Source organism: Atractosteus spatula, chromosome 6 (genome assembly GCF_055471065.1).
Source record: "Atractosteus spatula isolate fAtrSpa1 chromosome 6, fAtrSpa1.hap1, whole genome shotgun sequence".
Lineage (NCBI taxonomy): Eukaryota > Metazoa > Chordata > Actinopteri > Semionotiformes > Lepisosteidae > Atractosteus > Atractosteus spatula.
This window is the reverse complement of record NC_142711.1, coordinates 7,365,285-7,506,653: the sequence shown is the minus strand read 5'-3', so window position 1 is coordinate 7,506,653 and position 141,369 is coordinate 7,365,285. Positions and strand designations below refer to the sequence as shown.

The 141,369-nt window shown below is 41.3% G+C and overlaps 1 protein-coding gene across 5 annotated transcripts; it reads right to left on the bottom strand.

Moving 5' to 3' along the window:
* Positions 1-19,694: 19,694 nt before the first annotated feature.
* stau2 (staufen double-stranded RNA binding protein 2) lies at positions 19,695-137,546 on the bottom strand. 5 transcript variants are annotated; one of them, XM_088919249.1, is made up of 15 exons: positions 137,443-137,546; positions 134,576-134,783; positions 131,183-131,313; positions 128,034-128,193; positions 126,525-126,660; positions 104,240-104,399; positions 98,379-98,486; positions 92,850-93,062; positions 92,110-92,247; positions 89,203-89,334; positions 87,368-87,428; positions 81,266-81,567; positions 65,097-65,210; positions 24,443-24,535; positions 19,695-20,880 (listed from the first exon to the last, which is right to left on the bottom strand). In XM_088919249.1, the coding sequence occupies exons 2-14, from the start codon at positions 134,772-134,774 to the stop codon at positions 24,443-24,445; spliced, it is 1,947 nt and encodes a 648-aa protein (XP_088775375.1). In that variant the 5' UTR covers positions 134,775-134,783; positions 137,443-137,546; the 3' UTR covers positions 19,695-20,880. The 5 variants fall into 5 exon arrangements, with proteins under 5 accessions (XP_088775375.1, XP_088775374.1, XP_088775378.1 ...); XM_088919248.1 differs by having other exon boundaries at positions 24,447-24,535; XM_088919252.1 differs by lacking the exon at positions 65,097-65,210.
* Positions 137,547-141,369: the final 3,823 nt, after the last annotated feature.

Here is a 141,369-nt window from a genome sequence, read left to right as displayed (position 1 = left end):
CATCATAAATGTTCTATGCAGGAGTACGAATTAACTTCAAGTACATTCCTGAGTGATTTGCAGTTACATTTTTTTGGGGGGAGTTTTTTGATGTTAATGGTAATGCCTGCACTTAAATTACTTCTAAGGGCTGCTGGTACACCAGAATCGTTGATATCTTAAATTAGTCTGGTATTAATTTGTCCACATGTCCACAACTCATGCTGGTGCAGTGATTCATCAAGAGAAATTTGTAGAACAGAATTAGACAAGTGAAGATCTGGTCCCTCAGAAGCCAAATAATACAGCAATAGCAATTTCATTATAAATGTCAAGCATGTGTATATATTTTTAAACAGTGCTCTCTTGATTCAGTCATATCTTGATGAAATGGAAACAAAAGTGATATGACAAAGATTTACAGATGTGTCCTGCTTAAAATAATTGTAAAATGTTATCCTGTAATCTCAGCACGATGCACTGAGCAACCAGTCATTTGTCATAAAGGCCAGAAAACAAAAGGGGTGACATTCACACCCTGTAGTTACAGTATTGTAAATGCGCCTCTGGCAGGGATTACACTGACGAGATGCTTTCTGTGGTGTCCTAGAAAATCACACTGTCATTCTACAAAGTGACTCTTCCTCCTGGTTGCACAGTGCTGGGATCTTCAGACCCTTTAGTTTCTGTTGAGTGAATGGCTCTCTTGCTTTTGAAGCACAGATGTTGGATTGCATTGAGGTATTGTGAGGGAGTTCATACATCCCCTTATCTTCTTGAGACTCCTGGGACCATATATGCAAAGCAATAGATCCTTCCCTCTCTATAGTTTAAATCACACTCCATATTTTACGTGTCAACACACTCTTCACTTCTTACAGATTGTCTGCTCTTCTTGTCAGGGCTGTAGCCTTAGAGGTCTTAATAAAGGACACGAGGGTGGAACGTGGTAGATGAAGCTATTTGTATGTTTTTTATTCCTATCCCCCACTGACGATTGCCTGCAGTTTTCAGAGAGCTCTCCGAACATGATGGCATGTACCACTGCTTCTGATTGTAAGCTCCTCTTATCCCCCAGGGAAATGGGAAACCCTCAGAGGCCTCTATAAGTTTTGGAAGCTTCCAAGGAGCGCAGTGTTAATGTCGATTTGTTTTTGTTGAAATTTATTTTTTAAGGACTACCTCAAGGTGTGAATAAACTGTGAGGTTGTGACCTTTGTGTTCTTGTTTTCAATTTTTAATGCTAAATCCACCCCTCTGGATTCTTATAACTGCAGTGTAAAAAGAATAAGCAAGACATTTTTCACCGTTGACCCATTTTGATATTCTGCTCTGTGAGTTCCAGCTTTCAAAATCTTTCCAGATTCTGTCTTTGTAGATCATTTCATTAAGCCGCTACCTTTTGCATCTTCATTTTTGTAAAAAGCTGTTTTCTTCTCATCATTAAAGACGAGCTATGTGATGTTGCTTTACTGTCTTAGGCTTTGCTCCTGTATGGGTGCTTCCTTCAGGAGATTGCTTTCTCTTACCATTAGAAGACAAACTAAGAGCAGATAAAGGGGTTTGTATTTTTTTTTGTAGAGCTGTTTTTCATAATCACAAAATTATACCATTTTTTTAAAATACAGTATATAGTTCCAGTTAAATTCGCTCATAGGTTGCTGCTATCCTGCACAGACCATACCTTTTCAAACATCACTTATAATTCCCCAGTAGGTCATTAAATGAAAAATCAACTTATTCTCAATTCAATGGTTAGATTAGATCCTGATAAATGAGAGACTGTGTAGAGTTTATTTGGCATAGCATGACTGGCTAAGGGCATTGGTGAAGATTGAGCCAGGGAGTTGATGCAGGGGTGTAGATGGTGTGGCAGAAGGGGTATGAGACAGATATGCTACTGAAAGTCCTGGGTGCGAGACATATATATATATGTATGTTGCCAAGCAAAAGTGTGTGACATTTGGATGTTTTTGGATGCAACATTTGGATGTGACATTTGAGCAATTTTTTTTTTAACCAAAAAATATGAGCATATGTCAAACGTTAGAACATATTAGATGCAGCCTTGCTGCGCTTGTATGAGTAAATGGGTTTAGTTAGGGTGCTTGAGAAGCTCTGAATTGCCTGGAACTCATTTCAGAAGTGTACATGGCGTAGCTATAGAAGACCATGCGACACACAGCGGAGAGGAAAATAAAAACGCCTGGCAGGAAAAAATAAACTTCTTGGGGTTCCTGGAATCTACACCTAGGAGCTAGACCCGCTTTTCATCTTGGGCTGGTGTTCAGTAACTGGGAACATTCTGTACCTACTCAGAAGGAGCAGCCTACAGCTATTTGTGCTGAAGTTGGTCATCCAGAAGTGGAATAGGAACAACATGCTGATTTGTGCAAGTGAGCAGGATGTTATTTTCTTGGTTTTCCAGTTTCGAGCAATGCCGTATGAGTAGCTCGCAACAATGTCACCATTAAGGTTGTACTGGTTGCCAAGGTGGCTTGCTGAGGCAGGAAGAGAGCTTCTGGTTAGCAGGTAGCTGTGCTAGCTAGTTTGAGAATGGAACTCTGTGGATGCAGTTGGGGGACACTGGTAACCGGAAAATCTGCTGGCCTGGAAAAGCAGTCTAATGCAGAATGAAGAAGAGAGCTGCCTCTTGTTGAATGTAGACACACGAGAACTAATCACAAAATGAATCCCCCCAAAAGAAAGGAATATCCATTATATATGCAGCTGGAAGCATAGGAGGAGGACGATTCAATGGCTGGTACTGACCAGTTGGACGCCAGCCAAAAGGGGGGTAAATGGGAGAGGTCCGATTGCTGTTGTAGTCTAGGCCAGAGCTCTAGGAACTGAGCGGGGGAGAGCAAGGTGCAGACTGGCTGCTTGTACTCTTGCCTGCGGGGCAGAGTGGGAGTCGGCGACTGGGGGCTCCTGTGGTGGACTGGGAAGTGCTGAATGAGTGTCAGTAACTAGGGGGGCTCCTACAGGGAGAGCAAATAGGAGGATGGTGGAGAGTGGAGGAAACAAAACAACATATCGCTGCTGGGAGATTCTGGGGGACTGTCAACATCAGGAGAAGTAAAACAAAAAAAACGGTCTGTAACACCCCGGCATTTTATGGTAAGAAATGACTGGGTGAGATCCTTGGATCAATTAAATGGCTCCTCATTTTTGTGACCTTTCTGATGCTATTAGAGTATATCTGCTTCACACTACAGAAACCAGTATAAGCTCCTGTGTGAAGACATAATTATGACTATTGTGTACCCTGCACAGAATTAAGCAAAAAAAGGTCAATGTTATAGTAATACCATATAGTTATAGTAAACAGTTCCTTCATATTTCACTGTCTTTATCTTTTCCTGTAGTGTGGGTTTGGCCTTGGAGACATAATTTACAGGTTGATCACCCAGGATCACCCAGGTACAAATCACCTTCCAGGACCTCCACATGGTTATGAAATTTAAATCCTGTTAAATCCTGTCAGCAAAAGCCATGCTAAACCATTGTTTTTAAAATTGCAGGCTAACAGGCCCCTCCCAGACACAGGCAAATAATCTTTTTTTTTTTCTCTAAAAGAACACCCACGCAAAGCAAGAGCTACCTATGCTTTTATAAAGTCCCGTAACAATAGACCCCCCCCAACAAAAACACAGCAGAAGAGTAAAGTGTTTCTGTGACGTCATCCTTTGATCTTTCTGTGGTTTACTGCCTCCACCGTTTGAACTGGAAATGTTAAGAAATCCCTGGTATGGAGAGTTTCTCAAACAGCTTTTCAGCTCTAGGAAAATACCTTTTCTTTTTACCCCGGTGATCACCTGTAAGATGAAAAGTGTCTTTCTGTTGAGTTTTCTTTCAAAAACTGGATTAAAGTATATGGTTCCAACGGTGAAGCAGGAGGAAACAATCTCTGGAAGACTGAATGAAGATTTACTATTAAGCAGGTCATAAAAAATTAGATGAGGCAAAAGGTGTTATATACAGTAGGTGTGCTTTTGGAGAGAAACTGAAAATTATTGTGAAAAAAGCCAAACAAAGAAATGGAGCAGAGGGTGATTGAAGGAAGACTATCCACATCATTCTCCCTGTATTTTCACTCCGAGACAGTCAGGGCCATTCAGTTCTTAATGCCATGGCAACAACACCAAGGAACTGACAAACAAGCGCAGCAGTGTGTTGGCCAGTCACTGGTTTTACCCTGCACTGATCCACTAACCTAACCTGTTACTTAACCCTCATCCCCACATGGGCCAGTACTGTCGGATTTGTACAACGGGGACCCTTCTCGGCCTGTATGACTAAAACTGAAGGCTTGTTTTAGATTGTTTTGTTTAAAACCTCAACAATATCTTAACACAAGTCTTGTTTTAAGAAGAAGTATAATCTATGCCATAAAATAGCACTGCAAGATGAAAACTGATTGACTTATTCTAGTTCTCACATATCCAAAAGAGCACAACGTGCTTCCACTTTTCATCTGAAAACTTTCAAGCTCTCAAATTGTTAGGGAGGCAGTAAAGCGAAGTGGCTGGGGTACTGGTCTCCTGGTTGAAAGGTTAATTTTGCCTTGAAAAATGGTTACTTATACTATCTTGCAGAAAGAATACAAAAGCATCTTTAAAAAAGTAGCCTTATGCTCCCACTGTTATTGAATCACATAACAAATTGTAATATAAAATAATTTGTGCATTCTTCTTTGATGTATATCAACACGTTGGTTTCAAACAGTCTGTTCAGAATTACTTGCAAGACCAAAGGGAAAAAAAAAACAATATTCACCATTCGGCACCGTAAGAATAATTGCTGGGTCTAAAAGGAGGATAAGAGGCATTTAGTTTTCAGTTTCAATCAGGGCATTGTACAATGTAAGTGTTTAATTAATAATCAATTGTCATTAATAAATACCACATGATCTAATATATACACAAAATGTTTCTTAGTGACATAAAATATTAAAATGGCTTGATATAATCCTATTACATGTGCCCAAGATCAGTGAAAAAAAAGAGGTTTAATTTTTATTGCTTGCTTCCTCAATGCTCACCCCTTGCATTCACTTTAATTAATTAGATATTATGAAATTAATTGCCGAAATTCAGAGCTGAACTCTAAATTGTCTCAAATGGGAAGCTAAGACTTGAATGACTAGTGGATGACCAAGCACCCCCAGGATTATCAGCTTTTATTGCAGTCAACAGCCCCTTTGAGGAAATCTAGCAGATGTGCTACCCTTTGGAGAAGGGAGACGGGAATGGCCATCCCATATACAGTAGCTAAAGACGAGTCCGGGATCTGCAACAATATTAACCTTCCTCTGGCAGCATTGCCAAAACAAAAAAGCGATTTGTATCTGGAAAGCTACCACAATGTTTCTCTAGCAAGAAGGATATGACATATTCTTTGGCTTTTAATCCCTGCTGTTTTTTTGTGCATGGCCAAAGGCAAACTTTCCTTTGTTGGGGGTCTGTATGTTGTGCTGCGTCTTAGCCAAATGCTTGTTACGGGAAGATTAATAATAATGTAGGTCTTTTTAATAAAAACTGCAGATTACAGGAACACAAGGTTCATTTTCCCATGACCACAGCATCCTTGCAGTAATGTGTTTCTTCTGAGGTGTGCAGGATGCATACAATAGGTATAATACAGACTATGCTGTGTGTAGCACAGCATACCAGTTTGAAACCAGTTTATCATAAATCCATTGGGTCATGTGGTGAGGTCACTGGAGAGCTTACACAAGTGTCCCAGCAGGCATGAAGCCCTATATCAATGAATCTCTTTGCACTGCAAGACTTTCTGTATTCTGCTTCATGTTAACTACAGTACAGATCCAAATAACTATATTTTTGCTATTTTTTATTTTTGATAAACAGGTTTAACAGAATTCGTATTGTGTTCTAATTTACACACGGGCATACTGTATGATAGACTCACTTGATCAGTCTGGCCAATATATGTCAGATTATGTTTAGAATAAAAATTGAGTAAAGAATTAATTCTCACAGTCCATATGTGAGGCTATTAAACATCAGGGAAATCTGTGTTGTGATACGTGTCATTGTAATCCATGATTGCTTCCTGGGAACTACTCATCTGATATGATTAAAAATGACTCCATGCAAATTTGACCAACCTACTTTCAAGCTCTTCATAGATTACTGTTATGCCATTGTGCATATTGAATATATGATTATCAGAAACAATCTGATGAGAATTCCAAGTGGCGTTTACACAGGAAAGCCATGCAGGAAATTTACGTGTCTTTATTTGCATAGTTGCACCAACATGTAAAAAATGACCTTTTGTGCACTGTGGAGCATTATTGGAAATACTATTCAGTTTTTTCATTGTTAGTATTGTACCAAAGTGGTATACTTTCAGGACTGGTCAAGACGCATTTATTCTCAGACACGTACATAAATAAATATATAAATTATTCAGTTTCCAATAGCCTATCTCTGCATCACTGAAATGTGATATACATATATTTAAGAGGCTAAACATGCCGTACTACATGAGCATGTACAAAAGGAATATAAAATTACATTGTTAACATCATTTCAATGTTATTAATTGGAACTTGTGAAACGTTACACATGAGAGGAGGTCATTTGACCCATCTAGCTCATTAAGTAGCTAGCTCATTCAGCCGTTTCTTGAAAGACACCTAGATTATCAACTTCAACAACTCAGCTGGGTGGTTTGTAACCACCTCTGTAAAAAGTGTCTCCTATCCCAATTCTAAATGCAGATCCCCTTAATTTTCACTTTTATCCTCTGATTGAAGTTTCACAGTTGGTCCTGAAGAGATCTAATAGGTTGACTGTCTCAGTGCCATTGATCATTTTGAATACTTGAATCAGATCTTCCCATAACCAAGAAACCTAACATTCTGTTTTCCTTTTATATGAATTTTTCACAAGATATTAAGTTGAAACATATATCATGAACATCTAAGTCTTTTTTCTACGTAGTTTTATTGAGCTTAGTGTTTTTGGTCTTGTATATAGCTAGAAGTTATTGTTTTGCTGTCTGCATGTAATAGTCTTTGATATTCACCCACGTCCAGTGATGTCCCATTGTGTTAAATTACAAATTATCCATACACATTTTTAAATGAATATTCTTAATCACAATGTAAATGCCATAAGGTTTTATTTATTAAGGTTTTAAGTCAGTAAAAGCTGCAGGGGAAAAAAAATCAAGAACTGTGTTGATTGAATAAGTATTATGTCCTATTTCTGTGGCAAACCTAAATGAGTTTAGGTGCACAAATTTACATTCTTTTTTGCACAATCAGATTAATGATCTCTGTCTGTGTGCAATAATGAGACACACCATTTCAGAATAAATACACCTGTCTGTGTAAGGTGTCTAAGTCAGGTTGTGAATTTCAAGCAAAGATTCAACCATGAAGACTAAAGAGCTTTCCGGACAATTCAGTGATGAAGCAGTAGAAAAGAAAATCAGTTCAGATAAAGAACAAGATGAAACAAACCCAAACTATTTTATGTGGTTCAGGGGGTCTGAGCACATAAAAAAATCATAATGCACTGAAGATGGGTTGTACAAGGAGCAATGCAGAAAGACAATGCAGCAAAACATCTGTAGCAATGCAGAAAGCCTTCTATAGCATAAAAAAACAACCACCAACTAACATTGTAGAACCCCTTATATATACCACACATTCCTTTAATCACACCCATGTGAGAAAGTGTCTACTAACCTTTCACCAATTATCCAATGAATTAACTAATAGTCACCCTGTGTGTCTATTTACAGTGATCAGAGGCCTTTAAGGGCCTCCAGTAACATGTCACCTGTAATAGTAATTTTACCTGACCTGGCCTGCCACATCCTACATTAAAGATTCTGTACTGATCCCATATCATTTTATTTTGCTCTGCAGCCTGTCAAGTTAAGATGTATTTGAATTTCTCTGCAGATCTATGTATCTAAATGCCTGCTGGTCACTGTCTTGTCGAGTTGCAGTCTATCATATCTGTGTAGGAAGCCTATCTATTCCCAAGATAGTTTAACATCCTAGGGTAACCTAGCGTAACACCCCAAAGTAAAAAACAAAATGCAGGACAACAGCTGAATTTTATTAAGGTCAACCCTTAATAAATGTCAGGAGTGTATTCTGTAAGTCATTTATACCCAGGTGACCATGTTTAATCCTATGAGGCAGTGTGCTCACCCTCACTGGCCCTGTGAATGAGAATGGTCAGAGGTCTTCTCCTATCTTGATACAACAACAAAAACAGCTTCATTCCACTTGTTTCAGCCTGGTGCTTCAGTGGTCACTCTGACTGACGAAAGATTAAGCTTCCATGACAATTCTCCCTTTTGTATTAAACCTAATCCCCATAAAAGCACCTCATCATCCTCTGATTAGTCACGCCTCAGTAAATGTCGGTAAGTAGTGAAAAAATTATTGATGTCTCCAAGACGTAAGCTTATTGGTTAAAGACCACAATAGAAGGTCTGTATTTAACTGTCAAATTACACACACCAAAATTTCTCTAGTCTACCAGCCCTGAATAAGTCAGCCCTGGGACATGTTCTGTATATATACAGAATGGCACCTGGCTTTATTAAGGAAAGCTCTTGCACATCATCAATATCTTATTATTTTCTGCTGTCCAACACATTTAAAAGTTTTGTTATTCCGAGCTACACAATGTAACATGCACACTAAATCTTCACAGATCAGTAACTGATTTAAATTAAAAAAATATTGGGTAAATAATATATACATATATCAGGCACACTGAAAAGGAATACTACTGTAAATAAGAGCAAATATTAAAAGCAACTTTAACTGAATTAAAAAAGGCATGTTGTCGGCTTGTCTCTGCATACTTTTTAAAATTTAGCGAAGAATTTCCAAAGACAGCTTAGTTGATCTTGCTATAAACACAGCAGACAGGTTAAGTCGGGAGGGAGCCATACTGATTTATATATATTTAGACCATAAACTGCCCTGTATAGTGGGTCTTCATTGGCCAGATAATAGCGTGTGCCACTTGACTTGATGTCCTTTCCCTAATTGCACAGATTCATTTAGCTGGCAGGGTGGTTTTTGTGTCATGTTTTTTTTTTGTGTTTCAGCTAACGATGCCCCTTTCAGGAAATTTGTTTTTACTGGATCGTGAGTCAGATGTGGATCATAGGACTACAGGGATAAAAACATCCTGCACCTGGGAGTAAATACTCTCAAGATGTTGTGGAATTCCCTGAAAACTGTATATGTTATCTTATATTGTGGGAGCAGCTCTTGGGAGCTGATAAAAAGCCAAAGCCAAGTGTTTTATTCCACCAGCTGCATGCTCTTTCATAATAATAACCACTCAGCTGAAATGATAACTGATCTATTAGTCTTTGGTTGAAACTCATTCTAAAATGTTACAATATCCAGTGCAATAAAGACATGCCACTGAACTTTCTTTGATCTTGTTAGGAGAATAGTTAGAGAACTGTGATCAAAATATAGTACTGTATGAATTGAAGTATATTCTGAAGCCCACAGGGAGAGTGCAGAACAAAGGCTTATTATTCCAGTAAAACAGACAAGCAAGGAACAACTTTTAAGTGTTTTAAGAATGGGATGTGATAGATCTGGAATCAGTGAAGAATGGATGGCAACAGTTTAAAGATATTACGCTTGACCCAAGAGTAAGATGAGAAATTAGTGTTTCAAATCAAGTGTTTCTTCTGGAAAAGGAATGAGCTATTTAATGCAAAAAGTAGAGTGTTACCTGCAGGTATCAAAAACGTCATAAATGTTAGACATGAAGCACTGAGCATGAAGACGAATACAAAAACAACAGTAATAGACACATACTGTAGAAAACACACAATAAGGTATATTTAGATTTTAGATATCTTCTGATAAAGTTCCATTTGAAAGATTATTTGTCAAATTAGGTAGGTATTTTGGGACATGTGTGTTTAGATTGAGAAGTGATTACTAGAAACCAGAGAGTACAAATAAGGGATTAACATTATTGCTGTGCTGTCATTAATAGAGTATAACAAGGATTTCTATTTGGATCATTTGCTTATTTATAGTAATGATAGAGATTCTTATGGTATAGCTACTGAAATAGTGAAGTTTACAGATTATAAAAATAATAATAATAATAAACTTTATTTTATATAGCGCCTTCAAAGGTGGCTTCTCAAAGCGCTTTACAGGATTACAACAACAATAAATAAGAAGAATACACAAGATAAAACACAATTACAATATATAGAGGAGACTGTGGATGGTGGTACTAAGAAAAGCAGAGGGGTGAAGAATGGAACCAGTTAAGTAAAGGCTTTTCTGAAGAAGAGGGTTTTGAGTCTGGATTTGAAGGAGTTTAGAGAAGGTGACTCTCTGATATCCTTGGGGAGAGAGTTCCAGAGCTTGGGGGCATAACAGGAGAAGGCCCTGTCACCCATACAATGTAGACGGGCTTGGGGGACAGTAAAGAGAGCAGAATTAGAACAGCGAAGGTTGCGAGGTGGGGAGTAGGGCGATAATAGTTCAGACAGGTACTGAGGTGCCAAGCCATGCAGAGCCTTATAGGTGAGCATGAGGATTTTAAAGTCTACACGGAATTTGACCGGAAGCCAGTGCAAGGACTCCAGGATAGGAGTAATGTGAACACTTGCACTAGACCTGGTCAGGATTCTGGCTGCTGAATTTTGGACATACTGCAGTTTGTTCAGAGTAGATTAAGATACCCCAGCGAGTAGAGCATTACAGTATTCAATTCAAGAGAATACAAATGTGTTGATCAGCTTTTTAGCCACAGTTAAAGACAGCATAGAGCTTAGTCTAGCGATATTTCTAAGGTGAAAAAAAGATGTTTTGACAGTATGCTGCACATGGGGGTCGAATGTTAAGCCAGAATCTAATATAACCCCAAGGTTTTTCAATTTTGATTGAAGCTCAAGTACAGAGCCATCTACAGACAGGGTTACAGGACTGGCTTTACGAAGTTGATGGGGGGTGCCAATAAGCATGACTTCAGTCTTGTCGCAATTAAGATGAAGGAAGTTTTGAGTCATCCAAATTTTTATGTCAGAGATGCAATTAGATAGAATAGAGACACCCACATCAGTGTCAGGTTTGGTATGGATGTATATTTGAGTATCGTCAGCGTAAAAATGAAAGCTGAGGCCATGTGATCTTAAAAGCTGACCAAGTGGGAACATGTAAATGCTGAAGAGCAAGGGGCCCAGTATTGAGCCCTGGGGGACACCAGACTTGACAAGACCAATTTCAGACCTGTACCCATTGAGAGAGACAAAGTGACAGCGATCAGTGAGGTAAGATTTGAACCATTTGAGAGCAGTGTCAGAAACTCTAAACACAGTCTCAAGATGAGAAAGTAAGATGTCATGGTCAACAGTGTCAAAAGCAGCACTGAGATCCAGAAGGATGAGTTTAGAAAGAGAACCAGAATCAGAAGCTATTAGAAGATCGTTGGTGACTTTGACCAGGGCAGTTTCTGTGCTGTGAAGTTGACGGAAGCCAGATTGGAGGGGTTCGAAAAGGTTGTTTGAGGTGGTTATGTAACTGAAGTGTGACAGCACGTTCTAGAATTCTAGATTAAACAAAAATAGGAGGATTAAAAAAAACTGTTTTGTCTGTACAAGAAATAATAATACAGAATACTACATGTGGGCAGCTAAAACATAAATTATAAACAAAAAATGGGAAATACTGAGCATGTGTGTGTTGAACCATCATTTTCATAGATAACACTGGCACAACATTAAAAAGGAAAACAGAATGTTAAGATATATAGTTAAAAGCACAGAAACAATATAAATTAATGAATGTAATGTTAGAATTGAACATCGCATTATTAATACATAATTAAAAATATTGCACACAATTTTGATCTGCATGTAACAAAAAAAAATATTTCTGCTCTGGAATCAGTCCAGAGAACAGCAACTAGCTATAGTACCTTCCAGGCATAAAAGAAAGGCCTACTCTGAGAGAATAACCGAACAGAAGCTTTTTCATCTTGATCAGCGAAGACTTTCACGTTTTCAGGATCTTCACTGACCGGTTGTATCGAACCGACTTCCTCAGAAATCAGCAGATAATTACAAACCACAGGAAAACACATGGAAATTATGAGGAAGGGCAGTTAAATTTGTGAACAGTAGGCATTTTATTTATGCTAAGCTTGTGCAGGTCTGAAAGAAGCTCCCCAGCCATGTTACTGAAGACTGTTTCATGGCTAAACATAACCCTGTCCCTCAGATTCATTTAGGAAATGAATGAATGATATCCTCAAAGGATTTAGCCAAACAATCTAGATTTGCTACTAGCTTTGTTACCTTTCCTGTGTAAAATTTTCACAAAACCATCCAGCTATTCGAAGACACGGATTTTAGAGAAAACTGTACTAAAAATATCATCAGTAATTTTTAGTGCCCCTGTAGCACTGGCAGAAACCAGATAACGTTATCTCCTCATTTCTTTTTTCGAAATGACCCTTTTATTAAATACACTTGGCACAGATAACTGCCACGAAAGAGGTAAATAATGAAAGCCTGTGTATATCTTAAATATAGTGTGCTAGGTAACATACAGTACATCTCTACTGTTTTTTCAATGACACTCGACAGATGCTAAAGAAATCTGTGGAATTTGACTAAATCTTCTTTTCAGACTGGAAAGTCAAGTTCCAGTAAACAAATCCCACTCACTCCAGGATTCCCAAAAGTGAAACGTCTGAAAAAAGCTTTTACTTTCTCAACATCCGCGAGCGATTTACCGGAATTCTTGTCAGAATTCCACAGTCCTTGTAATAACCTTGATTAGCGGCACCAACAACAGGCTTATTGTGTTATTTTTTTCATTCACGTCTTTTCGTCCATTCATTGAAAGGTTTATCTTGGGGACACTTTCTTCTTAGTAAACGGGGGGGGGAAATCCTGCAATACAAAAAAATCAAGTTTGAAATGTAGTGGCTGGATGATTCCTGGTAGTAATCTGTAGATGACTTGCTGTACCCCCCCTAGAAAAATAAATGAGAATAAGAAAAAAAAGTCCCTGCTACACAATATACAGTGAACCACCCATGAATTAGGCAACGTCCTTGGTGTTAGAGTTGCATTATTTATCCAACCTGAATATGAGAAAAGAGGAGGATTATATTTCCTTTGTCTCCTGCCACAATTTCAGTAAAAAGAGATTCTTCTCTATGGTAGAAAATGCAGACTGGAAACCCCTTACTTCAGCAACACCATAATAACAAACACTCAATAGACAAATGTTCTTAACTGTCTTTAGCTTTTATTGACTTTCCAAAAATGTTTCTAAAATGTTGTCACATTGCAGAAATTGCTGCTGGCTCAGTGTAGGTAAGTAAGGAGGATATGACTGAAACAGCAATGGAGATATTCCTGTTGAACGCTTATCCATTCTGATTTCAGGGTCTCTTTTGCAGGCATTTATTCCATTTTAACTCACCTGTTATGAGCTTCTCCGGTAAAGGCCTGCATTCAGAGTAAAGCCTGGACTCCACAGTCCACAAGCCTGGTCCCTGGCTCGAGCCTGGCTGCTATCTAACTGCTGCTTGGATTCCTTCAGGAGCTGAGCCCAACAGGTGTGGCATTGTAGTGGTTAGAGGACAAGGGCCTCTGTCATCATTAGGATTGCCCACTGTAGCTGAAAGCAATCATTTCATCATGATTTTATTATTACCAGCTCTGTTCAACCTAAACACAATATCATTTGATTGTATGGTGATGTATACACGTATCATTGGTTTAAATATATACCGTTAAGACACCTCCATTTGAGCAATGTCATTGCCCTCCATTTCCTTCCTAAATATGTATTTCAACTGCCTGCAAACCGCTTCACAACTCTAGGTCCTTTATTGAAGAACTCACGAAAGTCAGCCCATGGCACATTGATGCTGTTTCCCCTCTGAGAAGAGGTGTGTCCTCAGTGCTGGTCAGCTTTGAACTAAGTCCACAGTGCACGGAAGAGGCAGCCCCTTGCTGTGATCTACTGAAACACATCTTTGCGTCCCATTTCAACAGACTCAATAAAAGACTGTCCTCTTGGCCGAGGAACAAAACCTAACGTTTCTGCACCAAAAATAGTGCCCTCATCCAGAGGTACTTTTGTTGGCAGAAGGCTCTCAGTTGTCATGATCAATACAGTTTATTTGGTGGCAGGGATGATTGCAGCTAAGAAAACCACTTTAAAGAGCAGGCTGCTGCCTGCTGTCTGTTTCTCACCTAACTGATGGAACGACATCATCCACAGATGAGTTACACACTGAATCCTCTGCCGGACTGTCAGCTTGGGACACTATGATGACATAGTTCTGTGATGTCATGTTCCGTACAGGTTTGGTTTTGTGTCCTGCACAGTACTCACTGCTGTACACCGTGCACTGTACAACTATAGTGCATCACTGGACTAACTACTGCACTGTACACTATAGTATATCACTGGACTCATTACTGCACTGTATTTTGTGTTTTTTACTCCTGCCCTGTAATTTTTTTGCTGGAATTACACAACTATTGTGTACTTTTTCCCCCTCCTTAGAAAGTGAGGTTTAAAGTTGAAAATAAAAGGAAAAAAATATTCGCACAAAAAAGTGCCCTCAAACCATTTTTGAGGCATGGACAAAAGCATGTTGGACAGGCTGCGCGGTTTTTCAAAGTTTCTGTGGGCAGAATCATGTTTGAGCAAGCGTTTCCCTGTGGTTGGGAGGACTGATGCTCAATGAGGAAACCATGTACTGTATGAGCAAATTCTGCGGTTAGCGAGAGAAGTCTGCACTCTGTTATGCTTTTTGGTCCATCAACTGGGCATTTTTCTGGCAAGGCTCAGAACATGGGAAAATAAAGCATCACGTGTATTATTTAAGGGTGGCAAATTACTATGATCAACCTGCCTGTCTTCAGCCATGGGCACCAGAGTTTGTTGGGATGAGCCAGGAGTTTGTCTGCTGCTCTCTGCAGTTGCTTCTCTAATTCCTTCCTCGTATTTCACTACCAATCCTTGATGACACAGAAATGCATTCTGCTGCAATTTTGTTAATTTTGCCAAGTTTAGAATGCAGATGTCTGCACCATTTGTGTTAAAACGACAAAAGGAGTTAGTGCTGATTAATATTTTTGTGTCGGATGGGAAGTTGTGGTCTAATAATTGGAAACATTCTTGACTGCCTGCATGCATCAGGTACGGTAATATCACCTGTTTATGTTACATATTATGTCAATACCCTACCTTTTGAATGAATTGCATTTCTTAATTCCTATTAAAATATTCTGGATTTTATCCAGTAGTAAGCAAGGGATTGGTGCCAATTCTAGGAGAGTCCAGGCCAAACCAGAGGGCTGGCAACCTTTGTCATAATTCTTCTTGATCTCTCCGACACTCTATTCTCCTGCCAGTGCTCTCTGACTTGGGGATTTCCAGCACTGATCAAATTTTGTTCTCTTATCTTTCTGGCTGCACATCAGGTCTCCTGGTGAAGCTCTCTGCCCCTTCCTCTCTCTTGCTATAAGGTTGTCTGTGTCACCTACTCCTTTCCCTCTACCCCCCACTCTATGGGTCTTCTTATCTCTTCCTGTGATTTGGTTTCTGCTATCATTTTTCTGCTGAGGATGCTCAAACGTTAAGTCTTTTCCCATATCTCTGCCCATTTTATCTCCTGAATGGCTCCCTATCAAATTAACCTCAATCTTTCTAAGTCCAATCTCATTTTCCTTTCCTCCTCTTTTCCTTTTGGGGATGCCTTTTAATTCCCTTTGACCATCCAGTCTCCCTTCTTTCTCAGCGCAGCATGGCTCTTGACCCTTCCCTCTTCTGTTGCCAAAATATTTATTCTCCACAATGCTGCTGCCAGTTCTTTTTGAGCAACGTTTCCAGAATCTGCCCCCTTCCTTACCAGGATACTAGTCCTGCACGTAACGTTTTCCTAAAATGAAAAAATGTGATTCCTTTCCCCTCTTAAGAGAGAAACATTCACAAGAGGGCCCCCTCCACTGGAAGTAAAGAATATGTGAGAGGGCCCAGAGTGCTAACTTGTACCTGTATCCATGTTATTGCAGCACTGGTAGCACTGTAGCACTCAGACTCTTCCCCACCTTTCAGATAGTCTTCTAGACACATCTGTTTAGACTGAGATCTGTGATCTCTCATCTGTGATCTCTCAGCTCACAGCTACACACTTCCGTAACTCCTTCTCCATACTGCACTGAATATTTTCAATTCTCAATTTGTCAGCAGGACTCGTTTGCTGCATTTATCATTGCATGTACTAACTAGGTGTCCACATTGTGTCGACAATGCCTGTATATAAGGAATGCTGTAGTAGTTCAGGTGAGTAGCTGCGTCAGCATGCGTAGGAACGAGTAATAGGTTAATTCACACCTGAAGAAGGTTCCACGGCCGAAACGTGTTTTCTTTCTTCTCTTTTCAGCATGGAATAAACCTATTACTTGTTCCTGTAAGGAATGCTATTGTTTCTTATGAGTTCATTTTCTTTTTGTTTTGTATTTGTGTGGCACTTTGTTTTTTATGCGGAATCGCATTCAAAACAGAAAGCAGGAAGCACGTGTCTTTCTCCTGTTTCACAAGCTTGGGGGAGTGGGGAACAAGCTGCCCAGCCATGTTGTTGGAAACAGCTGGAGGAGATTCTCGGATCAATGGGCGACGCTTTGTATGGTCTGAACGGCCTAGTCGCGTTTGTAATCTTTCTTATGTTCTTGACCAGCATTAATTCGATGAAATTAAAGTAATGACTATTCAGGACCTCTAAGAGGCCATGGCACTGTTTATAAGAGTAGGGGGGAGTTAACCCTGGTGTCTGGATTAAATTCTACCCTGGGGTTGTACGATCTGGCCCATCTGCTGAGTAGTGCGACTCTTGGTATATAATGGCAACCGTCTTCATCTTGGTGGGTGCTGCGATCTGGTGGTGGATTAATTTGTTCCTCACCTTTACGTAAAACTGCTTTGCTTTCCCTTGAGATGACCAGCACTATCTAAACAAAGGGAACTATTACTATGGAGAATAATTTCTGTAATAATGTCCTTTAAACACTAAAGCTGGTGTAAAAACATTGTAAGCACCATAACCTGCGCTGGTAAGGGTGCCCACTCACCGAGCAGCGGGAATGATAGTGTATCAGACCAGCATTCTTCCCCTGTCCTGTGTAGTCCACGCTGAGGGCTGCCAGCACGAAAACGAGCAGACATGCTGACCGGGCACATTTCGGAGGGCGTGTATGGACTGCTTTTGTTTGTTCTGAGCTGGTCCTACTGATGAGCGGAATTGATTAACAGCCGGCAAACCTAAATTAAAGGAATGGAAAAAGTAAACAATTGCAAGAGGCCTGGTGTTTCAATAATATAGTCTACTGATAATCCCCCAACACCTCAATAGGAATTTGAATTATCCTGTTAATTTACCAAGTGCGTGTACCAGGAGAGGCCTGCATGGGTAATAAAATTCCACTAACCACACTGTTTTGGAAAAAGAAAAAAAAAATTTAATATCATACTCTTCTCACTCTTCAGCTATGGAAATATCTGATTTTTCCAGCCGAATTCTAAGCAGGATCACAGACTGCTGCATTACATGCTGTTTCATCACCACAACACAGATGGCTTCATGTTTGAGGGCCTTATAAAAACAAGGGTGAGAGAGGGGAAACGCAGAAAAAACAAAACAAAATTCAAAGCCTGGCACATGTCAGCATCACTCTGCACCCCGACAATGTTATCTTTTTTTGGGTTAGTATTTGACACAAGACAGTCCTCCCCAAAACTAGCACACCAAATGGGCAAACTGAACCCCACCATCTCCGTTCTTCCTGAAAGTGGCCTGCCTGCACGATGCCCTCACTTCACTCTTCTTACCTGCACTTTGCGATAACTGCCCAGTTAAAAATGACTCGGTGGGCAAATTAGAATGTTCAATGAATGACAAATTACCCTTGTTTTTTTTTACCTGGGCTACCAGGTTGGTAAAAATGGCAAGGGCATTCACAATACCAATTTCGACCTGGGCCAAACTCATCCTTCCGCACGACCGGAACTGAAACTTCTCAACCTGGAGCAAAAAGTGCCCCTGCAAGGTTGCAGATGTGAAGGTCATGCCCAGACTGGCAGCGGCTCGTAGCCCACGGAGCGAGTGGGCTCCGACTCAAACATGCATGGGCCGCCTTTCGGTTCGAGCTTCCCTGTCCCAATCTGGCATCCGATCTCCTAATTAAATGAATGCAGTTTCCCTATTAAAAGCCTGAAACACCACAAGAAAGTTGCTCCGTCATCGAGCATCTGCTACGCTCAGCCATGACTTCGGACGCGGTACCAGTGAACCCGATTGCCACAAAAACCATGGTCCCTGCAACTTGAAACCCAAGATCTGTAGAACCAGCCTGAACCCCATCCTGCCGACACCTTTCCCGTAGCGGTCTTACCTGCCTGTATCCAGCCCTCTCTCCTGATCTCGTCTGCATTTTCCCTGGCAAGCTCCGTCAGCCACCGGAAAACACCGAGATCCTGCAGTTGGGTTCTCTGCCTGCCGGTGAGACTCGGCTGTCAGCAACACCAAGCTGTGTCACAACGGTGAACGGACCAGGATTACACCTAGCCTTTGCTGAAAATGGACACGACAGCAGCCACACAACAGTTGCTGCTCTCTGGCTACAAAAGCCAGTGTCACCGTCCCTCTAAACATTGGCGAATGGGCATGCTGGAACCTTTAAAGTCCCTCTTTTCTTGACATCCAGAAAACAAAAACACGGGCAAGATGGTGGAAGGATCGCATACCATGCTGGACAGTTTTGTTATTGGTTAGTGCTACACTGGTACGGTATCAATATCATTTGTTGCTTTTGCACTTCTGTTTGAGCAAGGATGATAATGGCGAATCTTACCTCATGACCTCAGGGTCTGTCAGTCTGGTGCCAATTCAGCCAGATCCAGGGCAATTCAACATGGGAATGGAAAGCTGTGGACAGGGAAGTGGAAAAAAGCCTACACCTTCCCAGTAGGCAGCCAGATAGCACTTCCCACAATTTAGTATTCCCATATTGTTTCATTGGAACCAGGAACCTCCCAACCTGGTTCGGACTGCACACTTGTGCTGCCCCTCCCCCAGTCACTCAGGTGATCTCGGCGCTCATAAACACTAAAACTCAATCTGAGCCCAATCGGTCATTTATGAGATATTCCGAGATTTTCCGGAGCGATACCTGAAACAGCATTTTCCATCAACCAGGTGTGAGTGGGCTGACTTTTCCATAGAAGAAGGGTGCTGAATTCCTCCTGCATAATTCTGGATGCTGGCAGACTTTAGGCCACAAGTGGTAGCCCAACTAACAGGTGACCCTATTGACCTTAATAGTGGTGTTTCCAAGTTTTTTGTTCACACCCCATACATATGCATGTGGTGGAAAAGGAGTAAATAAAATATGAGTTTTGGTGTCATAAAATCAAACCAATAGGTGTCTGTGAATTTTCGTTTGTGCATCTTTACTTTTCTTGTTTTCAATATGCAAATGAACAATGCAAGAAACTGGTCATACCTACTGATACCCAGAGTCGGTGGTCCTCTGTGTATACTGCTGTGTTTGTCCTGAACCAAGCAGTTTACAGAAGAGATATCATTCCCCGTTACCCACCCTCCTCCCATGTGACAAATAAAAACACAACACAAGAGTTTTTAACATGAACTGATGTGGTTTTACTGCATTTGTCCATTCAGGAAGAGACAGTGTTTACACAGCATACCCAGAAACAGCAGATATCCTTCATCTTGATATTGGATAAAAATCACACAACAGGTAGAAACTCTCTTTTCCGGATTTTTAAATCAAATCAAGATTCTGTTGTAATTCTAAGACTTTTTTAAAAATTCTGCTTCTAGGCCTACGGTGCTTGTCCAAGTCAGAATGCAGTTATTAAAAACACTCAGTTGATGCAAATGGTGGGTCAATACAACACACAAAATGGGTGTAGATGTGTTTCACACAACAGGGAGGAGAAGGGGAGAATGAGTTAACCAGAGGCCAAGCAACCTTGTCAGAGAGTACAAGTTCATACAGTACATCCCAATAGCCGGAACTGCTGCTCCTGGAGTTACTACCTCTAACCATTACTGCTAACATCAGTTCATGTGTTTAATGCGCATTTTTATAATTTTTTGTCAAGGTTTTTACGTTTTCTTTACTTTCTTTCACATTTCTGCATACGGTATTTGTAATTGCAAGTCATACATATCCATATAGAATGATGAATGCTTAATGTCAGCATAAAAGACAAGCTGGGTGACTATATATGAAGACAACAACTACAACTTTCACAGCACTGTCATTGGTTAACTTTTAAAATACTCAAGCATTGTTATTCATAACGTAATAAAAAAGGAAAGAAAATAAGCTGAAATCGAGCTACGCTATTTTGTTCTTCACTTCTATTGATTTTTCGTTTCTTTCAGCAGCATAACTTTTATTCCCCCAATGCCACTGGGCACTGAACTTTAACACTTCTAGAAAGTCTTAAAAAGGGGAAACTTCCACATTTTTTCCTTGTTCAACTTCCCTTGACTGAAGAATACCATGCATTAATTCATCCATTTCTTTTTCTCTAAATATTACTATTTTTAATTAAATTTAATGTGTTAGGATAGTGTTGTCTTCACATAGACTCATATAATGGTATTTAGTCATTCATGTCCTCATACACATCCACCCTATTGCGTGTTGACAGGTTTATAAGGATGCAGTGGCTGTCGTGGGCGCTGAGGGGCTCCCTAGACGACAGCGCTTGAATCCTTGCAGTCCTGAGTGCTGGTGCCTGAGTTAGTCTGTTTCTCGTCTGCCTTCTCGCCCAGATGTTTTGCTTGTCTGAAAGATGAATACATCAAGAACCGTGCTGAGATCCAGGGCAGCCCATCTAAAAAGACATGTTTATACGCAAACGCCACCCTGGGGTCAAAGGCCGTTGCCATAGGTGACCTTTTCAAATGAAACAATATTTACATTCAGATAACACAGGGATGAGATCATATTGGAACCCTCTCCTCCTTTTTAATAGCTAAAAAAGTGTTTTCAGCAAAAGAATATTGTTTTTTTTAAACACTGTGTTCCCCTTAGTGATGTTTACAATTGAGATAAATCCACACCTTACATCATGCAGATTTTTGCCTTTCTTTGTTCTAACAGACTCTTCATTAAAGTAAAGACAAAACCCCATGGAAGAAAACATTTTTGTAATCTTTCCCAGACACACCTACTATGAAAATATTCTTGAATGATTCCAGCTACTTCCTTTTGCCTGCCTGTGATTTCCATTCTCATATTTCATTCTTGTGCAAACCTCTCTTCAAGGAAGAGATAGTCAAAAGGTTGAGCTGCTGGCTTAACTAGGAAAGAAATGAATCTTTCCTACAGTACACTTTGGTTGGAGCTGATAAGAATCATGCAAAACATTCAATCAGGCTACAATTAACATGGAGTGCCCTATGTAAATGACCAATGTGTAGGTTTCCACTGGAGGAAGCTGTACTCACGGAAATGTCTCCTATGAGGTAAGACATCACATCATCGCAGGTTCCGTTACTGTAAATGCCATTGGGATGCGTAGGCTCACTGCGCACATGTGTGTCACAGAGCTACAAAAGTGACATCACCCCCCCAAGACAGAAATCTAGCCCCTAGCCCCCTAGTTTAATCTCTGCTGCAGTAGAGATCAGTATGTTGGCAGGGCAAGGTTATCCGGTCTGTAAGGAGAGGGGCAGCGCGTGTCTGAAACCTGTGAGCAAGCAGGCTTGAATCCAGCAGAGGCAGGGCAGGGAGAGCTGCATAAACCGCTTGTGTGTCTTGATGCGTGTCTGGGTTTGCCATTTTACTCCCCAGCTCGGGCGAATCTGAGTCTTTATGCTTCTCTGTCGCAGTCTCATCAGATGTAGTTAAATGGGGTGGTGACACACCATCACCTTTAAAAGCATCCGCACGTCTTAGAGGTGTTTTTCATTCTCAGATGATTGTCCGAGCTGGCGAATTAAGCACTTCAAAGCGATCCTGAACGTGAACGGGCATGAAAGAAAATGTGTATAGTCTTGTTGCCTCCATGCAAATGTGCATCTTTGTAAAAGTAAAAAATGAATAATATAAGCGTTTTAAAATATATGTTAAAACAGATTGCTAGGATTGGAACTTCAAAAATTATTTTACAGTTCTGAAAAACTGGATTTCCAGAAAAGCAATTTGATTTAACAATTACAACAGATGTTGCAATTAAATTATCCATTTCCAACATTGTAAAAAACAGGATAAAAACATAAAAAGCTGAATCTTCCACATGCATTGTTACTACTATATTTACTTTTTCTATTTTATTTGCAGAATGACATAACTTTCAAACATTTATAAACATAAACTAAATTGTAGCACTGCCAGGGATGGATATATAAGTTCCTGAATTCATAGAGGAAATCCCCTATCGGATGAGATAAGCAAAGGAAGAAAATGTATTTCTATCCTTTGAAAAGCCTGTCAGAGAGAGGGAAAAATAATGTTCCAGGTGGAAACCCTAGTCCCTGTGTTCTACATCAAATGACATGACATTAAGGAAGACGAATCTCTCATTTTTTCCGATTTGCATCACCTGTTCCTGGCACTGCTTTTTGTTGTAAAAGAAAAATCATTCCTGCTCCTGTTACAGTCTACCACTTCTCACTACTCACTACACTCCTAGGGTTTCTTCACTATGGCTCCTCAAATAAGGCATCCCAGTTCTGTCTTGCTGGGTGTGAAAAATTTCATTTTCTCCAATAGCATTCATAGTTTTAGTAGTTTTGTATTTTTTCATTCCCTTAACATTCAACTAAATTTTCAGTAATCTGGTCAAATTCTAATAACAATTAACTGAGCCAACGGCCATAAAGGGATACACACTTAATATTTTTGCATTAACTTGCCTGGCTGAAGAAATGACAGCACCTGCCAAAGATCAGCACTGTGACAACCATCTCTCACTTACGAAGAATGAAACAGGGAGGATGCTGTAATGGTGAAGCTGGGGTGGAGGGAGGGAGGCTAGAAAAGGTGTGCACAAAGTTGTGTGCAGCCAGGGTGTATTTCTACATAGGGGAGTGGAAGGGTGACATTAGAATTTGACATTCCTCCCAAAATTCTGTTAGACAACACCATTTCAGTAGTTTGATCAAATTCTACTGACAGCAAAACTAGTTCACAAATATAAAGAGATACTGTACTTTATGTATGCTATCAGAGATCAGTGCTATCACAACCCACCCAAAAGGATCCCAGTGACACAGATTTCGATGAGCCAAGAGGGAGTCAGTTTGGGTGCAAAGTTATGCAAGAAAAATGGAAAATGCGTACACAGCGTAGAAATAATTTAAAGCTCATATGATGCAGACTTGAGCTTATTAAATTGGAAGGAACTGTAGGACAGAATAAAGTGAATGAGATGCATTTATGATGCTGATGGAATGCAAATCGTGAAATAGCAGCATGAAGTAGTTGGTAGCTTAAGACTGGAACTATGTGGCGGGTCGGTTAGCGGTGACTAGGAAGTGTAGCATTAGGAATGAACAAGTAGAGAGCTACCACTTTGCTGAAGTTTGCTCAAACTGAATGGATGAGGAAGCATTCCAAGCAGAACCACCAAAAGAAGAACAAATATCAGGTAAGATCATGGGTGAAAGCTTTGGGAGGGGAAAGAGTCAAGGGCCAACACCACGCCATTTGGACACCAAGTAAGGGAGGGGAGTAAGAGGTGAGGGGAAACATGTTGTCAGAGCAGCTAGGGCTGCACCTGGGACAGGGAGGGCTGCGATTCAGTGGAGACTGACACCATGCACTTGCACCCGTGGCATGGATGAGTGTCAACAACTTGGGGTGCTCCTACGGGGAGAGCAAAAAGGAGAACTGGGGAAATGGGAGCAGCATAACAACGCATATACTTTAGGTGCGAGGCGTGAACATGGGTTGGATGCCCAACCAGCAACAGAGACACAAGTGGGGGGAAAGCAGAGCGGCAGGATTAGGATGAGAGAGACAGGTAGAGAAAGAGGGAGATGAAACAGCCACAGTTGGTGAGGGATCCCAGGAGTGTTGATGACATAAGAAGGACTGTAGGAAGTAAGCAGATGGCATGACGGGAGCTGAGACACTTTTCCATGGAGAATGTGAGGTCGAAAAGCTGGTTGTTTGAAAAGAGTCGAAAAAAAACAACCCTGGTAGAGGCTGGTAGAAGCCCAATCCGATAAAATTAAGGTCTAAGTCAAGACTGAAACGCTGAGCTCCAGACAATGTGTGCAGAGTTATATGCAGCCAAAGAGTATTTGCATACAGCGAAGCAGAAGTGCAACGTTAGGATTCGACCTTATCCCAAACTGCTGTTAAATTAACACCAAAAAGCTGCAGCCGTAGTGCACACCTACTTTTCCCGAGATCCCTTCTCCATTGTAATCCCTCCTTCCACAGGATCCAGTCCTTGTTCTGACAGCTGTTTCAAGGCACTTAGAGCGGCCTGGAGGACAAAGCAGAACGATGAGTCAGTGAAACACATCCTCTCATGGAACACTGTCTGTCCAGAACTCAGTGCCAGTTGACATTGCTGTTAATGAAACAAGTGAATGCTTAAACCACACTGAAAAAGTAAAAAGAAGAAGAAACACAACATTTCTTTCTTTAGAAGAGAGCCAGAAGACGCACCTGAGGACGACTCAACAGCAGACACGCAGTGTTTCTTCTTTCTGCCTTTCATCATGGAAATAACCTTTACTTGTACTTTTGTAGCCAACATACGGTGACACCGTCCCCCCTCAGACCTCACTGCTGTTGATATGAGATATTTGGCTGGATTTCCTTTAAACACACTTCCACATCATAACTGGACATTTCCATTTTGTGATGTTTTTTAGGCCATCACTAGAAGACAGATTTGAAGTCATATCCTGAAACTTCAAGTCCAAGTCTGAGCTGTTATCATCTGAGTCCGAGTCATGAGCCTCTTCGAGAGACTTCTTGAATCCATCTCAAATCAAAATTCTCATTCAGCTTATTAACAATATTTACATCAATATGGGATAAAATGACAGTTGTTTACAGCTTATTGCAGCCATCTCTTTATTATTTATTCCTGAATTCTGTTCTCAATGGGAAGTTATTTTACGACGATTATTTTATTACTTCTTGCTTTTTAAGAATGCTTACAGGGGAGGTTTTACCTTAAGGATATTTCTGTCTAACATGAAAATGTAGCTGAAGCTAACAGACATGCATAAAGTAGATACGTAGAGCTGTTACAGTATGTACGAATGCTTTTCAAGCATGTTTAAAGTTCTAGTACCTACAGTATCTTAACAGGTTATATAGTTCCCTTTAAAGTGGATTACTGTAAACATTACTCCAAATGTTTAAGACTATTTCTATGACTGGAAGGACTCCAGCATTTTTTTTTTGCAGTACCTTTGTCTGGTACCTAAACTTTCCTTTCCTTGCAGTTGGTTTCAGAAACTTCAACACTATGTTGTTTTGTGGTCTAATCTAACTTTATTTTCCTCAATGCCACCTAGTTCCTACGTATTACTTTGTAGTTTGTGAAATTTAATTAAGTGGAAAGGGAATTTTTATGGGGGCAATTCCTCTAATTGCTCTATTTTTTAGATTTACTGTATATGGTTTAATGTTTGCATATTTAAATGCTGTTTCCTGTACTTCACGTTTTCTCTCTGCTATTTATGCACAGTATATTTTTGGTATGCAATCTGCTTTTCTTCATCCACAATAAATATTTTCATTTGTGTGTTTCAAGTTGTGTTTTTTTTGTTACCAGCAATGTTTCTTCTGTTTCAATGTAATATGTTTGCCTATTTGACAGAAGGACATTTCTTAGTGGCTGCTTTTTTTGTCAAATTTGTCTGTTGAAATGCACCCACTCTATTAAAAAAAAAACAATACCATGTGCTTAAATAAAGGCAATGCATAATCACACACCAGCCTTTTTTCTTTTCTGTTTGCTTCACCGCTCAATATCTTGTCAAATTTAAAAGAACAACTCTTAGTCATGTCTGAATCATGAAGCCTGAATAACTAAGTTCAAGTCATACAAGGTTGAGTCTGTTCTCTGTGACAGTGGACTGAACCCAAATATCAAACAATGTAACTTGAGTCCTACATGTCAGCCTATACACCTACTCTCAGAACCGTCTCATTTCAATGGACCCAAAATGAAGTCTTCATGCTTGCTACCTTCCACTGTGCTTTAAAAGAGAAGGGTTGTTTTAACGGTTTGTTGAAGTACAGCTACCCATAATGTAAATGCTTCCAAACCCCATCAACAGTCGTTTAAAATTTTAGGACAGATGAATGATCGCTATTTTTTAACTGGAAATTGAAACTGGGAGCTTTAAAAAAAAGTCAAAAACACTCTCCATATTCATACAGTTTTAATGAAATCAGATAGAAACCCGAGCTTCTAATCCTTAAAGAGATTTGCATTATTTTCAATAGTGTGGGCTAGATAATAACAGGTTTTCACATATGAAATCCATGATGCAATGGTTTCCTAGAATAAGAGCTCTGAGAAAACAAGAACAAAACTGTCAGACCCGGAACCTTTCTTTTTCCACAGATGAGGAAAGCCTTCGCCAAAGGCAGTTAGGTGAGGAACAACACATCACACAAACAGCATTTTCCACAGGAAACACTTCAAAAGCTTTTCAGTACTGAAGAGCCGCTCTTAAAAAATGCTGGATTTTAATCTTAACGTAATCAATTTTAATGCAAAAAAACCCCATCTGATTTTATTTTATGGAAGGCCTCTTTGTGGTGTGCACCATTTCAATGCCATTTACAGTTTTAACAGGAAGCAAACCAGACTTGGGAATAAAAATAAAGAGGCCAGCAATTCCAGGCTGAAATCATCATACTAACTTCATTCAAGTTTGCCCTTAAACAAAGAAATTCATCCTTTACAGTTCTGTTAGAAACAATAGTTGACACATTCGATTCATCTTTATGCAGATATTTGCAACATGCATCCAATGCCATAAAAAAGAAATAGAAAATAACCGCCTGCCAAAAGAGTATCATAAAAAAAATCAGTTTAATTGGCACAAAGCACAAAAGCACCAACCAAAGGCTTTTCAAGAAGGAAACAACATATGATTAATGTGCAAGAGCTAACACACTCTGAGTAGAGGTCTTCACAAGAGTGCAAACAGCAAACAGCCTAAGGGATTTTACAAACGGAGCTTCCTACAGCATATAACACTTCAGACATAGCAGACCCTTAAAACACAGCTCCCGTACAAAATAACCTCCAAAACAAGCCCAGCATTTACAGTCACTGGGTTGGCAGAAGAGACAGAAGCCAAGCGTGCAGTTAACAGCAGAGAGACAGCTCTGAGTATCAGTATAGTTTCCACACCTTTAGGAGAACACGAGCTGGCTGCTACAGCTCTCACTGGCAGGACAGGAGACACGATACCTCTCGATAAATTAAGAAGAATTAAATCAACAAGGAACCCAAAAAGTAGACACCGGAAAACAGACATCGACACCGACACCAATTTGTTCAGAGTCAGTGAACATTACTGCATTGTAGAGTGTATTCACTACAGCCAACTGTGAGAAACACACATGGATAAAAAGCTGGTCTGGAATATGTCTCAGCTTTTGGGGTCAGAAAACTTGTATGTTAACCAAGGAAAAGTGCAAGTGGTTACTAAAAAAAACATGCACTTCCATCTGGAAATCATCTAATTGGAAAGAGATTCATTTTTTTTACATGGCAGCAATCCCAAGTTTATTGGAAATATAATTATCCTGCTAACAAAGACCTAAGAAAAATATTCTCCCACTAAATAGACCAAACATTTACACAACACTGTGAGTACTGGAACCCTGTGCCTGAAACAATGTAACATGCAAAAGAATATTCCACATTTCATACTAAACCAGTATAAAAAATAATGCACAGAATGAATGAATGCTGAATGAATATTTCTTGTAAGCTGCTCCAAAAGTATGCACCATAACAAGCCCTGTGTTATAGAAGGAGCTTGATCGGTATTCATATGATTCTTGCAGGAAAGATAAGGCAAAGATCCTGAATGAATATTTCTCACAGGTTGTTCCAAAAGAATACATTATAACACGTTTTGGGTTATAGAAGGAGCTCAATCACTATTCAGCTGATACTTACAGTACAAGCTGATACTGTGGGTCTATAGGGTTTATGTGGCTTTAAAAGTAATAAAACACTGACTGCATTTTTCCTGTTCTTAAGTCTTGCAGTACTAATGACATTTCATTGCTCAGTACAAGAGGAACCGCAGGTGTTTGGAGCCTGTTCCTGGCCAGTTCTGCTAAGACAAAACCAGGAAACGACACACCAATCTTACTTCTGTTACCTATAAAATTTATGGAAAATATAGTGAGAGCACAAGATGGAAATTTACAAAACTGTGGCATTTCAAGAGACAGCCAACACAGGTCTAGAGAGGGAAGTGTAAGGATGCGGAGAACAGATGGAATGAGCTGCATCTGCTGGACAGGCTGAGGTACTGTGCTTGATCCCAGCGCCGGACAGGATAAGTGCTGCAAGGGTGGATGGAGAGTGCCGAACAGGGTGCATGCTAGGAGACGGACTGGTCCGAAGCTGAAGGCCAGGCACAGCTAAGAGGGCAGTATGGGGCTGAGAAGCTGCGCTGGCAAGCAGGGTTGGAAGGCAGGGGTTCGGCTCAATGTCACTGGTCCAGTGCTCAGCTGGGCTGTAGTGGTGTAGGATAACAGACAGTGGGTCAGCTGGGAGGGCGATCTGAGAACTGGGTGGATAGCCGGGGCAAGTTCAGGCAGGTTATCTGTCTCTGAAGCTGGCTTGTTGTGCTGGAAGCACTTCCCTTGGTAGAAGGAAGCTCAATGGCAGAGCACTGGACCATAGGCAGATCAGGGTTTAAATATCCTGGACTTAATATGACAATCACCCGTTAAGTGGGAGGGGTGTCTGCGACCAGCAGCCCCAAACAAGTCCTCACAGCCCCAGTTCGGCATTCGACTCCTTGTGCAAGTGCGACTGATTTTCCATGGAGACCAAAGGCTGTAAGCTCTGGCTTGCCCGGGTATAACACGAAGGTCTTGTTTAAGTAACGTACCAGAATTCTTTTACCAAACAACAAGGACCATTGATACCACTAAAACATAAATCTTAAATATACTATGAGGCACTATAGTGCCAAACTGGTGTTGAAAAAGCCCCAGATAAATCCCGTCATGAAGAAGGATGGAGAACTGTTCAAAAAACAGGAAAAGCACATTATCCTAACCTCCAAGTGTGTCGTGTAAGCAAAGGTTTATCACAGAGTTCTGGTTTTCCCAAACTGGACATAAAAAACAGTTAACATAAAAACAGGAGTGCCAAACACAGAAACAGAGACAATGGAAATACAAAAAGATAAAATCATGGAGTGGTCAGACACATGGGAAATTAAATTTAACAATGTTAAGTGCAAAGTGACCCACAAAGGAAACAGGAATATGAGCTAAACTCACTGCTTAAGGGATTCTGAACTCCAGGAAGCTAATCATTAAAGGATATTGATATAGATTCTTGCAAGGTCTCATGAAGAGGAGGTTACAAAAACAAAAGTAAACACAACTATTGGGCATACAGTGAAAAGTGTGGAATTTAAATCAAATAATGCTAAGCTCGAACACTGAAATTTTTCAACTTAGCATTGCAGTGCACTAGTAAAACCTCATACAGAATACTGTGTTCAATTGTGCTCATCCTGGTACAAAACAAAAGGTTAGATCCTCAGAAAAAATATCCTAAGAGGTACAGTGTCAAACTAAGAGACTACTTCACACTCAGTAGTGACACAAGGACAGGTGTCACAGTTGGAAACTAAGGGAAACCATTTAAGGCAGACAACAGGAAATGGTTCTTTATACAAAGACTTGTGGGAATATGGAATGGATTTCTCATGGTGATTGAGATCCCAGTTCTGGACACTTTCAAGAAACAGCTGAATACATTTTAGATTCACTAAGCTATCAAACACCCAAACCTGCTAGATGTGCCGAATTACATCTTCCCATCTGCAACATTTTGCAAGCTTTTAAGAATAAATATTGTTTGAGTCAGATTTCATAGTGTGCAGAGCAGTACAAGATACAAGATGCCAAAACCACATTGTTACAATCTGTCAATGGTGCTCTAATGTTCGATCTCCCTACAGTGGGTGATCTTTTTGAAAAAAAAGAAATCTGGTTCATTATTATATTTGTAAGTACATGTGTAAAGTAATCGGGGTCAAGCTCTGGCGAGAGAAATGCTATTACCAGGACACATCGCAGCCAATCTCTGTCTGTTTTTCCCAGCGATCTAACACCGTTTCCAAGACTTCCACGTTCCTGGCTTCCTGGCTTCATACGTCCCAACACATGGAGCATATGCGAAATATCAGGCCACACTCCATCTGAGCAAAGGAGTTTTGTTCAAGACAAAAAGCATGATCTTGTTTATGTAATTGTTTATTTACTCCCACATGCATCATACAGTGAGATGATTTCTCACTGTAACAATAGTTATTTGGCTCTTTGTTTTCTGTGTCAAATTTCAACTACCTACAGTACTGTCTGCACAGTATTTTGTTTTAGGGCAAAGTATTCATTTCCCAACAAGTTAATCTAGATTATTACTAACCATAACGATTTGAAACACTGTAACTGTTATTGTCGCACACTACATACATTCCCATTCTGTGTAAAATAATATGTCTGGACATCTCATTTAACTACTACTGGAGACAATAAGCCTGCAATCTCATAAAACCTGCTCTTATAAATTGCTCTGTAAGTACAGGATCAAGAAGTGAGTGTGTAAAGCTCTGGGATTATGGCTCAGTGTCTCTGTTCTAGGGATTGATGATCCCTCACTCAGTGGCAGTGATGTTAAGTGAAAAGCAGTCTGCCTAGTTTCATAATCAGCAGTGTTTCTGTGGTTTTAACTAGGAACTGGAAACAGCCAAGGTTTACATTAAAGGTACGTCATGATTATAAATAAATCCAGAAAACAAAGAGCTCTACATTAATTCACTATGCTCTTTAGAAGTTTTCCTCACGCAAATGTATTTACCGTAACATGCAATATATTGTACTGTAAATCACAGCCTCACAGTTTCTCACAAAACAAGAAACTTGATTTATTAAATATCAAGTCCGTTTAGTATTTTTATGACATTACTATAACTAAATGATCCAAACATGTTTTTTTTTAGCTCATGGACTGATCGCATATTTTTTTAAACACCTTTAAATAAAACTGATTCCAGCTAGGACAGAGACACCTGGCCTTCCTGCAGCCACGGCTGTGTTGATGCTCCCTGAGAATTGACTCCAGATGTCTGAAGGCAATGGAGTGGTTCTCAGGATGGAAGGAGATGACATAAATCTTGCAGCTGACAGAGATCCCACTGAGCTCCCTCTAGGCCACTCACAGAGGACTTGTTCATGGCCAGGAGAGCTGTTGGATACGAAGACAGATGTATGCATTCCTACCCTCAATTAATCCGGAATTAGCTGCTCCTCAATTACATTTCAGATGGTGTGAACCTCACAGCTGTTGTGCAAAGCAAGAGTAGTTTCCCAGAGTCCGGTGCTCCACTCACAGTTATCTCCACCCCGCCACCCCCAGCCCCAAATCCCCAAGAAGTACTTCATCCTTCCCCCCTCAAAAACAAACAGAGAAAATCATGAGCTAAGCCTTCATTATTGTTCTGAGAGATGCATTTCTACAGCATATCACACACCTCTCATTTTAATGTTTACTGAAGAAAAACACTGAAAATGATCTGATAGACAAGACCCGCAGAAGAATCAGCCTGTCTCCCTCCCTTTGCGTTCCACTGGCCTGAATGAAGGACTCATTGAGAGGGCACTGTAACCTTCAAGTCAGTGTAATGAAGGCATGGGTGAAAATCTAACTCCAGCACTGGTACTTTTTCCATATGCATTGAAACACATTTTTGTGTTTCAACCAAAAAAAAACCTACAATAATGGTTAGACAGAAAAAAAGTGTAACTTCTTTAAATCTGACTTTCATACCCAAGTCACACTGATATTGTACTGTGAGTATCAGCCAGTGTCAGTATGTCCTAGGATACATTTGGTCAATATTCTACTTTAATTAAATGCAAGATCGAATCCACTACATACATGTGTGAAACCCAATACTTCCACGACCTCATGCACTGCATAACAAAGCATTGCAGGAATCTCCTTGACGTTATTTTTTTGGAAAGTTCAGGAGAGCCTGAAACCGAAACAAAGGCTTGCACAAAGACCAAAACAGTAATAATATGAATCATATTATTACTATTTTTCAAATTGCATTGACAGTCAATCAACCCAAATCAACATTAAAATGTATTTCTTGAAATATACAGTATGTCCTATTAGCAGACTCTCACATTAATCCCATCTGAAAATCTTGCATACAGCTGTGGTCTCGCTGTTCATGAAAGAATCTGAGTGCAATCTATATCAAATGATTGTATATTTTAGAAAGCTTTCTCTCCAACTGCAAAGCTCACATTTAAGAAATTAAGTGGGAAGATGACAAATTGTGGATATGCTATATCCAAAACACATTATTTAAAAGCCCTGTAAGTGTGTCTGTAAGTGAGTTCAACTCCCTTAAAGGTTCGGGGCATTGTGTAACCAATGAAACTTCCTGACTTAGGCTGACAGCCATGGAATGGCAGGCAATGAAGAGAAATGGAGCTTACTGTATATCAGAGCTTCCTTACTATTTACTCTGAATTTACTCTGTCTGGATGCTTTCTGACACCTTCCATATTGCAGTACAAGCTAAACTCACCCATGGGATCGAATGGGTACAAGATACCCTTGATAAGTACGATGGACAAATGTCTTGTCCCATGCAGGGGGATAAGATTGTCATTACTAGCTGCATAGGCTTCTAAGACATGAAATACTCTTTTTAATTTTGTCTGTCCCACATCAAATTCGATAGAAGAGAGCAACATCTTATTTTCTGTGTCTTTCAGAACATGCAATAATGCTTTTAATTTCATTGACCCTGTTTCTCACTAACAAAACCCGCTATACCAAGCAGCTGATACAGGCCTCTTCTGATTTTTGGGGGGTTACTGCCTAATAGAGCTGAAAATTATAGACTACCTTTTTAAAAGCCAAAACATCAAAGGAAATAGTAGTTTTTAATCTTTTTTCCTATTATAAATTGCAATCACAAAGACAGTTGACAGTACAGTTTAAATGCGATTTTGTCTTATGGTCTCAAAAGAACAAGAATACAGCTGCTTCCTACAGAGAGATAAACATTATAAATCAGTACAAAGACAGAGCCCTGATAAATCTCTGGCAACACATCACTAAACAGCACGGTCAAACATAAATACACTTCTATCTATCGCAACATCAGCCAATTACAGCATTATTTTTCTAATGAGATAAAGTGGTCATTGAAGTGGAATTGCTTGAGACACAGTGAAAAATGTTTAGTCTACTCAACAAAGACCTGGTTAGCCATCCATCTCTGTCACTGTACAAATAAAATGTGCTGACAGACAATGTAGTTCATTTGCAAACTACCCCTTATTGATTATAAATCTTCACAAAGACATGCACATCCTAAGTGACAAATTCCTCTTCTCTGAACAGCATATGTTGTAATATCAAATGTTATAAAGTATATTGACCTATTTACTCAATTCAAAATACAAATACTTTATTCATCTCCAACAGGGCAATTTAAGATTTTAATTTATGTTTACATTCATGGTTTCTCGTCCAATTTACACAAAGAAAATAGTCTGCATCTCAGTTCAAAACATTTTTTTTTTCCGCAAATTGACAACAGTTAAAAAAGGGCATTTGAGTGACCCAAATGAATGACAGTCACTTACTTCTTGTGACAAGCGTTTCACACGCTTTCCTGGTTGTTTTTCATTTCCTTCACTGCTTTGGCACAGCAATCCCATTTCCCCTTGGGGAGATGGTCTCCTGTGAGTGTGAGGCTCCTCGCGGTTGAGGAAGGTGATTAACAGGGTGTGAAACTCTTCAGCTGAATATCGAGTGTGGAGAGAATCACAAAGTGAGTGCAAGTTATCATTGGGATATATTCACAGAAAATACCAGAAATATCACAAACGGCGAAAAGCCTACTCAAGCTGATATTCTGAAAAAGAATGTCACACCTCTCGCCCAGAACTCCCTGTGTTTGGACACTCTTTCCTACTTGCCTGTTCTGTGCTTTATACAGTATTCCTGCTACCTTTCATTTCTTGACTCACACCTAAAGAAGACTCAACGGTCAAAAGGCTATGCGTCAAGTTACCTTTCTGTTTTCCAGTGAGGAAATAACCTTCACTTATTCCTTTGTAACTAGGGCACTTGGTTACTTCTGAAGAAGTAACATTTCCATAACTTCCTAAATATTTTGTGACATGTGAATGTTTTTCATGTGCAGTATATCAGGTGAGAAATACAGTTTATGGAAATATCAATTTTTAGTCATCTAAAACACACGAGGTGAGAGAAAGGGTGTCAATTTTAGGAATCCAGAATTCTCTAGTAATTAGACACCTGTCTGTCTGTGTATTCCCCAGAACTTGTACAAGGGAGACAGGAACTGAAGCTATTTCACATATGGACAATTAGAGAGCTGACAATTAGAGCCCAGCTGCCTTCCATACAGGGATAAACCTTGGTGAGGCAATTTAGAGCAACCAGTTCAGCCTAAAGTGCATGTCTCAGGCAGATGGGGGGAACCTCTGGGAACAACCCATTCAAACACAAGAATAACATGCAAACTCCTCACAGACATACACAGAACACGAGAATGTCATACAACACTCTTAACCACAACACGGGGGGCCAGTCCATCGCGAGGCACATAGACACATGCCAACTTTCACTAATTTCCCCAGGAAGCCACTGTTGGACTGTTGGACCCGGAGAAAAGCACGCAAACACTGGGAGAACATGCAAACTCCACGCAGCTAGCACTCCAGGTCCAGAATGAAACCCACTGCACCACTGTGTTGCCCCTGTCCATGAACACTGTACACGAACAACAGCAAAACCTCATCTGGATAGTTCAGCCTAGATGCCTTACTGAACCCTTTTCAAGACACGCATGTATACACAACTGACTCAGTATAGTATTTTATGCTCTCTGTGTGATACAGAGGTACCTAAATGTGACCATGGTCTCTTTCATGAGGATACAGAGGACAGCTCCTAGAATAAAAGCAACCCAGCTTCGCTAGCATGATAAGACCTGTATTGTTACCATACAAAATCAAACGTACATTATATTTCTCCCACAATCTCAATGTCACTGCCATACACAGGCTTTGTAGCCCTGCTCTTCCTGCTATCATGCAAAATAGAGTGTTATTAGAAAATATATTTAGTGTATACTTGAATCATCAGAAGACTGTCACTGTGTCCACATCCACTCAACAAAACAGTCTTTCTCACTTTTGATCCTAATGTCACACATTTGCTTTCAATCAACTGTTTCCTTTCTTTCATGTCCAAGAATAGTAAAGACTGAAGACAATAACAAAGACTCTCTTAACTGACTGCAGAAGTATGACACTTTTTATTCATTTGTGGTACAGAAAAAAGCAGCAGCTCTTCAATATCCAACCAGGAATGTCCACACAAGTATCGCAAAAGCATAGTGTGCTGTGAAATTTGGAGTCAGGTAACCTCATAAAGTACTCTCCTAATAGACTTTGCAAAACACATTTACAATGCTAGCGATGCATGACAAATTATTCTGGCAGGAAGAGAAATTTGATCTGAACAATGGGGAGAAGCACTTGAAGACTAATATGGGAAGGTGTCAGAATAAACCAGAGAGAACTGAATAAAAGTGAAAACAAAACTAGAAATGGACAGAGTCCAGTCAGTCCACCCGCCTTGTTTGGCTAACTGTTAATTGAGCCACAGATTTTGACTGATTTTTCCTCCAGGAATTATGACTCCCAGAGAAAGTAAATGCCAGCTATTTTCAATGCCACATTAATATCAATTTCCTCTTGATTCTCCACCTGAGTGTCCCCGTTTCATCTCTGAGCCTGAAGCAGTTTGCTTGTTTCATTTTTTCAGTAACTTGCAAGATTAATTTTATTCTGATTCCTGGTGATCCATTCATTAAAAGTGCTGAGAAACACAGTTCTTTAACCTTGTCTTTGCCTGACATTTCTTCCAAGACCAAAATTATTCCTGGATACTCTTCTTTAAGCTCTTCCTGAGGCAGCAAAGTCTGGTAGCTGGTGACCAAGAAGGTGCACACTATTCAAAATGTGTTCTTAATCATGTACTACAAAAATGTTATTTTTCTTCTAACAACTTTTTCACCTTACAACCCAACATTCTGGTGACCACCTTTATCATTTTCCCACATTGCCTGCTGGCTGGAAATTGACACAACAAAGAAAAGAAACAGAAAGCAATATTTGCATTATAAAAGTCCTTTATCAGTGCAGTCATTACAAAGAAACTGAAAGCTTTGCCCTTCATTTAAAAATAGTTTCTCCTTCAGAAAAGCAAAGTAATTTAATGTGTTTTCTGCAGCATTTCTGTACGATTCCTTTAGCTATATACTGTAGGGTTTAATGGGCTTGTTTGTAACCTTTATGTTTTCCTATAAAGGTTACAAACAACACAAATTACTAGAATTTAAATAATCATATATAAAATAAAATAAGTTAAACCCCACAGTGAAAAAAAAAAAATGTTTTTTATTATTTTGCTCATGAAAACAATTTTGGACCAACTGATAAGCACCAAAACACTATGCTCTTAGAAAACTGCTGAGCTGACTCACAGCAATGAACCAGCACTACTAGGATTGTGATTTCATAATGCCTATTGTACATCCTGTGCTCGTCTCATTTATGAAAATAAAGTAAAAAAAAAGATCCTTGCATACTATAAATATTCACTACTGCAGAGAAAGTAAAGGTGAACAGTTATAAAATTATTTAGAAGTCCTTTCCAGGGAAAGTTTGGGTTATAAAATGTAAGTAAAAAGCCTACAGCATTTTAGAAACAACAGCTCTCAGCTGAGATGCACAGGCCAATTAAAAACTTCCAGCCTGGCTAAACTCCCAGTGGCAAGCTGCAAATCCAGTACCTACAGTACTACTACAGCTGCCTGTGGCACAGATACAGCATTGAGAAAAATCAGTTGGTTCTACATGTGTGATCCAAGGGATTGGCAACTGTTTAAGACTCCATCAGGTGATGATGACTAATGCATTGATTATGAGGGAGTGATGGAGAACTTGCACTGATACAGTTATCCTGAACTGGCACATGTGCAGGGGAACCTGAGCAAATATGCATCTAAACCTCTTTCTGCCTAAAGAACTCTTTGAGTGTGTGCATTACTGATTTATTAGACTGGTGTTTTTTCTCAAAGGCACTTACATTTGCACACAGTTGAACATCTGGGGATTTTATGAGAGACATTTGGGTGATGTAACCCTGAGTGAGGTTACATCACACAGCAGTGTCTTACATGTGATCTGAACCCACAACCTTCCAATTACAAGCCCCAAAACCCTGACCACTGCTGCCCTTTAACTCACGTGGCATTAAATATGTTTAACAGCTCATGCAGTAAAGTTTGGTGCGAAGGTCTGGAATTTGGAGTAAAGCTTGGAGCTCATCTAGTTTGGTGCGAAGCCCGAGTCCTGTGATTCAGGCATCAGCAGTCACGCCGGGGACATTTTATAAATGGGATTCCTCAAGCGACAGCATGCAATTGACCAAGGGACACAAGGGTAGAATGAAGTAGCTCAGGTGGGGAGCTGCGTCAGCATGCGTAGGCTCCAAAGTAATGGTTTATTCCTTGCTGGAAAGAGAAGAAAAGAAACACAACGTTTTGGCTGTGGAGCTTTCTTCGGGTGTCACCAGCCACGCCAAATTAAAAAAATATGTGAAAGATCTGGTCTGAAATATTGTGCCCTTTTCCATCAGAAACCAAGTTAATCATTGTGGTGCGGTGGCTCTGTGGCTCAGGATCTGCGCCTGTGGCTGGAAGGTTGCCGGTTTGTATCCTGCGGCCGGCAGAGGAATCCTACTCCGTTTGGCCCCTGAGCAAGGCCCTTAACCCCAACTGCTCCAGGGGTGCTGTATAAATGGCTGATCCTGCACTCTGACCCCAAGCTTCTCTCCCTGTCTGTGTGTCTCATGGAGAGCAAGCTGGGGTATGCGAAAAGATGAATTCCCAATAAAATAAATTGTATATGGCCAATAAAGTGATCTGATCTGATCTTAATTTATTACAAACCATGATTTTCGCAAGACAAGGATTTGAACTTCTGCAGTAAAGCCAGGCACATGACACAGCCTCAGATCAACGGGGTAAAAAAAGAGTCGCTCTGAAGCATGAAGAAAGACAAAAACGCTTTGCACAGCCGGAAAAGGCTTTGATTTTGAAACGTGCCTGAGCACAGCTGGGAAACGCTACTGGAAACAACTGAGCTGCAGGAGGGAATTTAGAGCCAAGCTGACCTGTTGGGATGAGCTCCAAGTCTGCAGCAGAGGCTAATCATTACACTTCCAGGTATTCTAATATTGCCTCTCTGGCAATTGCTGCCACCGATAGGAACTCTAAATCACAGTAATCACACTCAGCTGCATTCATACCTGAGTGTCTAGCCAAGCAAAAAGCTTTTTTTTCAATCTGTTACAAATGTATATTCTTAAGAAGGCAATGCAAGAGTTTTTAATCTGGCTAGGAAAATGGCTGCTTAGAACAAAAGCCTAGGCCACTACTGGTTAAACTGATCCTGGTACTGCTCTTAATGTGTTACATATCCCTTTCTTGCCTTCCCATTGAGTCTGTGCTCTACTGCAGTGACTGACCAAGTGAATTCCGACACCGTATTTTCAAATTAAAAATGGCTGAAGCTTCAGATACTTCATATACTGAGCCCAAAAATGACCAAAATGGCCAAACTGGAGGCCCCTTCTTTCTGGCCACCAGACACAGGAGTTATGGTTATCAAGAAAAGGCTGGACGAGATCCTCATCCACCAGGTTTCTACTACAGGAAAGTACATTTAAAACTGAGGAAAGCAGGCACTTCTTTACACAGAGGGTTGTGGAAGTGTGGAACAAGCTGCTGAGCCACGCTGTTGAAGCCGATACCCTGCCTTCTTATGGGAAAAGACTGGAATCAATCCTTAAATTTGACTGCTAACTACCAAATGTTCCAGATGAATCAAATGGCCTCCTCCTGTTTGCAATCCTTCTGTAACTTGCTTGTTCTTACGGATCTAAACAACAGAGGAAAGAATATTTTGAAAAAGTATGCGACAAAAGAGCTAGGCAATCTCAGTCTCACTTAAAAAAAAAAGTATGTTAATGAATTAGGGCATTGCACAGAAAGAAAAAATGACTCAGTGTATCACACATTACTGAGTTCCATGCCCATATAGAAAAGAAACCCCTTTTCAGGTTGTCGCACCAGGCTGTTTCTTTAACTGGTGCAGTGCTCATCAGACATAAAATACAGAAAATATCTATTTTCTTAAAGGTATGTTGAGAGTCTTTTTTCTCTTTATTCCATGTTAATTTCCATCCATTGTCAGGAAGCCACCTGTTTCTGGTAAGGGCTGTGGCAACATGGAGCTCACATCCTGGAATCTTAGGGTGCAAGACAGGATTACACCCTGGGCATGACACCAGACCATTGCAGGACACACACAGGAGCAGTTCAGAGACACCGATTAACCTAATGTCATTGGGAGGTGGGGGCACCTGGAGGAAAAACATATCACAAAAAAAACTCAGGACCCAGCAGTTGTGAGGCAGTGCGCTAGCCAAGCAAATCAACTTTTCTCTTAAAATTCTGCTTGGATAAAACATAAGCCATCAGCTGCTGTTTCCCTTAGCAGATGTAATAAAACTCAGTGATTGCTTGATTTAATGTGACTAAAGATACAAAAACAACAGGGGACCTGCCTCTACCGCAGTCACATTAGTAGGTAGCGTAGCAAATTGATTACAATATTGACAGTCTGTATTAAATATCACTTTATATAATATAGTCATTTTTTCCATTTCTACAAACCAGAGTACTGTTCTGAGTGAGGCTTTTACTTACTAAACAGCCCCGTCTTTTTCCACAAGTGAACTACTCTCTGTTACAATTAAAAGAGATGGTTATGGCATTGGGTTTTCCCACCATGTGAAATGTCCAGATCTTTTCAAATTTAAAGGCTGGCTGCTCTGGATGAAGTTACTGTTGTGTGCAGATGATCTGTTCCACTTTCCAAAGGACATGTGAAAAGAAACCGCCTGAGCTTTTCAAATATATGCCAGTAATATGAGATTATAGTGGAAAGAGAATCCCATAAAGCCTACAGTTCTTCCAAGATCAAAGCCTCAGAGCAGACCGATGATAACATTCCTTTGTGTCTACTGGGACATTACAGCACCTTGCTGCGCATCGCTAACAGCACACACAGTCCTTTGCTTTTACCAGTGTTTCGAACCATAAACTGCGACAACCAAGCAGGATGGATTGCGAATTGGTATCAGAAATCAAAGAAAATGGGACAGTCTAGGACCATGAACTCGCTGAGCTATGAAACTGAGAAAAGGGAAGAACCCAAAAAAAAGAACTGTTGAATTTCAGTAAGGTACTGGACCTGGGCCAGTCCAGGGTACTTCAGTGTCTTCAATTTATGGGACGACATGCAAGTATTTTTATGGAACAGGGGCAGAGTCTCTCTGTGCTTGTCAAATAAGCCTTGGGATCCAAAATAAAGTCATGAGCAATCACTAATTTACCTTAAGTGAAGCATAAAAATAATTGCTCGTAGTTTAGGTTTAGGTAAGATTATTACCATCCGCTAACTCCAATAATGTACAAATGCATCCTGTAAATTGTGGGTTCACTGCATAAACACGCTGGTGGAATTTTCCAAACCAGAAACGGTAGCTGTTTGAGGCTGGGTTTCTAAGTTCCTCTATGTCATAGTATCCACAGCATCTTAGTAGCACACAATCTGTCCTCGTTGCAGTTGATTGCAATTCTCCTCACTCATATCTTTCCATTTACAGTCATGGTGGCTACAATTTATCAAAGACAATCTGGAAAGTGCATAGAGCAAATACGATTGACTTATACTTAAATATAACACAGAATCACAGATGTATTGCTGGCATGAAAACAGCTCCCTGGCTTTAAAAGCAGCCTTGTTAAAGGAGCTTATTTCACTGACCAGGTGAGAGAGGTCTGAGCATGTTAAAAACACTTTGAAGTGTTTAAAAACACTGTTTTTCTCCAGCAGCTACCCTGACAACTCCCAGCTGGTAACCAATTAATGTGCATGAGCTTTAGGTGAGAAATTGCTTTAATAAAACTTGTGTGACAAGATTCTTGGTGTACAGCTGTTTAATTAATATTTCTCAATGGTGGTTATGGCTGGAACCCAGGACTGGTTGCCAAGCCACCACTATTTTCTCAGATCAGCGGTGTATTAAGGCACACATTTCTACTCCTTATGGGCAGGTCACACTTACTTTTCCCAAATTTCCTCTTTAAATTTGAAATTAAAGAAACATGTTATGTTGCATTTATATGCTAAAGTTGAACTGTGCTAAAATAAAAAAAAAACATATCTAGCTCTAATAATTAATTATGCTTTATTTTTTGGCATTTTAAATATCCACGTGAAAATGCATGCTCTCTGGCACAGTTCCTGTGAGTTTATTCTGGTGAATGCGAAGCATTCAGGGATTAAGACTAAAGATTGCCTTTACCTGCCAATAAACAAAAACCTTTCAACGAAAGTAGAAGCAAGCTGTAAACTGCACTCTTTAAAGGCCCGACAATTACACATTGATTCAAAGGGAACACTGGAGATGGGTACAACAGAAAGCACAGCACGTCAATACGTTATTTACCTTCAGTCAATATCACAAAGGGCTGAAAAAAGGGACAGATATTGATGTTTCTCATTCAAACACAGGCTGGAAAAAAAGCTGAATTTCAATCGCCATTAGTTATTAGTTCAATTCCACTTTATTCACTATTCACTTGGTTTTATAGCTTTCCATATTCAGTGTGGCAGTCTAACGTTCTCAAACACTCGGAAAGCTCAAAGCTAGCTTAGCAATATATCAGGTTGCGCCCTCGGCCAATGGCCTACTTAAGAAATACATTACCACTCCTGATAATGTTAATGGAAACAAACTACTTTGCTTCTGCTCTTGCTTTATTAAAATTAAAGCCGAAATAATTGAAATGCATTCTTTCATGTTCTGTGAAATATCAACGGGTGTCAGCAGCCTGTCCGAAAGAACACCAGTACATGTGAGCCAACAGCCCAGTCTTTACAGAGGTTCACGTTCACAGAAACAGGCAATGTGTGTGCGTCTGCAGCCGAGGCTAATGAAAAAGCTGTTCGTAGCCAATATAAACAGCCCCAGAGGACAAACTGAATCCCTCGGACATGTAAGACTTAAAGTCACAAAATGTCTGATATTGTGATAATAGGCCCAACGAGATGTCTGTATACTTCCCTCTCTGCTGTCATAACACACACGCCTTTGTGTTCTGTATAGAATCCAATACAGAACTCCAACCAGCTGCAAGGAAATCGATTGCAAATCTCACCAAAAGAATGAAAACTAAAATGCTTTTCATTCTCGATGGTAATTACTCGTGTGGCAACATCAAAAGCGTAAGTGAAGCAGAAGACTTTAACATGAAGATGCCCTTTCTGTGATGAACCAAGATCAATATCATGGCCTGTCACAGTCTTGGAAATGGAAAAACCAGCACATCCATACAAAGTACAAATCCTTCGTCCCGCCATTCGTCGAGGTCAAAGTCGAACCTGGACTGCCTGTGTGAAGCACTGGGCCCATGCAGCTCGTGTCTAAGGGTCTCCCATAATGCCCATCTGTGTGAGAAGCCATCGTTGTGCAGAAGTGACCCCTTAGTCCAAGTTACATCTGGCTGTGTCAAGGTTGACCAGTTATAGACTACTGTTGGTGGACGAGCAAGGTCTGGATGATCTAGTGACTTTATATGTGCATTGATATTGCTCTCTTCCCCTGAGCCATGGTATTAATGGGGGACTAAAACTGTTATATCTCAAGGGGCTTGTTTGTGGACCAACACACATATATGCACATATCTTATTGCACCTGTTTGTCATTTCGGGGTTCAAAAGCAACGAGAACTACAAAATGGGATATCTGCCTTTATATTTTATGCACAATCCACAATTTCTCAAAAAGAGGCTACTTAGTTTTAGCACTGCATTTTAAATAATTAAAATATGAGCGTGTAAGAGAAAAACAACTTAGCCTTTATAATGTTGTAATGTTTGCGTCATTTATTAAAACGAGGCTAGTTAGGAGAAAAGCAAGACAATGGGAAAAAGACAAATAAAGCTGTCCAAATGAATACCAAACTGTACTTTTCATACAAAACCATCTTTCTGACAGGGCTATGCAACATACCCTGGTAGCACTCCTCCCAGTGAGTGACAAGCTTTGATAGTGGTAAGAAAAGAATGGTCTTGTTCCTCAGATTAAATGGCATCTGTTACCCAAATCAAAGGATCTAAGGTAAACCACACCTTTCCCATCCAGCTATTGTGTTAACATGGGAAGACATAAAATCAATAAAATAAAAATCAAATGACATACTATATATCACTCAGAGCACAACGGACTATTTAAATACCTCTCATTATAACACTGTGAACCCCCGCAAGACCAATGAACGGTACTAGGGGAGTACGGTTAATTACTCTGTTCAGAATCGAATTACAGCTTTTTGGAGGAAAGCAAAGGTCAATATTTTTGGTGAGTGCCGTGAGACATATCATTAACAAATACAAATATCTCACATCTTAAAAACGATCACTGCTCTTTACTCCAGCGTAAACTAAAACACTTTCTTTTTTTACAAAGGAACAAAAGAAATACATTAGAATATAACTTTTGATAACTAACTGTAAATAACAGCTTATAGGTAAACAGAGCCAGACAAAAAATAAAAGGGAAACTGAAAGTTGGAGTGCAATTAACAAAGACAGAATTAAAATTCGTAGCAATGGCTCCAGCCAATATCCACTGAGGTCTATATTCCCAAGACTCGTTAGTGGTATTCTGAATTTTAAAACTGCCGCTGTGTGAGACAATGAATGAACTGCCTCTTTGCTCACCTTCGGTTTATTGACACATTCCAAGGTAAGAACACCGTAAAAGAACATCATAGCCCAAATGTGCATGATGCGTTCAGTGAAAAACGCAAAGCCACTGCCTCCAGTAATATTCAAACCAGCAGATCACAGACTCCTAACCACACTCAGAATTTGCCTGACTGAGAGGCACGATATGAGGCGAGCTGAATTCAATCTGATTACCCTATGGGAATAGCAGAGAATAGCTGCATCTCTGTAGATTAACTCCAAAATGTCACACCCCTACACCCTCTGCTCTTGACAGCACGTGGGAGAGTCCATTCATTAGCACGTGAATTTGCAAGTCGGAAAAAAGATCCCATTTCCATATCTGGAGTAACATTTATAATAGCAACATTTTAAACTGAAAAAAAGGGCATATCAATTATGTTCTGCTCTGAGAAGCCTCAGGTAACACTGCTACTACTGTCTGATTACAGATCCTTATTTGGCACTTTGCAGTTTCTATTCAAATATCAAAATGTAGTTATTTCTGTAACTGTAATCTGTATCTGTATCTTCAGTAACTAATTCTGAATCTGTAAGATAAGACTATTGCAGGATAAGGGGGTATTCCTACACGTAAAAGAGAAGGAAAGGGAAGGTTCACTGTAGTAAATACCTCATTCTTCAAAACTTAGTATTGTGTTTTATGACCTGTATCACATTTAAATTGCACTGGTTTGTCTATGTTTACATTGCAGGGCATCAACTCGGCATTTTTTGGCATATTTGATTATAGAGTGAATTTTTATGATCTGTATTGTGTGCTGTCTCTCGCCGTCCTGTATTTTAATAATCTGTACTGAATATTGTGCATTCTGGTCCTGTATTTATTTTCTGATTGCTACTGTCACATGTCAAATGTCTGTAGCACAGCTGTACCAACACCAATTTCCACAGGCCTCGGTCGTGTGGCAAAAAAGATTCTATTATATTCTTTTCCTTAATAATCCCAATTATCCCATAATCCCAATCAGACAGAAAGGCAAAAACTTGGGTTTAAAAGAAACAGATTTTCCCCATGTTGAGATTCACACATTTTTGGGAAAATAACATATCTCTTTAATGGTGAAGTTTATGGTGAAAATATCAGGATAAACGCATTTTGCCTGTGAAATAAGCAGGGGGGAAACTGTATGTAAGAAAAGTCACAAATGAGAGGAGGCCATTTGTCCCACATAGCCCATTTGGCATTGATTCAGGGATCTCATTCAGTCCTTTCTTGAAAGAAGCCCGGGCATCTGCTTCAGGAACACGGCTGCATAACTTGTTCCACACTCCTAGAAAGAAGTGCCTCAGTTCTAAAGGTACTAACAAGTGCAACATAGTTTCCACTTGTGTCCTCGGCTTTGTGTTTCACTGCTCATTCTGAAGTAGTCCACAGAGGTCACTCTGTCAAAGCCTTTCAGCATCTTGGTATACTGGAATTATGTAAAAACAAGCACAGAACACAAGCGTTTACTATTTCACTGCCAGCCCCCCAGATTACTCCTGATCAAAGTCAACAGAAACACACTGATTCTTTTCCGCATTTTCTGAACGATCAAAAGAATGTTCCTGGGTAGAAACGTTAGTCAAAATATACTTATTGGATCACTGAAATCTCTGTTTAGTTTTTGCATAAAGGGAAATATCTTTTAGATTATGCTAGAAACTAAAAGATGATGTGTCGTAGTGGCTGAGTGAGAACTATCCTGGAGAAGGAAGAGAACAAAGAAAGCTCTTTGTTTAACTGGGACAGTAATATCTACAGGGCTACAGAGTTTGAGGGATAGGAGTTTATTTCCAACTTAAAAGGCCTCAAACTTTGGTGAATAATCATTGCTTTTTTTGTTGAAAGCAAAGTAAGATGCTGTTTTTAACAAAAATGTTAATCGCAAGAAAAGAATTGTTTTCCTCAACTTCTCCCTTCATACTGTTGTTCTCAATGAAAATGCCAAAGTGTCGCTGTTCATCTGAATACTTCACTGAGCATTTTTTTTTCCAATTTGCTGGTGATCAAATTCCTTAGAAACGGATATTTGTGCAACATCTCGTGCATCAGTTGCTGTGACTTACAGTAAACATTACAGTAAACACTAGTACATTGGTGCAGCTGTATGAAATCTAGGTTGTTCCTTTGGAAACCAGTATATGATAACTCTTCAAAAACCCTTTGGCTTTCATACATGCTGTTAGACAGCAGATGCAAGCAAGGTAGTTTGTGCCAAAACACACTTAGCTCCTCCTGACATTTATGAGACCTTGCACAGAGAACGTGCACAACAAGCAAGCTGGCCAGAGTACAGTTGTACGATGTTCGTGTTTGGAATAAACATCGGGACAAAAGAAGTATTACCTATTTGATGATCTGTGATCAGTAGGGAACAAAGTGAGTGACCATAAGCAATTTGTGATGTAGAACTCTGGAAAGGAAGAGAGACGAGTATCTGCAGGTCAGACTCTGGAATGCGCTGCCATCTTCCTTGGCAGGGCTGGGAACGCAGCGTGAACAACAAGCCGGGCAGTGAAAGGGTTAATAAGCAGCTTGTTACCGAGCAATTGGCAAAAAGACTTTGTCATCAAAGTTCACTGAATCTAAGACATCATTTGTCTTAGCATTCAGAAAACACATCACGTCAATAAACAAAACATTTAAGCACGCTACTTCATTCCCAAAATCCATGGTAAAGTCAGATTACCGCTGCCTTGACCACTGTGGTTTCCTCTCCCAACATGAAATATATTAAACACGGCTTAAGATGCAAAAAAATTCCCTGTAATGCAATCCATCTTTGGTAAGTGGAGAATGTCTGAAGAAAGACAGCGTTTTACTCTAGATGCCTCGAATACACCCATGTGGCCTTCTCCGGCTGAAGACAAACTTAACCACTTCTGTCACATGCTGGAAACAGCAATAAAACTGTCAGCTGTGTTCTGTAATGGAGTGTCCCTGGAGACCTGTCATAATCTAAGTTACAAAAGTATGCACAAATTGAAAGATCAGCTATGTATTGTGTCAGACTTTATCCTCCACATGTTTTTTTGCACTCGGAGAATACAGAACGTCAGCATGATTATACTTTAAGTCAAACCAGCATACATTCATTGGATGCCTTTAGCAAGGCCTCTTCAGTAAACACTGCATTCAGTGACTGTCATCTGTGGCTCAATCGAACTCTGATTTAACTGCTAATACAAGTAAAACGTCAAGCCCCGACACAGCTCATATTTCACAGTTTCAGCGAATATGGAAACCTAAATGTCACTGCAGTTCATTAATAACCACAAAGGAAAAGAAAGGATTATCTAATAACCAAAGAGCAGCAGCTGTAGAAATTTTATCAGACAGTTCCCTAAGAGCAACACTGACAGGCAGGAAGGTTTTAGTCACTTCATCTCTAAATGTCAAAACATTTTCTATCAAATCTTATTCAATCGGTAATTGTTGATGTGAATTTTTCCAGAGCTTTTCTTCAGACATTTCTTTCACTGCCTGCTACTATCAATCTTTTTTATTGCTATTATTTTATTGAAAATTGCATTCATGCGGTAATTAAAACCATGCTGGTGAGACCCTCTGTGAGCTAAAGTACTTAAATTACTGCACAGAAAAACAATCATTCAATTAATTAAGAGCTTTGATTAATCACAACGGCTGTTTCCACATTCTGTGCACTGAAAGAATTCTGTCACTGCAGTCAAAGTTTATGAGCAGTCTCACGAGAAGGCTTATTATAAGACTAAGTTGTCAAATCACAAGGATGGCTCTAGCATTTAAAACACAAACTGGATTCTTGTAGCAGGTTGACAATGAAACAGTAAATATCATAGATAAAGGCAGTTCTAACTCTGGAGAATGGCATTTCTCGGTATACAGCAGGTGGCATACAGTTTTCTTGATGGTTAAAATGGAAATAGCTGACTTCAGAAACAGATCTAACCTCATCATGTACAGATGCTGCCTAGGCCATCAGAGGTCAGAGTACTAATGGAGGACCTCCTGCCCCCAATTCAGCTTTAAAAACATTCCCTCTCCTTGCCGTATTATAAATCAGTGCTGCTGCTTCAGTGTGTAGAATTTCCCTGTGATGTTCGGAGCCCATCTCATTTCAAAGTCCTCTCTGGATTCACCTCACCCAGTCACACAGTTACACATTTACTTCATGGCTGCAATGTTGCACTAAAAAAATCTAGAAAGGGCTGGTTTGAGGCTGCAGGTCAAGAGATCGGGGTTGATCAATTCAAATTTGCCAAACAAAAAAAATCCCCACAAACTCCAACAGTAATCTGAGCCTTCATTCCTCATTCACAATTTCAAAGATTCAGATTTACCTCAGCAAAATCATTGTTTTCATGTTACTGCCTATTGCCTTTGTGGTGGGGGGTGGGGGTACCATACACCTTTGCCATAATTAAACCTCTAGTCAACAAAAGTGAAGAGGCAGGGTAAAAAACTTCAGAAATGTAGTGCTGTGCTGTCCCTGTTCCCAAGAAAGACAGATCCCCGCCGGCCTGCTCTTTCCTAGTGCATAAAGAACAAGCATGGGTGGAGAAGCCAGAATGGAATCTGTTCAGATGCCTGTCTCGTAGCAGAACATAAGAAAGGTTACAAACTAGATGAGGTCATTCAGCTTATCTACCCCATTCGGTAGTTATCTAGTTAACGGATCCAAGAATTTCAAACTATGTGGCCGGCTAGCTTGTTCTATACTCAATTAGCCCTTGGGGTGAAGAAGTGCCTCCTTTTCTCAGTTTTAAGTGCCCTTCCATGCAGTTTCCACTTGTGCCCTCTGGTTTGTGTTGCGTGGCTCGTTTTGATTTGTTTGTCAGGATTTTTGCCTCTTCACAAACTTGCAAACTTCTCTATTCGAGACTAAAAAGGTTCAGTTCCTTCAGCCTGTCAGGCTGGATTGCTCCCCCTCCGCACGAAGGCCAGCTTCAGACGCCTGAGCCAAAAGTGGCAGGGAGTGCCTCAGCCTCGTGCTGTGGCCTGCAGGAAGGGTGCCCATGACTCGCTTCTGGCCACAACCTATAGTTTAGGAACCCATGGGATATGGGTTTCAGGATACTGAAATCCATATTCAAATTGTAGTGCCACAGTACAACCAGAACACTGTGGTGTTTCATGCCTTATCCAAAGTACTAGTTAGTGTATATTTCAGTGCACTTCACTCTCTGTTTCACTGTTAACTCCAGGCGGGGTTGGGGTTGACTGTACCTGGGGTTGCCTTCATTGTGCGATTAGTGTTTAACTAAGAGGAACAGTATTATGTTTTGGCCTATCTGGGAACGTCTATTAGTACAGACAGGAATAGCCACAACACTTAACTCTCTGTCAAGGAAAAGAAAAAAAAATTGAATACTGAGTGTCCGAAACCTAAGATGTTAAAGCCGTGACTTAATAACCATTTAGCAGGGAGAGAGAGAGCCATTCTGTCATGCACTGCTGACATGGTGCTTTGAAGTGTGTCTGGTTTACTTTATGAAAAAAACAAACATTAAAACACACTGAAATTTGTGCTATCTTGCCAGTTTAAAGGTGGTTCCAATATCATCAAAAGAGGCAGGTATACAAGTATGTCCAATATACCAATATATTTCAGAGAAGTAACTACTTAGAATGCAGATTTGGTCACTTCTTAATTTGTATGAGAGAAGCAAAGTGCCTGAATACAAAAAACGATAAATGGTAACTTGTCGAAGCCACCCTCAGGACTTTATGCTACGTCAGCATGCGTAGGCTACAAAGGAACAGGTAAAGGTTTATTAAATAAACCTTTATCTGTTCCTATGAAAGTAGGTATTTCAAAGACGACAAATTAACCTTTACACAGGAGAAAATGAAATCTTTCCATTTTACTCAGTCCCCTCTTTCCTTTGGCCAGGAATCACCTGGGATGCATTTTGCATGTTAAAGAAATCCCTGTTTGAGTTGTAACAGCTGGATAAAGCAACACATTTGGGACTGAATGTGTTCTAATACACATTCAGTCCCATAGACCCCTTCAGAGCAGTCTCCTCCACGGAGTGTGGGACTTTGACATGCAAAAGCCCAGGATTACAGCAAGACGAGAGGGCTTGTGACGGGATTTCATTTAAAACAAAGTTAGCTCTCATTTACATAAGATAACAGAATTACAGTGTTACCCTTGATGCTTGTGATAAATATCCTCTGTGAATGACTTCGCACCCAAGTTTGGCAGCTGTTTTGTTTTCAAATGCCAATTCAATAAACTAAGGAATTTAAAATGAAACCATTTCTTGTAAAATTGTATATTTATGTAGGTACATATAAACACTGTGAAAACTGCACAAGCCACACATAAATAATTCACTGAATCTGGAAATATACTGCAATTTGCTAAAAAGGAAAATGAAAACTTCAGGTGACTTTCAATGGTCTTTCACAACACAGCAGAGATCTCAGGAACATGGTTAGTTTTTTTGTAAACAATGAGGTGCTTTGTCCGGTATAAATTAAGTATTCATGATTTTTTGGTAGATTAGTGTTTAGTAGATCATTATGTGATGATTTATGTTTTAAAGGCTTAACCACAGGAAATTCAGACAGAAAAAACAACTTGCATGCAAGGTATCACATTTTGAACTAATTCAAAATGCTATCATTTCTAATGCTACTGAAAACTAATATCTGGATTTTGAAATAAAAGATGAGCACTGACTTACACAATCTAGTGCCATTTTTTTCCAAATTAGCTCCTGAATCCATTTTTCTTTCAATAGCATTGAGTCTTTTTTGAGCAAAAGTGACTTATTCAGGTTTCTGTAATGTTCGTCTTTTTCCCAATCCCTGTTACTTTGTCAAGCAACCTTCGAGTTGACTAAAGTATTGGCAATATTTATTCTACACTCTGATTATACTTTGGGACTGTGTTGTTACTGAGGAATTATTCTGGAGTCTGTCCACTAGTGTGATGTGCAATAATGCATGTATTTTAACAAAAAGATGGTACTATAAATACTGCTTAAGGTGTGAAATTATAGCAATAGTTCGTAAAACTGGAGAAAGAAACAGTAGCATGAATTAAAACAATAAAGATGTTTTCTTTGTATTACTTTTGCCTCATAAGCTTCCCATTATCCAGGAATTCTTGGTTTTAGACATTGGTGTATTTCCCTACTGAAGAGAATTTTTGGCTGCAATTTTTAAACTTAACAATAGATAGAATAACAAACAGAAGAAAGGTGGAGTGCCCTACAAACCTATCAGAGCCGTTTTGTGTTATGGGTTTCTGTCAGAAAAAAAAACTCAGTTCACCCCAAACTTGAAAAAATAATTGCAAGTCAAACAAATAATATTTGTTTTTTAAAAAAATGAAGAATTGACTCTAGACGTCATGACAGTCGCACCACCACGCTCACTGTCACCTCGTGGTGAACCTCCAAACACGAGTCTCTTTAGAATCCCATCCTGGGAATGTGCAGGGTGCAGTGGGAACAGCTGGGTCAGTGTGCTCAAGAGCTCTCGCGCTACATCTGGACAGCATGCCACAAGAGAGCAGGAACGATCCCCCTCTTCCACCCAGCTTCCCTCTTTTCTGGAAAACGTTATCCTAGAGAAGTGTGAAGAGATGCGTCGCCTCGCCTTTGCCCCAGAATATTCTCAAACTGCCCTACAGGACGACAGAGGGAAGTGTAAAGCCAAGGCATACCATTGTGATGGCACATCCAAAGGACTTGTAAAACTCCTTGATTAATCATCACCTGAAGGCTAATGCTCTTTTATTATCTCTGTCCTTTTCGCCTGAATAGCCCATTGAAAAAGCTGTCTAAATTCCCCTTCAGTGGGAAGGTGTCATCTCTCTCTTATCACTTGTTCACCCAGACAAATTAGATGATCCTGCTGTGTTTATTTACCCTGATATACAATGTCAATAAAGAAGATACATTTAATTAGATTCTCTGTGCACACTTAACAAGTAGCTCCTAAAACTAAAAAACTGCAGCTCTGCGAACAAAGGCTGTAAAGTTTATTTGCAGCGTTATTGAAGATTTTTAACAGCTATAATCAGTTTGGCGAAAGAAAAAAACATATAAAATTAACTCATTATAGATTAATATATATATTGTCATCCTAAGCAGCCTCTACATTTATAGGATAGCAGGTTTTTATCTCTTATCATCTGGCTATGTAAGCAAATATTAACAAGGTCATTGTAAAATTCTGATTTTCTGAGGAGGAATGTCAGTTTTGATGGTGAAATGAAAGTTGTTCCAATACACAGAATATATGTTATATGCAGTTTCTAGCACAGACCACTTTCACAGTTCCATCCTCAGGCTGAGGAATAATTTCAGAGGCTCATGATAAATTGGTTGAGGTGCAAATGGCTGGGTCAGTCCAGCACAATAAAACCACCCAAGACTACACCCAACTGTAAATTCAAACACCTCTGATAACCCTCCTAATGACCAGTCACTAATGAAATGACAAAATGTGCTAACAGATGGTTTTTGAGCTCAGTGATTTGTGGATAGGTAAGGGTGGGTAAGAAATATGCCTCTATTTGAAAAGATATTAAAGGAAAATTCATCTGAATTTTGTTCTTTCATGTAAATCTAAGTTTTACTTTGTGTGACATTTCTCAGCGCAGTTGCAGTCTGCAATAGCTTCCCCTCTACCACATTGGGAGGCAGAATTATGTGCGGAAGTACTGCAGTACTTCAGGTGTACTCGCACCTGACAGCACAGGGCCTCTGCAGTGTCTTTGTCTGCACACTGCTTCCTGCTCCCTGCTGCGTACACATTGCCCCCCTTCTCGGCCTCTCTACGAAAAGACCGCTGGGTGCTTTAAACCGTCACTTCAGCAAACGGAAAGCACTGAATTCTATTTCTACACACTTGCTGTGCGCCGGTCAATAATCCACGTCGGAAAATGAACATGTTCAAGTAGGGAGCTGCGTCAGCATGCGTAGGCTGCAGAGGAACAAGTTAAGGGTTTATTCCACGCTGAAAAGAGAAGAAAGGAAACGCAACATTTCGGCTGAGAAAATGAACGTGACTCATTGCCCTTCCAGTTGGAAGACATTGGAAGACGCAGACAATGCAATGGAAGTGCTCCTTCTGTTGGTGCCCCATGATGGATGACACAGAGCTGGGGGTCTGGGAGCATTCTCGGTGAAAGCCTGCTAGGCAATCAGGTTAATGCAGCTCTTGAGTTCCTGCTCCCGCACGCTGGCGACCGCTTCGAGCAGCTTTTCGAGAAGCTGCCTGCCGAGAGCCAGGACCACATAATCAGAGCCTGAGTCAACAGTGGCGATTTGGAGGGATCATCACAAGCTACAAGTGGAGAAATTTAAAGCCCAGGAAAACTGGGGTGATGTTAACTCCTTAAGTTCATCAACTGCAAGATCTAATCACCCCCCCGAGAGAGTTTTCATTTAACATGCCTTCCGTATAATACTGACTTGGCAGAGCTTGGAGGTAACACTGTCTGTCTTATTCCTAAAACCCCTGAATGTCTCAAGACCGGCCTTGTTTTCTGCAGACCCCAAAGCCATTCACCGGAAAAGTCAATGTTGCAGCTAGTTGTGTTCAATGAATATTTGCGGTCTTCCAGAAGCAGAATCTGGATTTCTAGGGCAACATGGTGGTGGAGTGGTTAGCAATACTGCCTCAGAGCCCCGGGTTCAGTTCCTAGGCTGATATTTGCTCGGAGTTTTGCTGGGGTGCTATCCGTTTGTGAGTTCTACCTGTGTTTGTGTGGGTTTCTGTCAGGTGCTCCACTTTCCTCCCAAAGTCCAAAGATACACTGGTGATTAGCTCCTGGGAAAACTGGCCCTGGTGTGAGTGTGTGAGCGTGTGCCCCGTAATGGGCTAGGCTCCCATCCAGGGTTTATCCCGTCTTGCACCCACTGCTTGCTGGGATAGGCTCCGGCTCTCCCACGGCTCCACATAGGATCAAGCTGTTAGAATATGGATGGGTCTATCTGGATGTCTGAATTATGACATCTAAATTCTGAGACAGGGCATACATCAAAGTTTCAAGTTCATGAGGTAAGATGTCAGGAATTCTGTCCGTCATACACTAAGTTTTAAAATGAGTTCAGAAAAGCGTGACTTATTTTGGAAATACGATAGGGTCATCATACCCATACATAGGCACGTATTCATCTTTCTAAGCATTACTAAATTGCAGAATGTCTTTGTATGTTTGTACTTTGTAGCAAATATCACAAAGTAAACACAGGCAAATGTATATATAGAAACAGGGATATAGTCTAATAAAAAGTCTGCAGTTGTTTAGCATTTTTGTCCATCTTTTGGCCTGTTATCCATTTATCCTCATCATTGCTATCATCTGTAAAACACCAATGAGCAAACATGTTTTGTGTCCCTCATTTATAAAGGCAAACAAACGGATATGTCAAAACACACATTTACACCGAAGTCATTTTGAAACGGACTGATCATTAGTTTTTTACAGGTAAGCAAATTCAATTTCAGGTCCATTCATAGACTAATTTAGACATATGGATCACAAAAATGTAGCAACTCTGAAGATTGAAATTTGTTTTTTTTTTCTGTTAAAGAACAGGTCATTTCTTAACATCTGCGATTCAAACCCGAAAATACACTAAAACCAGTCCCCTAAACACACAGTGCGCCTGTAGGACTTGCCTATTTCAGAGCACTGTACTGCATATTCACATGTGACCACACTTTCACGGAATGCATTCCTACCTTAGAACTAGTTTAATTTGAACAATATGTCTGTATGATTTTATTTTAAAAAATGGACAGATCCATCACTATTTTTTTCCTGGCATGAATATGTAACTAGACGTGATAGCTCCAAGTCCGGTATTTTTTTTTAAACTAATTAAAAGCAGAAACGGGCCAATATCAGGCTCCCCTCAGCTCGGGTGGAAGATATACTAGTGTGCGCTCTCCAGTCGGTTAACCTCCTGTCATCTTGGTCTTTAATCGACGGGCGAAGTCGGTGATGCTTCCCCGTACCCACTGTTTTCTTTTCCAGAGGGCCGCTTAAACTATCAACGAGTACCTTAATGTGCAAGTTCATGTTTATACTTTTGTCCTGATAATCATTTCCTAAGGCAAGCCAATTCAAACGAACCCCCCCCCCCCGCCTCTTCCCCAAGATCTGATGAAAATCAGACCCCCCACCACCAGGGCTACCACCTACCCACGGCTCCCACTATCTCACCCCCCTCTCCCCGTGAGCATCCGTTTTAATTTTCTGAATTCTAATCTCCTGACTTGAAAGTGGTTTCCTAAGATAAACAGATGATAGACACCCCAGATGAGTGATTGTGTTGTGGCACTGCTGTGTTTTCCCAGGAGGCCCCGGGCTCGGAGAGGGCAGCTGTGAGTGTAAATGACAGTGGAGTGGGGGCCCTCGCATAAGATTTCAGCGCCGTTCAAAGACAGGCTCACGTAACCCTGGCTCGGCTGCTCGGCAGGCTTGACAAATGGGCACTGTGCAACCCTGTACCTCCTCCCGAAACAGGAGCCTCTGATTTATACAAGAGAGCCCGGAGAATTGAGGGACCTGGAATTCCAGAGTGAAATAGTAAAAAAAAACCACAAAACTTTTTTTTTTTCTCTACACAGAATCATTACTCCCCCGTACTGTATAGTGGAAACTGACAAGATGTGAGAAATGGGCATGAAAGGAATGGAGCCAGTAACAGTCATATTGAAAGTGAGATAAGAGACCCAGAGGATGGAAGACTAGAGAGTAAAACAATAAAATGGCTTTACCGCACGGGAATGGCAAAAAATGCAATAACCTGGGAAGGATTTGTTGCTCCTTTTATTTTATGTTAAGATTCATACTTTTTCACATTCCAGGACATGAACATGTCGGTCGGGTGGCAAAATCAGAACTCCAAACTTTTCATTTTTAGAAATCGCAGCCCTTAAAGAAAGGTGGTGAAACCCTTTAGCACGCAGCAATCCCGTCAGCTTAAAGAAAGAAATCTGGGCAAGGAAATGGATTCATATTAAGCAACTACAAAGAAAACAATATGTCTGCTCCCTGTTTTAATGAGTAGAGGATTTTCTCTTTTGGCCTTCATATCTGGAGTGTGTTTTCATTTTCCTGAGGTCACATGAAGAAGGATGTACTGATGTACTGACAATAATGAGAGTTCTGTCAGCCCTGCACCAAACCATAATGCAGTTCTGTGCATTTACATGTGTAAGAAATTGTCTAGTCTGTGGGCGCCAGGATTTATGACTTTAATGAGAGTCCTGGGTATCGGCAAAAACTCTCCCACAAGCATGGCTCTAGGAGAGCTCACCATAATGAAAATAAAACTTGCCCTACAGCCCAAGGTACTGCCTATGTAATCTGCAGCTATATTACACATCTGTAGGTGTCCACACAGAAGAAAGGCAATGCAAAAAAATCCCATTATACTACATAAATCTAATCAGTCACACTGAAGATACAAATGTCTCATTTAAGAAAACAGTTTCCTGTTGAGGTCTTCTCTACATTTTAATTCAAAGATATTAGCAGGATTCATAAATTCAAGCACAAAACAGCTTGGAATATTTTAGAGCATCCAGATTCTAACTTAAAGCAGTTTAGTTACAGCTTTCACTTTTTATGCACCACAATGTGATACAGGACATGAAAAGTGAAACTGAATTTGTATTACAAGAAGTTTATGGCAAATACCTCCAGTCAGTCACAAGCTTTTATGCAATGTAAATCCTAGCATATGAGTTTTCATACTTATTTCTGCAAGCTCTTAAACTTTGAAATTTGTGGAATTTGAATGTTACTTTGAAACGTGTACTGCAGACTGTAAGACCCGCTATAACAACTGGTAAACAAAGCAGCCTTTTTCAGTGTTTTGCAATATTTAAGATCTTTAGCCACTTACTGCAAATAAAGACACGGTTCATCACTGAGAATAAATCTCTGCCCGATTAATACAGTGTGAGGCCTCTGAGCAGCAGTTCTGATGTTTGAGGGGGAGAGATGACTGTGGCAAGTTCATATGAAAACAAAAAAGAAAAAAAGAAATTTAAAGGGAACATAGAATGGAAATGAACACAGAAACAGGTAGAGGACCAACTAACAGGTCTATACACTCCGAATGTGCTGACATTTCATTAATCTGCCTATGGGTTATTAATTAAACTAATAAAAAATTAATACAATTAAACTTATATAATTAAACTGTGCTTTCATTACATATTAAAAGTATGAAAACATCTTTAACTAAAATCTATTTGACATCAGTGTAGAATCCTAATGCAACAAAAAGCCCATCTTATGCAAATTAAGGTAGCAAGGAATATCTTAATTCGAGAGAGTAAACGGTATATACATTTTATGCACTAAACAGAACTTTATAATTATAGCAAATTAACCACGTACAAATAAACATTAGTAGCCCTGAAGCATATATTTTGTAAATTCAATTCCAATCAAAGATATTTCGAGAATTGGTACTTTATACATATTACTGAGCATAGTATGAGGTTCAACGTGACAACTTTGGTGCCATGTTTAAACTAAATGCAGAAATGAAATCTAAACCAATCACAGCTTTTCTCTATGAGTACATCACATGTAGTACTTAATACCAGAACTCCTAAAACATTCCATTAAGTGCTGTCCGCATCTACATTCTTGAAACTGGAGGACATTTGTATCTGCAATGATACTGTGATTGTGTGACTCTTTAACCAGTGTGTATACTGTATATTTCCCCATTGGGCAATATCCAGAATGTACTGAGTCAAACTCACATTGCTTCCAGGAACAAAATCATTATTCGGGAATTATCCATGGAGGAATTATCCAACTGAGAATAGAAGGCACAACAGAAGGCACTTCTTTACACAAAGGGTTGTGGGAGTATGGAACGAGCTCTGAGTCTAATCCTATAATCTAAGGCTGAGTGGTCTGAATGGTCTGGCCTCCTCTCATTTACAATCATTTACAAACATGGTGAATGATGTGCTAAAGGTACAGCAACATTAGTTATTGACATGTGTCTTCTGTCACTTTTCACACCATGTAAATAACTAATCTTATTTACAAAATATTTACAAAGCCCTTACAAAAGGGCTGCTTCACGAGGCAAAATGTGAAATGAAAATAGAAATCCAATAAGATATGAACTGAAAACATTTCACATATTTATGACAAAAAGATTTCATGTAACAATATTTTACATTTTCTTCTGTAAAGAACCACAACTTAAAATGTTTATAAAGAATGGGACAGCTGTTCTAAAATCCCATTAGAGGACTAAAGCAATGCTAAAATGACACTACAAAATTATTAGGCCAAATTTCAAAATTACAGAACAGAGAATGCAAATTTCGTACTGAAAGCTGTATAAATATACACATAAAAACATCAATGCCTATTAGCCAAAGGGGCTATAAAACCGACAGCAGGAAAATACTGAATTTACAACGCAAATTACCAATGCACAGTTGAGCAGTTTAATTAATAAACTTACAGATTTCTAATAATCACCTAAAACGTTTTTTCATGCTATTTCAAGAACTTCAAGAAAAAATTCTGTAACAAAGCAAAAAAACAACAACAGAGCAGTTTGAGAAACACATTCATCTGGAGTTGTGTTAAAACTGGACAGACAAGCAGAAAGGACCCAACATAACTCTAGAGCTCTAATATCCATTTCACCTATTAGAGAAAAAATAAACCTGCAACTAAAAGTACTCTACAAAAATTCTGAGGCTGTTTTCTCATGGAAAAAAAAAGTCAATTTCACATAAAAATGAGCTTGAGCGTTTGGTGTTTACAACCAGGGATAAAATGGAAAGGAATTACAACAATATCACAATGAGTCAATTAATGAAATTGAACAAAATAAAAATCTTTTAAAGTTTGCCTGAACAAGAGCAATTGAGTATGTTTTTAGGAAAACAGTGTCAGTTCAGACAGTGGCTGTAAAAAACAAAGACAGAACAAGGCTGTTATGAAAGCATTACATGACACAACTGAAAAGTTTTCAACAGCTGCCAGTTAGGTAACACTTGAACACCCGACAGAGGCGACCTGCTGTACTAACATCTTTAAACACCCTGAAGAGGAGAGTTCAAACGACCAGGGGTCTGTAGGTGGCCAGCAGGCTCACTGTGGGGATCTTGTGAAGACAAGCAGAGCAGTCACTCCGTCATGAATCAGACCTGCCAATAGCTACCCATTTTCTCAACAGGTGTCTTTATCTTCAGCCCAATCAATTTCTCCCTTCTTGTCATAATGAAAGGCTTTCTTTCCGACAGCAGGAATGCAGGCACTACAAATTGCTTCCTAGGCAAGCAGAAATGCACGGCAGAGGAAAACCAAGGTCAAAGAGCCAATTAATTTTCTTCAACAAATGAAATTTTCACTTCTTGGGGGAAGATGTATAATTCTATTTACAAACGCGCAGTGGATACCTAGGGACTTATTCAATTCGAAGGGAGGCAGCATCAAAAAGACGAAGAAATACGGATACTGATAAAAGGACCCAATTTAATTACATTTTTATCAGGAGAGAAACATTTTGACACTTCATCCAAGCAGTAAAAAGGAACAACTGAGTTTACTTAAGAGTTTCTGATTTCTACAGACAAAAATATGATTTAGGATTCAGTTTTGAAGCTTCAGTGCAAAACTGTAATTTTGCATTTTAAGTTCCGTGAATTGAAACTGTTCTTTGTATTTTTGGACAAAATTAAATTACAACACTGGCCTCCAGTTTACAAACTCTTTACTGTTAAGAGTGTGTTACTAGAAGTACATTTCTGAACCATGTCTCCATTCATGAGTAAAACGGTTTAATAAAGTGGAACACAGCACAAAACCAAATATCTGCAATTTATTAATAAACACTGGCCAGAGACAAATCAATCTGGGATTAAGGCTGATTTAAAATTTACTCTAAGCAAACAAAAGAAGCTTTGTCCCTGCAAAAAGAAATGAAATTTTCATTTTCTGTTTGCGTAGTACAGTACATGTCATTGCATAAGGAGTGCAGTGACACATTTCTATTGTGAAGCAGACAAAAGAAAAATGTTTTTTTCTTCCTCTACATCAGGGACTGCTTTCTCTTCTCTTCATCTACTGTTATCAGCCAGCAGCTTCCTACAGTAAATGCCTAAGTGAACTGTGTGAGACTTGGCTCCTTTCTGCAGCCCTGTCTCTAAACACCTCTCCTTTATTTCTAGTAAAACGTCCACACCACACAAACACACTGGGATCCTTGAGCTTTTTCTTTAATACAATATAACAGACCTGCAAGTACAGAGTGAAGCCCTCTGATTATTCACCTTATGGAGGAATTTGTCAAATTAAATCCTAATAAAGCAAATTGTTCCTCTGCCATAACATGCCTGCAGGATTTAATAAATGCTATGTGCAGTGTGTTTCAAATAGTTTAAAACATGGAAATGCTAATAGTTTTCTGCAGCAACATGTAAAGACATGAAACAACATTTTCCATCTATTCTTTGAGGTTTACAGTGAACAAACAAGACAGAAGCTCGACTACCGAGCACTGGCAACACTTAATACCTTGGCAAGCATGCCAGACTCACCCTATCACCTGCCATCTCAAAGCACATGTTACATGAGCAACACCTTACTCCCCCATCCACAGACACTGGCAGCTGTGCAGTGCAGTTAACTGTTTAGTGGTGCATATACAGTACCAGGTACATTACATATCTAAATTAGGTTGGAGATTAGGGGATTTTACATTTCAAGAATTCAGGTTTAAACATTAATGCTCTTTATATTGAATGACGTATCAGGACATAGAGCTGCACTGAAGAGTTATTTGAGACTTTTTACTTACTGTTATTGGGTTTACTATAGAAGGAGTTAAAAAATACAGATAAGGGAAGAGGTTCAAGCTTTGATTTGACGGTGCTCTACCTCGCAATTAACACGTTTTTTAGAAATCTGTCTTGGATTCGATGAAGGTTAAGAAACATAATAATGTAAAAACTGGCTACAGAATCAGCATTGATGAGTGCATTTCAAACCACAATTAAAGTAAAATGGACACAGTAACTTGCAAAACCTCCATTTACATCACAAAATTTCCAGGTATGTGCAGCGCCTTATTGTCTTCGATTCAGAACAAGGCAACAAAATATCCAGCAGAGTGATGCGGCCCTATTACATTGTAAACAAGCAGGCTTGTGAATACATCTCTTTTAATCTAACAGAACTACTGCTCTCAACTTCCAGACAGTTTTGCCAACAAACACTACTTACTTGCTAACTCTGCACGCAGATCACAATGGAACATTTCTGCAGTAATATCTGCTGCACAACCGGAACCGATTCGCTTGTACATCGCAGTACCTTAGGCATTACAGTGACTAGTGAGCAGGAAGGGCTGCTTCACGATGCAATTCGTGCGAACTCTCACTCTCGCCCTTGGTGAGACCAGCAGTTTACAACAATGGCGACCATACAGTACTTTCATTAAGTGTGCGATTCTTGCTTAATTAGAAATTTGTCAATTTGTTCTATACCGCCAATTAATTTTTTTTGTTACAGAGATTTAATAACTGGTCTTGAGAAACTGGGACTGCAGTTCCCCTTTAAAGTGGTGCAGACAGAGTTTATAACAGGGTGTCACATAATGTGCTCAGAAAGTGAAAGTACCAACCTGCTTAAAAAATACCAGTCCACACAAACTGGAAGCCCCACCCCTTCTTGATGATGACGATGATGATGATGATGATATCTGTGCTGTTGTCGTTAATAATGTCTATTTTAAATAGCACCTTTAGAAGGAGCTTCTCAAAGAGCTTTACAGTTAGAAAACAAAGAAACCAGTTAATTACAAAAAAAAACAAGCATTGGAGAGAACAAAATTGGCACACAAAAAACAAGGGTTTAGAATGCAGTAGGAGATGCAGGGATGAGACACAGACCACCAATTAAATAAAAGCCCTTCTGAGGCTTCTTCATTAAGACGAGTGATTTGGACACTCAATGGACACTGTAGTGAGTTCAGTGTGATGTCATGGGTGCACCTGAGGAATGCCATTCAACTTTCAACTGTGAAGCATGGATAGCTTCTTTAACCTTTACCTCAGGCTGAGCTTTTTTACACACCTTCTTTATGCATGAATACATTTCGGAAGCATGACGTCCAGAAAAGGCTTACTCTGCGCACGTCCTACACCCCTAAAATTAAGCACATTTTCCTCACATGATGGGACAGGGTCCCCCTTGAACAATTTTATCCTTCCCAAAGTAGGAGTTGGCCAGAAAAAAAAAAAACCATTAAAAACCTGGAAAAATCCAGTCACCGTAGCCCAATTCTCTCCTGAAACACCCTCACAAAAACATAACAAAGGTGACAGATGAGGGGAGGCCATTCGGCCAAGGAACTCATTCAGCTGTTTCTTGAAAGAAGTCAGGGTATCGGCGTCAACGACATGGCTAGGAGCTTGTTCCACACTCCCACAACCTTTTAGGTAAAGATATCTCTACTCGGTTTCTTGGTTTTAAATACATTTCCACACAGCTTCCACTTGTGCCCTCTGGTTTGTGTTTCACTGTTCATCTCTACTAGACAGCAAGCACACCAGGTGGGGGCGCTCACACGCAGACGACCTGGGGAGGGTTAGGGTGTGTTTGTCCAGTGTTGTCTCAACTATTCTGTTAGGAAGGCCAGGGTCTAGATACATCATGGTGGACGTCTCTCTTTTGCTGTATGCTGCAGATTACAAAAGACATGGAAAGAGAGGCTCTGACCTGGCGCTGGGAGGAACTGATGTACTGGGACTGAAAAAAGTGGGGTATGGAAAGCTCACTGCTCCCAGCTACAAATGCCAGATCGTGCATCTGATATAGGTCATGCAGGTGCAGAAGTGCAGAAGGAATAATTTCATTTTGGTAAATGGTCTCCTGCATCAATTACAGATGAGTACTACTGAAGCTGAAATGGATTGAAGTGAGCAGCCAGATTAACAATCAAGATCCCTTAAACTGAAACCGACTGAACTCACTTGGACTATCCCTACAGAAGGCCACAGCACCCTCATGCAGCGAAGCCCAGGACTCTGCAGGAGCCCCAAGACTTCTAGGGGCTCTCTCATGAGGGTAACACAGGTGTTATCCATGTGTCCTTGTGTCACTGACGGGTCAACAGTCAACACCTAATCACGCTGAAATAGCTAAATGAAGTTTGAACTGAAAATAAAGGAAGAGTGTAATTATGAAGCTTATATGCATTTTTATTCCTTGATGCAAATTTTGCAGGTATTAAAATTAATGCAAAAACATACATTCATCAAACAGCACACATCACGGATCACAGCAGAAAATCTTGATCCCTAGAAAATGTTTAAAAAATATTACATATACACTGAGAGGCATTAAAATGAGTTGCAATGCTGCGCGTGCCGGTTATTGTATTTTTAATGCCTCTCATGGTATACATACTGTATATCACTGGGCTAAGATACAGAAGTCTCTCCAGCTGCCTCTTCCTCCTTTGCAATGAATGATCATCATCACTTTGCTACAAAACAAAAAGCACACATACTGTATACGGCACTATGCAGAGAATGTGCGTGCAGGGGAGTGTTTAGAGTAAGCATGTCGAATCACACTCCATTCACTGTCTAATTTGTCCTGCGAGACATTCATCCCTGTGTACAGGAATTAAGAGCAGCAAAAAAAACTCATTCAACAGTTGGTTCTGCATCACTGATCTTGGCAACAACAGGGCGCTTCCTTAAACAGCATTCTTTCCCATCCTGACACACTGTCCTCACAACTGAAAACCCTATTACTGGTTATAGAACAGGCTTTATTAGACAGAAAGCTTTGAAGGTCAGAACAAAAGATTCTCCTATGTTTAGTTTAGATAATGTAAGCAACTGGTTTTCTGCTCCAATGCTAATGCACAATGAGGCAACTTCTGAATAAGATGCCTGTATGACAACGAAGCAATCTGCTGGATATTTCACTATAATTAATTCATAGATAAAAAAAGAAACCCCATACAGCCCCTCTACTCTAGGACTGCTGCTATTAACTGATCATAATCGTTCTCAACATGGAAAAATGGCAAAACATATTAGGATTTTCCTAATTGACATGAATAACCCAATTTTAAGTGCTGATTGCTATCAAACTTATTACAGGGATAAAAAAAATTAACAGAGCTATCAATTCCCATGAGATAAATCATCTAGGAGACAGCTTTGGAAAAAGACAGTTCCCTGACTAACTTAAGACAGCTACTAGATAGATAAGAAGATGATTCCAAATTTAGCTTCAGAGGAAAATGTTCCATCAGACAAGCAATATTTTTTTTTAATTCAATTGACAGATTAAGAAACTGAGTAGACTTTCAAAAAATGCAAGACTCAATCTTTCATCTTCACTATCAAATAGTGTTTGTCATTACGAGCAAAAGGAAACAGGACAAACTGACAACTTGTCTATGGTCTATCTTTGTGAAACAAGAAGCTGTCGACATACTCAAGAGTTTTCCAGGATCACACAAACCAAACCGCAGCGAAGGAGCACTTCCCTCTGACTCAATCACCAGTGAATACCCTGAGATTAACTTAATTTGCAAAGAATGTAACACTACATGTCTGTGAAGTGTCCCCCCCTGCCTCCTGCCATTAAGATTCCCAAGGCATGGCCTGTTTGCTGTCTGCAGCTCATTTTACCCCTGTCTGCATGGACTCTCCACATAAGCATGTGGTCACAGGACAGATGCCAGAGGAGCCTGGTGACCTGCTGTCTCCCTCCATCTGTTAGCCACCCCACAGTGAACAGCCCCCCAGTGGATCGGAGTAGCGGGAACGGTACCTGGTCATGGCTAGCTTCAATGGAGCTCCCACTGCCATGGAAAGTCATCTGCACAGGTGAAAGAGTTAGGTAGGTCATGCACTCTTTGCCATTTGGCCCATCATTATACTGCACCTGCACAAGAAAAATATGGGCAAGTCTAATATACTAATTGGCAAACAGCACCGGCATTGTATTAGAAGGCACGGCATTGGCACCCTGGTGTCAGTCAACAAATGCACAAAGAGCTGGAAAAGAAAATCTCACGGAAGTATGGCTGGTATGGGCCTTTCATTGCTTCATTCCGGAGACTTAATGGTTAACTGCCTATCACTTTGCCAGCCAGGGCGGGCTCCATCAATCAGAAAGCCTGCTTGTGGATCGAAGCGAGCGTTTCGATGACACCGACGACGTTACCCGCCGTCCGATCTACGCGGAGGCTGCTGCCGAAGACCCAGCAGCGAAAATCAGTTTCAAGTGCCCGTTTTCACCTGACAACTCATCGAGGAGGATATTATCTGTGACTGAAGCTTTCCAGAAAGAGGAGTGAGAGAATCAAGGGTGGGTGAGTTATGTGCACATTTTAACCCAGCAGCGAGAGGGGTGGAGGAGTGGAGGGGTGGAGGGGAGGGTTTTGGCTGAGCCAGACTGATGAGAAACGGGTCAAAAAGGGTTGGGCAGACCAGCACCACACAATACCGCAGCCTGGGAGAGCCCTGGCCCACTAACCCTGTCAACAGCCACAGTCCTAAATAATGCGCATGCAACCCTAGGGTGACTAGGCATATTCACAAAGCACGTTTTTTTTGAGGGGGGGGGGGGGTCTTTTATAACATAAGAGACACATAACATAAAAGTCCTGACAAGGCCATTAAAAGGTCATTTAGTGTTAAAAAAAAGAAGTTAAATAAAGAGAAGAGTCAAATACATTTCTAATATGTTTTGGAGAAGCAATTAAATGCTGTCAGATATATCCGTTATCTGTGTTTTAATTTGAGGGAAGGCAGAACCTGCGCAGTCCTAACACTGGCAGTGGGCAGCGTTCTGGACTCATAACTGGAAGGTCGTGGGTTCAGATCCCAGGTGAGACAGTGCTGCTCTACTGCACTTTGAGCAAGGTATTCTGCCTGAATTATTCCTGTAAAATACCCAGCTGTTCAAATTAGTAGAAACGGAAGCTGCTTTGAGTAACTACCAAGTAAATTAATAACTTCAAACTGTCTGGGCCTAATTCCTGACTTCATGGGATTTCTCTGTGGTCTTGTGGGATGATTACTGTGAAGATACTGTATCTGCTAATTATACAGTCTTCCAGCGCAGGCAGTGTATATACAACGCTGACTTTACCTTAGACACTGCTAATAGCATGCTGTAAAAAACTCAGAGGAGAGAGGCATTAAAGAACCTCACCTTTTAAATGCCAAATGTAAACTAATAAAGGAATATTATCACACCATTATATTCAGAAGCTCAGGAAACCCTGGATTATATTTATCTGGATTGACCCCCCCCTGTCGATTCTAACTTGTTGTGTGTAATTGTTTTTAGCTGTTTCTAACTTTTGTTTGCAAACAGGAAATTTCAGGCAATGCTGAATACTTTTCTTTATCAAACTTTCATTGTGTTTAACAAGGAAGGTCAATATTTAAATCCACGACAAATGCCTAAGAAGTACTAAAAGGAAACTTCACAAGTTTAAACTAACAGATCCATGTTAAAACCTATTACACCACTACGTCCAGAGAATTAGCTATCCCCACACAAATATTCCAGAGCCACCATCTACCAAAACCCTGTCTCAGAAAAGCATTAATACCCAGCAAATGTCACTTTCAGCTATTTCCTGCAAAGTTGGAGTTCCTTGATCTGCGTGGGATTACAAAACATCGTATTTTACTAATCTCAGCTGGTGGCAGACCTACTGCCTGTTTATCAGACGGCTCCTGTGACACCCTCCTGCCATCAGGCTACAAGGAGAGCATGGAAATCACCCAGAAAGTGAAAGGACTGCTTGCTAGCTCATTAAGGAAGGATAAAGGCCCATAGATTTTTACATGATGTATGGCACAATCATTGTGTCAAGAAAACATATGCTTGATTGCTACGCCTCAGGTTCATTAATCGCTCTGTCTAACACTCAGCGGTGGGTAAAGACTTTTTTTCTGTCTGTTAAGTAGCACTGTAAACAGCATTCAGCCAAAGGAAGGGGCCTTTGCATTTGGGCAGCCCACCATAAAAAATGGGGGAAAAAAGGACCTCAAAGGCCCAGCAGAAAACCTGTGAAGTCTTCTGAGGAGGACACAGCCTGATGAGGCGGAAAGCAGGCAAATAAACAGGCAAAAGTCTGATAGCCTGATATATGTATTTAATGTAAAGGAACAAGTAATGGTTTTATTCCATGCTGAAAAAAGAAGAAAGAAAACACAATGTTCTGGTTGTGGAGGCCGAAATGTTGTGTTTTCTTTCTTCTTTTTTTCAGCATGGAATAAACCTATTACTTGTTCCTTTGCAGCCTATGCATGCTGACGCAGCTGCCCACCTGTATTTAATGTATCATGTTAATAATGCGATGTTTTCAGCAGGGATATACCTACAGTGATTAAATGACGTTCCTTTCGGTGCTGTTCAACTAACGTGAACAGTACTGTAATATATACAGTATTTAGAATGATGTAAATATTTTGTCCAACACTCAGTTGTTATTAATGTTTCCAAGTTGACAAATCTTTTTAAAACAGCAAGCAAATGTACATCAGTTCTAATGTGCAGTGCTGAAAATGGCTTTTTTGCTGTCTCATTACTGTTTTACATGCTCATAAAAAGAGACTGCCTCTCTCTGACTGTCTGCCCTTTCAGACTTTCTCTGTCCATGACTCCAGCCATCACTGCTCCCACAGTCTTGGCAGATTACACAAGCTAAGGAAAGCTGGGGCTGGTTGGGGCTGGTTAGTGCTGGGAGGGGAGACCTCTAAGACAGCATTTCCGAGTATTATCCCAGCCCTGCTCCCGGAGTATGCCTGTGTCTGTGGATTTCATTCCAACTGGACTGCAAGTGTGACTAACAGGGCTGTTGCTGGCACCTGGGTTTGCAAATCAATGGCGGATGACGTCAGTTCCCTCCTACATGTGAAGAGCTTTTGGATCCTTTGGGATGAAAAGTATTATACAAATGCAAGCAATTATAGTTTATTACATCTACTACCACTGCTACAACTTCTAATCCTACTCTTACGCTTCTACCACTATGAATAATATTTCATTAATGCATGGATATGACCAGAGGTTTGCAGATTAAAACATCAATTAAACAGAGGTAAACCAGTATAGCCTAGAGCCTCCTACACACGCAGGCTCCCTGCCTGCAGGCTGCAGATTGAGTTTGGCCCCAGGAACGGTGGATATCATTTCAGCAAACAGAACACACCAACAGATGCTAAAACTATTTCACCGGAGTCCCCGGCTCTCTTGACTGACTGACAGCTGGATTTTTCCCGATACAACCCTTTTATTTATTTTTTAGGATTTTTACAGTACAGTTCCTTTGGGCATCCCATGGTTTATCCAGACACCCATTCTCCTGGAGAGATTACACTTACAGGGTGCTAGTTTCTATCCAAGAGAACTCCCTGGGGGTGACTAGTATCTACTATGGAAACTTCCCTAGTAGGGGGGCTAGTTTCTATCTGTGAGAATTCCCCACATGGGGGAGTAGCTTATGTCATGTCACGTCATTTGCCAAACAGCTTTATACCATACGGTGTTGTGGGAAGCCGGAGCCTACCTGGCAAGCAACGAGCGCAAGGCAGGGTACACCCTAGACAGGACGCCAGTCCATCGCAGGGCCAGTGCAAGCCAATCATACATGGGGACAATTTGGAGGCCACGGTTAAGGCTGAGGGGGGAAATTTGGCCCGGACACCAGGATAACTCCCTACTTTTATCGAGAAATGCCGAGGATCTTGAATGACCACTGAGAGTCAGGACCTCGGTTTAACGTCTCATCTGAAAGACGGGGGAGTAGCTTATATTTAGGAAAATCCCCTGGGTGTAGTTTCTGTCTAGGAGAACTCCCTTTGTGGAAAGGCGGGATAAGTCCAGAAGATTCTTCTCCCCTCTAGAATCCTATAGGGTAAATTCTATCCCGACAAACTCACTGGGAGAGTGTCTCTATCCAGAAAAAATCCCTAAGGGAAGAATTTTTCTAGGGGGTATTAGTTTCTATTCATGCGAATTCCCAGTGAGGAGAGAGCTAGTTTCTAGTTTCTATCCAGGGCATTTGCTAAGGTGGAGAGGCTGCCAGGAGAATTCCAGGGTGTGGTAGTTTTTACATAATTAAACTTAAAATATCATTCAACTTTAAAAAAAAGGTTTTTGTTACTTATTTTTATTAGCTTTTCCACATCTAAGAAAGGCATCCGTGATTTGATTGAGAATGTGAGCGAAATAATGGCTGGGTGTCCATCAGATACATCTATACCAGAATCATCTGACTCAAAGAACAACTTGTAGATAACAAATGGATAAAAAAAACTGTTCCAGTGTGAACTCTGCACAAGGTGTTAGTTAATGAGGTTATGCATAAGGAACAGTGAAAGCTGCGTATATACTTAGAATTTTCGTATCACCATCTGTGGATGACTAATGCACTTCTGTTATTTCCAGAAAAAGTGAATAATGAACCTATCAAGGCCTGGGCAACATTAGGTCATCACATTTGTGCAAGTAAAGGATGAACTGCATTGCACATCCACAAATGAATGAACGGTTGTCGTGGTGGTGGGAGTAGCCCCCTCATTATTCCACAGTGATGGAATAGGCCAAGGAATTTAACAAAGCAAGAGAACTGAACGATGACTACCCCCAGTTTGCATGATCCTCAGTAGCAACTGCTCCAGAAAAAAAAAAACTGGAAAGAGCAAACATATGTCTGACTGTTGAATCAAGGTTGCGGAACTTGCAAAGGAGTTTGGGGTCATTCAAGAAACATTTTGTGAGTCAAGGGCTTATGTCAGACGGGTATCCCAGCTCAGCACAACACTATTCAGGTGTACTTCTTTTGATTACTGGTGAGGAGGCAATGAGTCGTGCATTTGCCACTGGTCGCTAAGACCAAGAAACAATCAACAGACTTTAGGGATCCATAACAAGTGCTACTGTTTTTTTCGCCCAGCAATGCAACAATATTGCAAACTGAGACGCATTATGGAGGAAGTCCACATTGCAGGTTCTGGTTCTGCACAACAATTTACCACCTCACAAGCCTAGTGTTGCACACGATGCCATTGACAGAGTGGGTTCAAACAGAATCAGAAACACTGCAGTCCCAAGCAATTGGTATTTGTTAGAAAATCTGTAGCAGGTGGTATAGTTTCAAGATGATGGTTCTTCACTGCCATTGAATGGTCAAAGTTACAGCCAGAAGACTATTTCACTATTATCAGGGAATTACTAGTCTGAAGCACAAATAAATTGAGAAAATGATTGACCAAGAACACAGATGAATCTAGAGTATCGTGCAGAGATTGGTGGACTGGTGAATTCAAATTGGTGACTAGATAAGAACCTGGAGCTCAAAGTGAGAAAAACAAAGAAGTCATTGGTGACAACAGGGAAAGGATGATATCAGTGAAACGTGGTCACAAGGTGACAGAGCCCGGCCTGTCGATTTCTTAAAGTTTTTTTTTTGCATAATGACTTCTAGCAAACTCAAGTGAGGTGAAAATGTAAAAGCTAGCATGGAGACAGTCCAACAACAAATGTTTTTCCATAAACAGCTGAAAAACACTGACGAATCAGGTTATGATGATCTAGTTTTATGGGTTAGTTTTTGAGAGTGCCCTTACATTTTCCACCACAGTGGTTTGGAATTATGCCAAAAAGTGATCGATGTTGACTTGAGAAAACTAAGACAGCATATAGGATCAAAGATCTGACATTTCTTGCAGGAGTGTGTACTGAACAGATCAGCGGGTAGGCTGAATCTATTGCTCCTCAGTATCATCTTGTCAGACATTTGTTCCAGGTTCTCCAGTTTGGCAGACACAATTTTACTGTTTGTCCACATCGACTATTTCAGATCCAGGATTATTACATTAACAGCTGTAAAAGCGCTAAAACCTTTGCATGATTTTTGAGAACAGCTGTGTGGTGACTGCCCTCAACAGATGTAAATTAATTAGATATCTTCTATGTTTAATGGAAGCAACGGGATAAACAGTTTATGTTATTTCAGTATTTGTGTTGTGTCTTATAAGCTAATGGGTTTGTTGTATTCACACAGGTTTATAAAGTTGAAGAACAAGGCTGAAACCCACAGATCTACTACTACTACTCAACATCTGCATATTTATGTTGGCAAATTCCATCATTGGCGATTCAATCATCCCGACAGGGTCTTGCACAGAAGAAATGCAGATCAGGATGAATCCAAGCTGAATGCTGATAAGTGCACCTTACAAATTAGCTGCACAACACACTAGGATCGCAAGACTCTCCCTGCCTCTAGGCGAAGTACCCACTACCTAGATCCTCATTGTGGTCTTTTTTGTATTGTTTGAATGCTCCTGGTTCTGTCTGCAGAGAGGGGAATGACAGGCTGGAGATGACTTCACAGGCTCACATAGAATATTATTGCCCTTTTGACTAAAGTGGGACGCGGTAGTCACAGAGTATGGAAATAGCTGGGAAGGCAGAGACAGAAGGTGCAGACATCCAATGGACACAAAGGAAGGATTCAAGTTGCTTTCCTTAGCAAAATATTATAAGTTTGTGATTACTGTTTTAGTAATTCAATGCTATTGTAATTAACGTAATGTAAACTGTATTAGTACTTTAATGATCAAAAAAGACTTATGTCTTTTAACCACACATATTATATACTGTCTTAAATTATGCACCGGTATAGGGATGGACTTGGTTTTATGCAAATTTGGCTATTTGCGATGGTTCTCTGCACTGAACCCTTGCAAATGTCGAGACCCCAAATGTAACACAAATTCAGTCACATTTAATGTAATTTATGTCTTCAGTAACAATTACGCCTGATTTATCAGTACTTTCAACAAAATTGACTTCAGCCTCAAAACAGCAATGACCTGAATGATTTTTAGTGAGAAACATGCATCTGCTTATAGCCAAGGACACTAACTGAGCCCGTACAAAACTAAACTACTGTACTTCACAGGCATATAACTGAGATAGTACTAAATTACAGCAGATGGCAGCTAAAATATCTCTGAACCTATAAGAAATTGTTCAGATCTAAGTGATCTAAGATCTAAGTTACCAATCATGGCATCCTAATAATCCCTATCTATGAATTAGCTTCATTACTCTGCTCTCCTCCCCACTAATAGCTGTTGTGTGGTGAGCGTTCTGGCGCACTATGGCTGCTGTCGCATCATCCAAGTGGGGCTGCACATTGGTGGTGGTGGAGGGGAGTCCCCATTACCTGTAAAGAGCTTTGAGTGGAGTGTCCAGAAAAGCGCTATATAAGTGTAAGTAATTATTATTATTATAAGTGTGTAAATAGATCATTTTTCAAATATGGCTTACAGTAGGACAAATGTCTTCAGTTTTTTGAAAGGCTAATGTATCAATTGATTAACGACCAGCAGAGGGCATTAAAGACTCATATAAATGATAGTGCTTACAGTAATCAGTGTCACAGTATTTTATCAGTACAGTACATCTAATAATCTAGTACATCAAGGGTAATAAAAATGTAGAAATACTATTTTCCGTTTTTGAACTGCATTGTCACCAGGCTAATATCTACAAAAAATGACCAAGTTAATTTTCTTATGTGTTTCAAAAACACCAGTGTGCCATTTATGACACTTTTTGATCAATTCCAATACATTCATTTATTACCAAAGAACAAAAGTTTTGAAAATCAGACATCTATAATGGATGATGCTTGCAAAAATTCAATTTAAAACCTAGACTATTTCTTAACAGGGGCAGTTTGAAATAATTTATACACGTAAAATCAGAATATGGTAGGAGTCAAACATCTATCTTGGTTTACACGGGAATACCCTTTATAATATTTAAATTGTATTCACCTACAATAATCAACAACAAAACTGCTAAAAAGGCTTTAATGGTGAAGCAGACTGTAGACAGAAGCAGCTTACTGCCATTTTGATATCCAAATCCATCATAACTATGTGTGCCGAGCCATGTACAAGCAGGTGGGGATCTGACTGATTTACGTCATGCTTTAAACTGCCTTTCTGAAGAGTTTGAAAGTTTTATTTTTGAAAACGCAACTCAGATCACCCTTTTGGTTGAAACATCTGCAATACTTGTTAATGATCAAACGCCCAACATGATAGCTCTGAGGCAAACTCTTAAATTAAATTGAAATTCACCTGTGAATTCGGATTGTACTACCTTCAATCTGTTTCACTACTTTTTTAAAGTAAAAATTATTCTCAGTGATGTAAGATGGAAGTTCAACAAACAGGAATTGAAATTAAATAATTATTAAATGTTTAAATAGAAATATTTGCCCATACACAAAGGCAGGGGCTGTGGTTTGTGTTAACTGAAAGGGGGGCATTTACTGAAGATTCCATTCACAGAGAAACGTGACACCCAAGTGAAGGATCAACAAGTGTTAACATCGAAAAGGGCAAAATGTTCTTGATTAACAATCCAATGCAGAAGATTGAGTAATTACAGGTGACATTTTTAAATTCGGTATTTGTGAATCTATATAAAGGCTTGTTCACCATTAAATATTTTTTTCTTTATCTTTGACATCTGTAGGCTATACAAAATCTTTCAATTGAATTATTAGTTGAGGTTAAATCTGAAACCGTACCAGGAATAAAAGACTGAAAGGTAATGATCTCAAAAAAGAAAGCCTTCTGGTTTTGTTCTTAATTTCTCTACTTTTCTTTTACAGATCTTTTACAATCATGACATAGGTTATTAATATTTGTTATATATACAACTCCACACACTCAAATAAAAACATAAAGAAGTAAAACTGATAACATGACATTAAAATGTAAAGGTCAGGTTACTTAAGTATTCAGGTTACTTTAGCTGTACAAAATTACCATAATGAGCCGCACAAGTTGAGCAGCCTCTGTGTGCGACAGCGACTCAGAATGGTTCCGCGGTCATGTAATGAATTTCAAGCAACATCCGTGAAGACCGAGAAGCTTTCAAGACTCCAGAGATTGTATAAAGGCCCCAATGAGGAAAAGGATAGAAAAACAAATTCAAAGAACCGTAATATCAGAGGATGGTGAAGGTGATGGTTCAGATTTGGGAAGCACCCAGACACCTCCTAGATTAAGTAGCCCCCCTAACAAACAGCACCAATCATGACTTCTACCACAGTCGGTTGTGCTGCTTCTGTTTCTGAGATACAACGGATTCTTTTTTGGAGGGAGTGAGATCACTCAACCCTCCTGCAACATTGCAGGAGAACCAAAACAGTCTCATTCGTTTGTGCTGGTTAGTGCTGTTAAAAGTAGAGCCCCAAAGAAGAGCATCTTCTTTTTGGGCAGTGATGGCACTCAATCCCCGGAGCATTATGTTCTAGTTCTGCTTCTCGTCAGCAGAGATCGAGAAGCTTGTGAAGATTCATGGGAACACAGACGGAATGGAGTACTGGTAAATCTTAGAGGACAACCTGCTTCAGGAGGAAAACTGCAGCATAAATTCCCCTTTCGGCAGGACAGTGATCCAGAGCCACACTGCAATGGTTAAAGAAAAAGATTAATGAACACGTTTGAGAAGCCTAGTCGAAGACCTGGCTTGAAGTCTACTAAGAATCTGTGGAAATCTGCTGTCGATACTCAAGCAGCAATAAGAGAGCTTGAGCAAATCTGCCAATAAGAATGAGCATAAAACTGCTTAAAAAGGGACTGCAAGGTGGGTACAGACTAAGCCAAAAAGACAAGTGGCCACAGGTGCTTCCACCAAATATTGACTTCACAGGTAAAAAAATATTTACATAAACATTTTTCAAGTGATTCTCTTTACTTTTTGCTGCCATGTTCTGTTTACATTTAATGTTTTGAATAAAACATTAAGTTTTAAAAAATGTGCATGCATCTTGGAATTTCAAAAAACAGGACACAACAAGAATGTGTTTGTGAGGCACTGTATATTAGAATCATCTGTCAATGGTTTTTCCATTACATTACACTATGGCGTTACAGAGCTCAATTCAAAAAGCATGAATGAGATGTTGTGAGGTGGAGTAGTGTTTAGGTCTATTAACTTGTAACTAGAAGGCAGGAGTCCAGGTGCGACACTGCGGTTGCACCTAAAATGCCCAGCTAAAATGCGTTGCTTTGAAAAAAATACAATCTATATAAATTAATAAGAAGGCATTCTGTAGAATTCGACTAGCGGGGACCTGTTGCTCAACAACAGGTTTTAGGGCCACTCTCTGAAATGTCTGCACACAAAGAATCTTTTATTCTGATATATATATATACAGTATCTTTCCAGTTCCCACAGGTTAATAGATTAACTATTTGTCTATTGCAGGGGATATAAATTATCTTTCAAAGAATTACTGGCATGTGGACGGTTAGTTAGTATATCCAATTTCACCTGGCATGAGTCTAAAACATAAAACTGCAAATAAAAGCTGCAATTCTATGGAGGTATATACCACAGAGAAAGGGGAAGAATTCTGTGCAGCACACTCAGGTTAAAATCTTGAAAAGAAAACTACTGTATCACACCAATATTACAGACTAAACTCCGAGACAAAATATCCTAAAAGTACACTTAGTATAAACGCAGTTAAAGTGAATTATTTGCACGAAAATGAAAATCCCAGCAACAGTCTTCCCTTTCTGCAAAATCACCACCCTCCCTGTTCTGTATCGCCGAGTCTGTTCAGCCAAAAAAGGTCAAATGTAAATTGTTAGTTTCTTCTTCATAAATTATGAGGATCTCGGGAAATGGTGCTGGAGCTCAGTTAAACAGACGCGACCTCGGCAGGCTGGAACCCTCCACACTGGGAAGAGCAGGGCGTTTCAAACAGGGAGCCGCAGCAACGGAGGAACACCGCAACCTCACTCCGCAAATCCTACACAGTCGTGCATTCATTCCGGAGCCTCAGATCTACCGAAGCATCCCAACGTCAGAGACCAGGAGGCAGGGACAGGGGCAGGGATAGGGAGGCAGGGACAGGGGCAGGGACAGGGGGGCAGGGGCAGGTACAGGGAGAGGGGGGCAGGGACAGGGGGGCAGGGACAGGTACAGGGACAGGGGGGCAGGGACAGGGGGGCAGGGACAGGTACAGGGACAGGGGGGCAGGGGCAGGCACAGGGAGAGGGGGGCAGGTACAGGGAGAGGGGGGCAGGGACAGGGGGGCAGGGACAGGTACAGGGACAGGGGGGCAGGGGCAGGTACAGGGAGAGGGGGGCAGGGGCAGGTACAGGGACAGGGGGACAGGGACAGGTACAGGGACAGGGGGACAGGGACAGGTACAGGGACAGGGACAGGGACAGGGACAGGGCGGGAGGGATGAGAATCCAGCTCTCGAGCAGGTAAGCGTGCAGCTTGCCCGGGGCGGCAGCACAAAGAGCTTTTTAGAAAGACCCCCCGGCCGGCACCTGACGCAGGGATGAGGGTTCCCACAGAGATTGCCTTCTCTGCTCCACCTCACTCCAGTCATCTAAGCCTGGCAGGGGGCTCTGCCGCCACCCCACAGCCTCAACAGCGGCTCCATGAGGACTGCACCGCGAGGCCCCAGCCGGCCCCAGTGTGTGTGTGTGAGTGTGTGTGTGAGTGTGTGTGTGAGTGTGTGAGTGTGTGTGTGAGTGAGTGTGTGTGTGAGGGTGTGAGTGAGGGTGTGAGTGAGTGTGTGTGTGTGTGAGTGAGTGTGTGTGTGAGTGAGTGAGTGTGTGAGTGAGTGAGTGAGTGAGTGTGTGAGTGAGTGAGTGTGAGTGTGTGTGAGTGTGTGTGTGAGTGAGTGAGTGAGTGTGAGTGTGAGTGAGTGTGTGTGAGTGTGTGTGTGAGTGAGTGAGTGTGTGTGAGTGTGTGTGTGAGTGAGTGTGTGTGTGAGTGAGTGTGTGTGTGTGTGTGAGTGAGTGTGTGTGTGTGAGTGAGTGTGTGAGTGTGAGTGTGAGTGTGAGTGAGTGTGTGTGTGTGTGAGTGTGTGAGTGAGTGTGTGTGTGTGTGAGTGAGTGTGATTGGGGGGGCCCGCAGTCAGAAAACACAGCCTCTCCGTCGGCCCGGCTGCTAAGCACAGACATCACTACGCCCTCACGCGAGCGCGCATGTGGTGCGCATTACTCCACCCGTCTCGCGGATCTCGGCACCGCTCCCCCTCACGTACGGAGGCACGCCAGCTCCGCACAGTCAAATTAATTGCAAACACTCACACCCGTGAGCTTGGAGCCAGAGCTCATTTCCCCAAGGCTGCTGCGATGTGAAGTGATGCCTGCTGGAAACGTGCGTCCTCTAGCAAAACATTATACCCCGGTCCTTTAGCTCACAAAACACCAAACCAACTGGAAATTGAACTATCCCGTACAGTCCACTTAACCAACCATGCCCTTCCCCAGTGAGCACTGATACTGCTGAACTGACAAAGTGCAAGTTCAACAATTTACTGTGGCCAAGATATGGTTAAAGTATCGGGGGATGAACCGGGTTCTTCCACGAGGCTGTGGTGATTCTATTAATGTTCACTTTCATGTTTATGAAATTACATTGTGATTTAACGTAAATCGCACTCACAGATGTGGCCCTGGGAAATCCTGAGACGGATTTTATAATTATTTCCCCATTCTCCTTCAACCTTTAACTGATCCGAATGTAGCCTGAACTGGAATTGCTTTTGTGGAGCTGCGGCATTTCTGTATTATGAACACAGAAGAAAAGGTCCTTCATGGTTTGCCGATCCCTTGTATATTTCTTGCCTTTTAAAGGTCTATCTTGACTTAAAATAAGATTTACATTCAATTTCGCAGAGTGGAATGAGAGAGACAACATAGGAGATCTTGCCAACAGTTCACAGATTCAAAATCACAATGGCAGTATTTGTATTTATTGTTTTTGTGGGGAAGTTCAAGTAGAATTTTCACACAACATCATGCGACATCACATTTCACTCGCAAGTACACAAGTACCTCATCCCTCTTGTTGCAGCAAAACAAGCTCATTTAACAATGCAGTAGTAATAATAATACCCTCTACATCAAGCTAAATATTTCTCACAAATTCTTCTAGTCCCTCTGAACCAATTAAGATAAGATAAGATCACTTTATTAGTCATATACAATTTCTTGCATTAGGAATTTGTCTTTTCGCATACCCCAGCTTGGTCTCTGTGAGACACACAGACAGGGAGAGAAGCTTGGGGTCAGAGCACAGGGTCAGCCATTTATACGGCGCCCTTGGAGCAGCTGGGGTTAAGGGCCTTGCTCAGGGGCCCAACGGAGTAGGATTCCTCTGCCGGCCGCGGGATTTGAACTGGCAACCTTCCAGACACAGGCTCAGATCCTGAGCCACAGAGCCACTGCTCCGCCCCATTAAAGCCTCCAATGGGTTGCAAAGCAGTTAGGAGTTGATTAGATTATTTTCCCATTTCAAATTGCTTAGTTATCTAGTCACATCTGTAATAAGGGCTATCCGACCTCAAGGTCACAATGGGTGAAGGCAACTGACACATTTAAACTCAAGCAACAGATGTTATCTGAGAGTTAAACAGAAGGGCTGTTTCAACGGGAATTAAGGAGTAACCTCTAAATGTACACAAAGGCAGGTTTTTGGTTTAATTTAAAGGTTTAAAAACAACAAAATCAAAGAAGCTAATTTGACAATCATAGGAACTGAGCCAAGTGTTGCAATACCCATTTCAGGTCGTTCATGGCAAACGTAACTCAGTTAATGTTATTTTAATGCACTTCGACGCATACACAGGATGGGTAACTTCAATTCCTGCCAGTCCAAGCTGACCTTCTTCCTTTAGAACAAGGCGGAAAATCAGCCAACATCCCTAGGATGGTACTGGGGGAAACGACACTCGACAGCTAGAAAGTCATCAGAGCTGTTTCTGTGGAAATGGCAGAAACGGTTACGCTTATCGATGTTAAAAGTGACAGTGCAGCTCATTAGAGATAGTGGAGTGTCACCTGAGCTCTATGCAAGTCTGTCTTGCGTTGAAAATTTTAGCAGGGTCAGCAAATCACGTTACAGAGTGTGTCACTTTCTAACACCAACCACTAATCCTGACACCTAATAATACTAATTGGTGTCATTTTTATTTAAAACAATACTAAATAAGGTTTTAGGGAAATTAATTTGAACCTTCATTGTCGTAAATATAGTGCACAAAAAAGAAATATCACATCATACTTGAATTAGGTGTGCGGATACTTGTGTATCTTAAACAAAAAAAAAGCTATTGAGCAATATGTCATGATACCAAAAATACTACTAAAAAAACTGTTAGTTGTCTGGATGGTTAGCTTTTTGTTATCCAGTGTGAAGTCTTGCACACTGTCAAGCAATGTTATGTTTTACAGCAGCTGTCTCAACTAAAGCCCCATGTTTATGTTTCTGCATTGCTTCATCAGGTCTCAGAGCACAGGAAAAATCAAAAGCAAGAACAAGATCTCCAAAAGAATTCTCAGCAGGTTGAAAGTGCTTGAAAACCCTTACTTCCAATTTACAGGTGCGTAACAGGCACCTCCTTTTAACAGGCGAGACAAGGGAGTTAAAAACATGATTGAAGGGAGAGCAGTCAGATATACCTAGAACTCTCACTGTCCTATGTTACTATCAGCTCCTGTAAATGTATAGTAATGCAGAAACACAGAGATGCCCTGGATTTTAGTAAGAGACGAACAATATTTTTGCACACTGGTTAATAATGTGGCTAGAAATATATGAAATATTTATAGGATTTTTTATTTTAAATAATGAAGTGATTAAATATTTTCCAGGCCTTAATTTCCCTGTATTTACTATTGTCCCCCCAACATACTGCATAGGGAAGACTCATCATTGGGAAGTCTCAAACATCTCTTAATGTCAGTTCAGGTTTAAAACGAAATCAGACCCCTCATGCTGCCATTGCAAAACTAACAGCTGCAACACTGCCCTCAAGATCTTTCGCCTCCCCAGGGATCCTCACAACGGACCAAGGGTATATGGAACAGGGATGTATCAGTATTTTAAAACTTTTATGGGATAAACTTGTCAATATTACACATCTACATGGTACAGTACTTAACGATCAAACTACTTTTCTGACATAGTCCTAAAGTTAATTGGGCTGATCCAGTAATCTAAAGCGACACAAATTTGCACCCATTTATATGACTTGGTATTCTTCTAGAGCTATTCAGGTGAAATATATTGCTCAAGGGCATGAAAACAGTATCTCGCCTGGGATTTGAACCCCTAACCTTCCACTTGCAAGTCCACAGCTCTAACCACTACGCCACACTTGTACCAGAGCTCTCCATGCTGTCTCAGTCTTTCAGCAGCTGCTCTCAGGTTCTTAACTTAACTTATATCCTTTACACCGATCATCCATTCAGTCTGTTCTCTCTTTCAAGACTATAACAATAGCCTCCAGCACTAGAACAGAAAGCTCAGAATACCAAGATGTCACTTCCCTTGTCTCTCATGGACAGAAGTTTAAAGGCTTCCTCTATGGACTGTAAAGCATATTTCAGTCATTAACTTAATTTGCACTCAACTTGACTCGAAGGGACTCTTGGGAGGAGAGAAGCCATGTCTCAGTTCTTTTTCCTGCAATTATCTCCCTCATTTGGGATGTCATTTTGCCGCCAATCAATGCTTTAACCGAAACAAATGAAATACACATCAACCAACATCACTGTTGCAAAAACAAGCGTTTTTTGGCCGATGAAAAAAAGCCCCCAAAATATTACGTTTTGACTGTACATGTAGATAAGAATCCTAATAATATTTCTATCAATATGATCCACAGTGATAAACAGTATGCAAAAACCTAGGGGATTCCTCTTATGGTTTTTTTGGATATAGACTTTATTGAGAAAACAATACATGAAGCAGGGAAAAAAAATGATAATCCTCCAGCCACTAACTAAAATAGGGAAGACCTGAGCAAACAGGAGAATGATAAATGCCGCAGTCTGAAACCCTAACAGGCTCAGCCATGGCAAGGCTGGGAGTTCTGCAAAACAGCTCCGTTTTTTTTTCCGTACCTGAAAGCCTTGAATCCTAGCCAAGTACTCCAGCTGCTGGGAAGGCTGCACAGAGGCGCAGGGCGAAGCAGGTGCTTTTCCTTTCAGGCCGATGGCTTCTGCTGTGGGGGAAGTTCCATTGAGCAAAAGCTCCCTGGCAATGGCCACAGTGTTGCTGGTGCTGCCGGTGAAGAACGAACTGGAGCCCTGGCCCATGTCTTTGGGAGTCAGATAGTTCGCCACAGCACCAGGACCAACCTTGTTCCTGCTCGCTTCCATCTCCTGGTAAACGTCAGGGGAGAGGTGGAGAATTCCCTTCTGAGCTGAGGACAGAAGGAGAACGACAGAGGGGGCTGTCACTGTTACCGAACGAAGCAATTTACAGACACACACAACGCCTCTTCTCAACCCGGCCTTCGGCTTTGCTTCTGGGCTGACTTAGTCCGAGCGGTCCACATCTGCCTGGCGAAAGCTTAAACTTCAAAACAGGCTCCAGGTTTCACCATTAACATGTGCCTGACAGACCTGGACGAAGAGCAATATCGTTTCCTACATTTTATGAGGACTCAATCAATCAGTGCTATGCCTTGAGAATAATATGTTGAAACCCAGTGTATGTAAAATCAGAAAGGGCTATTCTCTGACAGGTCAGAGTCCCAAAGGCTGTTCAAGTGCTTTTACAGCTGTAGTTGGGCCTTGCCTTTTGATTTACATCAACAAAGCAGGCTTTACAGCCTGAGCTCTAATTGGTGGCTTTTCTAAAAATTCAATTTCACTGTATGAAAGATAAACAAGGCAAGAAAGAAATGAATACAAACATTAGCCGCCACAGCCTCCACCTTACCCGACCTCAAAGCTGAATCTGAAAATTACAGAAACCTCCATCTAAAAACTATTAGCCAGTGAAGCAGCAGGAGCTTAATTCCCTCTGATACAAAGACTTCTGCCGTCAGCCATATAGTGTACAATTATTAAATGGATACTTCCAAAGGATTTTTATTCACAATAGTTCAGCAATTGACAAACCCCAGGAAGACAAACTGTAAATCTTCATGTCTGCCATCCAGACAAAGTTTTAATCTTAAAATCTCCAAAAATAAGATGCAAACCTCTCCTTTGCTTCACCCACTCTCATTCAGTTTAAGTAAAAGTGTTATCACCAGCCCTTGTCTCCTCTTTCAATTTTTTCAATGGTCTCTGATGCTACTGGCCCCTCAGAAACATGCTCAGGATACTCATAGATGAGAGGAAAAAAAACACATGAGTTCAACCAATACACGAAAGACAGAGGATACTTTCCATAAAGGAGTACAGTAAGTCCAATTTCTTCTCTATTAGAGGTACTGAAGGTCAGTAAAGCCCAAAACCTAAACGTAAGGGTGACCTAGCTGTAAGAGCCTCATGGAAAATAGCCGACATTTCTGAATTCTAAAAAATGACCAGTGCTGTAGTGCCTTTCTTCCTTCCTCCGTGTAGGATGAAGTCATGGGAATGGGCACTCTTTTTAGTTTTAAACACTGGGAAAACCCATTACTAATGGTTATTGTTCCTACCTGACGGGGAACAATAGAATTCATAGTACCAGTTAAAAAAGGAATGACTCAGGGAGTACTGTAAATATTATCAGTTTGTATTTGACCTTTGCTTCTTTCAGTCTCTTGAGTTTGCCTGTTGGAAAAAAGGAAATAAACTTAAACCTCAGACAGATCCATGAGAAGCTGGCTCATACTTATGAAAAAAGAGAAAGTACAGCTGTCCAACAGCATTGACGGCACCCAAAACACAGCACAAGCCAAACAACACTACCTCAACCCACTGGGACAGACATGTACAAACAACACAAACTGGAATACTACTGGTCCCTAAAGAGACAATACAAACTGGCTGAGTATCACCAGGGTGAGAGACCGTGAAGAGAAACAGGCTCGGTGACCACAGCCTGGGAATAAAACTGGGTTATACAAGCAAACCTGGCTGCCCAGAGAGGACAGACTGCCTGACAACAGCCTAGACATAGAAACTGATCGACAGAGACAGACCAGTCCATACACCCACTGCTAACAGGGAAAAGCAGAGACAAAGATGCACTTTCTGCTGCACAGCTACAAATACACCAGGATTATACAAATATCCTTTCCAAAAATATTCCACTCCTGCCAGAATCAGAACAGCTTTCAATCCTACTGAGGAAGGAAACTCAACAGAGCTACAGCCCAGGATGTGATCTCCTGTCCCAGCCTCTCTTATAATAAAACAATACCAACAATAATACTAATAAAAATAATAACATTTGTTGTACATGTTTGGAAAGGGTGGAAGTGGCTAGCATTGCTGCCTTGCAGCGCTGGGGCCCTGGGTTCAATTCCAGACCTGGGGTGCTGTCTGTGTGGAGTTTGTATGTTCTCCCTGTGTTTGTGTAGGTTTCCTCTGGGTGCTGCAGTTTCTTCCGACAGTCCAAAGACATACTCGTATGTGTGTGTGTGTTTGTGTCTGTGTGTCGACACACACATTACACTTTAAGTTCACAAGTGAAAAAAGACCCTACATTAGATTAATTGGAAATGAGACACATGTCTGGCAACAATCTCATGTTGGTAGTGGAAGACAGAATAAACAAAAAAACATGCTTTCCTCAGCTTTTTTTCTTTCAATGTTTTTATAGACCCGCCCAAAATAATGGGTTTCCTCTTGGAACATTGTACTGGATAAGGTCCAAATTAAGGCCTTGTTCTTGATTTAAAACACAGAACTATAAAGATTATAACTGGAAACCAAGACCATAAAATATTACTTTAGAAAAGGTGTCAGAAAAAATAATTTCCTGCCAAAAAGCTGACACAATACCGATACAACACACTGAAGTGGCAGAGAGGAGTCAATACTTTTCAGAGACAGAACGCTAATCTCTTCTGCATGTTCCCAAGAAGCTGGGTTAAGTTTCAGCTTGGGCTAAAACTCAATTATAAAATACATCGCCTTTCCCGAACATAATATATTCCCAGCCTCTAACATATCAGCTCATTCGATAGCCTATTATGGCAATGTGTACTAATTACTTGTAAAACATCTAGTGTTACTAAATTCTATTAGTGAAACCATTGTGAGTCTGTACGTCTGATTTAAAAGGCTGGTATCTCTATCAAGCTACATTTTTTCCTCCCTTGACTTGGAACACGTAGTGAGTGAGCCCATGACCACAGAGGTTCAATGCATCTCGTCTTTCTAGCAACCTTGTCCCATCCAGTTCACAGTGCTTAGTTTTGTTGTTTTTTTTCTGCTTAGCAGACACCCTTATCCGGAGTGACTTACAACATAAAACAAAGGTTTACATGAAGTGCAGGTAAAGAACCAACAGATATGACCCCAACTACTGGAAGAAAAATAAATAAAATTACCATGAACGTGGGCACAAAGGCACAAAACAAGTGAAATCAAATGAAACGAAGCAGCAAGTATCAACATGACAGGAAGCACATATAGGAACTGTGAACAGAGAGCGGTAATGTAGATACCCTGCTGGTATGCACTGCATGCTTCCAGTGAATAGACGCAAGGAGTTAGTTACAATACCCAGTTAAGATTAAAACTCTTCTAGAGCAATACAGTGCAGGAGCTACTGAAGGAGTAATCAAAACCGAGCGATCACAGGCGTTGTCCAAACAGGAGAGTCTTCATCCGGTGACAACTTCTGGGAGTCAGTCGTTTGACATTCCCAAGGAGCGAGGCTGCTGAGTGAACAGGAAGTAGGAGAATGGCGAAGGGGCGCAGAGCGTCTTCTTGAGGATGAGCAGAGAGAGTGGCAGGAAGTACAGAGAGACATTAAGAGACTGAACACAAGCAGGTTCAGAAAAGCCAAGACAGCAGTAGGAGAACATGCATTATGAATCCAATTAGTAAAACCAAGGAGCTCAGCTTGTCTGCTTTTACACAGTAATGGTAAGACTAACTGAGAGAAATCATTGAAACACATCCTCAGAACACAGTTAATAGGGTTTTTAAAGCACCGGAGAGCTATTTTAGTTCAAGGCCTTGTGCATAATACTGCCACGATACTGCAACACGCAAAAGAGCCCAGTGAACCAGGAGTCGGTTTCTGTCCTCTGATCCCAACAGCTCACAAAACCTACAGTACTTGCAGAACTTGGGTCTCGCTTTAGGATAGAACTTAGGCTTGGTTTCTAGTGGGTTCAAGCAATAAAGGAAATGTCTCCACTACAGTCCATGTCAACTGCTGTTCTATTTATCACTTCATAAGGACAGGACAAGATACATAAACAATCTGTTACCTAGATTTGGTCAAATTAAATGTTTAGAAATCAGATGAACAACATTTGCTCTCAGACTAGAGGAGTGAGTGTTGTGTTCACTTCCTATGTGATTTTCTTTAGAACGAACTACAGGATGCTGTTGGGAATACCGATATTCTTTAGAGGGGACAGGAAGGAAGCAAAAAAAGGGGGATGTAAGAGCCATGTTTTTCAGTAAAGGTCATGTTCTTCATTACTGGTGCTTCTTCATTTCTATATTGATACCTAGACTACACTGAGTGAGATGCACTGCGAGTTTAGATTAGTCACTTTGCCTGCGAGTCACGGAACCCAACAGCAGAATAATTAATGTCAAAAGAGATGAGGTGTCTACTCATTAGGTTAAACTTAAAACACCTCCTGGGAGAGCTCCAAATTACCTTGTGCTCGGGTATCTCATTACAGGGCTTGCTTTCATAAGAGTTCTGCTTATAAAACTTATAAAACAGCCGAAAAAAACAATTGTGATTTACTTCATTAGTAACTGTAATCTGTTTTGGAAAGAAGTCTGCACCAAAGAACGTGTCAGAAACTGTCAAAAAAACAGTTTCTTACTGTATGAATTAAGAAGTATTGTGCCATTATAAAAACACAGGCATATAATTCTTAAAACACCTAATCATTAATTGTATTTACCTGCAGCCAAGCAATATTTGTCTAATAACAATAATTATGTTCATTAATGACTTTTCCCCATACTCTAATAAAAATGAAGTGTACATTCTGAACTGGGTGTTATGAAAACTAAGACAACGCCACCTTTATCACAGATGCTTGGTTCAGTGGCGCACTGTTTGGCTGAGCCCTGCTGAGGTAGGGTGGGGTTAGTCGGCCTCCCAACCGACACAGCACCCCCTTCTTGGCTCCAAGGTTCCCTACAGGCGTGTGGTGCTCTTGCTGAGGGATGCACCACCTAGGGGTGGAAGGACTCCACTTCCACTTCTTTGATCTGCCCCCTTGTGCGGTTGAAGGGTTCACAGCTGTGAGCCGAGATGTGAAAAAATGCACACAAGGGCGACGACAAATCGGACAGGTGTGTATATAAGAATAATTAACCTTGTGTCAACCTTGACCCATTCCAGAAGTGCAAGGCTGAAGACACCTTCCTGTCCATGCCTGTCTACATAGTCCTTCGCAAGCCAGATACCACCTAGGTTAACCAGCATGCCTTTGGCAAGTAGGAGGAAAGTAGAGGGTCTAGTGAAAACTCACACAAATACAGGGAGAACATGGGAACCACACAGACGACCCTCAGCCACTGGACTCAGGAAATGTAAGGCAATAGTGCTATCTGCCACACAGAATGACTCAAACTTGCATGACAACTGAAGGCGCACTGATGGTTTGTATGTCTAATATTATAGAGAAACACAAACACAATAAAGTCCTTTATTTGTGCAATATAAATACACCACCTAACAAGGGAACTTTGCTTCCTTGGTACAGTATCTCCTTGGTGCTGCAGTTATTTTACAATTCGGCCTCCTGCCACATCCAGCTCCACAGGAAACTCAGGACTGCTGATCCCCCTAACTGAAGCGGTGCGCCATAATCCTGAGTGACACAAAACCATGCCCAGAAAAGCAAAGGATCTGTAATTCCTTGGTCCCACAATGCTCACGAAGAGGGCTTAACTTCCAGTATGCATCACGCAAAGCTTCTGTGAATGGGAGGGGAAATTCGCAGGCTCCCCACACAAACATGTGAACAGTGGAGCCGTCAGTCAAGCTTCTATTCAACAGCCCAACAAACTGCCAGGGTAGAGCAGATCTTGCAAGGGTCCCCTGACAAAAATTGAGAAAAGAAAAGCTCTTACTGTTACTTGTTGCTTCGGGAAAAGCTGCCTTTTGTCCATTCCAACTTTTGTTTTCCATGGTCTGTAAAATGTAAAGTATGTCCGCATCAGAAACGGAACATTATAAAAGGCTTAGATCATGTGTAAGGCCTCTTTCTTTCCCATTCACACCCAAACAGGTCGCTCTCTCATCCCACAACTTGGAAGTGAATCACGCAGGTTTGCTGCTAAGGTGGAAAAACTCAATGGAACACAATCAAATACAGTTGCATGAAAACGTTTGTGAACCCTTTGGAATTACCTGGATTTCTGCATTAATTACTCATAAAATGTGGTCTGATCTTCAACTAAGTCACAATATTAGACAAACACAATCTGTTTAAACTGATAACCCACAAACAATTGCAAACAATTGTACTTCTTCTTGTCAGTACTGAACACATTGCTTAAACATTCACAGTCTAGGTTGGAAAAAGTATGTGAACCTCTAGGCTAATGACTTCTCCAAAAGCTAATTGGAGGTGTGTGTTCCAATCAATGAGATGAGATTGGGGGTGTGGGTTGGAGGTGCCCTGCCCTATAAAAAAAGCACACATAGGTTGGTTACCGACAGAATCTGCTATTCTCAAGAAAGAGCTGTTCATGTGAACCATGTCCCGATCAAAAGAAATATCAGAGGACCTTAGAAGAAGAATTGTAGAGATGCATAAAGCTGGAAAGGCTACAAAAGCATTTCTAAAGGCTTGGGTGTCCATCAGTCACAGTAAGGAAATTCAGTACTGTTGCCACTCTCCCTAGGAGTGGGCGTCCTGCAAAGATCACGGCAAGAGCGCAGCGTGCAATGTTGAAGGAGGTGAAAAAGAGCCTTAGGGTAACAGCAAAGGACCTGCAGGAATCTCTTGAACTTGCCAAAGTCTCCGTTCATGTGTCCACTATCAGAAAAACACTGAACGAGAATGGTGTTAATGGAAGGACACCACGGAGGAAACCACTCCTGCACGTCTCAAGTCTCAAGCCTTTGGTCTTTGGCAGAAACGCGCAATGCTATGTTTGAAGGAAAAAAAGCACTATTAGTACAGGGGTCTCTCACCCTGGTCCTGGAGAGCCCCAGTCCAGTTAGTACAGGGGTCTCTCACCCTGGTCCTGGAGAGCCCCAGTCCAGTTAGTACAGGGGTCTCTCACCCTGGTCCTGAGGCCCCAGTCCAGTTAGTACTGGGGTCTCTAACCCTCGTCCTGCAAAGTTCCAGTGAAATTAAAATTTTCTGAAGATGTGTAATAATTCCACTGTGATCAATTAAAGAGGCCATTTGTTAAATTAAGAAACTTCGAGACTGTTCACCATAAAATCTTCTTCCCTCAAGGACCAGGACATGTCTTAAATGAATGGATTAATTCCTTCATTCATCAAAGTCTACAGGCGTTGCCAGTCATAAAAACAGGTGCCCTGTAAGACTGACTAGAGATGGCCCTCCAGGACCAAGGACACTAGCTCCCGAATCGTCTCGCCCTGTGTACCACAGCAATAATAAACACAGGAAAAAGCATCCTCTGGTTGCACTTCAAGGCCTGGACTCATTACGATACAGTCTGTACAGGACGATTCTGGTTCTGTTTACAAGCAGAGGAATAGCATTTGATCTCAGAATCAAAGGCAAGGTCTCGGTCTTTGATTGCAGGCAGGACCACACATGGGTAATGTCTTTTCAAGAAGATGGGAAGTAAATCTGAGTCTAATAAAGATAATAATAAGCAACTACTGCACTAAGAGCATTAAGAAGGTCTATAAAGAAAAAAATAAGAATAGAAAGTGATTAAACAAGTACCATGAGAGACTAACATGCAGCAGGGTGGCCCACCTTCTCTGGCTGACTCTGTGCTGGGGTGGAGGCCTTGTATCCTAGCTGGAGCAGCATGGCTTCTGCAGCATTCCTCTTGGACACCTTTTTATTGGGACCTGTTCCTGTGGCTATCTCACTGCCCACTTTGACCTAGAGCAGGCAAAAGGAAAATCACATCAGCCTCTTCAGGAGAAACAAAGGCAGGGTGCATGGTCCTGCTGACACGCTGGCACACATACTGGAAGCGGCTGTCAAGTTGCATGACCAGCTTGAAAGCAGGAACCACCAAAACTACACATCTTTATTTGAAATGCGCAATTGAAAATTACTCCCCCCTCAGTTTAAAAAGATATGCCTGGTACACATCCAAGACTGACAAAAGCATACTTCACTTGTTTCGAAGGCAAAGCAATTTATTTTATTTTACATCTGCAAATGCAAAGAAACTTGGAAAATGACTGTTTTTATAATGGCACAGTAGTTAATATGGTTATTGATCGTATAGCATGAAATGAAGGGTGAATAAGCTGATTCTTTCAGTTTATGCTGATCATGTAGATGCAGACAAATCGTACTGAAGGATGTTTATATTTTTACTGTTGGATGCAACCAATATTTCAGCAAGACCCCCAAGAAAGTCACTGCTTTTAAGACATCTTCTTGTCTCCTGAGATGGCCAACACTGCTCTGCATGAAGTTCACCCAGTGAAAATAAAGACTATGAACCACAAAGTACCTATTTTTAATATCTGAGAGAGTAAGGGCTGAAAATCAAAAACAGGAAATCCTCTGGTTTGGCCACAACAACATTATCTGATGCCTGTCCTGAAAAAAGTTTAATTAGCCGTAATCATTATTAACATGGCTTGTCACTTGAAGGATGATAAATAATTGAAGGAAATAACTGAAAGAAGGTCACTTGTAATCTAAGATGTCTCCTGCTAACGAAATCAGGAATGTTGTGGTGTGCAGTGATTTATAAGGGTGATTAGGCTAAATTTGCTTACTAGCCCTGGTTAATACCACATTCCAGCATGGTAATGTGATGCTGTTTAACCAATCATACGTTGTCCTAAGTTTAATCAGAATGAATCCTTACGAATCCACTGGCTTCCCCACTAGCTGACATTGTCTGAACCCTCTTCAACACCTGTCCCAAGGGGTTCCAGAAGACGTGTCAGGACAGACAGGTCAGGTAAGGGCACTCTGGAGGCCGCACTGCACACTTTCCCATATTCTTTGTTTGGAATCTTTATTGGCTGTTTTTCATTAAGCTTCAACACTCACTTGAACACAGTTTCCTTACAAAAAGGTGAGATGAGCTAACTGTATGATACACAGCAGTGGAACCAACTCAGGAGGAACAAAGCAAAAAAAAAATGGAAATGCAAGTGGCTTCTGTTACAGAGTAATAAATAAAGAAGAAGAAACAGGCCGCTTACTGTTGAAAGTAAATAAAATATCCTCTGTGGTTTATTTGCATTTAACCACAGGTATTGATTTATAGGGAGAACTGCATTAAATAAGCCAAAGAACAGAACCTCATTTATAAAGACAGCTTGAGCAGGGAACAATGTGGAAATTTTAGAAGCAACTGAGACTTACAAAAGAAACACACACAAAAACACTGCCTAATACCTCACTTTGAAAGATGAATGCAAAATCAGTTTTTATTGGTATTGCTTCAACTTCAAAACACTGCTCTCCAGTAAAGGCGAGATTACTGGGCTGGAAGCTAAAGTTAAAGAGACATAGGCAATACACTGAACACTGTTTTGCGGCACCTTCTGCCAGGCAAATGAACTCTCAGGAACACGGGAGATCTCAACTGATTTGCACTTAAGCTAAGATCAAAAGAAACCCTCTTTTAGGGCATCTCTGATCTCATTTTCTTTACTCGTGCCTATTTCACTACCTCAGCATTACAGAATCTTCCTTCTCCGTAGAAGCGGACACCACATGCCATAAAAATGTTTAAATGATCAGACTGACAATACAGATTTATGGGAAGTGGTCAATGCCCTGTTATTGCACTGATCAAAGCCAAAATGTGCAATGCGAACAACTACCAAATGAAATCTTTCTGCACTTGTGTGGGCCAGCAAAATGCCATTGCCATCAAGCTAAGATCATAAACATTTCAGCATCTGAGGACAAGATCGTGGGAGGTGGCTGGCAGCTAACACCACTTGCTAAACTAAACGGTTTTAGCTTTAGTCCTAGTCAGGCACACATAACAGATTCTGTGGCCACAGAACAGCAGCAGCACTCAAACAACTAATGTCCCAGATTCCCTTCTCAGTATGTAGTCTCCCCTTTAGTCTTCCCTGTAACCTCCCGGTGGCCTGAGAAACAAGTCACTTGCAGATTATTTTAGCTTCTTCTTGCTACTTCATGTTGGTATAAGAACACCTCCCAGACAGCAGTGGGGAGCAGTGGTGAGGGTTCTGCACTCATAACTGGAAGGCCGTGGGTGAGACACTGCTCTTGTACCCTTGACCCAAGAGCTTCACCTGAGCTGTTCCAGTAAAACACCCAGCCGTGTAAATAGGCGCAAACGCAAGGCGCTTTGGATGAAAGAGTCAGCTGAACAAATGAGCAAAATCTGTTCTGCGGGACACAAAAAATGGCGCGAAACTTTAAAAAAGAAGTCTAAAAGGGTTTGGAATGTAGCGTTCACTGGGAAGACGGTCAAACAGACTGCTGGTTTGCACATATTTCTTGATACAGCAAAAAAAAGAAACTTTTTTGCTGAAAGCATGGTAGGAACGTTACCTTTTTTCACAGATGTTTTCATAATTTGTTTTGCAAGCAGATAGGCGTAGTAAAAGCGACCGAACAGCTATCTGGGGATGCAATGCCCTGTAGTGTTATCTGTAGCTGGAGGCCAGCCTGGATGTGTCTGCTTGTGAACTGATCGATTACCTGCATGGTGAACTCCCTGCGTCGAGGCACTCCTCTCTCAGACAGCAGCACGTACTCCGGCTCCTTCTCCTTCTTGGCCTGCTGGATCTGTGCCAAGCGGCTGATGGGATTCATTCCCTGCCCATATTCTGGCCCAGCCTGACAGCACAGGGAGAACACATGAGCACAGGTGCTATCTGTTTTAATAAGAATGGTGCTACACACCATTTATCTCCCCTCCACCAGCACCAGTGTGCAGCCCCACCTGGATGATGCAATGGCAGCCATAGTGCACCAGTACACTCACCACACACCAGCTCTCAGTGGGGAGGAGAACATAGTGATGAGGCCAGTTCATAGATGGGGATTATTGGGAGGCCATGATTGATAAAGGCCAATGGGAAATTTGGCCATGACGCCAGGGTAAAAGTCCTACTCTTTTCGAGAATCACCCTGGGATTTTTAATCACCACATAGTGTCCCCGTTACTATACTGGGTCTTTAGGACCCACACAGACCGCAGGGTGAGTGCCCCCTACTGGCCCCCCAAACACCCCTTGTAACAGCAGCCTTAGTTTTTCCCAGGAGGTCTCCCGTCCAGGTACTGACCAGGCTCAACCCTGCTGAGCTCCAGTAGGTTTTTAGCTGTGAGTTGCAGGGCGATATAGCTGCTGGCATCAAAACTGAAAGCCTCAAGTGGCCTCCTTATCCCCAGCTGTGCCCACAATCTGCCTGTTCAGCCTGCCTCTCCACCCCCTTACCTTGAGTATGGTTTTGGGACGTTTCTTATAATGAAGTTTCGGTTTTTCAACCACAGGAAGGAAAGGCAGTTTCTTCAGCTCTTGTAAAACGGAGAGGGCCGCCCGTTTTTTGGAGAGTTTCTTGCTGTTCCCCTCTCCCTCCGCTGTGAACTCGCCTACCGTCACCCGTGTGAGGAAGCTCTTCATGTGCGGAGGACCACTTTCCTTGATGACCTGCAAGGGAACAGTGGAGTCAGCGAGGTCAGCTGCCTCCCTTCCTGCAGGAAGATGGTCAGGGAAGAACAGGGGGCAGCACCTAATGTCTGTACAATGAATACAAAGCCAATAGTTAATTAAAAGAGACATGGTCTTTAAACCCAGATCCGTCAGGACTAAGACTGAGGTGCATTAGTGAAAAACGAGTCCAGGGTTTGGGGGTGGAGGAGTGTATATGGTGGGTTGGTCTCTATGAAACAAACATTCACCTGCTGAGACTGAGGAGACAGACGAGCACTAGTGTCTCACAGGAGAACAGTCATACTTGAGCTTCTGTAACCTCTGTTACTGCCTCATTAGTTAATGCAAAAACTGTGTGGACAGGAGAACAAATCTGCAGTTTCTCAGAATTTCAGAAGAACAGAAGAGTCTCTTAGTTATGCCCAAGTATAATTTAATAAATAAGTAGATGGGATCCTGTTAAGTAGGTAAGGTGTGTTGGTTACATGCCAAAAACTCTGCAAAAGATATACACTACATAGTTCAATACATGTATCCAATAGGTCATAAAAACTCCACTCACAAAAAACTTATTTCATCAAGCATAAAGGTTCTTAGTGAAGTCATGCATGGTGTTTCATTTTTTTTCCATACACTACTGCAAATTTGAAAAGAGAATTTAAAAAGAAACATTTAGTTTTCCTCTTCCTTATCAGTTTCCTTGGCCTTACACATCTATCAAAAAATCTAAAACAAAAACAGTGTAGGTGGATTGCCCTCGAGGAGGTTAGATCTAGTGTTATACAGTACATCAGGAAACGGTGATTCTTTAATAAAAGAGGCTCACTGATTGTAAAAGGTCATTAGTTAATCAAACACAAGCATTGAGAAACACTTATCCTAGGTTGGCCACCGGAAAGGATGTAGGAGAATTTATATACTTTTCACTTCAAGGTTCACTAGCTTCAAGGTTTGAGATCCTCTGCATAATGAGAGAATTGTCCAAGCTTCATCTTCTGAGGTGAAGCACCAAAATAGTGTGAGAAATAATACTGCCTGTTATAATGCTACAGTATCACAGAAGCTTATACAACTGCTGAAGTAAATGTAGGTGAGGAGCTCTTCTTTTCTAGACAACAATGACCATTTTAACAATAATTAAGTGCTGAAATGTTCAAGTAGGGAGCTGCGTCAGCATGCATAGGCTGCAAAGGAACAAGTAATGGTCTATTCCTATTTTGCCTATTTTGAAACGATAAAGACTATGTATTTGAGCTCCGTGTTGATGTTCGTTTTAGTTTATAGTGAGTCAGCATTTCGATTCTTTTTTCTTTTCTGTTGTTTAGAATAATACATGACAGAGAACATCAGAGCTCAACATCATTAGTTTAAAAATAATGTTTTTTTTACACTTACATGCAATTAATTGTGTTAGTGACAACAAAATTGTGACTACAAAGAATGAGTTGGGCCGAACTGCCTGACACAAGATAAAGTGCAGCAAATTTTTAATCTTCTTTCCCTGGTTTGTGTCTTTAAATTCCAGCAAAACAACCCAATTCCTAACCTATTCTTATCATATTTTTATAAGTTCCTCTTACATCATGCCATTGATTTTTAAAAGCCTTGTTAAATGAATATGTTCATGACTTAAGTTGGAAAAGAACATCCTTCTTATGAAGCACGCTCAAGATGAAAAACAACAAGAGTTCAGCCAGCCTTGTGATAGTACTGATTTACTCCACAGCAGTTTGTACTCAACAGGAGCATTCCCTCTGTCATCATTTTGGGTGAAAGATGTAGCTCAAGGGGATCCTCACCTTCGAGGATCAAGAAGATCTTGTGGCCTCACAAAGAAACATTTGCAGAATAATATCGTTAGCATAAACAAATAAAATGATTTTCCAGAAGCACCCTGCTATGTGAAAACATTATAAGTTATGTAGTGAACTCCCTGTTGTTCTTTTTCCACACTATCCTGGATCTGGGAAACAATGTAAAGACTTTTCCCAGAGATCTATGCCTTGCCTCTCCAACACAGTAACCCTATGAAAATGAAACAGCTTTCGCTTTCTACTTTCTGGAAGGGATTTAAATCCAAACCCAGAGTGCCCACACACGACAAGTAAAATGCCTTTTACCTATAAAGTGCAAGATGTCTTACACTTGCTCTATTTTTGATGTATTCCTCTGGCTCCAGCCACTTCAGTGTCTGTGATTCTGTCTGATGTAGCTGATCCTGTAGCTCAAGTAGCACAAAGCACAATTAGCGCAATCCAGAGTCATTAAGTAATCTTTACACTTAGAAAAAAAACATTTACGTAAGAAAAAATAATGGCACAGCAATAAGCCTGCGAGACTCCAGGCTTTAAACAGGCTTGGCTTAGTGAGCTCTTTAGATATCTAGCTGCAGAGGGTTGAAGCCCTGAAGAATAGATCTTTTGTGTATTTCGTCAATGCACTTGCCCTCAAGGAAAGTTTCTGAGCACATCACATGGGGGTTCTTGGATAATAACTTGAAAAATACTTCTCTATATATTTCGTGATGAAATTAAAACCTTTACAGACAATTTATGTCTGCTCACTCTCCATGAGAGAACCTAAAACTTCAGTTTTTAATTTTGCCAGAAGATTTGATCTTTAATAAAATGATCTTTTACAAAAACCTATTTCCTATTTCATATAGTATGATAAAAGGTACAGTACAATAAAGATTGGTTCAAGCTTCTTAGAGAACAAAAACATCTACATTAATAAAGCAAAGAACTGAATTTGATTTCTTTTGAAATAAAGCTATAATGAAAAAACAAGTGAATGTGTACCAATTAAAGCATTCACATTTACATTACAAGCAATAGCTTTACAATGGATTAATTAGACACTGACACAAGATGCTGATGAATTGTGCTCAAAAAGCTAATCACTTTTACAGATGTAAGGGCTAATGAATGCAAAAGTTATTTACAAAGGCAGAAGAAAATGTTGGTAATTGATACAGAAGTAAAGATAAAAACACAATGATAAAAGGGTAACTAAGTAAGACAGCTATAAAGCCAGAGAGACTTTTTTTTTTTGAGCAAACTGTAAATTAACCGCAGACCCACAGAATGATTTGACAGTCTGGGAAATGGTCAGTTATATACTTCCCAAGAGAGAAGTGCACTAGAACATAAGCAATTGACTAATAATAATTAATGATAAAATCAAGGATGCTACCATGGAATTCATTTAGGACTAAAATCAGGAAACGCGCAAAAAGTGGTGGGAGTCTGGTCAGCCTTGATGTTGAAGCTGATTCCAGGGAATCCTTCAAAAGAACAGCTGTTTAAGCCCCTCTGAAGTGCTAGCCACACAAGATGGACTGGCTGAGCTCTTCTCATTTGTATCCTCTCTAATGCTCAAATTCAGCACATATGGCACATCAAAACATACAGATATATCCCACTAACATCCCATGGTCTCATATGTAAGATGAGACACTTTCCAAAACAACGTCCAAAGGTCATGAAAATGTAGGCAAAGACAGGTCTGCACATGAATAGCTTATTTCACATCTCCCGTGCAAAGTTTTGGTTCCATCATGACACAGCTTTAGCTCCGGAAACGTGTAACTTCTTTAAAAGTGAAACTTGAGTGAAGCAATAATTGGTTGTCACTGGCTTCACGGACACAGAATTGAACCGCGAGTCTGAACTTTCAAGACAGCTATGGGTGCCAGGTTACCCATCAATCTTAAGGCATTCAGAGTTACCATATCTGTATGAAAAAATAGGGGCACGTTTCAAGAGGTGGTGATCAGCTCAACTAAGCCACCAAAACTAAGCACACTGTAACTGTTGGAGCACAGCACACTGAGAACCTTGGGAAATTTCCTGTCCTTGTCAATATTCTTTGCACCTCAAATAAAGAGGTGTTTTTTCATCTGGTCTGCGCACACGTTGTGTGCAAACATGACTTTCTCTTGGACTGTGGAACACAGGTCTAACGCAGTTAGGAGAGGTTAATGAAAAAGGATGTTACACAAGAGTTGCAGATGCTTGATTGAGAAGAGGAATTTGACAAAAATTCATCTTGATTCCAAGCACACAGACAAAAACCTGAAACTATGTGATTGATCGCAGCACTATTTAGATAGTCAGGAGCACAAAAGTAAAAAATGATTTCAACTCATAAAGCAAGGCAAAGGTGATGCTAACAGCTATACTTCTAGATGTATTATATATACATATCAACCAATTCTAAAAACAGAGGGGATTCAAAGATACAGTAGGACTGATGTATGATTTTGTAATCTTCTACACACTTTCCTAAACAGGAGGCACTTTTTTACACAAAGGGTTGTGGGAACATAGAACAAGATCTTCCACGAAACAGCTTGGCAAAAATCCTAAAATCTCTCAGCTAATGACAAGCAATTGGGCTTTATGGGTTGAATGACCTCCTGATGTTTGTAACCCTTCTTAAACTCTTCTTTCCATTTTATTTGAGAATTTTTGACAGTACTGTGTTTTAACACAGGCTTGCAACAAGACAAGCCACAGGCAAGCTAGGCAGAGCCTTCCTTCGTTTTTAACACCTAGGCTAGCAAACATAAAAATAAACAAATGAGAAAGAATCGCATAACCTTCATCAATGCACCTATCCTCCTTTCCAATCCTGTTAAGCTCACATCTTCCAGCATGCAGTGTGAGTAAAGCACAGGAGACACACAGCAGGCAGGACACGATTGGGTTTCACTTCCTCTGGCAAAAGGGGGATTTTAGAGGGGAAATAAGCTGTACAAAAACATGCAAAGAATTCTTCTGGAAGCGCTGCTAGATGTATCTCCATCTGTAACTCTTGTTACAGACGTTACATCGCAAAATCTGTAACAAGATCTGTAACTCTTGTAAGAGATGAGACCAAATAAAATTTGTCTTTTCGCATACCCCAGCTTGCTCTCCATGAGACACACAGACAGGGAGAGAAGCTTGGGGTCAGAGCGCAGGGTCAGCCATTGTACAGCACCCCTGGAGCAGTTGGGGTTAAGGGCCTTGCTCAGGGGCCCAACGGAGAAGGATTCCTCTGCTGGCTGCGGGATTTGAACCGGCAACCTCCCAGCCACAGGCGCAGATCCTTAACCACAGAGCCACCGCACCGTTCCAAATCATGGAGAACAAACTGTTATGTCAATAATATCTGATTCTATCCAATTGCATCTTCGGAATCAATTGCTTTTTCCTTCTCTGGGAAAGGGAACGTTCCTTGCTTTACACATTAAATGTGTTTGGACCACATGATTTACTTGAAAGCTAGCCTGGCGTCATTTCTTCTGTTCCCAAAGATAGTGCTCACCTCAAAACTGACGAGCAGGTTCCTCTTCAGCGCAATCTCGTACACCAGGCTGATTTCAGACTTGCTGGCATCGCTGGTCTGCTCGGCCTCGTCCTTCTCCTCTGGACTCTACAACATTTATCGAAGAACTAGTGATAATAAAACCTAGACAAACTTGCCGGAAGGGGGAAAGGAACTATGTATACTGTACTCTCCAGCTCGATACACCTTAAACAACATGTTCTGAACTTCAACCTTACTATCCCAGTCTTTCGCAAACAATATTTGTTTACAATTCAATTAAAGTAAATGTCACTGCTATTTGAATACCTCTTGCCATGGGATTTAAATATTAAATTATCAAGAAAAAAGCTCATTGCATGTCATTGTCACAAATGCATTGATTAGCCCAATGTTTCCCAGTCTTTTCCAAACTAAGGCCCACTTGCTTTAGTAAAAATCTTGTTTGACACACTAAACCCAACACCACCTCTAAGAAACATTTAAACAAAAGACTGTTTGTGTACAGGTAGTTCTTGATTCACACACTCTTATTTTGGACATTTTTGAATGCAATATATACCACTTTTTTCATTTAGTACACAGCTTTTTCTCATTTTCACATGCATGGTCAGCAGCAGGACAACAAATGTACCCAGCTGAGTGCCAAGATGAGAAGCAACACACAGGCCACCTTTCACCACACACCTTCTCTCGCTCACATCCTCACTGTAAGGTAAGCATATTTATTCTGCTGACTATTGGCATAAGGTAATTAAGACGGATTTGTGTCTTAAAGTGTTTGAGTAAAATAAATCTATACAGTTTCTGTACCATGTGTTTATAAAACCTGAAATATAATCAATAAAAAGTTCAACAAAAAATGAAAAAATGCTGAAAATATTAATATACACTGAGTGCACAAAACATTAGGGACGCCTGCTCTTTCCTTGAAATAGACCGACCGTGTGAATCCAGGTGAAAGCTATGATCCCTAATTCATTTCACCTGTTAAATCCACTTCAATCAGTGTGGTTGAAGGGGAGGAGACAGATTAAAGAAGGATTTTTAAGGCTTAAGACAACTGAGACATGGATTAGGTATGTGAGGGAGAATAGTAAAAAAATATATATTTTTGTGTCCTTGGGTATGATGGTAGGTGCGCAATGGTTTGAGTGTTGCTATGTTTTTCATGTTCAACAGTGTCCCGTGTGCATCTGGAATGGTCCACCACCCAGAAGACATCCAGCCAACAGCAACCCAGTGGTGGAAAATGGCTCATCCATGAAAGAGGTGAAAGAAGGCCGACACAAACCGTGCAGATCAACAGACGGTCTACAGTTAGCCACCCGATAGTCCAGTACAACACTTTTGCCGAAAGACCCATAAAAGAATGTACAACTCATCACACCTTCACACGAATGGGGTATGGCATCTGACAGCCTTACAGAGTTCAACCTCTTTCAGCAAAAAACAAGAAACTGCAAACATTCAGCTTTTTGCAGTTTTTCTGCCCCATCACCAGATCTCAATCTACTTGAACATCAGTGGGCAGAGGTGGAACGAGCCATTCGGAGTAGAGATCCAGTACCAGCCAACCCAACACAACTGTGGGAAGCGCTGGAGTCAGCATGGGCGAGCACACCTGTGGAACGCTTTTGACACCTTGCTGACCTCATGCCCCAGCGAACCGAGACTGTTCAAAAGGGGGTGCAACACAATACTAGAAAGGCATCCCTAATGTTTTGAACACTCAGTTCAGTCTACAATTAACAATCGTTTGCAAGAAAGGAAAATGTGCAACGTTGCTTATGAGACTAAAGAGAATTGAAAAGACCCGTGAAGAGTAAGGACTCATGGTCACAGTGCTGTATAGAAGCACTGTGGGCACATTACTCATGCATTCTCAACATCATTCACCAAGTCTTCCCTTCACATTTCATTTGACAGTGCTAAATATGAGCAAACATTGTATATATCCATTTCAATACAACCATATAAACTGTTTACAAGGATAAGTGTGTGTTTGTTCGTATTGTTTTTATTCAGGAGCTCTACCCTCTGAGTGGAACCCAGATTTATTTGGGTTGTTGACAACTGCTCTCGATTTCCTCCCATCTTCCAAAGACATACTTGCTAGATTAAAAGGTGTCTCTGAAGCTGTGCATACAACGGTCATTGCTGGGTCATTCCTGGGTCTCGATATTCGTATTCGTACACGGCATTTGTGACAAGACAGTTCAGTTCTTTCAAGAAGCAAAACTAGAAGTTAGTTGGAAGCCAGTTTCTAAAATCTTCTTAGATTGCCCTAGTTTTCAGAAATTATTAGACACAATGAACCTGTTGAGCCATTAAGTAGGCCTAAATTAAAAAAATATATTTAGTTTAAAAAAGAAAGCGTCAAAATTGATATCACGGCCTACGTTTCATTGTTGCCGCCTTTCAAAATCATGAACTAATTTCGATATCAGTTCACATACTGTATATAAAGCAAAAATGAACTATATTCTGAAAGAGTTCGGCCTGTTACTTGCTTATTTCCTTATTTTAGTAAAACAATGAAGTAGTGGCCATTGAGGGCTCCCACAAATTGCAAGGAATGCGCAAGAAATGTTGTACATTAGTACATTTTAACAGTGCCACATTCCATTCATATTCGTTTTTTCACTGAATGGCCTTTACAGCTTCTATACAGGTTCAACCCTCCACTTAGTGCCATGTTGCCTAGTAACACAGAAGGTCTATTTGGGCGGGGTTCTGGACTCATAAGTAGATGGTTGTGGGTTCAAATTGTCATTTTTCACAATTAAATCTTTTATAATTTACTTAGTTTTCTCTCTGGCTTATTCCAGAACTCCACAGCACACCTGCATATCTCCGATGGCAAGTCATTGCCTCCACACACCGGATAAGAAAAGAGATAATAAGATTCTGCTTGTGTGAAAATTGATCAAAAGGCTTGCAAGCTAAGCAAGATTTAATTTATTTCTTGACAAACAAGACTTCTAGTGACAAGAGCCTTGCATAGCCCCATTGTTCTCAAGCACTTGCAGACAGATAGGTCTCCTGCACTTTGCAAAAAGATAACTTTGTTGTGCTTTACTTAAGCATGAGTGGTGATAAATAATGCAGGTAATTTAAAACATTTTACACATTTACAGCCGTGCTGGACTGCATAGATTTGTGATGTGGTCAGTACTTGTCCTGTCAGAGAGTCTAATTCTATTTGTGACACAGTCCAGACACAGCACCGTATCCTTGGAGGTAACAGACCGAGATCTCAGCCTTGTATGTGCCACCGAGTTTCCCTTGAAATATGTGGAATATGGAAATTCAAGCAATAATTTTATGCCCTCTTTAGAATCAGACGTATTTAAGGGCATCGCACACTAAATATTTTCATTATTATTGCAAACACTGCAATTTTTGCCAGTTACTTCTTTTTTTTTTATCGTAAAGGAACAGACGACTCCCTGCTAATATTCGTCTTCTGTAACAGCAGCAATAAAACCAGCCATTACCACGGCAACAGTGAAACATAACGCTTAAACCTTCATTAAAAAGCAGATAGTTATCTCCTCAGTGGGCCCCAGAGTCAATCAAACGTTAAAGAAGCTGTCAAAGCATGGTGATGTATATATTTTAATAAGATCATTTGCTGAGATAATCTGGATCTGTAGACTCAGTTTTGTCTGAGTGGGGAGATTAGTTCTCTCTGTGGCAAGAGCATATTTATCTTTTCCATGCCTTGCTAATTCTCAGATGAAAACGCGATAAATACAATTTTATGCAGGTACAGTGTTCCTTCTCAAAAGGAAAGCTTCTTAAAAACGAAAGACAGTAATAAAAGTAATAACTATTTTGCATTATTTTTAAACTCTTAAGGCTGTTGCCAAAACTGAAAGTGGTGTTTCCGTACTGTCCTGTAATGTCTTTGGAATTGCATATCTGATCTATAAAAACAAACAGTAACTCAAAGCAAACAGTAAACACAAGCCAGGCTGTAAAAAATCTATTATATTGTGTTTGATTTTTTCTTCCTTACTTTGAGGCAACTCTAGGCTCTGAGGTGAAGGATTATCAAGAAGTATCAACACACCACAGAGCAGCTGTGATACCCCAGTAAATAAGGCTGCTTTCCCAAACAGTGGCAGAGGCCGATGGATGAAATCTCAATGTGTAACATGTCCCAGACGGGGATAACTCTTTCTGTCAGGGCAATAAGATCCAAAGATTGTAACCTTTCAAGTCTGTGAACAAAGGCCATATCAACAAGTGGACATGGACCCTGAACAGCACTTCTAATGAATGGTTCATTGCCAAAAGGGGAGAAAACTCCAAATCAATCTTATATCTTTAGAAACTCAGGATTAATTCCTTTTTTTATTGTTCTAGTCGGGAGTTCTCTACTAATCGGCACAGCGGAGGCATCAACAATGTCTCAAACCCAATAAAAAATGTCCTGCTGTGTCCTGAAAGGAAAAAGCCATCCAATCCCTTGATCCCTAGTTGCTTTGTACTCTGAGTTCTCAATAGAAGAACTGCAATAGCAGCTGAACAGAGAAAACAGTATATTATGAGATGACTGTATCCCACAGTGACAAGAAGAGAGCTGAAAGAAAACCAGGATTAAAAGTCAGGATTTAAAAAAAAAAACTTAAACGCTGTGAAACGTGCTTCACTCTACAGGACCTGAAATGTTATCACTTTCTATTCAAACCACTGCATTTTGTGATTTGGATAAAAAAAAAGTTTTCTAATGAGGAACTATGAATATTTACGCCACCCATTTTCTTCATTTCCCTACACGTCCCAGTAACAGCCTGATTCAACTGCCATCTACCAACTGCAATGTTATAGTTCACACCCGAAATGTGAGCCTCATGGCTTAATTTTTTCACTTGCACAACCAGGTGAAAGTCAGGTTCTGATTAGCAAAGGAACACTTTTAACATGTGGATAGATGAGTCAGGTGGTGTCCTGTATCAATGCACTCCTTTTCAAGAAATGCTTTCACCCTAATTGTGCTTTTGCACCAACGTGAAATGTGTAGATTTTAAAGAGGTTGGTGATGGGGTGTAACACTTGCAAAAACTCCCAATTTACATGGCAAAACTAGTAACAGAAAATTCACTTTGAGCATTTCAGCATTGTTGCAAGATCAAATAAATAAATGGATTTACAGTTCCTATTAAACATTTTCACTTATTCTCTATTGTTCTCTTTGTAAACCATTAGTAAGGTATAAACTACAATTTTGGTTAAAATCTTCAGTAATCCACTTTTGCCTCCAGTTTGCTTCATTATGATTTGGCATGAAAGCCGAAGAATCTTCAAGAAAAGCATATACAACAGCTCACTGAGTGGGTAAAAAAAATAACCAACCCCTCCAGCAATAAAGATGGATATCAATCTGAATGAGACTTACGCCCCCAGGTATTTACAGCATACAGTATGTGTCCCTCAATTTGTAAAGCAATACGCTGCAGCAATAATTTACAAAGAACACATTATGGAGACAGGAGTGCTAGACAGAACTAGTGAGCTGCCAAAATGTCTTAAATAACAATTGTTGACGCCAAGCAAGTTGCATATACTGTAATTTGATTTCCGGCAGAGATAAGATTAAAATAATCATCCTTAACATGGAATAGCTCAGATCTACAGTGGATGTGATTCACATGATCAGGTAGTATTTTTTAATCATGAAATGTCTGCCTGCTCAACACTGGATTGCTGAAGTAACAAGCACATTAACAATAAAAGGGTGCAGTTCAGCCACAGTCTGAGATTTGAGATTTGGGCGCTCCGAGAGAAAGGAGAAAGGGAAAGGTTCTGACTGGCCTGTTTCTGGAGGGAGAGGAAAGGGAAGACTTGGTTACCTGTGGAGGTTTTTCAGGAATAGGCTCATTACGGAGGACCTGAAGGGCTTTCATTGCAGCATTGTGTCTGGCTGCTTGTCGGGTCCGGCCTTCTCCTACAAACTCACTGTTCCCCACCATCAGCTGGACATAAAATATCTTAGGCACTGGGTAATGGTACCTAGGTTGGAAACAAGTCAAAAGGGAAAACAGGGTTTTGATTTATAAAAGGATTAAGTTATCAAAACGTGGCATTTTTATTGCCTTAAACAAACCAGACACCAGACAGGAAATAATAAATACATAAGAACTTAAGAAAGGTTATGAACGACAGGAGACCCATCATCCCATCTTGCTCGTTTGGTAGTTAGTAGTAAATTCAGCTCAAGGTCTCATCCAGCCGTTTTGTGAAAGACGTCATGGTATCTGCTTGGACAATATGGCAGCGTGATTGGTTCCACATTCCCCCCACCCTTGGGTAAAGAAGTTCCTCCTGTTCTTGGTTTAAAATACACTTCCCTGTCCTTCAAAGGCTATAAATTAAAAGGCCATTCTTTTTCAATGAAGACTCAAAAATCCTACAAACAAAACTGAAAGCAGGTCTTTCTGTTGGCAATTCCACAAGCTGTGCTCAGGAAAGCAAGAGAGCTGAGAAAATTAGCTCTCAGTGTACCACTGTCGTTATATCAATGCAATATGGGAGGAAGAACAAAGAAGCACTTCAGGATGAGAAACGTCATAGTTCGGGAACTGGACGTTTGTAGGGAAAGCCGCAGGGTAGAGCAAATCTCAGAAACAAAACGAGCCATTCTATCAAAAACCAAACCAAAAAGTCATTTTAATGTGCAACGCTCAAAACATGTGTTTTACACACTCACTGCTCTCCCAAATGCCAACTGGTCTCTAAAGCTACAGCAGGGCTCTATCAAAACTTGACAACAAACAAGCCACAGGCTTCAGGAAAAGACTGAAGCATAATGCTGAGGCTACTGAAAACAGAAAAAGAGGGTCCAGTAACTGCCTTATTCAAGGCCATCTCTTTACCAACTGCTGTCTGCTGCGAAATTGTGGCTCTCCATCAGCTCTGGATGAAAAAACAAAAAAATAAGGTGCGTATAGTATTTGATTTTTAATATTTCCAATTTTTTTTTGTCTCAACAAGGCAGAGCTGTTTCAGCCTCATTAATTTTTTAGATTTAGAGGGCTGCTAGTGCTCTGAGACTAACAAAAAGGAGAATCACAGTGGCCTATGACCCACGATTTGTTTTACGTAGGACTGGTTTGAAAGTAAATGGAAGGTTTTTCTTTCCTGACACACATTCTTAAATACAGCAGATAAAGGTCTCATCTGACAGACTGAATGTTTACATCACAAGCTCATACAGTTTGCAAAGAACAGATTTCCCAAACCACAAACAAATATGGAAAGGTTCTGAATCCCACTCCAAGAAAAATAGCTGGCTTACAAACCTGCAAGCTGCAATATAATGTTACTATGACAATCAGTGCTAAATCCAAGTGTTTTCATTGCAGTTGCCTCTCATAAAATAAGTCGCAGGATACTAAATAAGAAAACTGAACCGTGAGATTTTCTCATACATCTGAAATAAAAGTTCTGCAAACGTTAGGCACAAAATATAAGAAACAACTGCAAGGTTGCCCACACTGTGTTAATAACTTTTTAAGGGGATCTGCATTTCCAACTGAGATCGGGAATGTGATTTCTGTGCCATGTTGTTGAAGTCGATACCCAGGCTTCTTTCAAGACAAAACTGGATAAGACCCTTCAGTCAGGACAGGAGTCACTTCTTTGCGCTAAGTGCTGTGGGAGTATGGAACAAGCTACCCAGGCATATTGTTGAAGATGATATTCTGGCTTTTTTCAAGACATAGCTAGATGAGACCATTGAATCAATTAGCTACTGGGACACCAAGCCATATGGGACAAATGGCCCCCTCTTGTTGGACACCTTTCTGGTCTTATGTGCCACACAAAAGTTTGAATCTCTGCTGAAACAGAAGTGTGTTTCCTATTATCTAACTTAAAAAAAATGTTATAGGGGCTGTTTTCCTATTGTGGTGCAGGTGTTGCAGAAAGCAAATGGGGTCACCAAACAAACAAAGCATGAATCAAAACACAAATCATATAAAGATCCACAACAAAAGCTTTTCTCATTCACTGCATAATTCATATTTAAAAAAAATTAACATAATACAAAAACAGCAATTCATACTATTGACAAGATAAAAGGGAGGCCAAGAAAATGTAAAAGCTGACCAATAAATATTGGTTAATGGGTCTTTTGATGTTTGTTTTCCTTTATATACCCAGTCTGTCAAAATGTATTCATAACTCTAATAAAAGAGGAACAAAAAACAATCTGACAGAAAGACTAGATAATGTCACCCTTTTGCTGAAAAAAGGCATCATATTGTAAACTTAATAGCATTGCACACAGCAAACAATTTTATATATCTAAACAATTTAAGTTCAGGAAAAATGAGGGTCATTATTTATTCACACCCCTGGAGTGAGTATTTTGTAAATTATCTTCTGGCGCCCCCTGTCTGAGAGGGTAGTTTATAACGGTCCACCAGACCCTTTGGTTTCCATTAGTGAACAATCCTCTGGAGTTTGGAATGGACAGCATTGGAGTTGTTTAAAAAATGACCCCCCCACTACACACACACACACATCATTTCAATATGAGCTTCCAAACGTAAACCTCAATTTTCATTTCATCGGACAATTCCAATTGCTATTTTTAGAGATAAGATCACTTTATTGGCCATATACATTTTCTTGCATTAGGAATTTGTGTTTTCGCATACCCCAGCTTGCTCTCTGTGAGACACACAGACAGGGAGAGAAGCTTGGGGTCAGAGCGCAGGGTCAGCCATTTATACAGTGCCCCTGGAGCAGTTGGGGTTCAGGGCCTTGCTCAGGGGCCCAACGGAGTAGGAGTCCTCTGCTGGCAATTCCTCTGTTCGGGATACGAACCGGCAACCTTCCAGCCACGGACACAGGGCCTTAGCCACAGAGCCACCATACCGCCCTAGCGGTGCTTTAGACACTTCCTTTGCCACCCAGCCATTAAATGCCACATTCATGATCACAATAATACAATAGTATTATTATATATCATTATATAATATCTTATATAACTGATATTATATTAGGATTATATCAGTATTTTTCACCAAAGATGACAATTTCTGTTCAAGATCTTACTGGACTTACAGTTCCCTCCCACACCACCTGAAGCCTTCAGAGTCGTCAATATACAGTGCAGAAAAAAGGTTTCTGAACACCTTAGGTAGGACCATATTCTCAAATATCTCATTTGCCTTCATGAAGGTCTTAATAAAAGATGAAGATAACAAAGATATACAGTTCTTGGATTATTTAACTAAATGATCCAACACATAACTAATACCCTTGTATGAATATGTGAACCCTCAGATTCAGTAACTGCTGGTATTGCCTTCAGAAGCAAGCTAGCCCTTCGAGTTCCATGGTATTTGATGGACAAGTGGTACTGTACGTCCACGCATTTAGAAAAAGAGACCACTGCTTCCGTTAGAAACAGCATTTAGCACACCTTGCACCAGCTTTAAAATGCATGCAGAAGTGGCTGGAAAAAGTAAGCTACATCTCTGAAGTCAGCACAGTACGAAATTCAAATCCCGGTTTTATGACGGGCCCCAGACGAATGGGACTCTTGCTCTTTAAAAAGCGTGCATCCGTCGCACCAGTAAAAAAAAAAAGGCCGCATTTTTGCTGCAAGTTAGTGTTTATTTTCCCCATGTGGGCTGGGAGCAGCAGAGTGCAGCTCAGGTCGTCCAAGGGTGGGTCCGCCATCGCCTGTCAAGCGGAACCCGGATCTCAAAGGAAATGCCAAACGCAACACTGGATCCGGCCAGGATAGCTGAGCGCTAATCGGCACCACACACTCTGGTTACAGGTGCAGGGAACGCGGCCGTCCCCGGTGCTCGGAGGAGGCCCTCTGTGGAACGTGGGAAAATGACTGCCGACACACTGCGGCAGATTAAACCCAATAAACAATCCAAATTCACAACCGATCCACGTCTGGTCCGAATTACAGGGAATACAATCCAGACGGGGAACACCTAGAGGCTGGGTGGGAGGACCGGCCCACCAGTCTTAAAATCACTGCATTCTCGTATCGTGCGTCCGTGTGTGTATGTGTGTGTGCAAGAGGGAAAGCTTTGATTACACGATCTCACACACAAAGGAAAGCTGGGTTTTTTTTAACCCGCATCCTTTACTAACATTTTACTGTTTCCTTGTAAGAAACAGACCCGAGGGTACAGATATTACATTTTATTGCAATGGCAAAGCTATGTCATTCTGTCAAATGTTATTGTGTCACTTCAATCTAGCATGTGGAGATAATTAAACCAGCTAACAAACTGAAATACTTTACAGTTTACAGTATAGCACAGCAAAGGCACCACTGAATCCAGTAATTAGTCATTTTGTATGGGTAAATCATCGCAAATTAGTCATTTAATTTCATAAACCAAAAATCACTTTGATGGTCCAGAAGATTAATTAATCACAACATTAAAGAGCTTTAATATTACCAATGGTATCCTTGAATCATCATTAGTGCCGAGCTGTCTGGGAATGTTTATTTCTAGTTCATGCAATATCATCATGTTTCAGTCAACATTAAACAGAGATGAAACAGCAAGCTACCACATAATGTAATTTGAACAAGTCAATCAAAACACACCACTGACACAAACCAACAATCCGTAATAAGCTAATTAGACCAGGAAATGCTTGAGGGACTCGATCTGTCAGCTAGCCTGGGAATGCTTGGTAATTCCTCGGGAAGAGTTGGAAGTTGCTAAAAGACGCCTGGTCCTCCCTCCTTCACATGGAGTCACCATATCTCACACCAGGACAAACGGACTAAAAATGGATGAATGGGCAAGTATTCTAAGATTAGGAAGAACTAATAACGGTGACGGATTCCACCAGCGTGCCACTGTCGTGTCTCAGATGCTTTTCACAGTGATGCTCGGACAACAATTAAAACAGCCCATAGGCTGAAATGCTGTTGGATTCAGTGGCTCCAACATCAAATGAGATTATCTGTCATTCAATTATTATTCAATAACCTACCAACTACCACATGGAGAGGGAGACAAATGGCCTCTTCATGCTCTGTAACTCTTAAGTTCTTGTGTCCACAATGTAACAGAACAGAATCATTTGTGCAGAGCTGTAAGTACTCTAACATCTTAAATATCGAGATGTGCTACACTAAAAGCATTTCTGGCAATGTGGTCTCTGAAAGTTGTACCACTTCTGAAACGTGGCAGAGAGCACCCCAAAATTAGACCTTGTCTAATCCTGGTCAACAATACCAGTTAGGCTGCTTTTAACATCTTTTTATCCCATTAGATAAAAGTGATTTTGAGCTTTACAGTGGCACAGTTCTTTGGTGAAATTTCCTTTTCATTTTTTTTCTTACTCATTTAAAAAAAAAAACTGTTTAATTAGGACTGTTCTGGAAAATGCAGCACTCTCATTTTTGTGCATCAATCATAAAGAAAGCAGGTTTTTCAGTTTTCGCAAATACAAATGTCTAGACTTAACGGAGTCGCATTCTGAAATTTCAGATCTAGTGCATACTAAGCTTACCCTCACAACAGGTAGCACAAGTAAGGTGACACACAGAGCAATGCTCATTGTTTCTTTGTTTTTTCCGGGTTTAGGTTCAACAAAATACAGGGACTACAGTGCACTGTGGGATATATCTGGGGTGATGTATGTTACAGTACAGAACAATTAAGGAGAATAAATCTCTGCCCTTGCAAGTCTGAATCCATTCACTTCTAGTCTTATCTTTCAACCCCCAGGCTAGAATAAAATGACAGCATGTACAAATGCCAGTGGAATATTCAATGCATGTGCCATTAGCAGATACTCATGCTGACAGCAACAAGTGGAAACAGTATTATAACTTCCCCGATTCTCCTGATGCAGTGGGTAATGCTGAAAGAGCACTGCTCATTCTGCCCACTGCAGTGCCCACGGAAGACCGTGACAGTCCTCAACGCTGAATCTGGTACCCACGCAAGCACTCCGCTATAATGAAATAATTCCTTACAAGTGAGGTAAAGATATGACCTCAGAAAGCAAATCGCAATTACGTTACCAAGTTACACTTTCCAGCCTGTCTCACTTCCCTCTTTCTTTCTGCTGCGGAGCTGTGGCGCAGCTCAGCTTCAGCCGGGCGTTTCTGAGAGACAGGAGGAAGAAAAGCGCAGCACGAGAGTTGTTAACGCAGCCAGAAAGCTCTTGCCTGTCCAGAAGCCGGTAAGACAAATACCGACTTGATCAGTCACCTGGACAGTTCTTTTGAAAAGCGAGATGCCGAGGGTTTTTCAGTCGGGGGGGAATGGAGGGAGGGCTCAGCAGCAGCAGACAATCACCAGCCAGGACAGCTCCTTCTTTGTCCCGGCACTGCGTCTCAACACCAGTGTCCATTACGTGCCCCGAGATGCTGATGACTTCCATCCATCTCTCCTCTTTAGGACTCCTCTTACCACAGGGGCCCGCCACTGGGAAAATGCAACAAGCCTGGGACTCTTAGCACTATTCCCCCCCCCCCCTCCCCACCATGGAAAATCAAATAAAATGTCTCGCTGCCAAAATCCAACAAAGGCCAAAAATGAAAAACAGAAAACATCTCCGTGCCAAACGTACGGGGTTTCCGATGAGCCAAATAAACGGAACCAGCAAACACTGTCATGAAATTTGAAAAGATTTAGATGGAATTCAAAGACTGGGGGGGAAACACCAGGCGGATAAGTAATGCAGACAAGCACATTACATGCAAGTGGCAAAAACAAACTAGTGACACAAAATGGGAAACATTGAGCGAGAACAGGCTACTTCTGAAAAAGACTTCAAATGCTTATGTTGACACATAGTTTAGATCTTTTGGACAATGTGGGAAGCAATAAAAAGGCAAACATTAGAGTATTCCATGCTGAAAAGAGGAGAAAAGAAACACAATGTTTCGGCTGGGAAGCCTTCTTCGGGTGTCAAGTAAATAAATCTTTACTTGTTCCTTTGCAGCCTACGCAAGCTGACACAGCTACCTACTTAAAACATTAGTATATATATAATTAAAAGTAAAGATATTTCAAAATTGTATAATGTACTAGTAAGACCTCATTTTCAATATTCTGGACAAATTTGGCGAGCATGTTACAAAAATATATTGCTCTGGAAGCAGAGCAGAGCCACTACATACATTAGCAGGCATATGCTGTAGTAATACCCTGTCCTGACAGGCCAAAAGACTACTAGAGGACCCGGTCCAAGTATTCCAAATCCTCAAAGGCATTGACAAAGTCAAACCACTGGGACCCTTCAGTAGAAAAGAGTAAAAACATGAAGCAGAGGACACAGATGGAAACTATGTTGAACTGCTTTTGAGACCTGCAACTTCATGCAAAAGGTTGTGGGAGTTTGGATCTAGTTACCCAGCCACGTTGCTCAAGCCGATACCCTGACTTCTTTCAAGAAAGAGCTGGATCGGATCCTTGGATTAGTTACACGCCTTACTATCACATGGGCTTGATGGGCCGTATGGGCCCCCTCTCAGTTGGAACCATCCTTATGTTATTAAGGCGATAAACGCTCTCAGGAGCCACCTGAAGTGGAACCAGAAGCAGAAGAATCCAGAAAATGCCTTCTTCCCGCTGCAGGGATACTCCCACCAGGATGGCCACTGCCCTCATGTACTTCTAAAAGCGACAGACTGGGACAACAGGGAACACACCAACTCCCCTGTTGGCAAATGAAATGTGTGCAGGAGAAAAAATTCCCAGGTGTCCTGCGACTGTCATAACGATTTTCTAGACTTGATTTTACAACTAATGGGAGTCTGGTAACCCTGCAGTTCCTTTATTCAGCACAGCCTTAAACACTGCCCCATTGCAGTAGTTTGTCAGCTGCCAATACAAGTGTAAGCACAAAGAAAGGCCTATTCAGAATCAATGAGAAATTCTGGGTAAATATGTATAGTTACTACTCTACTAAGTAAACTGATTTGCTGCATTTGTCTTAAACGTTTCTTTGTCAACCACAACCAGAGTAATGGACTCTGAACTCCTCGTGGTTAAGAATTATATTGCTGTTTTACAGGGTTGCACAGTGCTTTAATCTGGCTTGTGAGGCTGCAAAAAGTGACCCTTTCCTAGTGCAGCCTGCTTGGCAGTTTAAAAAACCACGGCACAGAAGAAAAAGAATTTCTCAGTATGAAAAGACAAGTGTGTGTGTGTTTTTTGGGCATCTTTTCCTCTAAACTATTAATTAACTCTTAAAAACTCAGTCACCCAACATATTGTGGGGAACTGCTCCTGTAAAACACCCAGAAACATAAATGTGTGCAAATGTGAGCTGTTTCGAGTCCAAGTCAAATAAATGAGAAATAGCAAAACTGGCATCTTCTTGCTTATCTGATCATGGAACAAAAATACAGATATCTATGAGTGATACAAAAACATCAAACATAAAGCAAGTTCAAATAATTCTGATGATTGTATTTCCTTCACTGAAAGGAAAGTGCCGTTGCACCCCTAACTCAAACTCCAGGGTGCCCCGTGTCAAACTGCATGCAGTCCTGTCGCTCAGGGCTCCTGTTCGATGCTCTGCGGCCCTTGTCGAGTGAGTCGTGGACTACGCACTCACAGTCTGAAGTGAAACAATCTTGGAAGCACTTCCAGTCCTCCAGCTGCTCTTCCTATCAGGTTAGCAGTGTGTGTGTTTTTTATGTTCCTTGCCCTCGAGTGTTTTTCCTTGAAGTAAATGCAAAAAACATGGCTGAGCAAAACGAGATCACGTAACCTGCCCGGTGAGGGCACGAGAGGCCTCTTCTCCAGAGCAGCCAGTCACTTCCAGAAGAGAGGCAGTACAGACACTCGTCTCGAGAGAGGAAACGGAAGACTGTCTGACAGGTCGAGGGTCTCTCAAACGCTCTGTGATGGTGAGAAACCATTTCCAAAGCACCGATATCATACGGAGAAGGCAGTGGAAACAATTTTAAACAATTAGCTGTCCTTTCAGAAATTTGAAGATTTGTTTTCATTAATAAAACCGGCAACAAAACACGTTTGAAAATGACAAAAATTCCACACACATGAAAATAATGTAGAGTGTATTTACACATTACAAAACACACATGCTTACAAACCTGAATTTATTTAAGGTATTACAAGGCAAGTCAGTGTCCTATATACTTCAGTACCTTACTTAACAGAGGACACAGTCCTTCATCCTCACAAAAGGTTAAATTTGCACACCGGAGAAGACAGGGCAAGTCCCTTATCTGTATCTCATGACTTTAAAGACACAGAAACAGAGCTGAAGAAGACAAAACCTTTCTCCAGGTGAAAGCATCTCTGATCGTAGCTCAGAGAGCTACAGGATCAACAACACATAGGCAATCATTGCATGTTTCAGAAAAATATTTTTTTTCTATTAAAATTATCCCGATTAACTTGTATTTAGACTACTAACATTGAACGTCTGTCTCTCATAGAAATGTCAAAATATCTCATTCATCTGCCTGACAAAGTTTTCCTTGAAATAGAAACCGGTTAAACTTGGAATGGGTGTACAGAATAAAAATAATAATTAATAAGACTGTGAGTGACCCTGCAAAACTTTACAGGAAATGTATTGATTGCAGAATTCCACCCAACCATTTTCTAACCACTTCTTCCAGTTCAAAGTGCCGGGGGGGGAGCCGGAGTCGGTCCTAGCTAGCGACAGGCACAATGCAAGATTACACCCCAGATGTTACGCCAGTCCATGACGGGGCAGACACAAACACAAACGTGCACACATTGACACCAGGACCAATTAGCTCATGAGCCAACTAAGCTACCAGTATGTCTTTGAGCTGTGGGAGGAAGCTGGAGCACCTGTAGGAAACCCATGTGAACACAGGGAGAACATAAAAACTCCACACAGACAGCCCCTCTGGGATTGAACCCAGGGCCCCAGCACTGCGATGAAAAGCTGGCCAATGTTAACCACTGCGCCAACCTGCCACCCTACATGAAAGTACCACAATAGAAAACATCTCCTCTGAGACTGGGCTCCTGGCCTGAAAGGACTGCCAAGTCCCAGGCCCCTTTTGGATTCTATTGTTCTATTTCCTTGCTACAGAAATATCAGACCGAGGAGGGTCCGGAGTGTGACTGCGTGCTGGGCTGAAGGTGCTGACCCTAATTCCAAATCAGACGATCGTACGCTAAAAAAATACGCTTCAGGGTCATATTGTGTTTTTGAAAAGTTTGCCTCTCTGATGTCACCCTGCTGTAAGACTCCACTGTATCTCAACCCATTTTCTGAGAAAAACCCTGACAGAGAGAATCTGGAAGCCCTCCAGGGGAAAAGACCCTTTCCAAGACTAACTGTGGGAAGAATGAGTGAGTGCCGAGTTACAGTAAGGGATGATATTCCAGCACTCGCTCCTCTCTCACACACTGACCCCCGAGCGCAGATGTTTGTCAGAACCCAGCCCTGTTTGAGACTGTTTCAGAACTGTGAAAGAGGAGGCCTACCGAGCCGCACAGCCTGTTACAGCCTGGTCTACGCGAAGCCATTGGCCAGCTTTCCAGTGCAAACGTGCAACTGGTTCTGCTTCAGTTAGCATTAACAAACCCTAAACAGGGTGTGATGGCACTGTGAAACCAAAAGCAGGTATGACGTCCAGAAATCATTAAACTTCTGAAAACCTTCCATCTGCACTGATCAAGACATCGTGGAAGGTGCCTTTATAAAACATGGAACCTCCCCATTAAGTTGTCTTACCTAATACCTCAACTACCCATGAATTAGACAGCAAGGTTAGGTAATGTATCATCGGTTAAGCAATGTGGGAAAGATGTTGACCCTGCGATTGAGTACAAAGGGCAGCAATCATAACCCAGAGGGTTGCAGGTTCAAACCCGAGGTGAGAAACCACCAACGGCTGCTGTACCTTCTGAGTAAATGCGTCACTCGTGTTGCTCCAGTACATGTCCTGTAGTACAAATGGATGTACTTCTCTAGGTGCTTGTTGGAAGAAAGGATTCGTCCTCAATTAACTCATCTAAGCAATCCAAAGATATTAAGCACTTATATGAAGTGCCGTGGAAAAACAAAAACAGAAAATTCAACATTTGTCTGTGCCTTATACTCCATATGAACTTTCACATCTACCTTGGAAATATTTAAATCAGTACAACAGCAGTTACAGCAGCTGTTTATTTAACTGCACAACGCTTAAAAAATAATTTCCCGCTGATGGGAAGCAGCCCCAATGTCACTGCCACCATGCTTGGTGATGGGCTTTGTTGGACTTTCACCAGATACAAAGCGTTGCAACTATAACAAAAATCTCCAATTTTTTGTCTTGTCTGATCACAAAACCTTTTGCCGCATGTTTGCAGTATCCATTAAACAACTTGTTGCAAACTTCATGTGGGATCTCAGATGTCTTTTTTCTCTAATCTCAGCCATTGAACTCTATAACTCTTTCAACGTTAGTTTCTTTGTTGCCCAGCTGTTGTGTTCAGTTTGATCATTTAAGATTTGATTAAAAATATCCCAGTGAAATATATTCATTTGTAACTCAAGAAAGTAGGATATCATTGGAAGGGTTGAAAATACTTTTACAAGGCACTGCAGGTCTTTCTTCTAGGTAGCCAAGATCAGTATTTGGTCAACTATCAACTAAACAAGCTTATACTGTACATTCTTAATTTGAAAAGCTAGTGTCCTTATTCTTTGGCTATAGTTCTCTATGGTCAACTTACAAATTAACTTTATTTTTCACAATAAAAACTACAAACGCCTTTGGTTATTGCATACAATTCACTGGTTCTGAATTCCATCACAGACAAAACATGAGAGAAGGCACCTGTAGTCAGTTTCCTAGTTGCAATTCTGTTTTCCTGCTCTGCATGGATTCAGATGACCACTTCGGATTTGTTCAGACCTGATTTTCTGAATTGAGAGGGACCTGCTTCACCCCACACTTTTTTTTACTTTAGATCCCTTATCCAGCCTCCCCCAAACAGGAAGAATTATTGGTTCACTCTTCACAAGCATTGAAAACTCCCAATGGACTACCGGAAAGTTTCCCTTGTCTAATAATCAAGCATTGTCAAGACTTCATGAACTCTCTTCTGATCATTTTGGATCTCTCTGACACTTCATGTCATATACAGTACTCTATCCTGCTTTCTTTAGAAGTTCCAGAATTCTCTCCAATACGGAATTCTGTAAGACATTGCAACAGGTGGTGACCATCTACATTCAGAAACCTCTCAGCAGCAAAGCGACACTGGATCAAGACCCACACTACTTTCACTGCACTGAGACTTCTTTAAATCATCTGACAGTTTGCATAAAACCCCTCAACCTAAACATCTCTTAAATTTTCGCCTTGAGCCTCCTTCTGAAGAAAACAATACCTTGGTTTGCGTAAAATGTCTTCATATGGAAATACGTAAGGTGTCCAACTTAACCACACCTAATCTGTGGCAGTGATGCCGACTCTCACGAGCCGCTGAAACAGAGGCCGCTAAACAAGCTCGGAGAACCCCACTGGCTCCTGAGACAGAGCTGCTAGGATTTTGACTCTTCTCTTCCGTCTCACTGGGTCACTGTGACGTCAAGACAAGTCAGGTGAAGTTCTACAGAACCTCAGGGCTCTTTGCCCCTTGCTTTTTTTGACAACATGTCAGAACCAAGATATTACCAATAAGCACGTTCTTAAATATCACCCTTTTACTGATGACGCTGGCCGACAGTACATCCTGGCAAGGCAAGGGGGCAGGGACTTGGCTCCTCACGTGGTGCAAGGTGCCCTTTCCCTTAGCTGATTTTAATCTGATCTCTCCTTCAAGGAATATTAGAATTCTGGGAATTAGACGGGGCACTGACTGGAGTTTTGACGCTCCACTTAGTTCTTTTATAAAAAAAATTCTCCTTGTATTATGTCGGGATTAACACAAAATGAGGGCTTTTGTTCACAGAGCAGACAAGATGATGGCGCGAGCTTCTGTTACCTTTTTATTAGATTTGCATTGTGCTGTTCGCTGGCGTTCCTAAGTGTTTCGCTGAAAAGGTTTCAGCTCTTATGGATGACTAGGTATCCTCATGTTAGCCACTGCAAGCTGCTCTTTGGCTCGTTTTTTAATGGCTCCATTCAAACTGTAGAACTGATTGACAGGTATTGCTGAAATGAACCTTCACGGCCTTAAGTTTTTTCAGTTTCAGGATACATTTTCTTGGCATTTTTCTGAGATCTGAAACAACTTTTGTCACAACTATTTCGAGGTTTCACATAAAACCTGCTGAGGATTTTACAAAGACACAGTATCTGTTAAGAGCCAGGAATGCCACCCAAGATAAGTCTTTAAATTGCCATCTGACACCATGTTTTTCTGAGTTATCTTTCAGCTTTTGTTTCTATAGATATATTCAGAAAACCTGATGGTTTTTTTATTAACAGTATAGTCTTACTCTACAAGAAAATACTATACGAAATAAGAATATTCTAGTGCATTCTTTTACACTGTTTACTAATAACCATGTGTCTACATTACACCGCTAACAATCAGGGACTGCATTAAGCCAAGACCAACACAGGTTGATTTCAGCTTATTTTTGCATTGAACAAAAATATATTAATGATGCAACACACACTTCTGATGTTTCGATGTTGTTCAAGAAAGCAGTGTCACCTCCTTGTAGCCTGATCTCATGAGACCCAAGCAAGGCCGGGCCAAGTTTTGTTTGGGACATAGGTGATCCTCTTCCCTTTGATCCAAAATGTCCAAACCATTGTACCAATATCGACCAGGAGTGCTGCAGGAGGTGGAAGTGCAGTCCTTCAGATGAAAACTTCAATCAAGGTCTCGACTACTGGGTCACTCACAAGCTAGGGGGTGTTAAACCCGGTGTCCTGGCTCGATTCCACACGGACCTGTACAATCTGGGCCTCTGCGAAACTCCTTCTCAATCCAGTCAGTGACACTCCCAGGTGAGGGGGATTGCACTGCTGCACGTCCCGCATATCACGGCTTCCCCTGTTCTCCACATCCACTCCTGTAGAACCTCCACGGGCAGGGAGCTGGAGTCCCATATCCCGCTCTTCCTTAGGAGCCTCACTCGCATATCGGCTCATTGTCGTGTGCGGGAAAAAACCAAATGAGCTAATTATCAGTCAAACAACAGCGCTCTTACATCTGTAAAAACACACGTCCCCATCTCCAAACATTTGCTTTCATAGCACTACTCCAATTAGCCTCTACCTTTTTGTTTTATTCGTACGGATGCTGTTTTTTTTTTAATTCTCTTGACTTTCCGATCAATCTGCTAACTAAATTGCAATTGCAACCCTTCCAGTGATCTTTGCACGGGATACAGGTCTGAACGAGCTGGACCACAGTCCGGATTCAAACGCGTGCTGGGACGATACATCCTCTTCCTCTCTGCGCACCAGCTAACCCATTTCAAACGAGTGTATAGAGTAAGTAATAGGTTTATTCCATGCTGGGAAAAAAAGAGGAAAGAAAACACAACGTTTCGGCCGTGGAGCCTTCTTCAGGTGTCAAGAGTGTATAGAGTGCATGTCACGCCACAGTGGCCGTTTCTGACTGCTCTGACTGCTCCTTTGGGGGCGTCCTGTGATAGAGTGGTTGTAGATGTCACCGTGCCACTGAACTCTCAACTGCTAATTCTCCATGTTCTCAGTTTAGCCCTCAACTCACTGTCCCTCCTCAGGCACAAAGCTTTTTTGTTCCTGCGTCTAACTGCAGGCAAAACATCTGTTTTACTGAAGCTGAGGAAAAACCAAGATAACCTTAAACTGCACTCGGTTGTGTTTGCCTGCAGAAATTGTTCTTAATGATAAAAGTATGGCTGAGGTAGACCTACACTTTGCCATTGAAGAAACTGTGACAGCACAGCCAGATACTTTTGCTTGTCTTTAGATGAATTAGCGACCTGGGCACCCCTTTTTTTCTTGTCAGGACCCATTGTTGTATTTTCATTTGCACTATTTTGTGGTTTTGTTTTCAGACTGAATTAAAAAAATATATAATATTGTAACGTTCCATTTATACGGTTGCCATGTTATTTAAGAGCAGGGTAGGCCCTAAAAAGGTTAATATGATGGACACCCCTTTCCTTTAAATGTACTCAGTTTCCTTTTCACAGGACTCTCAATCAGCTACCATCTCAAAGGAAAAAAACAAATGAGCTAATTATCAGTCAAACAACAGCGCTCTTACCTTGAAACTTAATTAGTTTATTTCGTTTAAATAAATTATTCAGTGTTCTGCAAAGGTAACAATGAGTTTTACTGGGTGATTTTCTAAACCTTAAAAGGGTTGTACATTTTTAACTGAAAAGCAATGGGCATTTTAAACATTTTATTTAAAAACAAAAGAACAATATGCACTTTTTACCCAGAGGTTTGTGGGGGAACAGAACGAGCCACGTTATGAACAGTTTTCAAGGAAAGAACCACCTTCATAAACTGGGGGATAAGTGTATTGGGAAAAGGATTTAAATCAGGTGAGCACATGATTGATGTGACACACAGAGAAACTAGAAGTGCCCTTTTACTTCTGTGACATTAATAAAATGTCAGAAGAAAGTATGAAAGGCATCCATTTGGTTCACCTGCTTTCGTGCTTTATCTTGGAATCTTGGAATCTATATGGTCAGATTAATATGATAAAACAATTAGTCATCATTTCTCACAAAAACTCACTGAGGGATTCCTTTTAAGGCCACACACAGCCTGTTGAAGCAATACGTTACAGGACTGCTGGCCGGGTTCGGAATATTTCCAAATAAAGTTGGAGCTACTACATGACAGACTGCGCAATGGATCCGGAAAACTACTCAAGTCTACCAGATTCCTGAAGAATGCGAAATCATAAAAAAATAAATTTTCTACTTACTAAGAGTGAACTAATGTTATCAGATCATGCTGACCCATTATGAAAAACTGCAAAGCATTTTTTTCCCCACAAATTCCATGTTGTACACTCCCATATCACTATTATTCCAACTGCCCTGTGGAATCTAGTGACGCACTCTCGAACTCCGCTGCAGTTCCAGACTCCCGTCACTGTCCTGTGATGAAGCAGCCCGGGACAGAGGCTCAGACGCCAATTTTCGACACTTACGAGAAAGGAAGAACTGTGCCGTGCGGCAGTCAAATGAACACGCGGAATCCTTTTTGTGAGAGAGAGAAGAGGAGATCCATTAAGAGAATTCCCCTCTGCTGTTCAAACATTTCTTCCTAAAAGCACAATCTAAGCAAATTATTTGGGGATAAATCAGGGTATCGTAGTAAAGCAGCTCTGGCATTCTCAGTTGTGATGACAGAAGTGACAGCATGGATGCTGAAGAAACACAGCCTCGTTGCCCTGTTATAGGGGACACTGAACATCACCGCCGAGTGTTCATGTTCCATGTTCCACTTTCTTATCATAAAAGAGTTTAGGAAAGCTCATTGGGAGGACAACAAAAAGTCTGTTGTCCTCTTCACTGTACAGAGGCAGTATCTGGGCAACCTCCGTGTTTCCTATAGACCCGTTCGACCTTCTGCTCATTTTAACATAAAACGACAGGAGCAGAAATGAAAACGCAAAGCTGAAAACCTCTGGGAAAATATAAAGGGCAAAAAGATACAAAGTATTCATGGCCTCCAGGTACTGTAGCATTTATTCACCCAAAACTTTCGTTATCATCTAAAAACATGACTGCCCGTTAAACAAAACGTCTCGACTCATACCTGACCTGTTGTAAATTCTGCTCGATAAGACACAGTGCAGAGATCCCTTCATGGCCACATAACAACACACAGTGAATCTAGTCTCGTTTTCAATTTAATTTAGATTTTTCAGATCAACAATTTGGATACACCCACCCAATATGGAATAGCCAAAGTCCGTATTCACTCTGTTGTCCACATCCCGGCTTGCAGCTCCTGTTCTTGATCCCAGATATGCTTTATTGCGCCAGTGTCCTTGGCGACAATAAAGCAATCCGCCAGGCGGATCGCGTCAAAACCCTTCAGGGGTTTCGGACAGTTCTTAAAGCTTCTTCAGTGAACAGCTGCGATCCGCTGAACCACCTGGTTTTTGTTTCAGATACATTAAGCGACCCAGGAAGCAGAGGCGTGATTTTATTTCGCGCGCGCTATAGTATATTCCAAAGAGGCGCAGACAATTTGCGACAGACGAATTTCAAACCAGATTTACTGCAGGGAGTGGAGAGACGGAGGAATGTTTGTGTGGCCACAGCCGGGCAGGCCTTGAATTGAATTAACCTTCATTGCCAATATCCTGGCTTCTATTAAGAAATGGCTGGATAACATCCCATGATCAATTAACATCCAGAAACTAAATGAACTAGATAGGCTGCATGGTCTCCTCTTGCCTGGAAAAAAAATGATACTCTGAAGTAAACCATGGACATCTTAGAAGTAGGTCTGATTTCCTGTGTTCACACCGACTGACTTCAAAGTTGGCAGCATTCATTAAAACAAAGACTATCTTTCAGACCTGCATCTCAGATGTCACAGCAAGACTTTGTATACCCTCAAAGAATTGCCACCTGCCCCCTGAAATACTGCTTTTTAAAAAATACTGTTTGGCCAATGACCCAAATTTGGAAGATGTCTTTCTATGTCCCCTTAGTTTATATACAGTTTATTTGCACTGATTAAGCTGACAGATACTTGGAAGCCTTCAAAACTGCTTGTAGTTTTCCGCACTAATGTAGGCAGGAGGTTGAAGAACTTCTCTCAAACACAAGCAGTTTGATTAATGACTTCCTTCCGCTTCCTAGTATTTTATTGCTGACAGTAAAGGAGATGGCTCTTTAGAACTTCTAATATATCATACACAGAGCTCAGCAGATACTGGGGACTGTTCTAACAGGACACCAAGGTGGCTGGGCCGTGACGTGTTCGGTGATAAAATTCCTTCTTAAACACCTGCTTGAAGGAAGTCAAACCAACCCTTAAGAAAACCTTCCTTGGCACACACTCCAACCTGCCACCACGCCTCAAGTCTAAGTATGTTTCTCCTCAGGCTTTCCCTGTTCTCCACAGATACGATCAGATTAAAACATCACAAAGGCTTCTGTGTCTCAGAATATCATCTCTTGCCTGTCTGGCTTGATGGCAAGGTCTGCGCTTATTAATGCTCTTTCTTTTCAGAGACTGACAATCCACATGTATCTGCAGTGCCTCACAAAAGTACTGGCCCCCCTTTCCAACGGTGTCCCATTTTGCTGAATTACAAGTAAAGGACACGTTTCCGTCAAGTGATTATTTTTAATCAAGACATGAACGCTGCCCATCAACCACCCCCGACCTACCTGACAGAGCTTGAGCAAGCTGGCAAAGAAGAGGCAGTGAAAACGTGCACCATCCTGGATGCACCGAAGGCAGAGCACTATCTAAGAAGACTTGCGGCTTCCACACTAGCATTTTGTCTCAGTATTCAAGTTTGGATTACAAATATTTCCTGAAAAACGCACAGAGATCATTGGTAAATCAAGGGATAAGGAGATCAGAGGAAGGGAATGAATACTTTTGCAGGGTGCAGTTTAATTCAAATTTGTCATAACGTTTTCACCTTGTGTTGGTGTCGGTTTTCTGCTGGTAATCCCGTTTTCACCTGCAGTCCAGAGACATGCTGTCCAGGTGATCTGGAGTGTCTAAATTGATTCTCATACCCTCAGATGTGTGGTGAGAAAGCTTGTTTTTGTGGCTGCAATAGACATGAGTCCCATCCAGGGCGTATTCCTGCCTTGTTCACTGCACCTGCCTCATGATGTATGGATATTTACAAAGCATCCCTTTGAAAACATGACAGAAATGGGAGATTTGCATCATCATACTCTTCTGCCACGCAAGTGACTGCACTGTTCCACACAGTCCCTCGTCACAATTACTCTTCCTCTACTGCAAAAATGTTAGTGGAGATTTTGAACATGCCTATCACAAACTAAACACTTTTGTCTAGAAATTAAAGAAACAATACTTTAACAAAATGATGGCTAGCTATATATTTGGGAAATAAACCGTGTCACTGCTAGTGAAACAAAAAATCATCTGAACTCTAGCCTACAAGATTAGCGGGTAGCAAACATTCATAGTGGGACTTCTGGTTTTTGGTTTTGTCAGTTAGTAGCGACTAAATATTTGCTTGAGAATCAGTTCTAAATGGTAAAACAAAAACAAAGAATGGACACCAAGAACTCATTGTACTGAGCATCTAAAAAACTGCTGCTCTATGTATTGTTGTTAGAAAAGTCAAGAGCATGGTTTTCAGATGCCGATTCAAGTGTTTTTGACATTGTTTTGATTAAATAATCAGTCACAACTGTGACAATTCTAGTGTCTTTCACGGTTGCATAAACACAAAATCACCTCAAGAGAGCCAGCTGATTGAGCACAGGTGATGAGGTGATTGGAGCAGTTTAATGTCAAGACTGGGGGAAAATCACAAAGGAAAAAGTGTTCTGCTTAGCAAGAGAGCAGCATGTTAATACACAGTTACTCAGCGTCTGAGGTGCTTAGCAATTTCTAAGCTTTACAGACAAACACAGTGCCTCAATAATAGGTCACTACATGGGTGACAGCAGGTCATGATGCCTCATCAAGACCAGTGAGGAGGTGCAAGAGTGATGGTCTGAGCCTCACTGCAGGGCACTATATTGATCAAGTCCTGGGACATCATTAGGACCCTGCAGTCTGTGTTGGTCCTAATGCCCCAGTACAGTGACGGGGACAGTTTACTGTAAAAAGGGCGCTGCCCTTCGGATGAGACGTAAAACCGAGGTCCCGACTCTCTGTGGTCATTAAAAATCCCAGGGCGTTTCTTGAAAAAAGGAGGGGTGTTACTTTGGTGTCCTGACCAGATTTCTCCTTGGCCCTTACCAGTCATGGCCTCCTAATAATCCCCATCTCTGAACTGGCCTCATCATTTTGTTCTCCTCCCCACTGAGAGCTGGTGTGTGGGGAGTGTACTGGCTCACTATGGCTGCCGTCGCATCATCCAGGTGGGGCTGCACACTGGTGGTGGTGGAGGGGCGTCCTCATTACCTGTAAAGCTTTTCGAGTGGAATGTCCAGAAAAGTGCTCTATAATTATAAGGAATTATTATTATTATTAAAGGCAGGACACACCCTGGATGGGATGCCAGACCATGGCAGGGCACACACTCACACCAGGGCCAGTTTTCCAAGAATTCAGTTAAAATACCAGCTTGTTTTTGGACTGTGGGAGGAAACCAGAGATGGACGAGGACGAAACCCACAGAAACGAATTAGGGGAGAACATACAAACTCCACATAGACAGCAGGTCTGGAACTGAACCCAGGGCCCCCTTGCTGTGAGGCAGCAATGCTAACCACTTCCCCAAAATGCCACATACTAGTGACAAATGTTAATCAGCATACTGAATTTACCTATGGCATGCTCTTTCAACAAAATGTCAGAGCATCTGTAGGATATCGTTTTTTTTCTGTTAGAAATCGTGTCAGTTTGTATAGCTTTAATGGTTTTGATGCTCAGTATACAGTTCCAAAAATACCATATAGTAATTAAAGTAAACCACTACTGCCCTCTAGGGGTGCAAGAGAATATTTTTCTGAAAAATTATTAATAGTAGTTCCCACTTTCATTCTATCCTCACTATAACCAGGATTACAGTATGCTTCAATTTTAATACAAATATTTTTGCAACTATTCTGTATGTTACTGTATCAACCTGAAATACACATAATGAGACACTGGTGGAAGAAATACATTGCATTGCAAAACACCACTGAGCTGGGAAGCACTCACTGTTTTCATTTTGTGTCATTAGGTATAAACACCAGCATCCATAACTGATAAACTGATGTCTAAACTTGGATCATTTAAACATAGCCAAATGTATTGGGATGGTGAAGTAAAATTGGTCATTTTTGCTCCGTATTAATGAAATCTGTATTTCAGATCAAATGACTAATATGAGACAAAAGTGCAGAAGTCAGCTTTTGTTTCTGGGTATCATTTTGCACACATGTAGCCATGGTCGAACAACATCGTTTGTTGTGTTCAATCCCCCCCATCTCGGCTGAGCATCACAATGTGCTCGCAGCCTGGGAAAGGGTGACATTAAATATACCGGTTCTTTAGGCACCAGGCCAGGGCTGCAACAGGGGTGCTCCAGATGTTTAAATGCACACGAGCAACTGAATGACAAACACATATGGACATATCAGCTTATTTTACTTTTGTTGTGAAACCAAATTTACTTTTGCAAATTGGGGGCATCTGATAGCATGAAGTGTGTGTTTTGTAAATACTGCACAACAGAAACCTTCTTTCTGGACACCAGTCGTGTAAAACACAGAATGCAGTTTGTCAGTCCACTGCAATCAAAAAGCAACTCTTCAACATACACCCAGACAGGAACATGGAGGCTAGGTTTAAAATCACAAGTGGACAAGTCAAAAAGTAAGTACTCCTGATCATTTTCCAAATGTTTATTGTGCTTTGAAAGTCATGTCATCACGGTCTGTTCTGTACCCTAATTATTGCTTGGAGAAGCTAGTGAAGGTAACGTAGTAAAATTACAATACAATCCCAGTTTTGCATCAACCCCAGTGGTGAAAATACTACATTCTATCTAGTGATACTACATTTGAAAGGGCAACTAACAACAAGCCGTCTGTTCAAGAACAAGCACGGACAAAGAAAATTTCAGTCGCGAGAATAAAAGCGATGGCATGGCTGAGGCAGGCAGGCGATCTCTGTTCAGGTTTACATACGACACTCAGCTTCATGTTAAAAACGGACGACACGACAATCTTTTAACCCGAGATGAATGCACATTACTAACAGACACTGTTAAAAGACTAGGTAAAAAAAGCAAACCTGTGCACAACCTGCATCTTCCTTACCTGACAGGAGGCACCTGTTTTTATTTTGGATTCTCTAACTTGAGTGAATGCAGCAGTGCAAATCCTGCATTTTGGCACAGAAAACATTTAATTCGAAAAATTGATCTGCTCTTCAAATGAAAAAACGAGACTTTCAGCCAAAGAATATCAGATGATGTCAGCGTTTCAAGCCAGCTTCCTGTCACCTTACAACCACCTGAAATGATGCTATAAGATCCTCCGCCACTTGGTACAGATACATCTCTTTCTCCAAGATATCAAACAAAGATAGTGTACCTCTGATTGAACATTCCTCTGAAGTTGTAGTTGGCTCTGTAATTCGGTATAGGTTTAGGGTCCAGGGGTCTGTAGATGGCAGGCTCTCCTCTCTTCATCGCTAGTCCATTTAACTCTACTGTAGGGGTTATACTGCCTGTGAGAGCATGAAAAAAAAAACATTGCAATGCTTTAGATTGATTAACCATGATTTTTAACTGTTTACTGACTTATTTATGTCTCTTTTAGATCATAAAGACGGTTTTCCATTAAATGGTATTTTGCGCTCCGTACAGACATCACTGGCCTTCAAAATAAGCATTTTAGTCAACATTATTAAAGCCTTAGATCAAATTCTTGGTCAACTTACCACCATCAGCACTCACCGTTGTAAAACTCTGAAGTAGAGAGAGAGAGCTGGACACTTCAGAGGGTAAGTCCTTTCAAAAGGTCTTTCTCAGACTCCTGAAGAGCTTTACCAAATGTCTGAGAAAGTATTTTACGTGAAAAGAAAGCCCTAAACTCTCGAACACTTGGAATTAATCTGCTGCTGCAAAAAAACTGTGGATTCTGTGATATGGAATGTACATGCAGAAGCTTAGTCAAAAATGCATTTACAAAGATCAAAGTCAAGAATGATTGGGGACTTAATATATAGAACTTATTCCATTATTCTTGCTCATATACTGTACCTGTCAGCTAAAAATTGCTTCATTACAGTAATATCCCGGTAAAATAAATTTAAAACTAAGAAGGAAGCAGAAATAAGAGTCTACAAATTTTCTTGCTGCCTGGAACAGCCCACCTCTCCAAGAAGCACAAAGGGCAGTGAAATAATGAGTTTTCTCCCAAAACTAAAAAGAGAGAATGGAAGGGAGTAAAAGAGAAGGCAGGTGTGTAGGAAAACTCCAGTTATTAGCAGACTAATACTCCCTTTCTGTTTGTAGGGCCAGGAAAGGGTAGCTCACATTACCAGAAGCAACATACACCAAGTCCCCCTTATTCACACAGTATATACTCCTGAACTGCCTGCAATTCTGCCTTCTACCATGGTACCAGATATATGCCATCGGTGAACCTAATACAGTGAAATGTGCCCATCACACAAACTGCTCCTGCCCAGAAAGTGTTTGAGTGTTTGGCCAATTACCTCCAATTGTATTTACAGTTTATGTCTCTGCTACCTGCAAGCAACTCCCTGCCCTAGTCTACAATGAATGTCACCTGCCTGGAGTGTGGCCAGTCTTAAGTTTTGCCTTTATCTGTTTATTTTAGCATTTTACACCAAATAAATTCAATAAGAAACCAGACATCTCAACTGGCACAAGACCACAGGCAGGGACTCACAGAGCGACGTCTTAAGAGTCAACCAAGCTGGCTTCAAAAATGTGGCCGTCACCCTCTAAATGTGCCCAGTCAGTCAGTCAGTCGGCAGCCCGTGGAAACAGACACACAGTCTCAAGCGCAATGCTGTATGAAACCTTCAATGCCTCCAACAGAAACTCTCCCCTTCCTGCCCGCGGCCACTACCTGGGTTGCTGTTGGCGTCCATCTTGGGGGGGCGGGGCGAAGGCCGGGGAAGGGGGCTCTCGGTCAGGGCCTTGGAGGCAGTCGAGTGTTGTGCCTTTTTGATGCTGGTTCCCTCGGCCTCCCAGGTCTGCTCTCCAAGAGCCAGCTGCACGGTGAAGATCTGCAAGCACCGGAAAGCAATGCCAGAACCGGGTCAAAATCATACGGCGGTATCCTCAGCATAGCGCAACACACGTTCAGTGACCTGCGTCCAGCATTTACACATTACACTCCAGTGCTGTGGCTGTTGCAGTGTTTCCACACATCTACAGTACGTGTTTCACATGTTCCGCTGCAAATACAGATGCACGGGTCTCACTGACTACTTTTTAAATATTGCTACGCAGACGAGTGCTCTGAACTCACGGTTGTAGTTAAATTACAATCACAGTTAACTACACCGATCTACCGCGGCCCACCCCAAAGGTTCCCACCTACTGTAGGTGACTCACGACAGCCATTCTACACCAACAGCCCAACTAAGGGAGAAACTGCCTCACAAATTTGAATCAAGGGGGAATTTCAGGGAGAACTGTACAAGCCCAGAATGGAATATAAACAAGACACCAGGGTAAACACCCCACTGCTATGAACTATGGCACAGGACATGAAATGACCAAACTGGAGAACTGTATATGGGGAAATGTGGGGCAGAGTGAAAAGCACCACCTACTGGTCTTCCTATACCATTACAGCAGAAACCTCTCCCACCGCAGCACTGACAAGGCCCTGCCTTCCTACACCTGCAAGCTTAATTTACCGCTGAGCTACCTCAGCAAGCACACATAACTCTGGAAATGAGAACATCTATTGCACAATCTTACAAAAAGAAATTCCTACAAAAGCTGTGGGACATCAGATTCTGAAAAGTAAACCTACAGGTTTGTTCTGGCAGAGGAAGCTAAAGACTTTCGTTTTGCTTGCACTGACGAACACAGGATAAGAAAAGGCAATGTGTAGTGTGTGGCTTCAGAGACATCAGGCCTTCTTCCATTCGATTGTGTCTGTCGTAAATGAGAGGACATAAACACATCCACGTTTCCACCTTTTCCTTTCAATTAATAATCATTTCATTCAGACTAACTCACCACCACACAGGAAACTGTGGATCAGCACATCCTGTGTGCAACCTAGAGTCTTCACTTACAACGGAACTCTGATGACAGAGATCTGAAATTTTCACTTTAAAATAAACACAAGTAAAAACAGATCACTCTTTACTTTTAGTGACAATAGCTTGCTCACAACTGTAAGCTCTAAACCACAATGCTGAGCAGAAACCAAAAGAATACAATTCATCAACAAAACAGTTGTTGAAACTGTGTGAAAGACAATGAGATGTGATGGAATGGATTAAATTAATCTTGTAATTTAAAAATTAAAAAATGCTCATGTTAGCCCTATTTTGAAAAAGAACACGCACTTTGTACGACAATAATACTTTGGAATCTCATGAAAAAACAAGAATGATGACAAATGAGAGTACATTTGGCTCATCTAGTAGTTATTAAATATTTCACCCAATGATCTCATCCATCTGCTTCTGGAAGGAAGCCAGGGTATCGGCTTCAACAACAAGGCTGTGCAGCTTGTTCCGCACTCCCATAACCCCTTGGGTAAGTGCCTCATGTTCTCAGATTGAAACATACTTCCACATGGCTCACAGTTCTTACCTCTTGTTTGTATTTCACTGTTAATATCGATGTTCACTGGATTGACATTGTTAGTGCCCCTGAGAATTTTAAATGCTTGGATCAGATTCCCTGGCGGTCTTCTCCATTCAAGACTAAAAAAAGGATCAGATCTTTTGCTATTTCAGTCTCCAGTGGTGACATCCTTTAATCCTGACTATTGCGTAACGGAAGAGCTGGGAGGTTAATTCCAGCGTAGTGGGTAAAGTTCATGGTGGACTTCAATAATCTACCCTCACTAAAGCTCCCTATGGTTAAACTGTGCAAGAGGGAAAGAGGTTCAGACGAGAGCTATCATCCTGTCTGAACCTACCGGTCTGTTACACACTAATGAAGCACCCTCTCGTTGTGCAGTGGGACTGCTGCTACATTTTTGGCACCGAGTATCACCCAGGTAGTTGCTGTACTTCAGTAGTGAACGAAGTGGGTCACCATATTTATATGACGCTCTTTGGGATCTTTGTGGATTGGCCTTTAGCAATCACGGCTTCCTAATCATCCCCATCTCTGAACTGCTGTTCATTCTGTTCTCCTCCCCACTGAGAGCTGGTGTGTGGTGAGTGTTCTGGTGCACTATGGCTGCTGTCGCATCATCCAGGTGGGGCTGCACACAGGTGGTGGTGGAGGGGAGTCCCCATTACCTGTAAAGCGCTTTGAGTGGATTGAGTGAAATTAGAAAATTTCACTTTCTAATAGTGAAATTAGAACCTCAATAATATAAAACGCAAGAACAAAAAGAACTTTCCATCAAATTAGGAACCCTTTTTGTGTTCTCAATCGACTGGTAGAACAGGACTTGAAATAGCTATCAACTGAAACATAATAGGTATGAATCTGAAAGCAAAGACTCAATGCAGACACACTAGGATCGCCTTTGACACATTTATCAAGTCTTTAGATTAAAAACACTAATTTAATGCTCTGTGTATGTTGATAGCGCTAAGAACAAATGCTAAATTAAAGTTCTTCATTTTTTAATAGGACATTTGCTTCCAGATTTATTTAGGATGAATGAAGCCTGAAACCTTTTTTTTCTAATCATCACCTTTGTTAAAACACCAGCGCTTTGTATTCACAAGCCAGAAAACAAGGGGAAAAAAAAGAAAGTGGGATGGAAAAGTACCCTTGAAATGCTCTGCTAAATGAAGAATATACCAAAATTTCAGACTCAAAGGAATATATATCGATTTTGAGTCTGAAATAAGGGTTGTTGAACTGCTCAAAGCAATATACAATAAAAGGCACTTCAAGCATGCTGCACTTTGAAAACAAGATCTCCATTTTCACTCCTGGGAAAGCCATTGGCATATTTATATGAGGTGTGCCTGACTATCCCAGCAGAGAAGCACAAACAGCAAAGCCTCTTTGCATCTGCACGGCCACTACCAGAAGACCGGCAGCAGCAGCTCCCCCTCTTACCTTGGCATGGGCCGGCCCCCGCTCGCTCAGCAGCTTGTACTGCGGCTGGATCCTGTTGAAACGGGCTAACTCATTGACCAGACACATGGGGGTTTTCTCTTTGGGGTTTGCCATGTTTTCCTGGGAGGAAGCTGCGGGAAGAGAAGGAGAGGTCAGCGCTCAGGACTCCGTCACGAAAGAGGGCGCAGGGCCGCTGGGGCCAGATGCCCTGATTTGTCTTCCCTGGGGGCTTTAGGGCAACAAAAGGTGAACATTTTGAAAGGGGGTGGTGACTTTCTATACCCACTGTATATAGTATAGTAAAGAAATAATGCCCTGCGCTGACAAGGCAACTCTTAAGCCTTCCTTGGCCAGGTTACCAAAACCTCAGAGAGGTCTGGCAATGACTAGTGTCCAGCACAGACTACAAGCTTATGATAACAAGGATAGAAAAAAGTAATGCATAATACTCAGTGCTGTCCTGAAAGGTATCTTTAAATCATTTCCCTTCTGTGTGGTCAGAGAGGCATGTGTCTTTATAAACTGGCACTCGCTGGATGAGAGCATCCTTTCTTGCCCAGCACCAATCGGACAAGGGTTGGCCGATGAGCAGATTAGGCTCATTGGTGGTAATGTACTGATGTGAGATTCTCATCCAGCTATGTGTTTAAAATATCTCGGGGACTCAATGCCTTTGTAAAGTGCTGGCACTAGATGCCTTATGAAATGCTCATACAGAGACTTAGGGAAGTGTTATGCACCATCGGAGATATTAATGACTGAAGAGCACCATGGCCACATCAGGAAACTCAAGACTGCAGGCAGCAACACTCTCTTTCGCAGGACAACAAAAGCCTAATACCTAAAAATGTTCCACACATAAACCTCCATTATTTGACTGAGGAAAACGTCTTTCTTTGATGTTTCGGCTGTCGGCCGCTTGGTTAGGGGGATGAACGTCTGCTACTCTCGCAGGAGACACAGGGGTGACGGAGGGTTGGAGGGACGTTGGCGAGTAACTTCAAGTGGTACCACTTTCTTTTTTTAAAGAAAAGAGATCACACACTGCTAAATTTAATTTTAAATTTAAAAATAGTGTACGTTCTAGCGTAAATGAACAGAAAATTAGAGCACTATGATATTGTTGATTTTGTTTAGACAAACTCCTGCAGACTAGAATACACAAAGCAGGAAAAATACTAATTTCATTTTCTAGACTTATCAATGGCAATTTCCCCTAATACCTTCTCCTCTTGCAGGTCTTTATAATCTGTTTTGCCAACTTCTTTCTCACGTGGTGTACTATTATCATGAGCCGTTTAATGCTTCAAAGCAAATCAGTAGTCAGAAACGAAACCAGTGATGTCTGAACATCTGAAATGATCCAACCTATCTGCATAACACACGACTTCCTAAATTTGATTAAAACAGCATTTTGCCATGCTTTCTAGAGGAGAATTATTTGGGATTTGTAAAATGTAACTCTTACCAACATCCATGTCTGCCAGTTCTGTGGATTTTTGCCATGGTAGGACTGAAATATGTGAAAGAATGGCGATCAGCAGATTCTTCTGTGTGTGAGCCAAACCACTATGACTCCACCTCTGATCTACACTTGCCCTGTCCTGCCCCTTCCAAAACTATAGTGCTCTCTTTCACTACTACTGCTCTCTATAAAGCCTTCTTTTCATTAGATTCCGAAAGCAATTCCAGGAATATATCATGGGTGCTGTTCCCCTAAATGTTGGATGTCTGAATTGTCATTCTGTATTTGTTTGGAATCCAGAGCACGAATGTACCGCCTTCAGGCTCCACGTGGGTGTCTATGATATTGTTTGCTGTAGTCATTTTTCCCAGGTCTGATATATTTTTTTAAGTAATCAAAATACATTTTGATTGTCCACAGAACCCCCCATTGCTTTTTAGTATATTACCATATACTTGTAAAAGTATGCAGACACTTATTATGGTGTCCCATGAAATTATCCAACAATGCACACATATTTTCAAACTTATTATTTTATTTAGAACTTGGTTACTCAAACTGAAGACCTCTAAGGGTAAGCTAAATTACAGTTAATGTCAGAAAAACCAAAGAGAACAAAGGGAAACATCTTGATTGCTTACGTATTCAGGACCATGAAATATGTGGCTGAAGCACCTCCAGCAGCAGCTGCAGGTCTTTTTGGTCGAGTCTCTACCAAAGTTCCACACTGACTTAATGCAATTTCTGCCCATTCTTCAGAGCAGGCTTTGCTCAACTCTCTCAGGTTGCTTGGGTGATCGCTTTCTGAAAGCACATTTCCAATCTTTCCACAGCTCCTCAGCAGGATTCAATTCAGAACCTGGACTTGTCCACTCAAGGACATTCCCTCTTATTTGTAAACCCACTCCAGTGCAGCTCTGGGCTTGTGCTTTGGATCGGTGTCCTGGTGAAAGGTGACTTTTCACCCCAGGTTTGACTCTTTAGGAGGCTGACAGGTTTTCCTCTAGTATTTGCCTGTACTTTGATTTGTCCATTTTATCTTTCAAAATCTTTCCAGTCCCCACAGCATGTTGCTGCCATCACGATGCTTGACTGCAGGGATGGTGACGTTGTCACAGAGATGTGCTGTGTCTGGTCTGTGCCCAATGTAACGTTTAGTGGAGCTGCCCTGGACACCAGGATGGGACCCAGCTCTGCAAATAGTTTTTTGCCAGCTGGGTAGAAGATGCTTCTTTGCCTTCTATACCTACAGCAGTGCGAGTCAGTGGGTTTGTAATAGACAGACACAGACGTTAGGAGAGTCGTGGATGGTTAATGGAGACGTTTATGTCCAGAAACGGAAGAGTAGTGGAAGATATGTTAACTGAATACTTGAGGAATGAGTGGAAGTTGGTGAAGTGATACAGGAAATGCTCTAACTGGTGGTTGTGGCCGCACTGACACAGTCATCAATGTATTGCCTGTAGAGGTCAGGGACAAAGCCGGTTTCTCTTAAAAAACCAACAGGAACAGTTGAAAAGTAAACGTTTTAACCAATGGAAAACCAGAAACCAGACAGCGTCACAGGAAGCCTTGAAAGAGGCTCTTCCTGGAGAACAGTTCTGTTGCAATTCTGTCCTCTGGTCGACTTCTTTCCACTAAAGACTGTGGGAGTGTGGAACAAGCAACCCAGCCATGGGGCTGAACCCCGAAACCTCAGCTTCTTTTAAGAACAGCTGAGTGAAATCCTTGGATCAATCAACTCCTATTAAACAGGGCGGAAGGGCTTCTAGTCTGTCACCTGTCTGATGTTCTCTGCCTGTCCCTCGCAGCTACGCTCGGGACGCCTGTTTGGTGCTCTCTCTAGGGAGAACTGTGCCTGGCTCTACCCCTGGGCCGATGCCAACACTGGCCGGTCTGGTTTTCAAACCAAGGATCTTCCTCCCTACCTGGTGGGCTTGCAGGGGCAGCAGAATCCAGCAGGCCGGTGGCGGGACTGGGGCAGCTGGGCACTGGGGCTGGAACTGCTCCGTTGACAGAGGGCTGCAGACTGACAGGGCCTGGGCTGGGCACTGCGGCAGGTGGCACGATGGGGGACATGCCAGGCCCAGGCAGGCCGGCTGCCGTCTGCACCTTCACTTGTGCCATCCTCTGTACCTGTAAGCGGAAGACAAAGGCAGACGGACAGCTCGCGTTGTTTAGGGGTCCTCCTCAGCTCACATCACGGCCCCCTGCAGTGCTCGAGCAGAGCCCGGGAAAACTGCCCTCCAGAGACACGCGGTCGGACTCTCGCCAGCGACGACACTCCCCGCTCACGGGATTTGCAATGTGTGGAGAAGCAGGGAGAAATCGGCAGAACTGCTAAAGAACCTGAGGCCAGAAGGAAAACAACAGCTTTTCAGAGCTATTCACAAGCGGTTGACAGGCACAGAGCCCTGGCACGCCCACACAGTTCCCAGCAGCTCTCTGCACACTCACTAGGGAAACCTATCCACGCTCGCCGACGGAGGAGCCCCGAGCTGTCTGCACTCCTGGTCAACACCGAGGCGACAAGGCTATTGAGGAGCGTCACGTGATACAAGCCCTTTCACAGCGTCTGAAAGAAGCAGGGTCAAGCCTGCAGTCTAAGTGTCCTTCCTCCACTTCGGAGTACTGATTCACTCCTCGCCTTATAAATTCAAGGTCTCCTTCTTAGTAACCAAATACATGGAAATCGGTTCAGTATCTCCCCCCATCCTAAATATTCAACAGGTCTCTCAAACATCTCTCGAGCTAAAGGGGTCTCAACTCTGCTGTTGCTTTAAACAGCCTTGAAAGACACAGCCACTTAAATTCAAGGTACGGAACTTACATTTCTCCATGCTATGGCGAAAACAAATAGCAGTTTTAACGCCTGGTCCATTTTCCAGTGTGAATAATATGCTTGCATGGTATAAGTTATCCTAATGAGGGTAGACAAGAACTTATAACTAAAAAAGAGCTCTGTGCTGCCATTTTGCCTGTTCCTGCTTTATGGGTCACGACACAGGACCCAGGCAGCAGCTACACAGATTTATGCCCTGTCCTATCTATCCTGTAAATGCCCTGTTTATCCAGTGTAGTTGGGGGAATATGTTCAGGCTGACACCCTGGCTTCCTTCTAGAAACAGCTGAAAGAGATCTTCCACTGAGGACAGGAGTCACTTCCTTACACAAAGAGTTGTGGGAGTGTGGAACAAGCTAATCAACCACATTGCTGAAGCTAGATCCTCAGTTCAATTAGCTGCAAAAAAAAAAACCTAAAACATACTGGAAGGAAAAGGGATTCTGTCGGAGATGCAGTAAATCCCGGACCCTCATTCTCTCACAGGGGCGACTGTTTGAAATTACACCTGCTGTAACGCCAGGAGGGGGAGCTCTACACCCGGGAAAGGGCTCTGTCAAAGTACTGTGACCCCCCGTTTACCGTAACTCTGCGTGCAGAAGGTATCATCGGATTTCATTCACGCCACTCTCTGGGGAAATTTTAAATCGGGAATACACCCAACTCGCAAAACCAGGACACGGGACTGGACTACAACAGACTGCAGAATTAAAAGAAAAAAATAAATAAATGTAATTATTTATTATTTAAAGTTACACGGCAATGCAGCAGTTACACAAATCGCCGATTCGTTCTTCTGAAATGCTCCCCCTCGCAGTACAGCTCACCCATCGGGACTCTGGACATCAGCTACAACGTGCACTTCCTGAGCACCAGTGACAGCACATCTGGACCCGTCCGAAACCGTACATCACTTTTCGCCACATACTGCAGTGCATGAATCCTTCTGTGCAGCCGATTTCCTAATTATATCGGGTCCACACCGAAAACATTTCCGGCCCTCAAAAAGTTGGAACTAACTTGCTTCCATTCTTTTTTTTTATCTTCGTATCGCCAGATGATTAAAGTTTTAGTTGCAAGAATCCTGTAAATTCTTATACAGCTGAATACTGTATAATACTTTAACAGCATTCACAGTTGAAAGCTTTGCTGCATACGTTTTAACCGATTTGATCAATAATAAACAGAAAACGCTACACAGAAGGGGGGGGGGGGAGACATCTTTAAGAAAATGTTCTGCACCCCATTGACTCAAAAGTTTGTTTTTCTAATTGCCCCCGCTTCCAACCAAAACCGAAAGAAACGTTTATTTTTCTTTATTTGACCAACGTTACAGAAAAGACCTGCACTCCAACGATGCATACCGCTCACAATTTTTTCCCGACAACCAGGTACGAACTGTCCCTCCCCTCCTCATACACACCCCTGCAACCTTGGCGAACACAGTGCACACACACACACACCCGCCCACACACGAGCTTGTTAGGAACCAGATGACATTAAATGCACAAACAGGCTGAGCGCCCGGCCGTCGCTATTAAAATCCGCTTCCAGCCTCCCGGTGCCGAGCATCACGCCTCGGTCTGCACGTACCGCCTCGGCTCGGCTCGACCCGACCCGACCCCGTTCAGCCCGACTGACAGCGCCGCCCTCCCGCCACCGGGGCGCCACGGCCCCCGGGCTGCATCGCCACCGACCCGCCCGTCGCTGCCCGCGGTGCTTGCAAACTCTTGGCGAGCCAATATCGCCCCGCTGCTGCGCCAGGCTGCGCGATGCAACGCAGCGTTGTGAGCACGGGAGCAGGCATCATGGCTGAAAAACACCGTCGGCTTCGTCATCGCCGCGGAAGGAACTGGGACCCGGGTGGATCGCCGTACCATCACTGGCATAACGCTTAAACGCTTACAAGCCCCCCCCGAGGCGTGAATTCACATTTAACGTGCGTTATTTTACCTTTTTCCCAGGGACAGAGCCCAGTTACACCTCCAACATTGGCAAACACTAAAGAGAAGAACTGACGGTCACCGGGCGAACCACTTTTATCTGTCAGCGATACCGGGGGTGGGGGTGAGGGGGGTGCAGGGGGGGGGGGGGGCGAACGGCTCAGGTGCGGGCGATTCTGAACCGTCCGGATTTTGTTTCGATTTCAAAAAAAAGTTAGAGCATTCCGCCTTTAATGTGCAATAAGTGACGCCAGGCCAGAAAGTAGACCAACACACCCCCCCCCCCCCCCCCCGAGCACTTGGAGTGGTAGAGTCTGGTTTCCTGAGCGAAATTGGACGGCGGTGCAGTTCGGCTCTTCCTGCGCGCTGAGCGGCATCGCCGGTGGCGGCGATGAGCGGGGGCAGAGCTGTTGCCAGAACTACTGTCGTGCATGAAAACACGGGCCAGAGTTAAGATCCGCCGGCGACAACAACAACAACAACAACAAAAAAAAAAGAAAGGAACAAAATGGCTTATAAGCTTTTCTGGACCTCGCCGGCTGTGCTGACACGTGTTGAGTGGTCTGCACGGACCCGTGAAAAGAACAAGCCGTGGGACCTCGGCATTTTCCAGCGGAATCTGTTCGTGCAAGACTGACTGGGTGCATCCCAGAACAATACATTCCGCCACGTCAGATGATCGAAGTCTGTTTCCATTCCAGTGTGAATGTTAGAAACTTCCAAATTTAGGGAGAGGGCAGACTACTGAGGGCCCTGTCCTGATTTCTGAGGGTTTACATCTTACACTGCTGGTCACGCAGAGTCTGTAGTGTTACAACACAGCCTTATGAAGTAAAACAAAAAGAGGTTTTGTCCTTTAATGCGGTAGATCCTGGACTCGCATTCTTGCTCACAGGGGCAACTGTTTTAAACTACACCTGCTGTACAGCCTGGTGGGGGAGCTCTACAAACTCTGTCAACATGCTGTAAATACCAGTTTGCCGTAACTCTGCGTGTATAAGGGACCATCGGATTTCATTCACACTACTCTGCGGATATTTAAAAATGGGGTACACACGTATCCTAGCTGTGCACAACAATGAACTGAAAAGTGGGGGAAAATGCATTTATGAATTAAACGGTAATTTATAAGTTACCAGAAGGCCTTTCATAAAATTTCTCATGAACGATTTCTCTAAAGTGCACAGAATAGATGTGCATATACCTGGATTAAGATTTGTTGAATGCAAAGGAAAACGAGGGCACAGAATTTGGATGAATACTCAAAAGTAGGCAGGGGGAAGGTGATACTGGAGCGTGAAAGGATCTGTATTGGGACTTCTTTTCTTCATTTATATCCATGATCTAGATTCAGATAAAGGTAGTAAACTAATCAGTTTAATAAATTACACAAATAAAGCAAGGGGATTTGCAAAACCTGCACAAACGACAAAATAAAAATAGAATTCAAGTTTGGGAAAACACCTGCCAGATTCTTCATGTAGACAACTGCAGAGAATTACATACAGACGTATATATATATAAAATGGGAAATACTGATCTTGAAAATGTTTATGAAAAATGCATCACTTACATCTTCAAAAACGTGGGCAAGTAAAAAAAAATCTAATTTTTAGGATATACACAAGTCAGAAGCATAGAATTTAGACCATTGCTACTCTAGGTGCAAAGCAATGTCCTACACTAAGACTAAAGGAGCTGAATCTCTTTAGTCTTGTACCAGGTTCCTTTGTCATATTCTCTGTTCAAGCATAAATTATGACACGACCGTAAATTATGTACTGTAAAAGTGCATTTAAAAGGGGGGAACATGAGGCAATTGTTTGAAGAAAGAGTTGTGGGAGTCCTGGAATAAGCTACACAATCATGTTGCTCAAACCAATACCCTGGCTTCTTTCAAGAACGAGATGGATGAATTCTCAAGTTCATTTCTAAAAACCAAATCGATTGGGTCAAATGAAAGTTCAACAGCTAAAACATTTTCATGCTATTAGTCAGCCTGAAATAAACCTCTGCTATTTCCCTTGTTCATCTTCAATTTTAATGTACATGCTCATAAGCATTCAATACGATAAATTCGCTTTACCTTGACAAAAGTCAGCTGTATTGCTGTAAACCTTCTAGTATGACAAGACGTTGGATATTTTGAAACAAACCGAAACACAACCTGCGTCATTCAAATGACACTGGGAAAACCGACACAATGGAAAACACATGGAACTTAAGTGGATTCAGAACCGCACACAAACTATTGTTTATACATAGAGCTCAAGCTGCAAAGAATATATTATCAGTTTTAAAGCCATTTCTGCAGGATTCTGTAACCAAATCCTGAAATGTCTGGGATTGTAATGGTTACGGAAGTTGTTACCTTAGGATAGTAATTCTCAATATTTATCAGGGATGGCCTAACAGGACTGGTCGGGAATTGAATACTTGGAATAGTGGTTATCTATAACAAATCAAGTCAACGACTGAAGTCTTTAGGGGATCCGGCAAGGAATCAATAAGAAAACCACAAGGGATTCAAGTACCAGCAGTGAATGTGGAAATATCTTTGGGATAAGTGGAGTGGGTGAATTGGGAGGGGTTGTGTCATATTTTAGCAGGGCTAGAGGCTGATCTAACTAGGTGATCAAGAAGTAGCAAGGGACAGGCATCTTAAACGAGACCCATCTCCCTAAGACTAGCCAGCATTAAGCCGAGTAGAAAATAAAGTGTCTACAGGTGGCCTGTTAAGTAATTTTTACATTTAATGAATTGCTATCCAGAGGAAACGGGACCCTTAAAAATGTAGCCATGTGAAATTATTTCACAAAAGCCACTGCACAATATGCACGGAAGATTCCTTCCTCAGCACAGGGCCAAGTGTGGCTCAGAATGCTTTTAACTACTGTCAGTCAGTAAAATGTGTTATATCCCGCTATATTTGAAGATAATTTGAATTTAATAACTACATTAACTACATTAACATTGAAGGATAAGCTCTTCAGCAATACATTATACAGAATTCCCAATTGAAAGCCTGGAATCTGCTGCTAGATGCGATAAGATTTAAAAAACATTTTTCTGAGCCCTCTATAATTAGGATGAATTCCTCTCAGTAAGTGTAATAAGCCAATTATCAAATCAATGACCACTGCAGGCCTCCACCAGAGGCCAGGGGTTAACATTAATGAAAAGTTCACAGTTCCAACCCATGCTAATGCACTATTCATTTGATTACAATCACTGCCACATGCAGCTCTTGTATTTTTATTCATAATATTCTATTCAATAGTATTGGAATGAATGATTGCCACTTGAGAGGGGAATCAAGGGATTTTACTAGGAAAAAAACAAGGGCAAGTATAAGTATTTAATAAAAGCTGCAAAAGGAACAGCTATAAAATCTTCTGGACATTAGATTTTGATTCAAGATTGGTCAAAATTGTGGGACACCAGGATTACACCCCTACTCTTTTCGAGAAATGCACTGGGATTTTTAATGACTATAGAGAGTCAGGACCTCGGTTTTACGTCTCATCCAAAGGACGGTGCCTGTTTACAGTATAGTGTCCCCGTCATTATACTGGGGCATTAGGACCCACACAGACTGCAGGGTGAGCGCCTCCTACTGGCCCCACTAACACCTCTTCCAGCAGCAACCTTAGTTTTTCCTAGGAGGTCTCCCATCCAGGTACTGACTAGGCTGACACCTGCTGAGCTTCAGTGGGGTGCAGAGTGATATGGCTGCTGGCTATATATATATATAAAACAGATTACTTCAGGGCATGCCAGGTGCATGGACAGGATAGGACTATTTTCCTCTCGGAAGATCTTGAACCTGGCCTTCTCCACCTGATATACATTATGTTCTTGCTTTAAGTTCACTAGATGTATTTTAAAAAAAGCTTAGTATAAAAAAAAAGGTTTTGGACACCAGATTCCAAGATAT

Coding starts and splice junctions, on each gene's coding strand:
- stau2 (XM_088919248.1), bottom strand. CDS start 134,774: ATGGCACAAGTGAAGGTGCAGACGGCAGCCGGCCTGCCTGGGCCTGGC. Junction 131,314..134,575: donor TGCCCCTGCAAGCCCACCAG/GTAGGGAGGAAG, acceptor CTCTTCCCGCAG/CTTCCTCCCAGGAAAACATG. Junction 65,211..81,265: donor CTAGGATTCAAGGCTTTCAG/GTACGGAAAAAA, acceptor TTTCTTGTGCAG/GTGCAGTATAATGATGGGCC.